This window comes from Plecotus auritus (assembly GCF_963455305.1).
Source record: "Plecotus auritus genome assembly, chromosome: 3".
NCBI classification, from domain to species: Eukaryota; Metazoa; Chordata; class Mammalia; order Chiroptera; family Vespertilionidae; genus Plecotus; species Plecotus auritus.
The window spans coordinates 139,809,388-139,953,566 of NC_137772.1; the positions used below are offsets into that span (position 1 = coordinate 139,809,388).

A 144,179-nucleotide genomic window follows, 5' to 3' on the forward strand; every position below is an offset into this window, starting at 1 on the left:
TATGACTGAATAACAGTCCATTGTATGTATGTATCACATTTATTTATCAATTCGTCTATTCAACATGTGAGTTGTTTCCACTTTTTGGCTATTGTGAGTAAGGCTGCTATAAATACTGGTGTGCAAGCATTTGTTCCAAGCCCCTACTTTCAGCACTGTGGGTACATACCTAGGAGTTAACATTTTTAGGAACAGCCAAACTGTTTTTCCACAGTGCTATGCCATTGTATATTCCCACCAGAATCCAGCATTATTTTAAGTATATAAGGCTTAAAAAAAACACGTCACACCTAGATTGGGAATAAATAGCAAGGCTGAGTCTTGCCACTTTGCTGACAAGTTGCCGGTATCAGCACTCTTGATGCATCACCTCCTAGAATAGAGCAATGTTTCTCCTTGTACACAGCTGAGACTCCCATAGCAATCATTTAAGGGGCTTATTACATATGAAGGACTCTGGTTCCACCCCCTATATGTTGAATCAGCACCTTTGGGAATGGGGTCCCCTAAATCATCATAATGTGTGCTAAAATATGAGGCTCAGAAACCTAGATTGTTAAGTGGGCAGGGAAGATATCTCAGTCACCTTTTTATTCCTCAGATACTCAACAAATTTATATTAGAATTAAACTAACACTGCAATCTAAAGCTATTTCCTATCTGCCTAATTGCTCAGTACAGTATTAATTAAAACTAAATTCTATCACATTCAGCAGTTAAACTGTAATTAAGTTATGTAGTATACCTTTCTATTGCATAGAGTATGTATTTTACCAGCTGTGATCTATTATGCCATCTTATACTGCCAAGAATTCTTATTCTGTATGTAATTTTCAGATGAGTCCTTCATGCTTTGAGGCTGGGTACAAAAGATATGGACTTGGAATTGGAAGAGCTGTCTCTCTGATTTTTGACAATTATATATAAAATATCTAAGAATCAAGTTTATAATTTGTCAACGTTGGTAACATTTTGTAACTCTGTCACCTTCATAATGTTGCTGAAGCTCAAGTGATATGTATAACGAAGCCTGCTGCAGAAATGGCTGTAGCTACTATGTGGCCTTGATAATTTAAACAAAACAAAAAGTTTATTCCTAAGTCTTCCTAAATACTAGATATGCTGCTGTATAAGTTGGTTGCTCTAAAACATACAAAAATGAGATTAGAATAGAAAAATAGAAAAACATTAAGTGGATGCACAACATTTATTTATTCATTCATTCATTCATCACATTTACCCACAATCTATATTTACATCACACAGGGCATTGTGTGAAAAATAGTAATTAAATAAATTTAAATCTGTTCTCCAGAGGTTTAGTTCCGTTGCGCACATTAAAGACTAGCAAGCTGCTCCCACTTTGTTCAAATCTCCCTCCGCTGTCGTAACAAGCAATAGGGGACCCGCTTGAATTCGCGGGCATTGTCTCTTTAAGGAGTAATAGAACTCCGATTGCATCGATCTCAGACTCTTTAGTTACCCTCTCGCTCCAAGCGGTTTCATTCCCATTACGGTGACTACTCTCTTTCTGGGTGTCAAGCCTGGAGGTGCGTGAGTGTAAATAAATGTTGGCCTTGGCGTGTGGTCGCCCCTGACCGTGGGGCGTCCGGCCTGCCAGCTGGAGGACGCCCGGCGGTGCCCGGCGCCGCGGAACCTCGGGGCTCGGCTGGCCATGCCTGGAGCGCGGGTGTGATTGGGGCCGCAGTTGTTGTAGTGACCGGGAGGCGCCGCCGCTCCAGGCAGACGGTTCCGGGCGCCGCATGGTCCCCCATCACACCTCATCCCCTTCTTTTCCCTGGGTTCCCCACCCGCAGGAACCGGTGGCCCACCGCTCCCCCCATGGCTTCCGTCCCGGTAAGGACGGGCTGGAAGCGACTCTCCGGAGCCGGTTTTGCGGACTGCGGGGCCAGGTCGGAGCCGCGCCCGCACCTGGCGGGAGGTGGAGGCAGGTGTCCGCCGCCGGGTCCGCAATCTCTAGCCCCTCGCCCCGGGCATCCGCATCTCCCCCGGTGCTGCCCAGGCGGTGGGAGCGTCCAGCCCTGGCCGGGCTCGGGACGGAGCCCCTGCAGGCGCACTGCCTCCGGAATTCTCGGAGGTTCCCGTGGAGCGCCTGCGTCAGAATCACCAGGAGGTTTTTAAAAAGCGCCGAAGCCGGGGCCCCGCGCGCACCGGTGACTGCGCGCCGCCGGGGGGCCCGGGAGCTTGCATTTCAAAAGCGCTGCCCGGGCGGTTTCTCAGGTCCTTGCGGTTCTGAGCAGCGCGAACCGAGGATGTTGCCGGCTCTGCGGGGGACGGGGACGCCCCCCGTCTCCCTGTGGGGCCGCCCGCGCGCGCTCCTGCGGGGCCTCCTGCCCGCGGACCCACCGCCCGTGGCCGCTCCGGGAGGGGACCGCGTGCATCCCCGACCCCCCGAATTCGAGGCCTGCACCTGCTTTCACACCTTGACCACTTTCCTTCCCAGGAGGACCCTGTCCTGGAGCGTTATTTTAAGGGCCACAAAGCTGCTATCACATCCTTGGACTTTAGTCCCAACGGCAAACAATTGGGTAAGTTGTATTCTCTCTCTCTCTCTTTTTTTTTTCCCTTTTTGTGACGGGGCAACGCTCAGCTGTTCGGAAACCTTGCCTCCTGTCCACGCCGGGCCCCTGGAGGACCACCGAGGTCCTAGGTGGGGGTTGAGGGCGGCCTGGAGCGCGGGGAGCCCGGCCGCGCTCGGGCCCGCCTAGGCCTGGTCTGGCCGAGACTTTCGCGAACTAACCGCCAGGAGGAGCGAGCGGGAGGGGGAGGGCTTTGTCCGCGCCCGGGAGGGTGGGTGTTGGCTGGGAGTTTGTGAAAAGTTGTGAGCAGCGCGGGAGGAAGTGCGGAGAGGAGTTGGGGCTGCGCCGCGGGCGGTGACTGAGGGCTCGGTGACCCCGGGAGGCCCCGCGGCCGCCGAGGAGCCGAGGACCTGCGGGAGAGCAGGGCCCTGCTCGGAAGTTCGCTCCTACCTGAGTCCGGAACGCCTGCGGCGGGTCCGCTGACCTTGCCCTGCGCGGAGACTGGTGGCCGCGCCCGCGCACCGGCCATGCGGATCCGGGTGGCCGCGCGGTGGACCTGGGCAGGCAAAAGCTGCCTGCTGCTGGCGCTCCTGACCGTGGCCTACGTCCTGGTGGAACTCTCGGTCTCCACTCTCCATGCCTCCCCGGGAGCGGGCCTTGCCTGGGAGCGGGGGCCGAGGCAGCTCCCTGACCCCGAGAAAAAGGCAGAAGATCTGTCCCGACCGCTGTACGATAAGCCGCCTGCAGACCCCCATGCCCTTGGGGAGTGGGGAAAAGCCAGCAAACTCCAGCTCAGCGAGGCTGAACGGAAGCAGCAAGAGGAACTCATTGAGAGATATGCCATTAATATCTACCTCAGTGACAGGATCTCCCTGCACCGCCACATAGAGGATAAGAGAATGTACGAGTGCAAGTCCAAGACGTTTAACTACAGACGACTTCCCACCACCTCCGTTATCATCGCTTTCTACAACGAAGCCTGGTCCACTTTGCTCCGCACCATTCACAGTGTTTTAGAAACCTCCCCCGCTGTCCTTCTGAAGGAGATCATCTTAGTGGATGACTTGAGTGACCGGGTTTATTTGAAGACACAACTTGAAACGTATATCAGCAATCTCGATAGAGTCCGCTTGATTAGGACAAACAAGCGGGAGGGGTTGGTTAGGGCCCGCCTGATTGGGGCCACTTTTGCTACGGGGGATGTTCTCACTTTCCTGGATTGTCACTGTGAGTGTAATTCTGGTTGGTTGGAACCCCTTTTGGAAAGGATTGGTGAGGATGAAACGGCAGTTGTTTGTCCTGTTATAGATACCATTGATTGGAATACTTTTGAATTCTATATGCAGACTGGGGAACCCATGATTGGTGGGTTTGACTGGCGTTTAACGTTCCAGTGGCATTCTGTCCCCAAACATGAAAGGGACAGGTGGAAGTCGAGAATTGAGCCAATCAGATCGCCCACCATGGCCGGAGGACTGTTTGCTGTCAGCAAGAAATATTTTGAGTACCTTGGAACATATGACACTGGAATGGAAGTGTGGGGAGGTGAAAACCTGGAGCTGTCTTTTAGGGTGTGGCAGTGTGGAGGGAAACTGGAGATCCACCCGTGTTCCCATGTGGGCCACGTATTCCCTAAGCGGGCTCCATATGCTCGGCCCAATTTTCTACAGAACACTGCTCGGGCAGCGGAAGTGTGGATGGATGAGTACAAAGAACATTTCTACAATCGAAACCCTCCAGCAAGGAAAGAAGCTTACGGGGATATTTCTGAAAGAAAATTACTACGAGAACGTCTGAAGTGCCAGAGCTTTGATTGGTATTTGAAAAATGTGTTTTCGAACTTACACGTTCCAGAGGATAGGCCAGGCTGGCACGGAGCTATTCGAAGTATGGGGATCTCTTCTGAATGTTTAGATTATAATGCTCCTGACAACAACCCCACAGGTGCTAACCTTTCACTGTTTGGATGCCATGGTCAAGGGGGCAATCAATTCTTTGAATATACTTCAAACAAAGAAATCAGGTTTAATTCTGTGACAGAGTTATGTGCAGAGGTTCCTGAGCAAAAAAATCACGTAGGAATGCAAAATTGTCCAAAAGATGGGTTCCCTGTGCCAGCAAACATTATTTGGCATTTTAAAGAAGACGGAACCATTTTTCATCCACACTCAGGACTCTGTCTTAGTGCTTATCGGACACCTGAGGGCCGACCTGATGTGCAGATGAGAACTTGTGATGCTCTGGATAAAAATCAAATCTGGAAGTTTGAGAACTAAAAGAGCACAGCAGCACTTTAGTCCTGAGCTGGCGGTATATTCCGGAAAGTCCAAGAGCCTCAATGGAGATTATATTTTATCAGAAATCACCCAGTGGTCATCTATGAGAGTGCCGTATAAATCTGTGTTTCTTCTTGGCATAGAACACAAACTGATACGCAGAGAGCTGCTGTTTCACGTTTGAAAGTGCCTTACTTAGAGGTTGTTTTATTTCAGAGCTCTGTCAATATGGCTTCTTCTTAAAGAAGTTGACTGTGAATTGAGATACACAAAACATTTAGGTGCCAGATGATATTACAGAATGTAAAAGTCCCAAGTAAAATAGGTGATTTTTGTTCATGGGTAAGTTCACTGCACATCCCATTTTTTTAACAAACTCTTAAATGTGCGGTTTGAGCTAAAGCTGTTTTGATTATACATAGAATTTGGATTTCTTTAACCAACACATTAACATTTAGGGTTTGTTTATTTTTTCTAATTTTTTAAAATGAAGTGGAAATCAAAGAAAGTTGATTTTAAGGAGAAAGGCCTGGTTTGGATATGTGTGTCATTAGAAGAGGGCATTAATTTGAATGTGAGTTTGGAGGTCTTTTTTTACATACAGACATCTCAGAAAAATATACCCACATCTGAATGAAATGGGGAGATCTTTACATTCCACACTTTGTAAACTTGAGCTATTGGATTTAACTGATCTATAGTGATACCTCAAATAGCTTTGATTTCATAACCTGTCCTGTCTGTGAACTTGTTTGTGTGTTAGGGCATTTTCTAATTGCACTTCCTTAAGTTATGAATGTACAAGAGAGGGACTCATTCAGAATACTGTACTTCCTTCACTTTGTTAATGCTTAATCACTTAAAGTAAATACAATTGAGGCCTCTCTGAAGTTAAACCCAACTGTGTTTATTGAAATGTGTGAAACCGAAAGTGGGCCCTGTTTTGCAGAGGCTGTGGAACTCTTCTGTGAGTTCTTGCTGCTTAGGGCATTTCAGGATTAATTTTAAGAAGATAAGGAAAGAAGCCTGTCTTAACAATGGTGAATGCTGCCTTCCAGCTTATTTCCACTGAGCCTCACACTTAGGCAGCTTTCCAAAAGTGGGAAAATGACTGAGTGAATGAATGAATGGCTCAGCCCAGGAATGTGACTGGTCAAGTCATTTGACCAAATGACTCAGTTTGGCCCTCGATTTCCTGATCTGTAAAATGTGGATGCTGGATTAGATCGATCCTGAAGATCTCTTCCAGCTCTGAAATGTTATGATTATGCATTATATCCGTCTCAGTTTCAGTCATTGTGCAATCTTTACAACACTTTTTATCTCTTCACTTTTAACATAGGTAATGTTTTTGAGCAACGTTCAGTCCAGTTATGAAGCTGGGAAAAAGAATTGGTTTTAAAACTTACATGAGCTGAGCTCACCTGCAGTGGTTTATTTTTGGATTGAGTGGAAAGTTGTATTCATTTCATTTTGACAATTGTTGAACCAATTTTTGTTTTTATCTTTAATCTTTCAAACTGTAAGTAATCTTTTGGGGCAAGGTTGTAAATATTTCCCAAACTAAATAATTGGAGAAGTAAACATACTTAAACAAATGGTTTAATTGCAATGTTATATTTAGAAATCTAAATTTAGAATTAAATCTCAATTAGTTCACTTTGGCCTAGATTTTTGAAAAATACATGCTTGATAAAGAATTAATCCACAGTCCTTATATGAAAAGTTGTGTTCAGTGTCTACTTAATGACCTAGCAACTTTGCAAAATCTGAATTTAAGAAAAATTTTTAGGATAGTTATTTCAAAAAGTAAAATTGCTCAGTGGCTTGAATATTTTTATTTTTTTATTTTGCTTCTTAAAATGAAAATGTGTTATTAGCTTTCTGTAAGTTACCTGGCAACCTTAAAGTTTATCAAAGAATTGCCCAGATTCCATGTACAATGTGCATGGCACTGGATATAATTTAAAGAGGACTTATCATAGTGCTCTGAATTTTACAAAAGGGTTGACTGACAACAGATATTCTCCTAAATCCACCCTCTCCCTATGCTCAGTCTGCCTTTTTTTAATTATTAAATTACCTTTTCTTTTTTAATTTATTTTTATTATTATTCTTAGCCCCCTATCAAATGGGAGAATTAAAATTGATATATTATGGAAGTACATACTGGTATTATTTTTATTCTAGTATCTTGCTGCTCATGTCAAGAGGGAAAGGGAACATTAGAAAGTAGAGTAGTACTTAATTATTTACTCTTGATCTAAATTTCAGGGCTTTTTGGAAGAAATTTTAGACTAATGCTTTATTTATAGCAATAATTTGGAAGAGCCGAAACCGATTTGACTCAGTGGATAGAGCGTCGGCCTGCGGACTGAAAGGTCCCGGGTTCGATTCCGGTCAAGGGCATGTACCTTGGTTGCAGGCACATCCCCAGTGGGAGGTGTGCAGAAGGCAGCTGATCGATGTTTCTCTCTCATCGATGTTTCTCTCTCATCGATGTTTCTGGCTCTCTATCCCTCTCCCTTCCTCTCTGTAAAATATCAATAAAATATATTTTTTAAAAAAAATAATTTGGAAGAGTTAGGCTGTTCATTCCTTACAATCCTGTACATAACTGAAGAATGAGACTTTCACTTTTCATGCATAGGCATTTCCAATTTAATTTGAAAAACACACTCTAAAACTGTAAACAAAATATATTTGGATGTCCTACTTCTAATTTATTGGTACCAAAGCTCTTTTTTGTTGGGGGCAATTAAGAGTTTACCTTTTAAGTTAATTTACATGCTTAATCATAACTTTAGTAAAATATTTGCTAAACAAGAAGTTTCAACTTTAAATGGCCAGTCACTATGTCATTTAGTATCCGAGTCTCTGAATAGTTTGACCATCTAACTAGGCATTTTTATAAGTCGTTTAAAAAAAAAAAAGATAAGCTAGTCATATGCAGGATCTCTATAACTCAAAATAACTTGTTAGTAAAAAAATGTGTATTCATTATCTATTGGCAAATCAAGCATTTCTAGATTGAAGTCAAGGTTATTTTTAAGTTGTGTAGTCATAGTTGATTTAGTATCTCAATTTGAATTGATAAAACAGTTCTCACTTGTTTGTCTTTTTGAGTTCGTGTTTTAAGAATATTTTTAAATGAGCACAAAGAATGTTGAGATTCAGCCAGGCATGTGTGGCTCAGTGGTTGAGTGTTGACCTATGAACCAGAAGGTCCCGGTTCACTTTCCAGTAAGGGCACATGCCCAGATTTCAGGCTCAATCCCCAGTGGGGTGCATGCAGGAGGCAGCTGATCAATGATTCTCTCTCATCATTTATGTTTCTGTCTCTCTCTCCCTCTCCCTTCCTCTCTGAAGTCAATAAAATATATTTTTTAAAAAAAGAATATTGAAGTTCAGATTAATCTGTTTTGAATGATGCATTTTTTTCTGTGTGATGAGCAGTTTCTATCTTTTTTTCCCTTTGTTAATGTATTTGCAATATTGATTAAGACAGAATAAAATGTGTGCCTGATTATTTTTGCAAATGGATTTTGATTACTTTAGTCTATGGGATCACTGTTCCTGTGTATACATTTGTTGATAGTGCAGAAGTAAGTTAAACTTGTAATTCTTTAACTTAATTGGGAATGCAGACAGTATGCTATAAAAAAGTCAAGTTTTCTGTATTATTTTGCAAAGTGTCATAAACCAGCAAGTATTCTGAAATGGTGGTAGCACTATTTATGCATTAACTACTCAAACTGGGAATAATTAGGGATCTCTGGGACCCACTGAGGGCACTATAAAAGAGAGCAAGTGGGCACCTGGGCACATTAGCACTAATTTCACAGCCTGGGCTAAAAAAAAAAAGTCCTATAAAACCCGTTGTCTCACACTTTCTCAACCTTCTTCTCTCATCATCCTGTCCCTATGGGCAATTCCTGTCCAACAGTAGCATCTCTCTTCTTTAGTGATCCCTGCCTACCACCCTGCCCCCCTGCCTCCACCCAGCCTGACACACTGCCTGAGAACTACTAGCCTAAGAATTGAACTTGATTCATCATGTGTCTTATAGCCACATTGAAGATATGTATAGTTGAGCTTAACACATTTTCTCTGATCTCTTGTATTTTATAATGTTTAAAAAGTCGCTATAAATACGTGTGTTATAATCTTGCTTTCTTATGAGGTGACTACAACCCTGTGCAAATCATTTCATGTCTCTATATTTGTTTCATAAATATGAAAAACAAATGGGAAAAACTGTAGAGATGATACATTAGTGGTTGCCAGAGACTGGGGAAGGGAGGAATAGCAAATGATTGCTAATGAGCATGGTTGGTTTTTTTTTTTGGGGGGGGGGCATTGATGGTGATGAGAATGTTCTGGAATTATTAGATAGTGACAACGGTGGTACAACTTTGGGCAAAACACTGAATTGTACACTTTAAAAGGGGGAAGTTACAGTATGTGAATTATATCTCAATTTAAAAAATAAATTTCAGGGTAATAAAGAGGCTGGAGAATTTCATGTGTCCTAGAAAATATTTCTCTTTTCTGTGTTCCTCTGTGCATACTAGATTTTAAAACAGGCCAGCAGTATTTATTAGTAATATTTGAATCGTTTTGTGATTTAGTAGAATTAAGAACCTTATATATAATGTGAATCTCCCAGTTAAGTATTAGGCTGCAGTAGGAAATCAGTTGTTATTGGAGTTTTTCCTAAAATTCAGAAAAACCTCAATCCTTTAGAATAGTAGGTAGAGATTATTATAAAAGGTGAATGAGTTCCCAAGGTATACAGTTTGTTCATGGCAGAACTGAAGAGTAGAGAAACAACTTGCTAGTAATCGGGTACTACTTTTCCTTTTTTACCCAGCTTGGCCATTATATCATGCTGGCCTGGGAGAGAGATCTGCTGCAGGCCTCATGTCCTGAGCTGTCTGGTGACCCTTCTAACCCATTTATTTGTACTTATCTAATCCTGTTCAAAGGGGAATGGGAGGTGCTGTTTTTACTCAGTACTTCTTTATTTAGTTATTGCCACTGTGCCAGGTGCTGGCCCACGCTTGGGTATACCAAAGGAAGTTAACAAAGCAGGTGTGCCAGAGTGGTATGAAGAATTTACAGTCCAGTGATAAGAGACAAAGAGTAACAAGCAAACACACAAATTATATGCAGGTTCAACTTGGAAACAGGAAAATAATCGAATGCTGCGAGGGATGATAATTGTGACAACATACTTAAGTGTACGGGTCAAACAACATTTCTCTGTGGAAGTTAGATTTAAGTCAAGACCTAAAGGAGGAGTTAGCTAGGCAAAGACTAGAGAGCATGGTATAGAATAGCATTTAGCAGAAGGATGGGAAAGAGCTTGTCCTCAATCAAGGAAATAAAAGGCAGTCAGCATGGGTAAAGCCATGCACCAAGAAAGAGAGCTTTGGGAGATGAAGTTGCAGGGGGAGGCAGAGGCAGCTTGGGTAAGGCCTTGGAGGCTAGGAGGCTATAGTGGGTTAAATAGTGGCCCTCCAAAAGATATGCCCATGTCCTAATCCCCAGAACCTGTAAATGTGACAGTATTTGTAAATAAAGGTCTTTGCAAATGCACTTAAGTTAAGGATCTTGAGAAGAAATAATCTAGAATGACCTGGGTGGGCCCTAAGTCCAATGACTAGTGTTCTTATAAGACAAACGAAGGAGATAAGAGAAAGCCATATGAAGCCAGAGATAGAGAATTGGAGTGATTGAGCCACAAGCCAGGGAGATCCGAAAGACACCAGAAGCTGGAAGAGGCAAGGAATCGCTAGCCTTTAGAGCAGGGTGGGAACCTTTTTTCTGCCAAGGGCCATTTGGATATTTATAACATCATTTGTGGGCCATACAAAATTATCAACTTAAAAAATTAGCCTGCTGTATTTGGCCAAACATTAACTCACCCCTAATGCGTTGGCAGGGCCAGACCAAATATTTCACATGTCTTATGAGGCCCGTGGGCTGGACATTCCCTACCCCTGCTTTAGAGGGAGTGTGGTATTGCCAGCACCTAGATTTTAGACTTCCAGTTTCTAGAACTGTGAGAGAATAAATTTCTGTTGTTTTAAGCCTCCAAATTTTTGGTAATGTGTTATGGCAGCTTCAAGAAACTAAGAGGCCATTTTTTAGGACTTTTTCTGAGAGTTGTGGGAAGCCATTGAGAGTTTTAAGTAAGGAAATAATATCTGAATTATACATCAGAAAGATCACTGTGGCTACCATGGGGAGACTGAACTATTAGCAGAGAAATTAAGAGATATTATAGTAATACTAGAGGCCTAGTGCATGAAAATTCATGTACTGGAGTGGGGGGTCCCTCAGCCTGGCCTGCCACCTCTCACAGTCTGGGAGAGCCCTTGGGGGTGGGAGGCGACCCGGCGATCAGGGGAAGGCGATGCCCCATCACACCTCTGCTGCTGCCACTGCCAGCAGCGCAAGCCTCGGCCGGCCCTGGTTACCTGAGCCTTGGGCGGCCCTGGGTGGCTGGGCAGCTGCCATCCAAGGCTTGCCTGCTCCTCGGGCCGGCCCTGGGAGGCTGGGGGGCTGAAGGGACTGGGGGACTCTGGAGGCAGGCGTGTGGCAAGGCTGGGCCCACCCCAGCAGGGCTGAGGGGACTGGGCGCCACCATCTTGTGGCTGTGGGCACCGCCATCTTTGAGGGCGGGGCAGCCAATTAACATATTCCCTCCTTATTGGCTGTGGGAACTGCCATCTTTGAGGGTGGGGCAGTCAGTTAGCATATTCCCTCCTTATTGGCTGTGGGCGGTGTGAGGGTCAATTAGCATATTCCCTCTTTATTAGATAGGATCAACAGGAGATGATGGTGGTTTTAGTCAAAAATGGTGATCTTGAAAGTAAAGAGGTGGTCTGGGAAAGAAAGAGATTTGGGAGTTATTAGCATACAGATGGTATTTAAAGTCATGGGAATAGATAAAGTCACCTGGGAAGAACATAGAACAATGAGGGCAAATGGCCCATATCTGAGTCCAGAAGATCTCCAAGCTTTAGATCAGAAGAGGAAATAACAACAACAAAATCTAAGAAGGAATAATCAGAAAGATAGGAGGGAAAGCCATGTAGTAGGGCCTCATGAAAGCTAGGGTCTAGAGTAGGATAAAAATGTTGAAGAGAATGTAGAAGATACCAAATAGTCATTATTTTTTTAAATATATTTCTTTATTGATTTCAGAGAGGAAGGGAGAAGGAGAGAGAGATAGAAACATCAATGATGACAGAGAATCATTGATTGGCTGCCTCCTGCACACCCCCTACTGGGGATCTAGCCCACAGCCCGGACATGTGCCCTTGGCTGGAATCGAACCAGGGACCCTTCAGTCCGCAGGTCAATGCTCTATCCACTGAGCCAAACTGGCTAGGACCCAAATAGTCATTATTGAGCACTACTGGGCAGTGTAGAAGTTCATATGAAATTAGTGATCATGAATTTACAGTGTTCCCAATCTGTCTGGGGTTGTGTCTAGCATTTTCACTGGCACAGATAGAGTCTCAGAAAAGGCAGAATGATTGGGATTTTGCCAGGCTAGCCTGAAGGAAGGCAGGAGAGTCAAGGGATTGAATGTGTGTGTAAGAGGGGAATTGTAAATTGGATAGTTAAATGAAGATGGTAAAAAGAGCCTTCCTGAGGAACACAGGTCAATGGATTAGACTTCTGGATGAAGTGACCTCTATGAAAAGGCAAGTTGTCAGAGGGTATGGCAAGTTTCAATTGGTGATATGGGAAGTGTTCAGATTCTGCTGGTGACGAGATCCAGGGTGTAAGCACAGAATAAATTATGGAGGAGGCAAAGAAAGCCTTACTATGCCCTTGGTTTGAAATGTTCTTCACCATCTCCCTCTTTGCTTGACTGGCTCCTTCTTACCCTTCATACCCCCATTTAAAAATGCCACTAATCACTCCATTTGAAGTGAGTATTCTGCCCCACACAAAATTCTCATTCTGACTTCCTACTTTATCTTCCTACTTGCTTGTTTGTTTTCCTTTTCTCCATGTGAATATAAGCTCCCCATTTAGAGATTTTGGCTACTTTGTTACTTAGCACTTCCCCTGACCCACCCACAAATGCCTTACATGTCATAGGGGTGAGATATCTGTTGAATCTACTATAATAATAAAAACGTAATATGCTAATTGGACTGGCCGTCCTTCTTGACGACCTTGGGAGCCGGGGCTGCTGCCTCGGCCCTCAGAGCCCCTTGCATGAATTTGTGCATTGGGCCTCTAGTGAACTAATAATACCAAGTGTTGGAATGGAGAGGAAGACTGTCCTGCAGTAGGTGAGGTGTGAAAGAGAAAATAATTGTTGCTTGAAAGGGTTTTGGCAATCTTGGTGTCATCAAGCAAGGTTAAGGTTTAAGTAGTTAAGGACAAGGAGGGTCTAGTGGTAACTTTTGGGAAGGAGAGAAGGCATGGTGTCAAGTTCAGCTAAGGAGATACCTAGAGCGTATGGCAGTGAGAGTACATGATCATTGATGACCAAAGCTTAAGGCTTAAACTTCTGGTCATGATTGGAGAAAACAGAACACTAAGCATGATGGATTTCTTTAAAAAAAAAAAAACACTTTTGTCATTAAATTAGAGTTGACACACAATGTTATATTAGTTTCAGGTGTACATCATACTGATTAGATATTTATATACCTTACATAATATTACAATGTTACTTACATGATTATTTTACATGATTAATTTCTTCTTGATAGCCTTTTCTGTGTTTCACAGGATAGGTTGAGAGGTGATCAGAGGAGAGAGAGGAGAGGGGATGGGAGAAAGCAATATCTGTGAAGTGTTGTCACCCCTTTTTATGAATGCAGAAGCTGAGATTTCAGTAACTTTCCTGAAGCTATGGAGCAAATGAACAGCAGGGCTTGGCTGAGCTTGGTCTGGAGCTGGACTCTGGGGGCACGCTCAAGTATACAAACATTAGAAGAGATTAGAAGTATTTTCACATAGTTTTCAGAATCTGAGCTGCACTTCAGAAGTTTCCATTTAAAATGATAAAATTTTAACATTGAAGTTCTCAGTTTTTTCCCCTTTTTTCTTTTTTCCCCATTTATTTATTTATTTATTTATTTATTTATTTATTTATTTATTTATTTAATTTCTTTATTGATTAAGGTATTACATATGTGTCCTCATCCCTCCATTAAACCCCCAACCCCTGCCCCCACTCATGCCCTCACCTCCCTGGTGTTCGTGTCCATTGGGTAGGCTTATACTCATATGTACAAGTCCTTTGGTTGATCTCTCCTCCTTTCCCCCACCCTCCCCTATCTTCCCTCTGAGGTTTGGCAGTCTGATCGATGCTTCTCTGTCTCTGGATCTGTCCCTGTTCATCAGTTTATGTTGTTCATTATATTCCACAAATGAGTGAGATCATGTTGTATTTATCTTTCTCTGACTGGCTTATTTCACTTAGCATAATGCTCTCCAGTTCCATCCATGCTGTTGCAAATGGTAAGAACTCCTTTTTTACTGCAGCGTAATATTCCATTGTGTAGATGTATGACAGTTTTTTAATCCACTCATCTGCTGATGGGCACTTAGGCTGTTTCCAAATCTTAGCTATTGTAAATTGTGCTGCTATGAACATAGGGGTGCATATATCCTTTCTGATTGGTGTTTCCAGTTTCTTGGGATATATTCCTAGAAGTGGGATCACTGGGTCAAATGGGAGTTCCATTTTTAGTTTTTTGAGGAAACTCCATACTGTTCTCCACAGTGGCTGCACCAGTCTGCATTCCCACCAGCAGTGCAAAAGAGTTTCTTTTTCTCCGCATCCTCACCAACACTTGTCATTTGTTGATTTGTTGATGATAGCCATTCTGACAGGTGTGAGATGGTACCGCATTGTTGTTTTGATTTGCATCTCTCTGATGATTAGTGACTTTGAGCAGGTTTTCATATGTCTCTTGGCCTTCCTTTGGTCCTTCAAAAAGTGTCTGTTTAGGTCCTTTGCCCATTTTTTGATTGGATTGTTTATCTTCCTTTTGTTAAGTTGTATGAGTTCCCTGAAAATGTTGGAGATTAAACCCTTATTGGTGATGACATTGGCAAATATGTTCTCCCATGCAGGGGGCTTTCTTGTTGTTTTGTTGATGGTTTCTTTTGCTGTGCAAAAGCTTTTTATTTTGATGTAGTCCCATTTGTTTATTTTCTCTTTAGTTTCCATTGCCCTAGGAGCAGTATCGGTGAAGAAGTTCCTTTGGCATATGTCTGAGATTTTGCTGCCTGTGGATTCCTCTAGTATTTTTATGGTTTCCCGTCTTATGTTTAAGTCCTGTATCCATTTTGAGTTTATTTTTGTGTATGGTGTAAGTTGGTGGTCTAGTTTCATTTTTTTGCATGTATCTGTCCAATTTTCCCAACACCATTTGTTGAAGAGACTGTCTTAACTCCATTTTATGTTCATGCCTCTTTTGTCAAATATTAATTGGGCATAGTGTTTTGGGTCGATTTCTGGGTTCTCTATTCTATTTCATTGATATGTCTGTTCTTGTGCCAGAACCAGGCTGTTTTAAGAACAGTGGCTTTGTAATACAGCTTGGTATCTGGTATTGAGATCCCACCTACTTTGTTCTTCTTTCTCAGGATTGCTGCAGCTATTCGGGGTCCTTTTTTATTCCAGATGAATTTTTGGAAAGTTTGTTGTAGGTCTGTGAAATATGCCGTTGGTATTTTAATGGGGATTGCATTGAATCTGTAGATTGCTTTGGGTAGTATGGACATTTTGATGATGTTGATTCTACCAATCTATGAACACGGTATGTTCTTCCATCTGTTTATGTCTTCCTCGATCTCTTTTTTCAGTGTCCTGTAGTTTTTCACATATAGGTCTTTTACCTCCTTAGTTAAGTTTATTCCTAGGTATCTTAATTTTTTTGGTGCAGTGGTAAATGGGATTGCTTTTTTAGTCTCTCTTTCTATAAGTTCACTATTGGTGTAAAGAAATGCCATAGGTTTCTTGGCATTAATTTTGTATCCTGCTACATTGCCAAATTCGTTTATTAAGTCTAATAATTTTTTGATGGAGTCTTTAGGGTTTTCTATGTACAATATCATGTCAACTGCGAATAAGGACAGTTTTACTTCTTCTTTTCCAATTTGGATGCCTTTTATTTGTTCTTCTTATCAGATCTCAATGGCTAGTACTTCCAGTACTGTGTTGAACAGGAGTGGTGAGAGTGGGCATCCCTGTCTTGTTCCTGTTCTTAGGGGAAATGGTTTTAGTTTTTGTCCATTAAGTATGATGTTGGCTGTGGGTTTTTCATATAAGGCTTTTATTATGTTGAGGTATGATCCTTCTATTTCCACCTTGCTGAGAGTTTTTATCAAGAAGGGGTGTTGGATTTTGTCAAATGCTTTTTCTGCATCAATTGAAATGATTATGTGATTTTTATCTCTCAATTTGTTTATGTGATATGTCACGTGTATTGATTTGCGGATATTGTATCATCCTTGCATCCCCGGGATAAATCCTACTTGGTCATGGTGTATGATCTTTCTGATGTATTGCTGGATCCGATTTACTAGAATTTTGTTGAGGATTTTGACATCTATGTTCACGAGGGCCATTGGCCTGTAATTCTCTTTCATTCTGTTGTCTTTATCTGGTTTTGGTATTAGGGTGATGCTGGCTTCATAGAATGAGCTTGGAAGTGTTCCTTCCTCTTGAATTTTTTGGAATAGTCTGAGGAGGATAGGTTTTAGTTCTTCCTTGAATGTTTGGTAAAACTCCCCTGTGAAGCCGTCTGGCCCCGGGCTTTTGTTTGCTGGAAGCTTTTTGATGACTGCTTCAATTTCTTCCATAGTTATTGGCCTATTGAGATGTTTAGAATCTTCCTGATTGAGTTTTGGAAGTTTGTATTTTTCTAGGAATGAGTCTATTTCCTCCAAGTTGTCTAGTTTGTTGGAGTAGAGTTGTTCATAGTATTTTTTAACAATCCTTTGTATTTCTGTGGGGTCTGTTGTTATTTTGCCTCTCTCATTTCTGATTTTGTTTATTTGAGTCCTTTCTCTTTGCTTCTTGGTGAGCCTGGCTAGAGGTTCATCAACCAGCTCTTGGTTTCATTGATCTTTTGTATTATTTTTTTTTGGTCTCTATGTCATTTATTTCTGCTCTGATCATTATTATCTCCTTCCTTCTGCTCACTCTGGGCTTTTCTCGTTGCTCTCTTTCTAATTCTTTGAGTTGTAGAGTTAGATGATTTACTACCATTTTTTCTTACTTTTTGAGGTAGGCCTGTAGAGCTATGAACTTCCCTCTCACGATTGCTTTCATTGTGTCCCAGGGATTTTGGATTGTTGTGTTGTTGTTGTCATTAGTTTCCAGGATGCTTTTAATTTCTCCTTTGATCTCATTGGTAACCCAGTCATCGATAATAATAAAAGCGTAATATGTTAATTAGACCAGACAGCCGAACAACCTTCCAGAAGTCCTTCCAGATGATCTTCCGGATGAAGCCGGGGCTGTGAAGGCCAAGGCAAGCCACCACGGCTGTGTGGGTCAAGCCCCTTTCACGTATTTCGTGCATTAGGCCTCTAGTTATTTAATAGCATGCTATTCAGCTTCCAAGTGTTTGAGACTTTTGGATTGTTTTTATTGTAGTTTATTTCTAATTTTATGTCATTGTGGTCTCAGAAGATGCTTGGTATGATTTCAGTCTTCTTGAATTTGGGGAGCCTTTGCTTGTGACTCAATATGTGGTCTATTTTTGAAAATGTCCCATGTGCCCTTGAGAGGAACGTATATTCTGTGGCTTTGGGATGCAATGTTCTGAAGATGTCAGTTAAATCTATCTGATCTAGTGAGTCATTTAGGATTGCTGTGTCTTTGCTGATTTTTTGTCTAGAGGATTTATCCAGCGACGTCAATGGTGTATTAAAGTCCCCTACTATGATTGTATTGTTGTCGATCTCTCCCTTGATATCTTCCAGGACTTTTGTTATGTATTTTGGTGCTCCTGCGTTGGATGCATATATGTTTATCAGGGTTATCTCCCGTTGTTGTATCGATCCCTTTAGTATTATGAAGTGGCCTTCCTTTGAGGTCTATTTTGTCAGATATAAGTATTGCTACCTCAACTTTTTTTTCATTTCCATTTGCCTGAAAGATATTTTTCATCTCCTCACTTTCAATCTGTGTGAGTCCCTTGTTCTGAGGTGGGTGTCTTCTAGACAGCATATATATGGGTCATGTTTTTTTATCCATTCAGCCACTCGATGTCTTTTGATTGGAGCTTTTAGTCCATTTACATTTAAAGTTATTACTGAAAGGTACTTGTTTGTAGTCATATCTATTTTTGTGTCTGTGTTCCTTCTTACCTTTTTTTTTCTTCTTTTTACAGTATTCCTTTTAGCATTTCTTGCATTGCTGGTTTGGTAGTGATAAACTCCCTTAGCCTTTTTTTGTCTGCGAAGCTCCTGATTTCCCCTTCAATTTTGATTGATAGTCTTGCTGGATAGAGTATTCTTGGATTCAGTCCTTTGCTTTGCAACACTTTGTATACCTCCTTCCATTCCCTTCTAGCTTGATGTGTTTCTGTTGAGAAATCATCTGATAATCTGATGGGGGATCCTTTGTAGGTAACCCTCTGTCTCTCTCTTGCCGCCTTTAAGCTTCTCTCTTTGTCATTAATATTTGCCTTTGAAATTATGACGTGTCTTGGTGTGGGTCTTTTGGGATTGATCCTGCTTGGAACTCTCTGTACTTGTGTAACTTTTTTCTTCCCCATATCCGGGAAGTTTTCTGTCATTATTTCTTCAAATAGATTTTCTAATCCTTGCTGCTCTTCTTGTCCTTCTGGTAGCCCTATTATAGGTATGTTACTTGGTTTCATGTTGTCCCAAAGCTCCCTTAGGCTTTCCTCCTGCTTTTTAATTTTTTTCTCCAATTGCTGTTCAGATTGGGCTTGTTTCTGTACCTGATCTTCTAACTCACTAATTCGGTCCTCTGCTTCTTCTAGTCTACTGTTGAAACTTTCCATGGTGTTTTTGATTGTAGCTATATCACTTTTCATTTCTTCCTGGTTCTTGCATAGGTTGATGATTTTCGCATCCATCCAGTGTATGAATTCCACAACCATTACTCTGAATTCTTTTTCGGTCATGTTGCATGCTTCAATTTCACTAATTTCCTTTCTTGGTGACTCCTCATTTTCTTTCCTCTGGGGATTGTGTCATTTCCCCATTATGACTATCACCAGAAGGTTCAAACTTCAAGTTGCGTGGACCTGGGCCGTGTGCCGTGGGTGCTTCGCACCACCCGAGTGTCACTGAAGTGCCCCGACACTAGGACATGTGGCTGCCGTGGGTTGGTGGGAACCAGGCTCACCCAGGGTATTACCAGCGTTCAGTGTTGTCTTGTGTGCGCACCTAGAATCATGGACCCCGCCTGCACTGCGCTGTTGGCATGTCCTGAAAATGAGTCCCCTAGCGCGCAGGAGTCAGAATTTCCCTGTGTCTGCATCAAGAATCGAGTATCAGAGTCTCTGTTGCCTCATGCAGCTTCTCGCTGAGAATCAGGGTCCCCGTGTGCGCATGCACCAAGAATTGGAGTCACTGGCTCTTAGTGTGAATGCGCTGCGAGTCAGGGATCCCAGGCGCACATGGTAAGAAACAGAGTCAAGTCAGTGGTGCTCAATGCTGCCTCTTGCTGGGAGAATCTGGGTCCCGGTCACCATGGGGGACTGGGTTGCACAGTAGCACTGTGGCGTGCCTGTGCTGCGGAAAACAGATTTCCGTGTGCGCTGCGGAAAACAGACTTCTGTGTGCACTTACCAGAATTGAAGTCAGGTGGCACTGCCGCCCTGCATGCGCTTCGGGTTTGGTCGCCCGATTGTGTTGCGGGGAGCAGATTCCAGTCTCTGTGCATGCGCAGGCTCAAATTCTTGTAGCAGTGCTGTGGTCCGTGCTCGCGCTCCCAAACTCAAATTCCCGTAGGGGCGCTGCATTCCCTGCACATGCTCCCAAGCTCAAATTCCCATAGGGGCGCTGCGCCCGAGCGAGGGGCGGGTCTATCAGTTACTGTGGCGCTATCCACGACCCTGCGGGGAGGGGGATAGGCTCTTTGACTCACAGAAATCTGTGGCTGGGAAGTCTGGATTCTTGTTGTCTGTTGGTCTGAAGCTGTGGTCACAGTTCTCTGTCCCCAGTGGCTGCAGTGTCCTGGTTTGTGTCTGAGACGCGACTGGGTGGTGCTGAGGCCAGGATCCTAGTCTCAAGCAGCTCTGTTTCTCAAGATGGTGTGGTCTCTGTGCCCGCACTGGCTGCCCAGAGTGTCCACTTTGTGTGCGGGGCTCCGCCATCTAAGATTGCCCTGTTTGGCAGCCCCTTGGAGGACCTGCAGAATCTAACTGTCCCTAGTTCAGTGGTCAGCAAACTGTGGCTCTGTTGACTAATGAGATTGACGACCACTGACCTAGACTCTCGATTCCAATAATTACAGGCTGTTGTTGTTCCTTGTGATAAAGCCCCTATCCCAGTGGTCGGCAAACTCATTAGTCAACAGAGTGGCAAACTGCGGCTCGCGAGCTACCTGTGTCTCGCGAGCTACATGTGTCTCGCGAACCGAAGTTTGCCGACCACTGCCCTAGCTCATACACACACACACCACACACATCTACACTCTCCTCTATGGTTCCCTCCCTCGCTCACACTCTCTCCCTGCCTACCCTGCCTACCTTCCTGCAGGTTTCCATCTCTGTTTCTTTTCCCCTTTTTTCCTTCAGAGTTACCCTGCATTGACTCAGTCACTGTTTAACGTGCGTGGGTTGTTTGTAGAATAAATGATTGTAACAAACAAGTTAATTTCTCCTGTTTCTGACTGAAAAGAAGCAGAATTAAATTTGGAATTTTTAAGTTACTTCCTTATCGTGAAATCGTAATAAAAGTTTGCCAGAAATTCTTTTTCTAATATAGTTGATGGCAACCATGTAGTGCTTGGGTGAAGCTTCTCTTACTGTTATAATTTTAAAAATTACTCCAAGTGCTAAAGTAATCTTATGTTCTCACTGAGAGGTCATTGCAGAGTGCAGTATTTCTCAAATTTCGATAATATACACCCAAAGAATGTAAACAACTTGAAGTATGCATTTTCAGGTCCCCAGTAATTCTAATGGAGATAATCCGTAAGTCCCCAGCACTTTGAGAAACACTGGGCTATTGGTAAATGCCCAGGCTTTGGAGTCAGGCTCCAAAATGGAGCTCTACTACTTTCCTTCTGTGTGACCTTGGACAAGTTACTTAACCTCACTAAGACTCATTTCCTCGTCTGTTAAAGAGGGATAATTATATCCACCAGCCCTGTTGTGAGGATTAAGTAAAAGTATGCTTATGAAGACTTTAAAGGTACTTGGCCATAATAACAACTCAGTAAAGGCGCTTATGTTGATACGATTTATCAGTTCTCATGGAGATGCGGAGTTTGAGTAAGTTAGATTAAATTTCTCCGGATTGATTATTATTAAAGATTATTTTTAAAGTGCCTGCAGCTTCTTTTAGACCATGCTTAAGCTAGCAAGCTAATTACTTAGTGTGAGCTAGTAGAAAAACATGCTAATTATTCCCTCATTCAGGGCAGGGAATTTTAAAATTTATGCCCTCATCTAATTATACTAGTATACAGTGCTAGGATAGTAATAAGTACTTCTGAAAGTATTAGGGTAGTAAAGTTTATTTAGTTATGATTAGAATATGGTCTTTTTATTGTGAAACCCTCTTCTGTCTAGGTTTATAGATGTGTAAGCCTAGGGATTACATTTTATTTTTCTTTTCTTAAAAATATTTATAGAGAACTCCTTCTCATAGTTTTCCTTAGAAGGTTTCCTTGTTTATTTTTCTCTGAAGAAGGCAGTCCGGGGCTCTTTTGTGACCCAAAGACTAGCATGAGCCTGGAAATGGAACAGAAAGTACAGAATCATGGTGCTTCAAACTAGAAAGCTGACATTAATTCTGGTAGGTGGCTTTTAAAGTAGGGCATAATGAGGTTAGAAAACAGAGAGAGGGACTGCTGAAAAACTGAAAACTCAGGAGTTCTACATGAAGGTGATTGAATTATTAGGACTTCCTTGAATAGGGGATGAAGACTTGAGGGGATATAATCCTGATTTATAAAGTTGTGAAAGATACTATATTGTGAACACAAACCTTTTTAGTAAATTCTAAAATGTTTGTTCTTTGACCCATCAATAATTCTTTTGGGAATTTGTCACAAAAATATATTTGCACATGTCAGAAATGACACATGTACATCACAGCATTGTTTGTAAAAGCACTGTAAACAACCTAAGTTGCCTAGGCTGGTTAAATTAAGGTGCACAGTAAAATACTCTGCAGCTGTTAAAAAGAATAAGGAAGACCTGCCTCGAGCTATGACAGAGTAATTGATTACCAAACTTGCCCTTCAGCTGAAAACAACTGAAATAAGACAAAGTATATGAGACAGCTGTTTTCAGAGCAACAGAGAGTACAAAACTGTGGTCATTTCAAGAAGGAAAGCATAAGGTGAGCCCCCCATCACTGGGCCTCCTTCCTAGGGACACTCCCCCTGCTATACAGCAGAGAGGTAGAGCCTACGCAGTGAGAGCCTGGCCGCACTGAGGCAGCAGAGGTATAGTTCTGGCTGATGGGGTGCCCTTGTGTGGCAGGATACCTGGGATGTTCTTGCTGAGTCAGGTAAGCAGCCACAGAAGTCTGTGGGGGATTGTTATAGTTTAGGCTGAGGGCCCGGCACACTTGTGCAGGTTGAGAATCTGTGAAGTTTAGCAAAGATTGCTTAATGCTGGGCTGGGAGCGGATTGATGGTCCCAGTTACCATGCAGGGCTGGGTGTCCCTGTATCTCTGGCTGAGACAAAGTGGGGAAATCTCGTCAAGCACACCTCAGACAAGTGGTGGAGACACCAAGGAGGCCAAGCCTTAGGAATCAGGACCACACCTGATATAAAAGGCATGCCCTGAACCTATATTCAAATCTGAAGTAGATCCATTCTCAAAGAATAAAACCAAGTCTGATAAGACCAAAAAGGAGCAAAACTGAATCCTGAACTACCGATAGTGAGATTGCTATTTGCAGAGGTGTGGGTTAGTGATGATCACCCTACTATTTGTGTATTCTAGATTTGAAAAATATATTGAGCATAATGAGAGCCAAGTTTTTTGTGGGGGAAAAGTTATGAAAAAAGTGGGGCTAGAATGTATTCTGTAGTTTTAGGTTGGAATTGGAGTTATGATTATGAACTCATGGTTTTTAATATTTTTATATCTACACTAGGGGCCCAGTGCACGAATTGGTGCACTTTGAAAGGAACTGTGGGCTGTGAGGCTGCGGTGGGCACAGGGGCAGGTCTTGGCCCATTCTTTGTGCCTCCACCTGGCCCCTCCTGCCACGGCCCCTGGTCCCCTGTCTGCTGGCAGCCCCGCTGCTGCTACCAGATGCTGATGGCACAGAGTGATTGGGGCTGGCGCCAGCAGCGGGCACAAGCAGGGCTGGCGCCATCAGTGGGTACAAGCAGCAGTTGCTGCCCTGATCACCCCTCGGGAGCAGCGGGAGGTAGAGAAGCCCTCAGGGGTGATAGGGACCAGTGCCGGGTGCCGGCAACAGGTGCGAGCGGGGCTGTCACCAGCAATGGGTGTGAGCGGCAGCTGCCGGCCCCAATTGCCCCTCAGGAGCAGGGGGAGGTGGAGAAGCCCTGAGGGGTGATCGGGGCCGGCAGCCGCCACTTGCACCTGCTGACGGCGCTGAGTGATCGGGGCCAGCGCTGGGTGCCGGCAGTGGGTGTGAGCGCCTGGCGGGATCACGGCGCGGGAGCAAAGAATTTTCAGTAACCACCAGAGGCTTGCCCCAATGACAGTGACTGGCACCCCACCTTGGTCTGGCGCCTCCGCTCACCTGCTCCACCATCCCGCCATGGCCGATGCCTGCCATGTTCTGCGCTCTGCCGCCTGCTGCCGACACCTGCCATGTTCTGTGCGCACCCTCTGGTGGTCAGCGCACATCATAGCGGCTGGTTGGTTGGTTGGTTGTTTGATCTGATCCACCATCTGGTCTATTTGCATATTAGGCTTTTATATATACAGATAGTACAGCCTTCTATTTCATCTAATTTCTTAGTTCTGCCCACTGAAACTTAAATATATTTATATCTTATTTCTTAGCTCTGTTCTCTGACACACTGGTAGCAATGAGCAAACATAATCCCCAGATCTTGGTTTCTAATGTCATTCTCCACTAATAGGCATTAGAGCATCTTGGGGGAAAAGGCCAATTCCAGGGCTGGGGCAGGGAAAATGCATCTTGGAACATTTTGTAATTCTAGAAATAAGGAAATACTCAAAGAATGATGAATTTATATCAGAAGGTAAGCTTTAAGGGCGCTTACTAGCCAAATATGGAACTATGTAAGAGTAAAAATAAATGATGATAAGGATGGATTACAACCCCAGTAAAATAATCTTGAGTCCACACTGATATAAATAAATAAATGAATAAGTAGATAAATGGATAAGGAAAGATTTTACCTTACAATGATAAATTAAGAAATCAAATATTAGTTAATTAAATAATTAACTTAATTACTAATTAGTAAATTATAGAAATAATGATAGGTTGGAAAATTATTAAAGGATGCTAAAATTAGTGTGTGATAGTTTGTTGAGGAAGAGGATGTTTATATAGTCTTAAAGTATGTCCCCACAAACTACTTATTAATTACTAACTTTACAAAGAAAAGCTCGCCTAATCCAAGTGATTAAAGTGAATCTCATCAATATTGGGACAGAGAGATATCACATGCATCCTAATATGATGCATTGATAAGAGAACAACATAAACTTCGTGGATTTCTTCTTAAAGAATATATTCTGAATCTGACCCACAAGGTAACATCAGGGGAAAAAATTGTTAAACATACCACAAAAATAACAGGTCTAATCTTCAAGAGTATCAAGGTCAATAAAGACAAAGAATGACCTAGGAAATCTTCCTAATTCACAGGAGACTAAACATTAATGGAAGTTAATGCAATGCATATCCTGGCTTACATTATGGGTGGGAAAATCGCTATAATTGGCAAATCCATATATAGACTATGGATAATAAAAACATTAAATAGTACTTAATTTCCTGACAATTTGTTAATTGTACTATGGTTTATGTCAGTTAATGTCTTTGTTCTTAGGAAATACATACTGATGTATGTGGTAGTAAAAAAAACGTTTCTAACGTTTCAATTAGCTAAGGAAAAATATGCATATATAAATGTGTTTATAGAGAGAATGATAAAACAAATGGACAAAATGTCAACAAGAGCAAAATCTAAAGTAGAGAATATAAGAATGTTTTTATTATTAAATGTATTGAGGTACATTGGTTAATAATGTTATATAAATTTCTTGTGCTACATTGTAATTGTACTGTAAGCTTGAAATTGTCAAAATAAAAATTTATCAAAACTGGAATGGGGAGAATAAGGCAGCTCTTTGTACTAATAAAGCATAATCTCCAATGTATTATATATTAAGCAGGCTGGCCATTGGAGGATGGAGAGGCAAAATGCAGAACGGCCAGAGTAGCATGCTGCTCTTTGTATAAACAATACATGTGAATTGACGCCATTTGTTTAAGCATGTAGGAAGATACTCAAGAAAATGGTTAACACTGGTTGTCTCTAGGAAAGGAATCGGGGGCCAAGGGCTGGAAGGAGATTTTGATAAATACTTTTTAGTAATATTAGAATTCTGTACCATGTAAATGTATTTGCAATTGAAAAGATAATTTAACAACAAAAGCAAAAATGGGAGACTGTACCATTTCTTTCCAGAAAATACTGGTAGTATTCTTGACAGAGCAGATCTCTAAGTAGTTTATTTTTGTTAAATTAACAAGTGAGAGAGCTTGTGTTGACTAAAGAAAGTTATTGCTACTTAGGGTAACACAATAACTGTTGGCTTTTTGACATTATGTAGAGCAAGCATGTTCTCCATTAGTATGTTCCTTGTGTTATCTCCAGAGCCTAGTTGAGCATTGTTTTGTTCTTTCTTTTGTCCTAATGTTAGATGTCTTGAAACAATGAATTACTTCATTCAGACAATAAATGTTTTTTTTTAAATGGGTAGTTAACCTTTTCTCTTAACTTCCCCCTTTGACATTTTATCTTGAAATAGGCCAGCCAGATGATGAATTGTATGGCTTTGACATTTTAAATTATGTGGTAATGTTTATAAAGGGTGTTGCTCAGTGGAAATGTATGAAAGCAAATTCCAAGTTGGCACTATACAGCATTGACATTGGTAATCAAACACCTTTCATTATCATGGTATTAGGGTTCGGTGGGAGGAGATTAAGGAAGTAAGAAGGAAAATTCAGTGTTAGTTTTCACAGTTTTTAATAAAAATGCATGCATGGGGTTTTAAGAGATTGTTGGTCTGTTTTTCTGTTTTGCTAAAATAAAAAAAAAAAAAAAGTAGAGTGTACCCTGGGCCACGCAGTTGTAATTGGAACATCTCTGCTTCTGGTGTTTTATAATGAGTAGGCCTCTGGAATGCCATCTTACCCTAAGGTTAGGTTGTCTCCATCCTTCAAACTATTTGTTCATCATGTTCTCTGTCACTTCTCTTTAGCAGGCCTCATTGCTAATAGCAAGTATTGCTTTAATGTGGGAATGTGCCATCAACTCTAAAGTTATGTTTTGAGTGTCCACTCCAGGTCAGTTGCCCTTTTCCTCTTTTGACAAAGCATGACAAAGCCCCTCCCCCATTTACATTTTATAGTAGTCCCCACATTATGTAGATGGTCCTTTCCAGGCCTGATCTTACTAAATCTCTTGGCAGCATTTGACACAGCTCATCACCCTCTTGGAATACTTCCTGAACCTCTGGACACCACAATCTCCTCTCCTCCCTCCTACTTCATTTATGGCTTCATCCTTTGCTTTTTCTTCTCTCAGAGTACCTTCACCTTCTTCTTATCTATACTCACTTCCTGGGTGATCCCTCTCAGGCCCCAGTCTTTAATATATTATCTAGACCGCTGCTGCTGCTAACAGCAACAAAAACTCTAGTAATCATAGCCACATTAGACTGTTTTCTATGTGCCAGGTATGAATTACAAGTGTTATTTCACTTAATACTTTAAATACTTCAGTGTGCAGATTAAGTGTCCCAGTCATAGAAAGTTTGGGTAGCTTATTCAAGGGCACACAGCTGGTAAGCCTGGATTTCAGTCACAAGTTGAATTCTACCATTTTCTTTTTAAACCACCACACTGTACAGTTAAAACCTCTTCCAGAGCTCCAGGTGTATGTCCAACACTTGGCATTTCAACTTTTAGGTCAAATTGGCATCTTAAACTTTATATTCTAAAAAGAACTTTTGATTCTCCACCCCATTCTGCCACACTCTCAACTTCCTCCTCTTCTGGTCTTCCATTCTCATTAAATGGCACTGAAATTTACCTGGGTAGCCAGGCCAGAAGCCTGGCATCTTCGCTTCTTCTCTTTGCTTCTCCTTCACATCTAATCCATCAGCAAGCCTCATAGGCTCCATCTTGACCATGTACCTTCCCCTTCCATGGTCTCTAATGCAGACCACCACCTTCCCCTGACTCAATTATTGCAATAGCAATACCCAGAGAAGAGACACAAGATTACAGTATCCTCAGAGGCCCCCATTTGTGTTCCCTTCCAGCTACTGTCCTCCCTCCCTACCACTCAAATAATCTCTATGTGGACTTCTGACTCCATAGATCAGTTTACTACTTCTTGAACTTGATATAAATGAACTTTAATTACACAGTAGGTACATAGTGTCAATGTACCACAATTTATATATCCATTTTACTTTGATGGATATTTGAGTTTCTAGTTTTGGTCTATTTTTAATAGTACTGCCGCAAACATTACTGTATGTCTTTTGCTAAACATATCTTCTATATATATAAAAGGCTAAGCAACCGCCCGATCATCTGACTGGCCAGTAGGTATGATGTGCACTGACCACCAGGTGGCAGACGCTTAACACAGGAACTGCCGAGCTGCAGTGACGTGGCAGCAGCTGTTCTTGGGTAACGCACCCCGGAACCAGAGAGGAGGGAGCCCGATTCTTCGTGGGGCTGCATGATTCCACCTTTGGCCGTGAGTTATGTTGTTGGGGCACTGTTGGCCCCAAATCTGGTTTACGGTCGAGCTGTGGTGACCGCAGATGCCCTTGAGCCGTGGCACTGCCCCAGGTACTGCCGGCCGGGGAGGGACCCCTGGAGATTGGCTCCAGGGCATGTCTGGCCCATCTTGCCCAGTCCTGCCCTGCCAGCTATCTTCTAATTAATTTCCTTTCAGTGTGCACAAATCCATGTACCAGGCCTCTAGTATTATATAAGAATTTCTGTCAGGTATGTACCTAGGAGTGGAATTGCTGAATCAGATGATAAGTGTATATTCCGCTTTAGTGGATATTTCAAAAACAATTTTTCTAAGTGGTTATAACCATCAGCATTATATGAGAGTTCCAATTGTCACGTCCTCACCAAGATTTGGTATTGCTTTTTTTTATTATTATTATAGCCATTCTGATGAATGTGTAGTAATATCTCATTGGGCTTTTAATTTGCATGTTTCTGGTGACTAATGGAATTGAGTATCTTTTTATGTTTATTGGCCATTTGGATATCTTCTTTAATGAATTGCCTATTTAAGCTGTTTGCCTGTTTTCCTGCCTTTTCTAATTGATTTGTATGAATCTTTATAGATTCTTTGTTATATGTTGGCTGTATGTATTCTAAATATCTTCTTCCACTCTGTGGCCTGCCTTTTCAGTTACTTAGTGGTATTCTTCCATGAGCAAAATTTCTTAATTTAGTGTAGTACCAATTATTATTCTTTTCCTTTAGTAATTTGGTAATTTTCATGTCCTGTTTAAGTAATATTTGCCTATCACAATGGCCATGGAAATACTCTCCTATGTTCTTATCTAAAAGCTTACTGTTTTACCTATCCCATTTAAATCACATTTAAATGGAATTATTACTATTATTATTATTATTGCCATATGGATAGCATAAAGTGTAGGAGTCAAGTTATTTAAAATATATATATAATTCCAGTTGATCCAACACTATTTTTTGAAAAGACCATTTTTTTCTCATTGTCAGAGAGACAATTTTCTTAGATCAGTTCATGAGATCTCTCTACTTAAAATCCTTCAATGGTTTCCCCTTGCACTTAGAACAAATATACACCTGTTACCACGGCTCCTTGGCTGGCATCTTGCTTGCTTTTCCACTTCCATCTCAGTGTTCTCTTTTCCTTCCCTCCATCGTGGAACCCTGGCCTCCTTACTGCTCCTTGGTCTTCAAGTGCATTATTGTATCAGGCCCTTGTACATGGGGTGTCTTCTGCCCAGAGTGCTCTTTCTCCATTTCTTAGCCCAGATCACTCCTCATTTCACTCAAATGTCTGCTCACATGTCCTTTCTTTGGAAAGGACCACTACCCACCCCTTGTATATTAAGACTGAATAATATATAAAAGTCCTCTGAACATGTATGCTATTACTAATGAATGTTCTCCCCTACAATATTGTGATTCCTTGAGGATTGTGTCCTATTTTCCTTTTGTAAATCTTATTTGCAACATAATACACTAGAACTCAAATAGGGCCCTAAGTATAAAGCAAATGATAAGTCATTGTTTTTCCTATTTTGTCTACATTTGCCTCAGATAATTCAGACCCTGATATAAATATTTAATAATTTGATGAGCTGTGGTGGAACATCAACTTTGTACTTTTTAAAACGGGAGTAGTAGACAGCATTACAGTTTGAAACTTATAAAGTCACTTTAACTGTTTCATGTTTTACATGAAAGCAATGCATAGGCTAAGTAAGCCCAAATGTATTTTATCTGTGCCTAAAGAATTTAGAAGGTTTTTAGTGACTTTATATATTCCATCTTTATATATTTAATTGCATCTAAATTTTATAAAGTTTCATTTTTTTCTAAGCATTTCACAGTCTAGATTTAGTGATTCTCATTGAGCTGAGATCTCTCTGCTTAAAAATCCTTCAATGGTTTCCCCTTGCACTTAGAACAAATATACACCTGTTACCACGGCTCCTTGGCTGGCATCTTGCTTGCTTCTCCACTTCCATCTCAGTGTTCTCTTTTCCTCCCCTCCATTGTGAACTCCCTGGCCTCCTTACTGCTCCTTGGTCTTCATGTGCATTATTGTATCAGGCCCTTGTATGTGGGGTGTCTTCTAAATTTTGTAAAGTTTCATTTTTTTCTAAGCATTCTACAGTCTAGACTTAGTGATTCTCATTGAGCTGAGAATGGCATAAATAATAAAAGTGGTTGAGTGGCCTTAGCATATCATATGAGATCTCTCTGCTTAATATTTTGGGGATTACATGTATATGTAAAATTTAGTTTTGGGCCAAGAGTTAGACTAAACTTTATTTATTTGTTCATTCTTTTTTTTTTTTTTTTTTTTTTAATCCTCGCCCAAGGATATGTTTTTATTAATTTTTAGAGAGAGAGAAACATTGATGTGAGAGGAATATCGATGGGTTGCCTCCCTTACTCATCCACACTAGGGATCAAACCCACAATCTAAGTATGTGCCCTGACCGGGAATTGAACCCCAACTGTTTCTTGGTGCACAAGACAATGCTCCAGCCAACTGAGCCACCCGGCCAAGGCTATTTGTTCATTCTTTGTCCAAGGCATCTAGTTCCACCATTGATTGCATTTTTTTTTCCTTTTCCTAAAGCTGTAAGCTAATGTCTGACACATAATTCTTTTATTAATAGTAGAATGTCATAAACTAACAGAGCAGAAGGAGACTTTAAAATTAATCTTGTCTAGCTTTAAAAGACATTAAGGGCCCTGGTTGGGTGGCTCAGTTGTTTGGAGAATCGCCCCATGTACCAAAAGGTAGCGGGTTCAATTCCTGGTCAGGGCACATACATAGGTTGCAGGTTCTATCCCCAGTTAAGGTGCTCATGGGAGGTGACTGATCAATGTTTCTCTTTCACATCAATGTCTCTCTCTCTCTGTCCCTTCCTCCCTCCCTCCCTCTCTCTATACATATCCTCACCTGGTGATTGCAGGAATGGGTTTGGGGAGGGAAGGGGAGGTGGAGGTGGAAGAGGCCATAGAGCAGGCGTCCTCAAACTATGGCCCGTGGGCCACATGCAGCCCACCGAGGACATTTATCCGGCCCGCCGGGTGCCGCTGACTGTCCTGCTTAGCAGCCGACTCATCCTGGGCCCGCAGTGCGCATAGGAATTTGTTCTTAGTTTTTTTTTTAAACTATAGTCTGGCCCTCCAACGGTCTGAGGGACAGTGAACTGGCCCCCTGTTTAAAAAGTTTGAGGACCCCTGCCATAGAGGGTATAAGTGGTGATGGAAGGAAAAAAAAGACATTAGTGGGCCAACTGACAAAATTGGAATACAGTTGGTAGATTAAGTTAATGATAAATTTCCTGAAGTTGATAACTGTGCTATGTAGGAGAATACCCTTATTCATAGAAAAACACACTGAAGTATTTAGGAATCAAAGTGCCATGATGATGTATATACTTACTCCCAAATGGTTCAGGGGGAAAAAACCTGTGTTTGTGTGCATACTCGAGTAGAGAGAGAGAGAGAGAACACAAGGAAATTATAAACTAAACTAGAGGCCCAGTGCACGAATTCATGCACCAGTGGGGTCCCTCGGCCTGGCCTGTGGGATTGGGCTGAAACCAGCTCTCCCAACATCCCCGAGGGGTCCCGGATTGTGAGAGGGCACAGGCCAGGCCGAGGGACCCCACTGGAGCACAATTGGGGCTGGGGTGGGATGCAGGAGGTTGGCCAGCCGGGGAGGGACTGTGGGAGGACTCCAGGGTGTGTCCGACCCGTCTCACTCAGTCCTGATTTGCCAGACCCCAGCAGCATGCTAACCTACCAGTCAGAGTATCTGCCCCCTGGTGGTCAGTGCACACCATAGCGAGCGGTTGAGTGGCCTTAGCATATCATTAGCATATTACGCTTTGATTGGTTGAACTGCAGACTAGACGACCAGACACTTAGCATATTAGGCTTTTATTATATAGGATGTGTCAAAATATTAACAAGAGGTTAATATCTGGTAGTTTGTATTTAATGTTCTTTATATTATTCTGGTAATTTTTTATAATTGTGAAATTATTTCCACACACACAAAACAGTTTTAAAAGAAATCGTCTCATCCAGCCCTCCCAGAAAACCATTCAGTCCTCATGACAGAGAGGTTAAGTAACTTTCATCAGTAACCCTGGGAGATAGAGACAGCACTGACTCCTAGTCCTGTGTTCTATGTTATGCTGTTGCTGTGTTCTCTGCTATGCTGTGCTGCGTTCTTTTAGTAAATAGTCATTGAGCTCTAACCCAACATGGGCAGGGACACAGCCATGCTTGCATATTCATGGCATATTTTTGCTGTTACCTGGTCAGTCTTTCAACCTTCAGCCCCTCTATTACCTGGACATCTTGTTATTAGATATGCTGCCCATTGTAACGAGACATGCCTACATGTTATGTTTTAACTAACAGTGTTTTTATTCTTCTGTTTCTTGATAGCTACTGCTTCTTGGGACACATTTATCATGCTATGGAATTTCAAGCCACAAGCTAGAGCTTTCAGATACGTGGGTCACAAGGACGTTGTAACCAGCGTGCAGTTTTCTCCACTTGGAAACTTACTGGCGTCTGCTTCACGAGACAGAACTGTTAGACTCTGGATTCCCGATAAGTAAGGAAACAAACACCTGGTATGGTCTGGATTTAGAAATGTGAAGGAAAGCTGACACCGGCTGTTCCTGGTGTACCTCTAGGGACAGCCAGACTCCCGATTACCTGTACTCAGTCCGAGTCACACCCGAGGTGTCAAGTCAGACTGCTTCAAAGCATTTTTTCCTCATCTTTAACTCGTAATTAGGTCTTCTATTTGAAAATTATTTCTAACCATGGAATTACGCTTAATATGTATTAAGTTATTGGGGTGGGGGTGGTAGTTATCAATCCCTTAGTAAATTTGATGTAAGCTTTGGACTATCTCCCCAGAGAGATACACATTGGCGTGTATAACCAAAAATTGTACAGTTTATTAATCTCCTAAAGCCCCTTCATGGATCTTTAAGGACCTTTGGATTCCCATTAAAAACCCCTGGGCCAGAACTATTCTTTGATTCATATCATTCATTATTAGGCTCCAGAATGTTCTTGTTAAAATTTCCTACAAAAGTGTAAATCATTGCTTTTGTTTTAAGGTCCTATCTCATTATAACAAACCTCTCTGTAAGAGACTTTTCAAACCTTAGTTGATATTTTAAGCAATTATTATTTAAGCCATGAATTTTTTTAAAGTTTTAAAGTCTTAATTATGCAATTTTCAAACATACTTGAAAAGAGAAACAATAGCACAAAGACTCCCAAACTCATAATCATGGATCAGATTCAACAATTACCAGTATTCAGTCAACCTTATTTCATCTATCCCCACCCTCCACCCCTTTTTTTTTTCTGTAGTATTTTTAGAACAAATCCCACACATCACATCATTTCCCCCTGTTAAATACTTCAGAGAATAAGAATTGAGCATTTTCTGACTGCTGTGGCAGGATTTGATTGTTGGTTTGTGCCTGAACAAGCACTCCCAAATGAAAGAAAGTTCACAGGGCATTTCCCGTCCACCACCCAATGGAAACTCCATGTTCAGAAATCTGAATATTATCCTGATGGCAGCAAAAACTCTTGAAGAGAAATGACATGTTATAATGACACAGTGGATACAATATAGAGGGAAATTGTAAGGGAGAGAGACTGGTTTGTGGTTTAAAAGGGAAGCATTTTCTAAAATCCTTAATTTTGGAAATTGAGAGCCAGCACAACACAGCTTCAGTTACCCATTACTAACTCAAGGAAACGTCAGTGAACAAACTATAGAGGGGTACCTGAGTTAAAAGCACACTGCGTCATTAATCTGCACTGGCTGATCTAAGGACAACGATTATGCTTGTGTAGATATCTCTTGTTCCTCTTTTTAAATCATAGTGGGGCCAGGGCAATAGCAGATCATGGCAATGGGAAGGGAACTCATGCATCAAGTTCTCTGTTGCTGCATAACAGTCTTCAAAACATAGTTGCTAAATATAGTAACTGTCATTTCTCACAATTTTGTGGGTTGTCCGGATGATTCTTCTGCCCCATTTGGTGTTGGCTATTACTTTTGCAGCTTCATTAAGCTGACAGTAGGGCTGGCAGGTCCAACACCTTGTTCATATGCCAAGTGCTTTGGTGCTGGTGATTGGCTGGGGCATTTTGGTTCTCCATTTACCCTCTCCCTGGCAGGATAGAGACTTCTGTATAGCATGGTAGCGGGTTCTAGGATAGTAAAGCAGAAGCTGTTAGACCTTTTAAGGGCCAGGCCTGAAACTTATACAATGTCACATCTGCCCCATTCTGTTGGTCAAAGTAATTCACATCAGCCCAGATTCAAAGGGTGGACAAATCGGCAGATTCCACCTCCTATGGGGAGGAGTGCTGTGTGTGTTCAGAGATGAGAAAAATTGTGGGCAGCCGTATTTTCAGGCAGACACCTACCGGTGACTGGGAGGCTAAAAAAGAATAATGGAAGCAGGTCTGACCTAGAGTTTGTCACAGTAGGCAGTTAAGGGAATGTGGGCAGAAAGGACAGGTAAGTATGTAGGAGGCAGAGTGTCTACGTTAAGGCAACGTAAGGAAATAGAAACCACTTGAGCACTGGCACAACAAAAAAGGCTCTCCTATCTCGTGGGTTTTTTTTCAGACATGCTTCCTGTTGAGACCAGATACAGGCAAGGCCAGCCTACACTGAGAGGAGGCCTTTAGAAAGAGGGCAAGCAGGCTAGCCTGCTGGAGTGCACAGTGTAGAACTAAAGAACAGGGCCGATTTTGATGATACTGTCTCTTGGCTGCCGGGTCATAGCAGATGTCAAGGCTTTTCTTTGTTTTTCTCTGGGTCTTAGACCTGAATTCAGGCCCAACTGTACTCGGACCTCAACTCAAAAAACTTCCTCTGAAACCTCACTGACCTAGTCCCTGAACCCCTGGGACTATCTTTTTAAATACTGATTTTAGTTATTCCTGCTGTAGAATCATGGACAGTCACCTAGGCCACTAGAAGTATAAGCCAGGATGGATCTAAGGACCTTTAAGTATTGCCTCTTTCCAGTGGAATTCAACAAAACACATTGAGCTCTTTTTATGTGTCTGACATTGCGCTACATTCTGGTCTTTAGAGATAAATAAACCATCATTTCTATCCTCAAAAAAACTTACTGCTTAATAGGAGAGAAACAGGTCTATTTTCTTTTTTAAAAAAGTGCTACATAATGTAATAAGCAAAATAGATGTAGCAGATGGGACAATTCAGCCTGTCCGGCTGGTCAAGGAGGTCTGGGATGGGGAAAGTAGTTCAGGCTGAGAAAGCAGTGATTTCAGGTGTGTGTGCAGCTCTGTGGCTGTTCTCAGAGTAAAAAGTTCAGAGCAGTGGCAGGATGTCTGCCAAAGAGCTTGGGTGCTGTGCCTTTTTCTGGAGGGTAGCCAGTGACACATTGACACTGGGATCTACTAGTACATGCTTGGGGTTAGCAAGGTAGTAAGTACAGTGTGTAGGTGACTGGAGGGGGATAAAAGATTAGAGCAGGGAGACCAGCTAAGAGGCTTTTGCAATAATCAAGGTGAAGGATATTGAGGGCATATCAACCTTAAAGCAAGCATAGCTGGGGCCAAAAGAGGAGGAGGGATTCAAAAGATACTTGGGCAGTGACAGTGATATCACTATCACTCAGTAGGTGTGTTGACCTACTGGGTGTGGGAGGAGAGGCAGGGGAGGCACTGAATGTGACTTCCAGGCTTCTGCAAATTCTGTTCCTGATCTTTTTTAAACAGTTATGGCGATTGTCCTTCTAAGGCAGTGGTCGGCAAACTGCGGCTCGCGAGCCACATGTGACCACTGACCTAGACTCTCGATTCCAATAATTACAGGGTGTTGTTGTTCCTGTGATTAAGCCCCTAGTGGTCGGCAAACGCATTAGTCAACAGAGCGGCAAACCGCGGCTCGCGAGCCACAGTTTGCCGACCACTGTTCTAAGGCATCACCTGTACAGATATGACGTTCTAAATGGAAAATGGTTAAGTCTGGATGTAGTGTAAAGTGAAAGTGCCTTGGAAACTTCGGAACACTGGCACAAAGTAGTAATTCCCAAATGTCACCTTGTAACTCCAGTGCTATCTACTTACCTGCTCCGAGCCGTTTTAACATTTTTTCCTGCTTCTCCTTAAATGCCACGTGTTATTTTCTTCATCCGTTTTTCCTATTCTCTTTTTCCTACCCTAGCTAAGAAAAAAAATGCACCTGAAATTTCAAGGTGTTGAGGACGGAAGTGCTATGTTGTTACCATTTATCCTTTGTTTGTAAGACTGGGCCTGAGGCCAGCCAGGCCTTACATCCACCCAGATCTTAGTTCTCATTGCTGGTGGTGGAAACAGGAAAGTTGGAGGTAAATCTCCTCCTTCCCAACCCCGACTTGTGACCCCAGTTTTAAAACATTGCCTTGGAGATATCATTTCATCAATCATTAGCTTTTCTAGGGTGGAGGTTCTTTAAACTTTGTATTGCTATTTCTAGTGGAACAGTGGAATGGCAGGAACTTAAAAGGCACGGTAGAGATTTGTTCAAAATATTATTTGCCTAGCTTCCAATGAAAACATAAAGAGCAAATGCATTTCCAGGGTCTCTCTTATTAAGTATCAGTTGTGACCTTAGTTGACAAAAGTAGCTTGAAACAGTATTGATGAAGAGTGCATGCAGTACAACACAACCTTTTCATACTGGTGTTAGTTTTATAAGAGTTAAGCTGTTTTATGTTTCAGAGTCTATATACTGGTTAGCTATTGATTATATTTAAATCAAAGGTTCTAAATATTGAACTGTTTCTTTCCAGGAGAGGGAAGTCCTCTGAATTTAAAGCTCATACAGCTCCAGTTCGAAGTGTGGACTTTTCTGCTGATGGCCAGTATCTAGCTACAGCTTCTGAAGACAAATCCATCAAAGTATGGAACATGTATCGCCAACGCTTCTTATATTCCTTGTGCCGACATACACACTGGGTGCGCTGTGCCAAGTAAGTGCAAAAAGTTTCATAAGATTTCCACATTTTCCCTGCCATAGTCTATGTTTGCCCTCCACCTCCAAGAAAAGGAGTTAGTTTTCCACCCTCCCTCCCTCCCTCCCTCCCTTCCTTCCTTTCATTCAGCAAGCATTTATTGTGTGCCTGGGAACACAACAGGGTTGAGGACAATGGTAAACAAAACTGTCACAAACTCCTGCTCTCATGAAGCTTACATTCTAGAGAGGGGAGACAGGCAGCAAACAAATAGGAAAATGGATGTGGTAGGTGAGATGGTGGTAAGTTTTAGAGAACAAAACAGAACTGGATTAGAAGGGGAGCTGCAATTTTAAACAGGGTGTTAGGCCATCCTCACAAAGGGCGGGAGGGAGGACTTTGAGCAGAAACCTAAAGGAAAGGAGGGAAGGAGGCTTGAAGATACTTGGGAAGGGAGGGTCTTGGATAGAGGGAGCAAGTGCTACAGCCCTGAGGCTGGAGCCTGGGGGCTGGTTAAGGACAAGTAGGAGACTGGTCGGGGGCAGAGCTAGGGAGATTGGGCCAGGTCAGGAGTGGCTCTGATGTTCACCCTGAGAGAGAGGAGATGCCACTGGACCAGGTTCATTTTCTGAGTTGCACTTTAATGGAATCACTAGGAGTGCTGTATCAAGAAGAGATTCAAAAGTCAGGGCAGAAGCAAGGAGGTGTTGGGAGGCTGTTGCAATAGTTCCCATTCCAGCCTGGACCATCCCAGCTGGTGGCACTGGGGATTTTGAGAAGTAGCTGGATTCTAGATATAGTAGTTTGAAGGTACAGCCAACAATATGTGCTGTCACATTGTATGTGACAGAGAAAGAGAGGAACCAAGAATGACTCCATAATCTTGGCAACGTTCTATTGGGAGAAATGCTGCTATAGGTGTTACTGTCAGCTGACAGCCATGGACAAGGGGGACTTATATCCCTACCACAAACAATCATACTGCTGGGCAAAATAAACCAAATAACTGTTTTCAGACATTACAGAAACAACACAGGGTTTTAAATCCTGACACATGGAAACAAATGAGATGAGCACCAAATCCAAAACATTTCCACCTGGGAGCATTTTTCAGACCATGGCACAAGGGCATAGAGCCCAAGGAGACAGCAGCAGTCTTGCTGGGCAAAGGAAACAGAAATTAGAATTCAGAACTGCTATGGGGCTGGAGTTTTGAGGGCAGGAAGTGAGAAAGAAGCTATGAAGAGCAGAAACCCCCCAAAAGCTATACCTATGAATCCCACTGAGTGTTTGGTCAAATACAAAGCTGTTTATGCACAGGGGACTGAGGCTTGGCAGAGAACAATGACTGGGAGTTGAACAGATTACATATAGGGGAGTAAGAATAAAAATGATCTCCACCTTCATATTAAAAAATGCAAACCAGAAGACACTGGAATGACGTATTTAAAGTCCTAAAAGAAAAAGTACCCACTGAACTAGAATTCAACATCTCAGCAAAAATATCCTTTAAAGAGGATAAACAAAAAGTTGAGAGAATTTATTACCAATAGACCTGCACTATAAGAATAGTAAATGAAGTTTTTTAGGCTGAAGGGAAATGATACCAAATGGAAACTTGAATCTACTAGTACACAAAGGAATAAAGAGTGCTAGAAAAGGTAAATATAAGGGTACATACTATTAATAGACTTTTTGTTTCTTATTTCTTTGAGAAATGTTTGCTTAATGTATTATGGGCTGATATCATATGTAGATATAAGAGGTAGGTAAATGAAGATATATTTTGGTAAGTTCTAACAGAACTTTTACAAGTTCTGACATATATAAAATGGCATAAAATTAATTTAAGAGTACAGAGTGATACATTAAGGATGCATATTATAACTTGTAGAGATTACCAATAAAAAACACACAATATGGGCAAAGAATAAAGCTAAAAAGCCTGCAGAGGAAATAAAATGGGATACTAAGAATTACTCAATCCAAAAGAAAAGCAGGGAAAAGAAATACACAAATGAGATAAATAGAAAACAAAGAGCAGAAGAATTTATGAAAGGTTGAAAGGTCACCAATGAAGTGAAATTTTGGTCTTCAAAATATTCCTTTAGTAAGCATAATGCCCAGTCTGTATCACATATCTGTGCTAGGTCTAGAGTTGAAAGAAACAGTATTAGCCTCAAGGAGCTTTTACAGTTCAAGGGTAGGAATAAGATACCAAATAATTATAAAATGGTGTGTCCTATGAGAAGATGATACATAAGATGATAAGGGAATCTCTGAGTGGACGTTGAACTAGACTTGTGTGAGGAAAAGTCAAGGAAGGTATTCCTGGCCCAAAACTGAGGAAAGGAAAGGGGAAGGGGAGACAGCTGGATATTTTCAGATGGGAAGAGGGTGGTAAACCGGTCCATGGAAGGAATCAGCAGGAGTAAGCACTGTAGCCTGGGAGTTTAGAGTGTGTTCTGGGAACATGTATTATTCATTCAGCTATGGCTAGACACAGGAAGCAAAGTGGGACAAGGTCGGAGAGGAGGTGGGGAAGGCTCAGGGTCACTGGATGATATGAAAAGATTTTACTTCATCCTACAGGAAATACAAAGACACGAGGGCTTGGAATTGGGAAGAAACATGATCATTTCTGAGCTCTTCTTTTCTGATTGGTCTTTTAACCGGCACGACTACAGTAAGAGGGTCCATGCCAAGATTCACATGCCTACCTGAACCGCCTTGTTACACTGGGCAAGTTAGGTTATGGCTCTCTCAACCTCTGCAGACTGTTGTGAGGATGAGAAATACAAGTTGACTGTGTTGGGGACTGAGTGGAGCCCTAGGGCTGCCATTCCTCCAGCTGGGCCCCTTTAGATAGGGAGCAGTTTGGGAATGGGGAGGAACCACTGCAAATATTATTCCTTATCCATTCACAAAAAGAAAGCGATGGTGGGACTCTTCATGGCTGTCTGCCTGGCATCCATTCCCCATAGGGTGGTAATGGTGCCCGAGTTTTCCCTGAGGAACCAGCCCTCCCCCACGGCCCATTCCCGTGTTACGCATGTGCTGGAGAGGCCCTATCTCCAGCTCCAGCCGTAGGCATTCTTCTCAGGCCTGCCATGCAGATCAGAGCATCTCCCTCCTCTAGGAGTTAGTGAGTCGTGTTGGGACCGCAGGACTTTCCTCTGGGATTGCTTCCTCTAGGCTCAGTTAAGCCTGTAGCTGCTGAGGGATGTCATGGGAATGATGCTGATTCCAAGGGGAGCAGAACTGTGAGATAAAGCAGAATGAATGGCTGTCTAGTTACATGGTGTAGTTTCTGGATACAGCTATACCTGGAATTATTAGCACGTGTGTGGGGGAGGGGAGATATGAGCCTGGAAAAAATTTCCTTTTGCTTTTTTTTTAAAGGCACTTTCCAGTCCTAGCCAGTTTGGCTCAGTGGATAGAGTGTTGACCCGTGGACTGAAGGGCCTCGGATTCAGTTCCAGTCAAGGGCACCAGGCTCCATCCCCAGCCCCAGTCTGGACATGTGCGGGAGGCAACCAATCGATGTCTTTCACATCCATGTTTCTCTCTCTCTGTCTCTCCCCCTCCCACTCTCTCTAAAAATCAATGGGAAAAGTATCCTTGGGTGAGAATTAACAAAAAATAAAATAAAGACACTTTCCATAGGAAGTGGTAGTGGAGCAGAGTTTTGTAAAAGTGGGAGTTATCCTCACATTGATCATGTGCACTCAAGACACCTGCTTTATCTCCAGGCCAACACCACTGTCTCAATTTTTAGCATCACTGGCTCTTGTAGAGACTTCTGCAATAACCTGCTAAATGTCCTCCTTGACTACAGATTTGCCTTCATTCAGCCTTTTTCCCCACCCCCTACTGCCTCCAAAGAGACCTTCTGAAATGTAAATCCCATCATGCTGCTCCTCAGCTTAAAAGCATTCTGACTCCTTGCCCTGGCACATCTGCTTGCCTTCTGTTCCAGCCTCATCCTTTGTCCCTTTCACCATTCACCTTGTTACAGCTACCCACGTGTGTGAGGTTCCGTTATAATCTGTGCCTTTGCACATGCTGCCTGAAACACCTGGAATAATCCAGATCCCACCCTCCCTTCACAATCCTGCTCTGCATCTCTTCTTCCAAGAAGTGTTTGGAATCTCCCAGGCTGAGTTTGTTGATTCCTTGTGCTGCCACATTGCTCGGTTTATGAAGTCTGTCAGTTTAGGCCTCCCTTTCCTATTAGACTTTGAATTACAGATATTTTATTCATGTTGCATTCTCTTTTCAGGCACTGTTCTAAATTGTATAGATACTACAGGGAGCAAAATACAAAATTCCTGTGCTAATAGAGAACCTTCTACCAAAGAGAGATGAGACAGTAAACAATATATTAGTGATATGTGCTCTGCAGGAAAATACTGTAGGGTAGGTAACATGAGTGATGGGGTGGGGGTGGTATTTCACAGATAGTGGTCGGGGAAGTGTCTTTTCTAAGGAACATTGACTGAAGTGAAGTAGCTAGTGAGGCAGAGTCGGGAAGAGTGTTCCGGGGTAGAATCAGATACAGTGGGAGGAGCACTGTAGAGTATTAGTCATAGAGTGGGGAAGGCTCAGAGTTGTACAAAAACGTGTTTGAATGAATCGATGAATCTGACCAGGTAGCTTTGGTGGGCGTTCTCTTGAGGCAGGAGTTATTTTTGTGGATTCTTTGTATCAAATTCAGGAGTACTGCAGTGCATCTTGCATGGGGAATGTTCACATGGCTTCACTACTTTCTTTTTCCATTTTGGTCTACCTCTGTTCAGGTTGATAATTTTTATACTCAGCACAACTGGTGTTAATGGGATGCTTTTATCTTGCTGGTACATTGTGGTTCTGAGGTTTGTTTTTAAAAATCATTTGCTTTCTTACTGTTTGGAGGGAGTGATTCATATGAAATACTCCAGAGAACTCTCTGGAAGAATGTTCTTAGATAAATAATTGGGTTAAATTGAATGAATAAAGATTTCATCTTCTTGGCAACTTTCCTTATAGGTGGTCTACAGGAAGCTTAGAGATTCTTCTCACATATTTATTACAGTGTTTTTTCTTGGCTCAACTTACTGCTGTTAAAGACAAAGAGAATTGAGAAGGTCCAGTTGACTGCTCAGGCTCAGCCTCTCAGAGTGTTTGTGCAACTTCCTGTGAAAATACAGCCTTAATAGGGTCATCCTAGTCCAGGACTTTCTTCCAAAGTCTGAAGGACTAGAAGTCCTGTTTCCGCTCTTTACCCAGAGGTGAGAAAGCTCAAAGGGAATCTAAGCGCACTTAAAAAAATTTAGGAAACATAAGCCAGATACCAGTTTAGTTATCTACAGTGACAACACTAACTTTCAAGTGGACTAGAAGATTTGTGTGCCTCAGTCAGGGTCTTCTTCCCTTGCCAAGAAAGTCACAGTAAGACTTCAGTGAGCCCTGGAACCAAAGCAAGAGAGTTTGTTGAAAAAAATCTTGATAGTTTCCTCGGGTTGGGATAGTGAGGTGGACCTATCTTTGCCACATATACACACCTGCCAAGGAACCAGCAGGATCACTTCTGCTGGCCAGGTACCCTCTCCCTGGGCCTGGCAGGAGACATGCTGTCACTGGGCACCTCCCACTTTCAGGTAGTGCAGTTTTGTTGCTTAGTTTCAGCAGAGAGATAGCAGGAAGTAGCTAAGAGCATGGGCTTACCAGCATGTGATCCTGGGAACATGACATAACCTCTCAGGGCCTTTGTCTGCTCTTTTGCAATTTGGTACAAAGGGGTACCTTCTTCATAGTCATCATGAATAAACAGGTTAATGAATGTAACTAATGTCAGCTATTAATTACCCTCACATTCCAGTTTTTTCCTCCTCAGGATTATACTGGAGTCATGTTTAGGTTGTGTCCAAAAGTCATTTCACATATTTGCACATAGTTTTTTATATAGTAACTACTATCCTCCTTTTATATATGCATTTTATATATTTAACTATCAGAGGATAACTTTATTTTCAAGTACTTGAGTCTGAAAATCTCCATCTTTTCATTGGCATGTGTATTCTGTTTAACTTTATGTAACTAGTCCTATGATTAGGTTTAAGTCTACCATTTTGCTCTTTGTTTTCTGTTTATCTCATTTGTTTATTTCTTTTCCCTGCTTTTCTTTTGGGTTAATTGAGTATTTCTTAGTATCCCATTTTATTTCCTCTGCAGGCATTTTAGCTTTATTCTTTGTCCATGTTGTGTGTTTTTTTATTGGTAATCTCTAAAAGTTACTATATGCATCCTTAATGTATCACTCTGTACTCTTGAATTAATTTTATATATGTCAGAACTTCTTGAGTAATGAAGAAAAAACATTTATCATTTGAAATATATATATGGGGGAGAATTATTACCTGTGATAGGGGCAAAATAATTCTTTTAAAAGTTAGGATTCACGGACAGTAGCGGGGGTGAAGGCCTGTGCAGGGGGGTGGGAGTGGGTGGAAAGAGGTCAATGGGGGAAAAAAGAGACATATGTAATACTTTCAACAATAAAGAATTTTTAAAAATAAATAAATAAATAAATAGACTATTAAAATAAATAAATAAATAAATAGATAAATAAATAAATGTTAGGATTATTGTAGCCCTGAGTTTTAAAAGATAATGTATAATGTGAGATAATTTAGGTATCTTTATGGTATTCTTAGTCAAAAATAAGTAGAACCTAATGAGACTTTTCCAACATTATTGCTTTTACGGCATTAATTTTTAGGGGGAAAATCTGCCTTTAATTTTCATTTGTTGGTAGTGTTACATGAGCGCACTTAAAAAAATTTAGGAAACATAAGCCATCTAAATTGAAGATATTTTTGTTATTATGCTAAAATATATGTAAGATAAAATTTACCATTTTCAATATATAGTTCAGTGGCATTAAGTATGCTCATATTGTGTGACAAATTACAAGGATTTTAAGTATAAGCTCTCATTGACTATAATTCTAAGTTAGTGTGAATTCCCTTAGAAAGTTTTTTTCTTATGCCCTAAATGTTTGCTGAGGATGTAGTCAATACCGTGCACTGTGCCTAGGGACACAACTGTGAATAAGACGGATGTGGTCTTGGGGCTTACATTTTGTTAGGGAAGTAAACACAACACGTGGCTGTAAGGGAGGCGTGTGCATTTGAGTCATGTTAAGAACACCTCCTGAGGAGTTAACCGCGGGAGGGGGGACGGGTGGGGAATTTAGGAAGGCTTTTCATGAAGAAGTGAGGGGAGCGGAGACTTGAAGGAATAAGATCCTTTTAGGTAATTCAAACTAGATAAAGAGTAGTGGGGAGGTATTTGAGGCATAGGGAACAAACAGGAAACAGCTGAGGCAGGAGCAAGGTCCTGAGAAAAAAGAGGGGTGTGGTGTCAGAAAGAGGGCAGTGATAAAGATGAAGAGACAGGAGGGCAGATTCAGAGGACCTGATAAGCAGTGGTAAGGATGTCAGACTTTTTCCCAAGGGAAATGTGAAGCCACCAAAGGATTTTAATTTGGAAAATTTGATTTCTAATTTAAAGTTCACTTTTCTTGCATGTAGAGAATGGAAGTAGCAGGACCCATTGTGGTTTGAAGAGATGGGGCTAATCATGGATTAGAATGTAGGGGAGTGGAGGGGAAAGAGGAATCCAGCATGATTGCTAGGTTTCTGACTTCAGAAACCATTTATTCAGGAAAGTAACACTGGAGAAGAAGCTGTCTGAGGAGGAAGGTGAGTTTAGGTTTGGACAAGTTCAGAGTCAGGGGTGCCTAGGGCTATCCAAGAGGAGACACCCAGTAGGCAATTGTACTTAAGGGTGGAGATCCAGGAGAGAAGTCTGGGCACATAAATGATGGATGACCCAACAAATAATTAGCATACTTAAATGTTTTTATAACTCTTTCATCTGTTTTTTGTCTCTCAACAGTTGCAGGAATGAATCCTGTTACTGCAACAGATGGTTTCTCTTCTAATGCTGACCAGCACTTAAAAAAACATAAATGTTTTGTTTATTGTCTTGAACTTCAACTTCAGTATGTAAACACAACCCCATTAAAGCAAACTGAAACTACTTTTCATTTGAGTCTATGAAAGTTTGAGGTCTTAATGCAATCCAAAGTCTCACATTATCCAAATAGAAAGTGGTGGCCAGGGGGGTTATGAGTTTCACAAGGTTACAGAGCTGGGCAGTTGCAAAATTGACCCTACAATTCAGGAATCTGTATTAACTGGGCAGTCTTATTTCCACTGCTTTTTGCTTCTTCCCTCTCCTGTTGAATACTGCTGACTTCAGAATACCACTTACTAATTATTTGTTTCTTAAAGGACATGGACAATGCCCACTCTGGTCTCACAATGCTGAGGGCTAGAAATTTGTTTTTATAGAATACTTATTCTAATGATAAGAAATATTTAAATGAAAATTTTGATTTCTTATGAAACTACTGTAAAACATCTCATGGTTCATGGGCCCATTTGGCTGTCTAATGAATGAATAACTATTTATGTACATATAGACATGCAGTTTTACTAGTACATATAGTTTTGGGAACTCCATAGATTCCAAGTTAAAGGTCTCCTATCATATAACTCTTAGGCTGCTTTCAAGGAAAGGTGAACCAGTTTTTCTGGAAAGTATTCAAGAATTTCCTTATTTTCTCAAATGGGTACCAATACATTTTGAAGGATTGAATAGTAAGTAGTTCAGTTAACTTCTCAAATACCTTATAGACAGTCCACATCTCCTGATCCATTAGTCAGCATTGACTAATATAATATCCATTTTGGTGACACAGTCTCTGGAAGTTTTAAAGGGCTGTTGGTGGTACTGAATTAGAGAATTAGAAATCTATTGATGTCTCAGAGCCCTGATCAAAGTCAGGGCAAAGAAAAGCCCATTTTATTGGTGCTTGCTTATTTTTTTTTATGAATCTAATTAAAGGTGAAGGGTGAGGAGAAGATACAAGCCACCATCTTTACTTTCAACCCTTCCAAAGGCAAAAAAATATGCAGAAAGCAGGGATTATAATATAGTGTCCAGAGGAGGGGCGCGGCCTTGACCCTGAATCCCTCTCTGGTCATGTGGAGTTGGAGGTAGAAACCTCTCCCTCTGCTGCCAGCTTCTTCCCACTACCTCCTCTGTTTCTCTATTTATTGATGTTTGCCCTCCCTTCCTTTCTTTAGCATGGGGAAGCTTCTCTCAGACTATAACCCATCCTGCTCAAGATGAATTTCTAGTTTGAAAAATGTCTCTTATTTATAGCCCCTCCTTCTTAGGATGAATTCTATCTGGCTAGTATACCTCCTTTCTCATTTTCACAAGTTGCTTTAAAAACATGTTTCTTCGATGGAGTTTCTAATGATAAATTGGCACATTTTTGTTTTATCACTGTCTACAACTATATTATTTGTGTGCCCTCCCTCCTGTTAACTCCCTACACTAAAAGCTTCCTGAACACAGGGATCTCCATTTCATTTGCCACTATATTCCTTTTACCCAGGACATTGTCCAGTGCCGGTTCTGGCAGGTGCTCAGTGAATATTTGAATGAATGAATGAATGTCCTTCTCATAAACTTGTCTGGAACGCACAGTGTATGGTAATGAAGCAGATTTTTATTAAAGGGTAATCCAGTGGTTAGCCTGTCAGAGCTGATCACGTAGCATCTGAGGAGCACTGTCTCATGCTTCTCCACTTTAGGGCCTTCTTTGGTCACACAAAAGCCACACAGAACTTTGTGTGTCCCAAATCCTTTGGCCAGTAGAAGACACTTCCCTTTCAGTAGGGACCCAGCAGAGTGACTGAGAGTTTAGCTATGGAGCCAGATTGTCTGGTTCTCATCTTCCTGGTTGTGTGACTCTGGCCGTTACTGATCCTTTATGTACTCTATTTATACATCTGTAAATTGAGGCTAGCAATAGCACCTGTTTTGTAGGGTTGATTGAGGATTAAAAGAGTTGCTATAGGGTTAGCAGGATAGTGATGATGGTGGTGGTGGTAGGATTTAGTCAATAATGTAGGGTGAGGATTTCCGTACTTTGTTTTTAATTTGATCATTCCATTTTATTACTTTTTTTCATCATTGCTCTCTTAAAATGTAAGAATCAAGTCATCTCAGAAATATTCTTACCATTTGAAGAAATATTCACATTAGGTATTTTTTTTTTTTTAGAGATGGCTTCTTAAGAGATGCAATTTAATTCCTTGAATTAGTTGTTTACATTATTATGTAAAGTTTATTTTCATGGGGATACTGAGTAGGCTTCTTATCCCCAGGGTCTGTGTAAAATAAATTTCATCTGTTTGGAGCATTTCTAGAATATTGTCCTTCATATTTGAATCTTCATCACATATTTTCTGCTGGAAAAGATTAATAATATATTACATTATTATAAAATTACCCTGAACTACCATCATGGAAGATATTTTCTTACAAGATTATTTTTGTAACTATTTTCTCTCGTTTTCGCATCCAGCGCTGCTAGAGAGTGGGTCCAATTCCTGAGTAGAGGTGGCTGGGGATTGAGAAATAAAAGAAAGAGACAAGACACAGAGATAGAAAGAAAAGCTGGGGCCCAGTGGACTGCTGCCCTCTTCTGATGGAGAGACAGTGACCCAGAGCCAATGCAGTGTGTTTATTTTATACCCCAAATACCAGGAATTTTCACCAAAGGTCAAGACAAAGGAGATTATTTGCATTCTTGAGTAGGCCCTGAGCATTCCTGGTGCTAGGCTAGATTTAGATATCAAAACCCACTTCCCCACACCATGGGCTGAAATGAAGGTCAAGCTACATCACCCTTGCCCTTTTGGCAAGGCATGTTCCCAAGGCGTGGCTTTACCGACGCCACTGGGTTCAGCTGACAATAATCAAAGAATGCCCATGTGCCTTCCCAGGGGGCCCTCTACATATTTTCTTGAATTTTAAAGATTATTTTACATAGAAATTAATTGTGCTTCTGTGTCTTTTCTTTTTTTAATGGTGAGAATCCATAGGTGCCATATCCCAAGTTTCTGTCAGGGAGAATTATTCTTAGTTCAGCCTTAAGAACAGGAAGGGAGGAGAGGATCAAATGAGAGAATAAAAAGAAAAGCCTTTAATTATAATCCACACCCACAATTGATGACTTACAGTAATCTGGGCATAGAGGGAAATACAAATAAGATTGAAACATAATCTTAGAATTTAGTCTGTGACCTAAATTCGTCTTTTTTTGGGTTTTGTTATCACTAAAATATTAATGACGATAATACTATTCATAATTTATAGTAGTCAAAGAAAATTTTTTTGTCTTTTGCTCTTCTATCCTAAAAAGGCACTTAAGGCACTTAGGGCAGGGGGAAACTTTGAAAGGATCTTAAAATGAAAGGAGAGCATAAAAACAGTAGACAAGCCATGTGAGAATTTTGTCATTTGTTTTAATGGGGCATGTGGATGATAGGTGTGTCCATGAAGGAGTTTCCATTCCATGTTAATGAGTTGTCCTACTTTCAGTCCAGTGGAGCTCTCTGGCCTCCTCATGTCCAAGAACTTACGGATTTGGGGAGCTGGTTCTTTTGTTGATGATATAATTTAATTATAATTCTAAACACACAAGTCCTTTTCTTTCAAAAAGCTTAACTACAGGGTTGGAGGGATGAACAATAAAGGCTCTCTTGGGTCATATGGATAACACCAAAAAATGACAAGTATAGGAGAAAGAAGTAAAGATTTTTTAAAAAGCAAGGTACATGGCAAAAAAAAAAAAAAAAAAGAAAGAAAGAAAAAGGCAAGGTACTTGGCTTGAAAGGAGTGCAGAGATGAACCAAAAAACTAGAACAGGTGCCATAAAACTAAATTACTTAAATAAAAGAATGAAAGGAGAAGAACCTTGGTTAATCTATATAGTGTGATTTGACCTTTTAATGGCCTATCAGTGTCCTTTGTCGTGCTTATTTTTAGTTGAAAAGATGGTGGTTGCAGAATAAGACTTTGCTACATGTTGTGGTAACAGTGGTCTCCAATATTTAATATGTACAGCCTGACTTGTGTATGGTGGGAGTGTGATGGCTGTGATTGTGATTATCAGGAGCATTTCACAGAAACAATCTTCTTTCTTGTGCTTTCCAGATTTTCACCCGATGGAAGACTAATTGTATCATGTAGTGAGGATAAAACTATTAAAATTTGGGATACCACAAGTAAGCAGTGTGTCAGTAATTTCTCAGATTCTGTAGGGTAAGTCCATTCTATTTTTGCATTTATGTGATGTGGTTTAATAAGGAGACATTTAATTTATTACAGTTCAAATAAAGAAATGAAAGTAAAGAAATCAAAATATGAAGCCATCTTATCCTTTCCTCCTAGGTTTGCAAATTTTGTGGATTTTAGCCCTAATGGTACATGCATAGCTTCAGCAGGTTCTGATCATACTGTGAAAATCTGGGATATACGATTAAACAAATTACTCCAGCATTATCAAGGTACAGTTTCTATAACAAAAGAATTCAGTTGTTGAGTGGATTCCTGGGAAACTCTTCAACTGACAGACTATCCTTCTCAGTGTGGTCTGGCCCTCTTAATAAGAGTCACGGGCTGCCTTTGAACGGACTAAAGTTAGCCCCCATCAGCAGCATGGTCTGAGAAGCTGGGGTAGATGTCAGAGTGGAGAGGGAGGTGGAGGCACCTTAAAAATGATGCCAGGACTATAAAGAAAAAAGAAAGAGATTACTGTGAGACTTGCAAACTCTGGTTATTTGCTGGAGTAACTCTGATTATATAATTATGAGAAGTCGGGGATAGAAATTGGCACAAATACTTGTTATAACTGGTAGAAAACAACATCTGACTGTGCCTATGTATTCAAGTTAAAAGAGAAATAAATCAATTTTTTGGTTTATATTGAGTTTACATTAAGTCCACATTTCTCAGACTTAATAAGTGTAATATTTACCATGTAGCTACACTGATAAATCTTCACAACAGCCCCAAGAGGCGGTATTATTATTACTCCCATTTAAAGATAAGGAAATTGAGGCTTAAAGAGGCTAAGTGACCTAGAAGAATTGAAAATTGACCTGGGTCTTTCTGTTTGCACTTTCCATCATTGTGTTATACTGCCTCCTATTGGAAGGATGGTGAAATGAGAAATGATTGCTCAAACTGGCAAGATTGTGCCCTTCTCCAAATATACTACTATCTCCACACTTTACCCATTATTACCAAGCTACTAATTGATTACTAAATTTAGCTTAAGGCAAGGTTGTATACCTTATGTGAGCCGGTAATAATTAACTGTTGGTTATATTGGTAATATATCTGAAGACTTTTAGTTATGTGGTTTACAAGATCATCTTTCCATGACATATTCTCATATTGAAAGCTATTCTTTCTCATTAGCTGGATACTCAAGCTATATGATGCCAAATTACTTATTTGTTTTAGTAAGCTACTTAGAAATTTGGTGTTGTGGAGACATTGCCTTTAGTTGATTTTTGTTTTCAACCTAATATTGGTAATAGATCCAAGGGGCATCTTTACCGGTAGAATTAAGAATTGTTCTCTAAAATTTTTGCTTTATTTTCTACAAATCAGTTCACAGTGGCGGAGTTAATTGTGTATCATTCCATCCTTCGGGTAACTATCTCATCACTGCTTCTTCAGATGGTACACTTAAGATTCTGGATCTACTAGAAGGAAGGCTCATATATACACTTCAAGGACATTCGGTACTAATACTGAGATTTTTGTTTTTTAAATGATATATATTTTAAAGTTTTGATCCATTTTATTATATGCCTTTATTATTTTTCCAAGTATAGCATACATTGCTGCTGTCATAAATATTTTTGCCTCGAAGATGATGCTTTTATCCTCTAGAAGCAACTCTTAGAAATAATATTTATTGTAATTCTTGTCAAAATCAATATGTATCTTTTATAGCCATTAAATTAATCTTTCACTATTATCTTCATCAGGATGTAGTTTAGGTTTAACTGGTTAAGTGGTGATAGATACATTTTTCCCAACCTCTGATCTTTCTTCTCATGTGGAGGCTGTCCCACTAGCTCTGACACTCAGCCTCCTACACCCCACAGTCATTTCTTTCACTAGTCTGGTGAGATTAAAAGGGGAAATTTAACAAGTAGAGCCCAATGACTTCTGCTCTTGGAAGTAAGCCTGCCCTCACTTTTCCTCTGATACTTATTGTGGGGAGGCCTGCCCTTGTCCAGTCTTGCCTGTGACTGGGCACTCAGATCTGACTCATTCTGGTATTCAGATCTAGAAAGCCCAATTGCACACATAAAGCCACATTCTTTCTTTGCAAAACCTTAAGCAGTAAGAAAGGTGATATTTGACTCTCATATACCTTATTTTTTTTTACTTATTTCTCAATTGGTTTAGAACCCAGTGGGGAAGTGAGGTCCTATTTATTGAGCTTGTTCAATTACACACAAACACACACACACACACACCCTGGCATATAACACACTAAAGAAAAACTTTTTTAAGTTTCAGCGGTCCTCAAACTTTTTAAACAGGGGGCCAGTTCACTGTCCCTCAGACCGTTGGAGGGCTGGACTATAGTTTAAAAAAAAAACTATGGACAAATTCCTATGCGCACTGCGGGCCTGGGACGAGTCGGCTGCTAAGCAGGACAGGCAGCGGCACCCGGCGGGCTGGATAAATGTCCTCGGTGGGCCGCATGTGGCCTGCGGGCTGTAGTTTGAGGACCCCTGATATTGTAAACTAATCCTCCTTTCTGGGTAAATATTCAAACGCCTCTAAATTTTTTAGAATGCACCCTTCTTAAAAAGTACTAGATACTTCCTTTTAACCAAGTATAAGCAGTTTATATCCAGAAATAAAATGGGCTCAGTGGTCTAGGGGAGAAGGGCTTTTTTCGGCCTTCATATATCTTGCTTGGCTTCCTGCTTGCTTTGTCATTTGCTCTGCAGCTGTGTTAGTGTGAAGCAGAAATAGACACGAACCAGCTCATGTGTGTATTTAAGCTGAATAAATAACTAATAAAAGTAGCCAAGGATTAAAATATCCATGGAAATAGATTAATAGAAAAAAAGATAAACAGTATTTTAGAAGAAAAATTTATACACAGCAGTGGAATTTTTCACAATGTGGAGGAAAAAGATGTTTATGGGGCTTTAGTAACCTAAATCTGTGGGGTTGTCAACTTAAAAAATATAAGGTTTTTTTTTAGAAGTTTTCTTGTATAGATTAAGGACACATTAACAGAACAGAATATACTGATATTTTGAAATGAGAAATAATTACTCTTATCTGGATTGAAAAGTTGACCTAGAGGCTATGCATGTTGTGACTGTGCCAAGTGTAGTCTTGTCCAACTTCATAGTCATTGCTCAATTTCACGTTCTCATTACCTCTCACCCAAATAATTTCAGTAACTTCCTAACTGGCCTCCAACCATTCATTCTTACTTCAATCCATCATCTCACAATTGCAACACCAATTTTCTTTTTTTTTAAATTTAATAAATTTTTATTGTTCAGATTATTACAATTGTTCCTCTTTTTTCCCCCCCATAGCTCCCCTCCACCCGGTTCCCACCCCACCCTCTGCCCTTACCCCCACCCCCACTGTCCTCATCCATAGGTGTACGATTTTTGTCCAGTCTCTTCCTGCACCCCCCACACCCCTTTTCCCCCGAGAATTGTCAGTCCACTCCCTTTCTATGCCCCTGATTCTATTATATTCACCAATTTATTCTGTTCATCAGACTTTTTATTCATTTGATTTTTAGATTCACTTGATAGATATGTATTTGTTGTCACTTTGTTGTTCATAGTTTTTGTCTTTACCTTTTTCTTCTTCTTCCTCTTCTTAAAGAATACCTTTCAGCATTTCATATAATACTGGTTTGGTGTTGATGAACTCCTTTAGCTTTTTCTTATCTGTGAAGCTCTTTATCTGCCCTTCAATTCTGAATGATAGCTTTGCTGGGTAGAGTAATCTTGGTTGTAGGTTCTTGCTATTCATCACTTTGAATATTTCTTGCCACTTCCTTCTGGCCTGCATAGTTTCTGTTGAGAAATCAGCTGACAGTCGTATGGGTGCTCCCTTGTAGGTAATTAACTGTTTTTCTCTTGCTGCTTTTAATATTCTCTTTGTCTTTTGCTCTTGGCATTTTAATTATGATGTGTCTTGGTGTGGTCCTTTTTGGATTCCTTTTGTTTGGGGTTCTGTGCACTTCCTGGACTTGTAAGTCTATTTCTTTCACCAGGTGGGGGAAGTTTTCTGTCATTATTTCTTCAAATAGGTTTTCAGTATCTTGCTCTCTCTCTTCTTCTGGCACCCCCATAATTCGGATGTTGGTATGCTTGAGGTTGTCCCAGAGGCTCCTTACACTATCTTCAAATTTTTGGATTCTTTTTTCTTTTTGCTTTTCCGGTTGAGTGTTTTTTGCTTCTTTGTATTTCAAATCTTTGATTTGATTCTTGCGGTCCTCTAGTCTGTTAGGTCTCTGTATAATATTTTTTATTTCAGTCAGTGTATGTTTAATTTCTAGTTGGTCTTTTTTCATATCCTCGAGGGTCTCGCTAAATTTATCAGCCTTTTCTAGGAAATTCTTGAAAAACCTTATAACCATGGTTTTGAACTCTATATCCAGTCGTTTGCTTTCCTCCATTTCTTTCATTTGTGATCTGTTTCTTTGTCTCTGCATTTTCACTGCTTCCCTGAGTTGGTAGGATAGCTTTGTGTGCTAGGTGTCCTATAGGGCCCAGTGGCTCAGCCTCCCCAGTTACCTGAGGTGGACACTCTTGGTGCACCCCTTTGTGTACTGTGTGCACAGCCTTGTTGTAGTTAAGCCTTGATTGTTGTTGGTATCACTGGGAGGAATTGACCTCCAGGCCAATTGGCAGTGAGGATCAGCTGTGTCTACGCTGGGAGAACTTCTGTGCTGAAGACACCCTTATGAGACAAAGCTTGCAAAGTTACAAAAACCTCTGTGCTCAGCTTGGATGGGGTGGAGTCTCAGGGTGGAGCAGACAGCCTTGGCTTCCCGTCAGCCCTGCCCTAATAGGCCCCTGTGTCTCAGTGTCCTGTGGTAATCGCTGCAAGCACCTCTAAGAGAAAGCTGCCCTCGAGTTTCGCCCACTGCCAGACAGTCCAGTTTCTCCCCGAATGAGTCTGGGTTCCCAGAGTCTCAACCTGAACTGGAGTTCAGCGCACTTGGGAGCTTTCGTCTCCCTCCTGCTTGAGAAAGCCAGCCGCGCACTCAGCAGTCAGTCCTCTCTGCGCTTGCGCCTCCGGACCTCTGCCTTTCGCAGCTCCCCTGAGTCTCAGTGTGCTTTTCTCTTTTCCTGGCAGTCCAGATTCCCCCAGTATGAGTCTGGGTCCCCAGGGTCTCGCCCTGAACTGGAGTTCAGAGCAGTCGGGGGTTTCCGTCTCCCTCCCACTTGAGAAAGCCAGCCATGCACTCAGCCACCAGTACTCTGCGCGCGCGCATCTCCATACCTCAGCCTTTTGCAGTTCCTCTGAATCTCCGTGTGCTTTTCTCTTTCCTTTTAGTTGTAGAATTTCCACTCAGCCAGCTTTCCTGTGGTTCTGGATGATGTCTGTTTTGTCTTTTAGTTGTTTTGAAATTGTTGTGCGAGGCAGCAGTTTAGGTGTTTACCTATGCCACCATCTTGTTTTCTCTCACAACATCAATTTTCATTCAATATTATTTTGTTTTAGTTTCAGGTACACGGTATAGTGGTTAGACAGTCATATGCTTTACAAAGTGTTTGTGACATCAGTTTTCATCACAGCTCTCCTCCTATCTATATCCTGCTTTTAAAAATATTAGTGGCTCACTGTTGCCCACATGAAGGGCGACTGAATGAAGCCTATTGAAGTCAGAAAACGGGAATATGGCCTTTTTTTTTCATGTAGCTTCATTCTTATCACTCTCAGAGTTATCATTTAGTTTCTGCTAGTGATCTGTTGAATGAAGAGTCCAAAGCCAGACAGTCTTAACAGAAATTCTTGTTAACTTACACATGTACAAGCTTTTCTTTAAAAAGGAAAAAAAAAGTGTATTTTAAAATTTTTATTATAATTTCTTTTTCATTTAATATCATTTATATGTGTTTTGATATAATTGGGTTGGTTCTTTGATAACCTTCACTCTACCTGCATTAGTTGCTAGCAGTTAGGTATGTTCTCTCAGGCTTATTGCATCAATAGTCTATATAAATTAGAAAAAAATTAATATTCACAGTACACTTGGCCATGAGAACACATCACCAAGTAACTTTTCTTTTATCTCCATTTATATCTTAGGGACCTGTTTTTACTGTTTCATTTTCAAAAGGTGGAGAGCTATTTTCATCAGGAGGCGCAGATATGCAGGTTTGTATGTCTTTCAGCTCCCTCTTTGATTAGGTTAGGCCGGGCAAAGGAATCCAAGACCTCAGCACAGATTTTCACAACCAGCTTGTTTGTATATGTTCCAATGAATATTAATGAATTTATATTTTATCTTAATGCCAGGACATCTACTATTTCATAGCTGAAATCATGACAGTTTTGATAATTCTTGGAACTCAAATAGCAGTTATTTTCTTTGCTTGTCTTTACACTTATACATATAACTGATACTTATTGTATGCCAAATATTAATGTAGCACTTTCACTTGAATTGTTGCCTAATATTTTATCTGTATCTTGTGTTTGAAATGTTAAAGGTTCTTGAGGATTGTAAATTTAAATTGTTTATGCAGCAAGTTTGCATTTACTTAAAATAGCCAAAAGTCATTCATAGTCAGATTTATTGAATGACGTGGACAACGTGGTTTTGGGCTTTAGGAAAAAAAGAGGATTTTAAAGTAATGATATTTTCTTAATATGAATTTTAAACAACATGAAGGCAATTCTCAAACAGGTAAATCTCTCACCCTTAAAAAAGTATTGAGAAGTAGTAATGTTGAAATATTTATCTAGTCTTCCTATTTTGAAAGGCAGTTTTGTATATCCTATTTTGAAAGGCAATTTTGTATATTCATTTTTTAAAAAAATCAGTTCTATTGATTGTATATGCAAGTCAATAAATTGCCAACTTGTTTAATTTTTTTTAACAGATTTTATTATGGAGGACTAACTTTGATGAACTGAATTCTAAAGATGTTCTTAAAAGAAATCTCAAAAGATTACATTTTGATTCACCACCACATCTTTTTGACATCTATCCAAGAACACCACATTCCCATGAGGGGAAAATCGAGACTGTTGAAGTGAGTACTTTGTACATATTTGTCCTGCTATTTGTAAGTGCAAATTTTGGGGCTACTGGTCAACTAGATGCTTAAAATCATACTTAAGTATAGAAAACCTAGTTCTGCCTTACAACAGCAGAACTTTGAGAAACAATTATTTTTACTAGTAAAACTTTAAATATGATAGTATGTAATAGATCAAAAGCCTCTCATATTTGCTTCTTGAAGACTTAGAAATAAAACTTAAAAACTGTGTTAATAGTAATAGGAAATGACAAATCTAAGGCTTTGGTGACTGAAGTCTGAACAAGTTTCTTATTCTAGACATGTGTAGGGAGCTCATGATAGCTGCCATGAGAATAGTGCTGAAGGGCAATACTTATGACAGTTATTGAAATAAGAATCTTGAAGTCCTTTTATAACAAAGAAGAAAATCTTATGGACAATAAAAAGAAGAGATTTGGGCATTAAACGTAGTAATTGATACTATTTTACTATTTGCTTACATATATTTTTAAATATATAATTATTTAGATGTGTTTTTTATTGACAAGTTTCTTTAAGTGCTATAGATTTAAATGTTCTCTCTTCAAAAAAAAATCATCATTGCTCGATACTTTCTATTTTGCATGATTCTACATAAGCCCCTTTCTTTTCCAAGAGTTAATACTAAATCATTATTTCCCATTTATCTGAATTTTTTATCATTAACGCAGCCTCTCTTTGCTTTTAGAGTAAGTATGTTGAGTTCCTAAGTGCAAGTTTTTAAAACTTATAAGTTTTTTGGACTATTTGTCTATATTTTGTTTAATCTAGCCACATTTGGGGATTTCTATCCTGGTTTTTCCTTGGTAATATTTATTTTCAGTTCTTTGATATAATTTTGGTCCTTTCCAACTTTGACCTTCTTTCCAGTTCTTCTAAATAAAGTATTTACATTATGCTTTACTATTCCTCTTATTTTTTTGAAAGTATATAATGTAATTTGTGGCTCATCACATTTGTGTTTTAGTTTCTATAATGATAGATGTATTTTGATCCCCCAGTGATTACAAGTATTCACATAAAATATATGTGAAATACATTTTAATTTGTGTTCCCTTTCCTTGTTTAACCCCAGCTGGTTTTGCTAACACTCTCTGTGTTTTCTGTTCTAGCATTACTGTGGTGTGACTGAGCCTAACCATCCATGTAGTTGCTGCCCTGTCATCCACCCGGCCACCTGTTCACAGGGATGGCTGGCTGGGCTGCAGGCTGAGCTCTGCTCTGCTTACTCTTAATTCATTGCTATTTCCATGACTCCACACTACCTCAGTGCTGGCACTTCAAGCCATTTTCTCTGTGATTTACTGCCAGTCCCAGGCCATTTAAGAGTGCGGACCCTTCTTCAAAACATCAACAAGTTGTCTGAGTAGCTCTGTTCTGACTGCAGCCAGAAAGCAGTGAACTGGCCGGTTGCTCTGTATGGTGAGGTCAGGATGACCCAGACCATGCAAGGCACACTCAACCGTATTTTTCACATATACACTTAAAACCCATTAAAAGCTGACTTTTCATCTTGGAATCAGAGTTCAGTTACAGAATGTTAAGCACTGTGACTGAATTATATTTGTGGCCTTAAAGTCAGCCTGAGTATACCTACTTTAAATTACCTGTAAGCACTCATGGTTGCTTAAATTAAGTACATAATGAACATTTGTAAAACACCTTCATATTCTGTAATATAAAATACCAGAGAAGTGATAGGATTCTGCATATGAACAATTGTTAAATTTTTTTTTTTTTTAATTCTCTTACATTGGCCCTCAGACTAGAGGGTCCTGGGTTCTGGTCAAGGGCACGTACCTCTGCTGCAGGCTCGATCCCTGGTGCGGGAAACAACCAATTGATGTCTCTCTCTCTGTCTCTCCCCCTTCCTTCCACTCTCTACAAATCAATGGAAAAATATCCTTGAGTGAGGATTAACAAAAAATTTTAAAACAACTTAAAAAAATCTCTTATAATAAAACAAGTTTTCTAGACAGTGGACATATTTAATATTATTGATAAATAATTATCAAATGTCTAATTATTTTTAAACACTTTAAATATCACCTAGAATAGAATAGTGTGAATCAGACTAGATATTACCCAGTGTGTTCATTTAGATTAAGTTTTACTTTGAAAGACTAATTTTGTGGATGGAATTATTTTTCAAATATTTAGGCAAACTCAACTTACATGTTACTTTGGAAATGTTTGAAAATTAGCAAAAAATGTTTTTGAGGTTGGAATTCATGATTAAAAGAACAAAAATGTATTATGAGAGGATATGGAATAAATGGCATCTATAATCTGATTAATTTCACTAACTTTTTCTTTTTGCAGTAACCATGAAAGTTTCCTTCCCAAGTTTGAAGCAGCATAGTATTTCTGTGATTTAATTTTATTCTGTTTTCCATGAAGCTCATTTGAATTGCATAATTTCAATCTTCTGGGTGAGATTATTTGGCCTTTTTTGCAAAAGCCACTCATTTTCCAGCCTAAAGTGCTCCATTCCTTTGAAGGTGGGGGATCCTGTGGAGTCTTAGACGTTGGGTACCAGCTGACTAAATATATAAATTACTAATTTCTACATGGTAGACAGGGAGATAGCAGTTTGCTTTTAGAATACATGAGAGAAGAAGGTCACATGAAAGAAGGTATGAGTCATAAAATCCTTACCCCGCTGTGTTGAAGCAGACCCCTCCTGTGTCCTCTGTGTTGATCTAACTGCAGATCCTTTGTAGCACTCCTGTCCTAGGCACTCCATCTTAATTAAAAACATGAGAACAACTTCTTCCTTTTTTTAGTGGGAAAGAAACCTAATTTCTAAATAATGTGTCTTAGCCCTGCCCACACTGTGCTATGGCACATTACTAGGTCATGCTGACTTTCTTCTTTCAAGCTGTTAGGAGCTACTATAAATTGCCCAGCCCTGCTCCCAAACAAAAGCAGACTTCACATCTTAGAGAAGGAACTTAATGTGAGTGCATGACCCTTTATCCTGGGCAATCCCCAACTCTTGTGCATATTTTCATTGGAAGACAATAGAGTCATTCTAAAGGATGGTGTTAGATCCTGGTGACAGTAAGGCATCAAAATAGTTATTCTGGGAGAATTGTAGAATATTATAGGAAGGGATGGTGGTTAATCAGTTTAAGAGTATTAATAAAATAATTGCTCCATTGGCTTTTAATTTTATAATGGCTATTTAAGACTATCTTAATCTATAAATTGCATTGGAAATTTTGTATGATATTTAGTAGGAAGGAAAACTTCTTTTAACATAACCAAACATTTGTATAAAAATCTGGACATGATTCATTGTTGAAAACTACAAGTGATCAATTTAAGCCTTCAGGTCTGAGATTGAGCTTTATTTCAATCTTGTATAAAGGTAGGAAACGTTATAACTTATGGTAAAAAAAAAATAACATTTCTCTACCAATCTGTATTTTAGTTATAGCTGGAGTATATGTGGCTATATTATTTCTGTATTATTGAATTATTCTTCAGAGATTACATGATAATAATAATACTAATAATATCTAACACATATATTATTTTAATTCCTTCACATAAATTAAGTCATTTAATCTTCCTAAAAACTCTATAATGTAGTACCATTTTAATCCCATGAGAAATTGAGGCACGTGCAGTTAAACCATAAAGCTAGTAGGTGGGAACACTAGAATTCAACCCAGGCACTCTGGTTCCATTCTGTACTTTTAACCATTTTGATGTAATGCCTCAGTATAATCAAAGTTAACATATTAAGTATCTATGTGTTGGACATTGTAGTAGCTTTAGGGTGTGCAACAGGGGACAAAGTGGGCAGATTCCTTGCCCTTCAGAATTTGTTAGTAGCAGTGTTTGTGTTCATAGATTCCTAAGTATGATGGATACAGAGAACCTCAGAGTGGGGTTCTCACCCGCTGAGGTCATATAGACTAACCTCTCCCTCTTGCATGAATCTCTCAGTTATATGCCCTGTGTTCAGTGATAGAGCATTCAGCCTCTCATAAGGGCCCACTTCATTTCAAGGCAACTAATTATTAAAGGTTTCTCCTTTTAATAAAAATGGAAAGCTAGAAGGTAGTGTTGGTATTCCTGAAGGTTAGCTAGCAAAGAACTTAACTGTGACTGTCACCCTTCCCTCTTCATCCCCAGCATATTTTCATTATGGAGAGGAATGTAAACTTTTACTTAATAAGAATTTCCTGCTCTGTTTAATGTATGTGACAGCAACTTGTGCCACAATACAATAAAATGCTGTTACATCAACAGTTTCCCAACTTGTGTCAGCTCAAGGATTTATCCATGAGAGATGCTGACCATTTATTTCCACATGATTTAGATTTTTAGAGCAGTTCCAGGTTCAGGTGGTAAAGCCAGATTGTATTTTTCATAGGTAACCAATTTCATATCTACACTAGGTGGCAGTAGATAAAAGAGAATAGAATGTTTGCAAGCAGTTTCTTAGGACAGCTTGTCTTAAGATGGAAAGGAACGCTGTCATCCTCAGATTTCTTGACTTGCGCTTTAACTCTGGCTCAGAGCTCATAGGATGGGGCTGTGTGTTCTGCTCTATGGACAGCCAGGAAGGAACATGGGTATTGAGAAGCTAGTCCCCCTTCTCACCCTGAAGTTGTAATCTTTTCTTTACTGTAGCATGGCGATTACTAGGTGTGTGTACCTCTGCCTCTAACACAATTGGCTGAATAACTATAAAAGTTTCTTCATGTTTCCAAAACTACAGCTATACCCTTCAAATAGGATAATTGCTTTTAAAATCATTCCACTCCTCTAACCTCTGGCTCAGCCCTCACCTCCACTGCCCAGGACTGTTACAATGGTGTCCTCACTCTTATCCCTGCTTTATTCTTGATACTCTGCATGTCTCTGTCCCATTAATCTTTCTAAAGCACATTTTAGCTTCCAGTTTGTTTGTGCCTTCCCAAATTCCTCCACCCTTCACAATTTGACCTTTGCCAACCTCTCTTATTGCTACCCTGTGCAAAAGTCAGCATTCACCTCTTGCTGTGTTTTCTCTGTGTGTGTGTTTTCTGTGTGAGTGTTTTCAAAACCTTCTGTAAAGGAGCCATCTTCAGCTCTGAGTCCTCCATAGGAGCCCTTTCTCACTAGGTGCTCAGATACCAAGTTCTTCCTTGCAATTCTTCAGAGTCCTTACTCCTGTCATTCATTTCATAACAAGTTCTGCTTCTATTCATAATGTATAATAAATAGTTGGTCGTGATGTGGTTTAATTTTATTTTCTCAAATTCGGAAATAACCTCCCTCAAAAGTAGTCGCCACTCTAGTTAATTATTCCTTTGCTTTTTTTAAACAAAGTATTATGTTTCACACAAAAGTATGGTTTGATGGTTTTAAACTTTATACAAATGAAATCATACTGAGTATATTTTTCTGTAATCTGCTTTTTAATATAATATTAAAATCCTGAGAATCATGTATGCACTCAGAATTCGTACATTTACATATTGTTGCATGTAGTTGTAGTTCATTTCTTTCACTGCTGTGTGTGATTCCGATGAATTTATCACAGTAGTAATCTCCATGATTTATGTATCTACCCTACTGTTGATAAACATTTGGGGTTTTCGGCCATGCTTATTTTTTCTTTTTTGCATTACAAACAATGCTGATATTGATGTTGGCATCATTGACCTTTCAAGTATTTGCGGTTTAATAGGTGTCAAGTAATATTTTGCTTTAATCTTTCTAATTACTAACGTTTCTGAAAATCTCTTTATGTGATGGTTTAACTGTCAGGTTTTCTTTTCTATAATTTTTTTTCTTGGGATTTATGTCTTTTTCACGTTGATTTGTAGGTTTTTTCTTAAGGATTTTAGATATTTGCTCTTTTTAGTTTTAGACATCACACTACCTCCTTCTGTTCCATCATCTGAGTGTTAACTTTGTGATGTTCATTGTTAAACAGAAATCCTTACTTTTGATATAATCAGATGCATTAATATTTTTTTTTGTGGTTTTGCTTTTGCAGCTTTTGTGTAAGTACTAATAGTCCTTCTCGACCCTGGGTCGCAAACATATCTACACTAATAAAAGAGAAACATGCAAATTGACCATACCTCCGCTACACCCACCAGCCACACCCACCAGCCAGTCAGGAGCGAGTATGCAAATTAACCCAACTAAGATGGCTGCAGCCACGGAGCAAGCAGGAGGCTTGGGTTTCCCCAGCAATGGAGGAAGCCAAGCTTCCCGCCCACCCTGGCTGGCCCTGGCCTCTGCTCAAGGCTACAAAGTTTCAATTATAGAAGATAAATAAATCCCAACAAAAATGGCGGCAGCCACGAAGCTGTAGAGAGCAGGAGGCTTGGGTTGCCCCTGGCCATGGAGGAAGCCAAGCTTCCCGCCTGCCCTGGCTGGCCCTGGCCTCTGCTCAAGGCTACAAAGTTTTAATTATAGAAGATAAATAAATTCCAGATCCCAGGGCCTCCACTTGGGTTGCCAGGGGGTGTGGCTGGCCTGCAAACCACCACAGGCCCCTCGCCCAGGCCACCCCATGCCCCAAGGGAACCCCAACCCTGATCCGGGACACCCTTCAGGGCAAACCAGCCGGCCCCCACCTGTGCACCAGGCCTCTATCCTATCTAATAAAACAGTAATATGCAAATTCACCATCACTCCAACACAAGATGGCTGCCCCCATGTGGACACAAGCTGGCCGCCACAAGATGGCCAGCAGGGGAGGGCAGTTGGGAGGGACCAGGCCTGCAAGGGAGGGCAGTTGGGGGCAATCAAGCCTCCAGGGGAGGGTAGTTAGGGGTGACCAGGCCAGCAGAGGAGGGAAGTTGGGGGCAACTGGGCCTACAGGGAAGGGCAGTTGGGGAGGACCAGGCCTGCAGGGGAGGGCAGTTAGGGGTGACCAGGCCTGCAGGGGAGGGCAATTAGGGGTGACCAGGCCTGCAGTGGAGGGCAGTTAGGGGCAATCAGGCTGGCAGGGGAGTGGTTAGGGGGTGATTAGGCTGGCAAGGCAGAAGCGGTTAGGGGCAATCAGGAAGGCAGGCAGGCGAGCAGTTGGGAGCCAGCAGTCCTGGATTGTGAGAGGGATGTCCAACTGCCCGTTTAGGCCCGATCCCATTTAGGCCCTACCAGAATCGGGCCTAAACGGGCAGTTGGACATCCCTCGAGGGGTCCCAGATTGGAGAGGGTGCAGGCTGGGCTGAGGGACACCCCCCATGCACGAATTTCGTGCACCAGGCCTCTAGTTCTTATTTATCTTTATTAACTTTGTAACAACATAACACTTAGATTTCTAGTTGATATGTTATCTACCTTTGTATGTAGTATATTAGTCAGGGGCCCATATAATGAGCCAGTTTTCTCAACTATAAATCATCTTTCCTCTGTTGATTTGAGGTACTATTTTCCTTTTATATTTATTTTCCGTACATACAGGACTCTCCATCTGAGCTCCTACTGTTAGAACTTTTTATTTTGTGTCTTTACATGAGTTTGATTATTTTTTCCTGTATAGGTCATACCCATTTTTATATGTTTACTAGTGGCCTGGTGCATGGATTCGTGCACATTGAAAGGGAATCTGGTGTGGGTGAATCAGAGTCGGGGCCAACAGGGCCCCAGCAGCAAGCTAACCCACAGCCGATTCCACAGGGAATTGGGCTCCCTCCTCCCTCCTCTCTGGGTCTGGGGTGCAGGTGAATTAGTTTCAGGGCTGATAGGGCCCCGGCAGCAACCTAACCTACTAGTTGGAGCGTCTGTCCCCTGGTGGTCATTGCGCATCATAGCTACCAGTCGAACGGTCGCGTATGCTTTTATATATATAGATTCTGATGTATTTATTTTATGGTATTGTAAATATCTTTTTGAAATTTATATTTCTAACTATCTTGAAGTGCAGACATACAACTTAGTTTTATTTTCAATTTAGTAAACTTTCTTTTAGGTTTAATGATGTAGCAGTAGATTCTTTGGGGATTTCTCCATAGACAATTATATAATATATGATGACAATTTTATTTCTTCTATTACAATTCTTACATCTTAACAACTTTTATTTCCTTTTCTTGTGTTAATAAACTGGCTAGGATTTTTTCTGCATTTTGAGGTGGGTCATTTTATTTTGTTTTTAAATCCCCTTATTAGGTGAATTATATTGATTTTCTAATGTAAAATTAACTTTTTATTTCTGGAATAAATTCAACTTGGTCATGATCTTTTCTTATACATTGATAGATTCAAAAGGCTAACATTTTGTTTTAAACTTTTACATCCATGTTAATGAATATACCAATGTACTTTAATTTTAGAATATATTAGGAAATGTCCTCTAAGTTTTACAAATGTCCTCCAGTTTCTTATGGTATAAATTTCTAATATTAACTTTTCTTATGTATATACACAGATTAATCCAAAGCTTGAGGTAACTGACTTGCGGACCTCTACTCCCCCTGTTGTGGACATCCTTTCTTTTGATTCTACCACCGTAAGTTTTCTTTGACATTTAAGTGGCATTTCGGTATTTGGCACAATCCATTTTTCTTTAAAGGAGAGGTGATAAAAAGTGGGCTAAATAGCCTAACATTTTAGCATAGAAAAACTTTATACAAAGTCATATTTACAATGTATCTACATAGCCACAAGGGGGAGCAGCCCAGTTTCCTAAAAAGCCTTCATTTTGAGGACCTCAAACTCAGTCTAAGCCATACACACTGTTTCATCTCCTGTCAAGGTGCTACCCAGATGACATTTCACTTGCTGTCACAGAACAGACTTTCTTCTTTGTTAATTGCCTTTCAGAGGTGTTACACTTACTTGTAGTCTCCTTAAAAGCAGTTGTTTACCTTTGTTAATTCCTCCTGGTGGACTAAGCAGACATTCAAAAATATTCCTAATACTTGCAATTTTGTTTGTAAAATTCCATACAGATAATTTATTTGCTCAGTATATCCAAAGTCTTCAAAAATTGAGTGTCTCAGCATATCAATTTGAGTCTGTTCGTCATTGCAAGGCTGATCATTGTTGCCATCGATTCTGCCAGTCAGTGCAACTAATCATAAGAACAAATGATAGGAGTGGCATGGTCTTGGTGACACTCCTGTGATGGTGTCACTACTGAAAGGTGTGCTGAAATTCACAAATCCTGGTGAGCGGGGTTTGGTCCCTGTAGTGAGAGAAGCAAAAACTAGGTGGTTTGGAGATGTTCTGCCTTCTTAGACTACATTTGGGCATTCCTGACTTAGCAGACAGTCCACACTTTGAGACTCACTCTTGCTGCCATTACCCTTCAAGCTTTGCAGAGCTTCATGGCCCGAGGAGTCCAGGTGTTCTCGGTGGACTGTGCCGTGGAGGTGGCATAACTGCCACCTAGCAGTTGATAGCAGGGAATCATCCATCCTTGGATGGTAATCCACAGGTGCCAAAGTCAGCTAGTCTATGGTATAGGCCCCTCACTCGGGAATGCAGTCTATGTGGGACTTCTAGAGGACAATTCTGTGTAATAAACACATGACACATCTGCTGTTGTGATACAAAACAGAATAATAAGTCCAAGAGTATAATTATTATCCATGGGAGGATAATATTAGGTTAAATTATGTGAAATTGCCATTTTGTAAGTAAAATGGGCTAATATCAGTGATTTCCCATGGTTCAACCCAATATGTAAGCATTAAAAGGAAGAAGACTCCACAGTTACTTTGAGTTGTGTGCCTGATGCTACATAAAAATAAAACAGACAAGAAAACAGGATAAAAACTTGTTGCTATAAATTGGTTTGGGATTCGGTTTATGAAGTCCCATCTAGGCATATTCTTTTATAATCTGGAAGATCACTGCTTGCCCCCAGGCAAGGTATAGCGCGACTCCTGGTTTTATATATTTATATATATATATATATATATATATATATATATATATATATATATATATATATATTGGGGCATTTTTCTGAAGGAATAGATGCTCATAAAGCATTTAGATTTTTATAAAGAACATCTCTAACGTGCTTTTCTTTAAATTTTTTTTCCTTTTATTTTTTTAAAGTTTCTTTTTAATTGCCATCCCTCCCACATCCTCCCCTTTGGCAACCATCAGCTCATTCTCTATATCTGTGGTCTGTTTCTGTTTTCTTTATTCATTTATTTTGTTTCATTTGGAATCCACATGTAAATGATACCATGTAGAGTATTTGTCTTTCTCTGACTTACTTCACTTTGCATAATACTCTCTAGGTCCATCCAGGTTGTCACACATGGCACAATATCATTCTTTCTCATTGCTGAATAATTTTCCATTGTGTGTGTGTGTGTGTGTGTGTGTGTGTGTGTGCGCGCGCGCGCCGAATCTTATTTATCCATTCACCTATTGATGGACATCTAGATTGCTTCCGTATCTTGGCTGTTACTAGTAATGCTGCAGTGAATATAGGGGTGCATATATCTTTTCAAATTAGTGTTTTTATTTCTTTTCGAGAAATACCCAGAAGTGGAATTTCAGGATCATATATATGGCAGCTCTATTTTTAATATTTTCAGGAATCTCCATACTGTTTTCTATAGTGGCTGCACTAATTAAAATCCCACCAGCAGTGCCCTCAAGGGTTCCCTTTTCTCCACATCCTCTCCAGCACTTGTTATTTGTTGATTTAGTGATGATAGCCACTCTGACAGGTGTGAGGTGATAGCTCATTGTGGTTTTAATTTGCATTTCCCTAATGATTAATGATATTGAGCATCTTCTCATATGTCAGTTGGCCATCTGTATGCCCTCTGGGTAGAAATGTCTATTCAGGTTGGATTGTTGGTTTGTTTTTGGTGTCAGGTTGTATGAGTTCCTTATGTATTTTGGATATAACCCCTTATTGGATAATCATTTGCAAATATCTTCTCCCATCCAGGTTGGCTCTTCATTGTGTATATGTAATATTTTTTAGCTCAGTGATAGATAATTGGTTAGAAAACTAAAGTGAAATCACTTTGAACTGTTGGCATAAAGCATATTTGCATTAAATATTTATGGTGTGGACTTTGCCTGTGATTATAATTTAAAAACTCAGAGAACTATTGGAATTCAATAAGAGCAGTGCTTAAAGCTGGGTTTGGCTTTTGTTATTGTGGTTATTGTTTATTTGGGGATTTGTTTGGTTTTTGTAAACTGGAAGAAAGTTTCCTTAGAAATTCATTTAATCAAGATGGGACATAAAAAGATTACTCTTTAAACCTTAATTCGTCAAATTTCTTAGGATAAAAGCAGGTTTGTTGTGGTATAAGAAATAGTTGGTTTCCATTTCTACTTTGGCTTGAGTTAATATTATGTGCAGGATGAGTTGAAGATCTAAGTGTACTGATATCTTACCTATGCTCTGATGCCTTTTTGCTACACAGAAGGAATTATGGCATGCAGTGTGCCAATTGGTATTTTTGTGGCTTGCACATATGCCTCTAATGCCAGGCAGTAAATTTGATACAATATTTTGGGATCAAAATAAGCTGTTACCAGTCTGCATTTTTAAAGCTTTGTGTGTAAAATAGTGTTTCTGTAAAGGCATATACTGGCTGTCATATAGACATAGTTTAATAATATGGATCTCAAATTTTTGAATCTTTATTGTGATTATGTTGTCACTTATATACTGATTTTTTAAAGATTATTTAATTAAAGAATCCAGTGAATTTTTTTTAATATTTTCAAATATTCAGTTACAATGAGACCAAGGTTTTGTCATCAAAATTGTACAAGGGCATTTATTGACATGATATAGATACGTAAGATGTTCCAGTATTCGCCCCACCCCACCCAAAAAGGCAAGCAGCAAAATGAGAATTCCTCTTCTGTATCCTAATATAAAGTGTTTTAAAAAATGCTGACTGGAAATAAAATTTATTTATAATACTCTGGGATTATTTAAATGTTTCTATATTTAGATAAACCATATTCCTAAGTTTTGAAGTATTAATTTTGTTATTTGTCCTATAAATGAACAAAATGAAATTGACAATCTTGCCAGTGTTGCTCTGATTGTCAAAACACTGCAGTCTTCTCAGAGAACTGAAACAGTGATCTCATCTTCATTCTGGCCACTGTGTAGAGAATATGAATATAATGTGTATACCTTTCTTTAGAGTAAGGGACAGTATTTTTCAGGTCAAATGAATTCTCTACAATAAATGGAGAATTTGCAATTACATCATAGAAGAATATCAGTGTCTACAGTTTTTTGCTGTTCATCAATCAAAATTCTTAAAGCCATACTGCATGAAGGAATTGCATGAGATGTGGAGGGGACTCAAGCTGACCACCTGACCTCAAGAAATGTCCAACCTCACCAGGCAGAAATAACAGTGTAGGAAACAAGTGGCAGTTTCAGTATACTAGATTGCCAAGTGTACGTGATTGTCAATTGAAAGGTTGCTAATGGGAGTATTCAGAAAAGACCATTAATGGACTGGAGGAAACAAGGACTTCCCTAGAAGAAAACCTTTGGCCAATTCTTGCCCTGACCATAGATGGGTAGACTTTTGATAGGGGCATTCCCAGAGGGGACAGCAAGGTATAATTAGATGCCTCCAAAGCAATTGGGCCCTGGCCGGTAGCTCAGTGGTTAGAGTGTTGGCCCTTGCACTGCCGACTGAAGATTCCCAGTCAAGGACATGTACCTGGGTTGCAGGTTAGATGCCCACCCCAGTGGGGTGTGTGGGGGAGGCAGCCAATTGATGTGTCTCTCCTACATCTCTTTCTCTCTGTCTCTCTCTCTCTCTCTCACTCTCTCTCTCTCTCTCTCTTTCTCTCTCTCTCCCCCCCCCACCCCTTTCTCCCTCCCTTCCACTCTCTCTAAAAACCAATGGGAAAAATATATATCCTCAAGTGAGGATTAACAGAACAAAACAAAAAAAGTAATTGAAACTACAACGTGGTAGTAAAAGTGCATCAGCCTAGCTTGGGGTCTTTAGGTTACTTAACTCAATGGGTAATGGATGTGGCAGACTGCAGGGAGCATGGCCACTCACATTTTTGGCTCTCAGTATTTCTTGAGTAACTATTCTGTGTCACTTACTGTTCTCGTGAACAAAAGAAAAACACCTACCCTTGAGAAGACTACATTCAAATTCTGGTGGGGGAGGCAAGCAATTCACAAATTTAAAAATAGACTGTATAGTAAAGTAGACCAAAAAATGCAAAGATGGAAAAAGCGCTGTGGGCAGGCAGGAAGCGGGTGTGTTTTAGAGGGCCAAGACAGAAATCATGTTGTGGTGACATTTGAGTAAAGGACTGAAGGAATGAAGGGAACAAGTCACATGAATGTCCGGAAAGATCAGGCAAGCAGGAGCAATGCTAGATGGCCAGATGGAGAGTGAGATAGGAATCACCAAGGGTCACCTTCAGAGGAGGGACTGATTTGACATGTTTTAAAGCTTCATTTTGGCTACTGTGTGGAGAATTGGCGGGGCGGGGGGGGGGGGCGGGGGGCGCAGTAGTGGACAGAGAACGAGGGGACCAATTAGAAAGCTAGTGAAATACTCAGACAGGAGGCAATGACCTGGGGTGCTCGCAGAGGAGGTGATGCTAAGTGATGGAATTCTGGATGTATTTTGAAGGCAGAGCCAAGAGGATTTCCTGACAGATTGGATGTCAGCAGTGGGATTCCCTATGCCCTTTCCCCAGGGACAATATGGTGTAACCCTGAGTAATCTCAGGATGGCCCAGATAATCTCCTGGTTTGGCCTTGTTTGCCAGTGGGGTTGCTGAGAGAAAAAGAACTGCGGTGTTTCTATCTTCTTTTCTGGGATCAGTGAAGTGATGAGCTGAATCAGTGCAAGAGGTACTCTGCTGTTTCTGTGCCTTTGAGAAGTAAAGTGGTAAAACACACCCCTTCCTAGATGTCATTTAGATTCGTATTTTTCAGCAAAGTGTATTGGTTTCCCTTTGGAAAGATTTTTGCATAAGTCTACTTTTAGGAAGAAAAGTGTTTTACATTTCATGGAGGTTGTCATATGGAATATGCTATCTGAAAAATATTAATGTGTTGACAAAACACGGGGACGTTTAAAGAGTAAACTTGCAGATACAGAGAGAATGTCTCCACGGATGTTGTGGCAACCGTTTGTCCTGGTTACTAAACAACATTGCATAACTAGTTCAGTTATTCCAGTTCCCAACTGCTTATGTAAGCAAAGATTTGGAAAGATTTACTTGAAAGAACACAGTGTATGCAAAACTAAATGCCCTAAAACTAAAATTTATGACTTTGAAAGGATAAGATGGCAATATGAAATTTATTGTCCCCAAATCCCTTTTTCCTTTCCCAGGAAAATCAGTAAAAATCATGTTGCACAAACCTTTTGCTTTCACTATTTTTCTGTAAGCTAACATTCCTGGATTTACATATAAACAGCCTCTAAGTGTGGAGGTAGGTGAGGTTCTTCCTTAAATTTCTAAACTTTGCTACAGTTTATCAGGTGGCATTTAACTTGTAAATGATTTCTGAAACTAGGTACATTTGCTTATAATTTTGTTGCTGCTTACTAAGCTTTTGGAAACGTTTTTTGTGGCATCTTCAGGCATCGGTTCAGTGGCCCTGCAGTAGCTGCCTCCTGAAAGGAAATGAACATAGGCATTTGTAGAGTCCATCTCTTTGCCTTCCACAATACTTTTAGTCTGAATTTCAAACTATAGTGAATATGTCAAGCTATCAGACACAGAATTTTTTTTTAATCCAGTGACTAAAAAAGTTAAGTGTATTTCTAAAATGCTTAGTAGAAGTAAAAGAGGAATTCTTATCAGAGTTGAGAAATAATTTAAAAACTGACCAGGAAAAAGAATTCTGAGATGTTTAAATTAAATTATGGAGGCGGGAGCGTGAGAGAAAGAGACAGAGCATTTAGGCGGTTTGCCTATTAATAGCTGGGAACCAGCCAATAAGACTGCTCACATTCCTTAGTTTATGTTGGAATTTTGAGTTAATTTCCAGGTGGCTATTTCCACAGTTACCTGAAAGAGAATAGCCAGGTGCCACCGAACCTCAGGAGCCGCAGATTCTTCCTTATACCTGAACTTGACGGGATATTGCCTGCAACCAGCCCAAAGTGTAGCAAGCACTTCTTCTTTATGGACTTCGCACCTGTCTGAACATGCCCCCCTTACCTTATCCCATCCTCTTTATCTGTAGCCAATGTAAATTCTTATAGAACCACTTATATCTTCCTTCCCCAAAACGTAACGTATAAAAGTGCTCCCCAGCTCCGGGCTGGTGGGCATGTTGCCTTTTCCACCGGTGCTGCAGCCACCGCCGCTGGTGGTCTAGACCAGCGGTCGCCAACCTTTTGGACCTCATAGACCACCAGTGGACCACTGGTTGGCGACCTGGTCCTTCCTGGTTCAATGAGCCCTTCTGAAAAGGCTTGCAGCGAGTTTGGAAGTTATGTTTTTGTGTTTAACATATCATTGCCCTTTGAGTTTTTAAGAAATGAGGTAATGAAATTGTCAAATGCATTTTTAAAATAAGACATACATGATAACAAAAATAAAAGTTGAAAAATACAACATTTTAACAAATTTCTTACCATTTTCAAATGAGTTCTATCCTTGCTTTTGAAGTACATCATGCCCCATATGTTTTAAAAAGTACTAGCAGTTGTGAATGTGATAGCTGACCTTTAAAAAAAAATGTTTTAGGATATTAAAATAAAAAAACACTAAAACTTTTTAGTTTCTTAAAGGGACATGTTCTTTTGTTTCTTAGAAGATAGAGATCTGGAAATCTATAAAATGTAATGTGGGTCAGAGGCTTTCTTATATTCTCCAAATAAAAGATACTTTTTAATAAAAATCATAATAATTACTAAGTTCCATGTTTGATGTAGCCATACTGAAAATTTTACTAATTTGAGCTTCATTCCCTTTAAGTCTCAAGGTCACAGGGGGAAAAAAGCTTACATTAATGTTTTCTTTCACTAAAAATTATATGCTAATTCAAATTTTAAAAATAACCTTAGTTAAATAATACTTTATGCAGTAAAACTGTTACTGAAGTTAGCTAGATATTAATAGGAAGAGAGCAAGGGGAGTCAGACATTGTAGAGCACCGTCAGCTGGGGAGCGGAGTCCTGTGTGCTTCACTAGGAAGCTACAGCTTCACACCTCCTGTTCCCCACAGATTAATTTGGCGGGGGCGGGGGGGGGGGCTGTGCAATAGAAGTCAAAATGAGTACTGTCAGTCTAGCCTAGTAAAAAGATCATTGACCCAATGCAAACCCAAAAAAGCTTGGGAAGATGATTGGTTACTTGGATAAAGCTCCTGGTTATAATCCCAGAACACAAAGAGCACACACTCTCTGTCTCCCTCTCTCTGTTTCCCTCTATCTCTCTCTCTTCCTCTCCCCCCTCTCTCTTTCTTTCCCTCTCTTTTTCTCCTCCCTCCCTCTCTCTCTTCCTCTTCCCCTCTTTCTCTCTCCCCCATCTCTCTTTCTCCCTCTCTTTCCCTCTCCCCAAACGCCTTTCGCTTCATGACCCACACTTGCCTCATTCATTGGCAAATCCCTCCTGCCAGGAACATGTGACCATGCGGGTCTAGCAGCTGGGGGAAACGGGGGGGGGGGGGGGGCAGCAGACCACATGGTCTCCAAAAGGACTAGCTTTAATATGAAGCGGAAACTGGACACTCACCTTTGTCATGGCCTTGCTTAAGACAGTTGGACTTTTTTCATGGCCAGATGGATGGAGATTAGACATTGAAAATCCAAGAGAGGAACTCCTTTGATTTTGCATCACAAATCTTGCCACACCACAATCTCCCATGCGTGGATCAGTGAAATGCTCTTCTCACTATCTCGTGGAAGAGCCTGTTTTCCACCAACAACAAAATTGGTCCCTATACTTATTGAGGAAAGTGATTTAAGACTTGTGGAGTCACAAAAATAATTTTCCTCCCACCTTCTAAGATCTTCTAACTGGACTAATAATAAAATTAACTTGAGACAGATTAACAGGAGAAAATGTCCAAAATTTATTACAGATGTCCATACAGTGGTGCCATAAGAATATGAGACTCAAGGGTGAGTTGGGCAGTTCTGGAAAAAGGAGAGGGAGGCAGGGATCTGGAATTTTAAAGAGAAAGCAGGTTATTTGCAGGTAGAAGAGAAAGCAAACGTGTAAACAAATTCTTGGTGGGCCACCCAGAGACAGTGGAAGTTCCACACACAGGCTTTGCTAGATTTCTCCCTGTCTGCCTCATTTTATACAATAAAAGGCTAATATGCAAATAGACCGAATGGCGGAACAACCGAACAACCGGTCACTATGACATGTGCTGACCACCAGGGGGCGCGCACAGAACTTGGTGGGCATTGGCAGCAGAGAACGGAACATGGTGGGCATCGGCCGCGGCAGGATGGTGGAGCAGGTGAGTGGGGGTGCCAGACCAAGGCGGGGCGCCAGTTGCTGTCATCTGGACGAGCCTCTGGTGGTTACTGAAAATTCTTTGCTCCCATGCACTGCGGTCCCGCCCGGTGCTCGCACCTGCTGCCAGTGCTGGCCCCGCTCACACCTGCTGCCAGCGGCTGCTGGCCCTGATTGCCCCTCAGGGCTTTTTCACCTCCCCCTGCTCCTGAGGGGCGATCAGGACTAGCAGCCACCTCTCACACCCACTGCCAGTGACAGCCCCACTTGTACCACTGCTAGCCCTGGAGCTGCCACTCACATCCGCTGCCAGCGCCCAGCGCCGGTCCCGATCACTTGGCACTGTCAGTGGGTATGAGCAGCTGCTGCAAGCCCTGATTGCCTCTGAGGGCTTCTCCACCTCCCCCTGCTCCTGAGGAGCGATCAAGGCAGCAGCCGCTGCTTGCATCCACTGCTGGCGCCAGCCCCAATTGCTCTGCGCCCTCAGCAGGTGCGAGCAGGGCCAGCACCATCGGTGTGTGGGAGTGGCGGTAGTGGCGGTAGCGGGGCTGATGGCAGATGGGGACTGGGGGCCGCAGTGGGAGGGGCTGGGTGGGGGCACGGAGGATGGGCTGAGACCCACCCCTGTGCCCACCTCAGCCTCACTGCTCACAGTTTTTCCCAAGGTGCACGAATTTGTGCACTGGGCCACTAGTTTAGTTTATATTATGATGCTAGGGGTGATGTTCCCTTCCTTTGAGCAGGTTTTTCTATCTGAATTCCTTTAGGCAGGTTAGGGAGAAAGTTCAGAGGTTCTTTCTAACTCTTTTGTTTCTTAATAATCAGCTTAAAATCAGTATCACAAAAGAGTTTGGTCACCCTCCACTTAAACTTTTCTCTGTGAAATGTGTGTGTGTGTGTGTGTGTGTGTGTGTGTGTGTGTGTGTGTGTGTGTGTAGATAGATAGAGACTCTACAAAAGGATGTTATAAAACACTAGAGGCCCAGTGCATGAAATTCGTGCTCAGGTAGGGTTCCTAGCAGCTGCCGGCTGCTGGCCGGGGCCTCCCTTCCCCCAGCTGCCTGCCACCACCAACTGGGAAGGGGCCTGGGGAAGGGGCCGTGGGCAGTTGGCCAGCCGGCCCCGCCCCCTGGTCTAACTTCCAGTCGAGGGAACAATTTGCATATTATGCTTTTATTATATAGGATGCTATTTGGGAGCCCAACAGAGTAGATACTTTTTAGAATTTCCTTTAGAAAATTAGCACATTTATGTAAACTGGAAGTGTTGAAGTTCTAAGTATTATTTCTGCCTTCCAACTTCCTGAGATACTGTATTTCTAAACCGTGACTCCCAACTGCTGTAATCTCTATCCACTGTCCCAGGGCTGGGAACCTAAGCCGCATCCCCAGTTCCCACAGCTGAGGCATGCCGAAAATGCCTGACAGCTCTCAGCCCACACATCCAGTAACAACTGGTTCCTTCCTCTTCCTGGGGAAGAGCAACATCCTCTGAGATGATAAGAAATGCACCCTGAGGAATGCAGAACAGCAGTGAGCTTTTCACACAGGAAATTACTACAGTAGCACTCTGAAAAGTGCGTCTGTCTCCTGGACTGTCAGCCCGTAATGGGCTTCCTGCTGACCTATAGGACGTTCACTGTGAAGCTAAATGACATTTGCAGTTCTTTCTGTGGGAGTTTCTTGGAAAATAGTGAACTTAGCTTTGGGCTGTTCTATACATCTGTTCCCATCTGGTTTAGACTTATTTGGTACTGCTTATACAGTGCAGCTAAGTTACCTGTGCTTGCTTTATTTAGCCACTTGGCAGCTAATGATTTGGTGGAAGTATTCAGCACGTCTGCTAAAGTGAATTTTTCAGTCAGTTCTTTGTGCTTTATGAAGTCAGGTTATATCAAATATATTAAAGCTTCAGACAGATTAAAAACCTCATAACCCGAGTGAACTGGCATCCCAGTGGTGGTCCTTGCCTAGTTCTTTCTGTAGTTTTCAATGTCTTTGTTTTTACTTTCTCAGATTGTCAGATATCAGTAGAAGATATCATATTGTGTGCACGATCATACATGCTCAAGAATACATAAAGCTCTGTTGCTTTAAATCCACCAACCCGTCATTTAAAAGTTCAAACTGACTTTAATTGACTTACAGTTGAAAAATGGTCTGGTATAATTTGCCTCCTTCCCCCCTCCCCGCCTCCCCCCCCCCCCCTAATTCCTACAGTATTTTCTTTTACTTTTGCTGGAGATAATGATGGCCACTACAAAGCCCAGTTTTTATATCGTATGTACTTTTTAAATTGCTTTTCAAATCTCTGCAGAATTTTGGTAGGTTTCAATGTTTATGGTGGCAAAATTCTTTTTGTTTGGACTACTTTACCAAAGCACATAAGAGTTGCTTGTTGTTTGTTTTCTGTTGAAGGGGGGAAGGAGAAGGAATGCCAGGCATTTCCTCTTCTTTTTCAGAATGTCTTATTAATGAACATTCCTCTTCCCTCCTAGGAACAAACCATCTCAACTCAGTGAGGAGCCTCTAAGTGTCTAACTTCTAATAGTCCAACCGCTTTCCCACCCAGACCTAGAGAGGCAGTTGCTTCATGTGTTTACTGTTCTCACCTCAGGGCTCCCTTTTAGCCTTGACAAACTTCCAAACCTGTATAACTGGTTCCCTACATTAAATTCTCTCTGTGAAAATAACTGTTGTGGTTTCCATTTTTCTGCTGGATCCTCAACGATCATCCTAAAGATCCTAAACTATTCCAAAGAAATAATAAGATGTACAGACAAAGACTTCTACTCAAGGATGTTTATTCTAGCATTATTTAAATTTAAGAAATGGACACAAATCAAATGTCCTTTAGGACAGTATTGTTATTGGTGAGGTGTCCTCTTTGTCCCCACCCACCTGTTGCTGGTAGAAGTGGAACTCTTGGGAAGCCACGGGAATAAGAAATTCCTGAGGCCTCTGTAGGAGGATGGGTATTGTGGAAAGCTTTATTGAATGATGAGGTAACATGAAGGGAGTTCCTCTTCAAGGTCCCATCTTCCTCCGTTCCCCCGCGGAGCAAGTCCCATTGTGTCTTCAGCAGGGCTAAGATCAAAGCCACTGCCCAGTGTTTGACTCCACATGTGCACAGTCCAGTCCAGCATCTATCTGGCTAGGTTAGCTTGTGTTCCAGCTGCAGTCCATTGTGTATGGAGTCTGCATGGCCCACGTGTGGCTTCTAGGGCCACATGGCTATGGAGACGCATACGTGTGCGCATCATGGAGCAAGTGAGAAACAGGAACACAAGCGGCAAGAGAGAGAATTCCTTTATCTCTGGGGATTTTAACTAGGAGCTTATCCAATGAATCTGGTGGGATTTTTTGAGCTTGCCACCCTCTTTAGCCAATTATCTTTTTCCCAGTTTAGACTGCTTTAAAAAAAAAAAAAAGGTGGGGCAGGGGGAGAAGACAAGTAATGACCTTCCCTACATCACCTCGACTTCACTGTGAATGCATCCATCTTCCTCTTTGTTGGACCCCTTCCCTGGTGATTTGCAGGGAATGGACCAGTGAGCCCCTGGGGAGCATGAAGGTATAGCTTTCTGGTGAAGCTGCCCAGATGACCATGCTTATAGTGTCTGGCCTCCCCTTTGCTCCTTTCCTATTATTAATACCTAGTGAGTTACAATGGTAACAGTACTAGTTAAATAAAAGTGTAGTATATGAATAGATGAAATATTATTTAGCCATACCATCTTGACCAACAATTAAATGCAATGTGTGAGATTCTGGATTTGACCCTGGGTCAGTGGAAAAATTGATAAGGAGAAAACCATAGTACCCCAGGTTGAGGTTGTGGATCAGAGAGCCTATACTCTAAGAGAAGAGGCCCTGCCCTCCATCTGCTGCAGCACGGAGGACAGACCTCATGGAGCTGGACCTAACCACTGAGGAGCCTGGGCCAGCTGGTTCTGGTATATTTGAGGAGAGTGGAAGCTGTTGCTGGGAGCAGCTGACAGGAGCAGCAGCAAACTTGCAGCAATTCTGTTCTGGGCTTCCGGTCGCCCTCTCTGTGTCTTCTAATAACAGAGCCTAATAGAACCAACCAGCAAGAGAAAACTATAGATTGCAGAGTCCAGGTCTCCGTATCACAAAACAGACTTTTGAAGGGTGGATATGGAATCAAGAGGAATTATTGAATTAAAGGATAGAAACTTTTTTTAAAAGGCTTTATAAGGCAAATTCACTCTAGAATATGTATACAAGTTTGGATTTGTACTGGTAATACATAAGCATATCTATTTTTTACATTGTAATATATATACTGTTATATTTAGTTATTGATTATTTAATTTTTAAAAAGACTTTAAAATGTAATAAGCAAGAAATATTAATTTATATTTTTAGTGACTTGTGAGGTTTAAACATGTTTGACAAAATAAAAATTGCATCTATTTAAGGTGTATAAAGTAACTTGTGTAGATATACCACAGTACAACTAATTAACATTCGTTACCTGTTATTGCACTGACTTGTGAACTTTGACTTTTTCTCATAATTGCTATATTTCTGAGCCTATTTGTATACTCTGCTCATTTTTCTAATTTATTTTAAAATTGAGAGCAGAGTATACAAATAGGCTCAGAAATATAGCAATTATGAGAAAAAGTCAAAGTTCACAAGTCAGTGCAATAACAGAAACTGTCATTATAATTTAGAAGGTTAACACCCTTTACCATATACTACAAATATATTTTCCTTGATTGTCATTTCCCTTGATTTTTGTTTCTGATTGTTGATCAATTTAGTTGCATTCATTTCTTAAAAGATATAATTAATTTTATGACTTCCTTAGAGTCTATACAAAGAAAATTCCTTCCTACTCCCCAAAGATATCTTCAGCTACTTTTCCTAACGTTCTATTTTTTACAATTAAATCTTAAATTCTAGATGAATTACTTTTAGATATAAGGCACAGATTTATGGTTAACAACGTACCCTCAATTTGTGTTGTTTTTTCTTTACTTGTTTGATTTACCTTCAAAAAACATTAAATTCTTACGTTCTTGTATATGTTCAGAGACTTTTACTTCAGCCTTATCGATCTGCTTGTTCTTAATCCATTATCATACCTTGTTAATTATTGTAGCTTTAAAATAATTTTTTTAAATATAGTAAGTACATTGCCCTGGCTGGTGTTGCTCAGTGGTTAAAATGTCAGCCGGCCCGGGCACCAAAGGGTCGTGGGTTCATTTCCCAGTCAAGGACACGTACCTGGGACCTCAGTTGCAGGTACATTCCCCAGTGCATGAGGGAGGCACCCCATTAGTGTTGTGTCTCTCTCACATCGATGTTTCTCTCTTTCTCTTTCTCCCTCCTTTCTTCCATCTCTCGCTCCCTTCCACTCTCTAAAACAAATCAATGGAAAAGAATATCCTCTGGTGAGGATTAAATATATTTTTTGTTTGTTTGTTGTTGTTTTTAATCCTCAGCAAAGATATATTCAATTGATTTTCAAGAGGGAGAGGGGGAAAGAGAGAAAGAGAGCAAGGAACATTGATGTGAGAAACAGCAATCGCCCCACAGCTTCCTGTATGCACCCCAACTGGGGATCAAACCCACAACCTAAGTATGTGCTCTGACTGGGAATCGAACCCACAACCTTTTGGTGTACAGGACAACACTCCACCCAGTTAAGCCAGGGCTGTTAGTTGTTTTTAAGAAATGATATTCTTTATAGCAAGAATTATGTGGGCTTACGTTTTCTTTGGTGGTGTTATTGCTATTAGTTCTGGTTTGTGAAGGCATTATTTCCTTTGTGGTATAGATGATAACATAAATTTTTATCAGATTTGGTTACAGTGTGATTTTTTACAAAGTGAGTTCTATTTTCCATTGGCTTTTATTTTAAACAGAGCTATGTTTGGGTTTGTGTGTGTATGTGTTGGGGGGTGTTGGTAAATATTCTCAATATAATGGGCCAGAAATCTTGTGGGCAAGATTCAAAAACATAGCCAAACCCTTAATATTTAGGGTGTTTTTTTTTCTGGTGATTTGAGACAGTTTTATGGCTATATGCCTATTTGCAAAATCCAGGCCATCTCCTCCAACCTTTCTTTCTCTCTTGATATTACTCAAATCACGAGTACCCACAGTTCCAGGGGATCCAGTCCTCCCATGTTCATGGTCCCGCAGACTCAGTCCCATGTCTTCTTTGGGAGTGATTATGTAGTAGAGTTGTGTTACAGGTTAACACCTTGTCCCTGTAAATGGAACGTTCAAAGACTTTTCGTAGTTCGCTTGGACAGTTCTTCTGTATGAAGCTTCATGTTCAGTAAAATGAATCTGTGCACTTATTCTCTAAGGTTGACATTATGTAAAATAAATTTATTTTAAATGACATCTGTTATTAGACAAAGTACCATGCTGACTGAGTAAATTTTATTCTAGATTCAGAAATATACATGTTGGGGATGATAATAATTTAATGAAATTTCAGGATATAAGTAATTATTCATTTTAAAGAGAACTAAAAATATATTATTAAGATAAAGTGAAGGCAATTGTGTGCTTTGGAAAATCAGTTGAAAAGTTGAATTTAACTAAGAAATGTACTCCCCCAGATTTGTACTTTTAGAAGATTCTGTGTACTTTTTGTACAGTTCAGTACATAGTAAAGTTACTGAAAAAAAAATTCATGACATTAACACTATTTTAAAAGTTATGTTGTCCTTTTTTTAAGAAATCATTTATAAAACGTAAGTGTTCTATGAATTATAAATGCCATAAAACTCTGGCTGCTTTACATTTTGGGGACTAAAGTATCAGAGGGTCAATATCCTCTTTCTCCCACCTCTGGAAAAAACCATCTCTTTCTGATATATCATTAAATGACATGAAAAATTTCAAGCAAATAAGATTATGTGTAAAAAAAAGTAAATATGACCGTTTTTTAATTGAGTATACTGATAGATTTGCCAAACACAATTGAGAAAAAAAATTTAACTTCAGAATAAATGACCTGTCCCTTTAAGTATATTCAAAACTTTTTGTTTAGAGAGCAGTTTTCTCCAAGATATTACTAATATTTTAATCAAGTGTTAAGATCTTTTTTTTTATTTCTGCTAATATGTGCTGTGACTATTTTTATGTATTTATTAGTCAAGGAAAATGACATTTATGGAGTTTATATCTCAAACTGTGTTTTATCTGTTTATTTTTAGTTTTTGCTTTGGCACTCTTTCCAGACAGTTTTCTTGGCAACAGTGGTATTGCTTCTGCCTGTCATGTAGTTTTGCAATTAATATCTTTCATTATATTCCCTATCACAACTTTTTTCTTACAGATGTTCTAGTTCTTGTATCTAGCCCTTAACTTATATATTTTTCCTACAGTATTTTAGTCAAAATTCTTTTCCTAAACATAAAAGTATGTATTTTATGAGAATTTTGGCAATGAATTTTGAATAGAAAAATATCAGAATGTACTAGAAGTCTTTGTCTTTTCAGCCCACCTCTACCCTGTCTGGTGTCATTTCTCATACCAGGGTGGGAGATTTGGATCCCACCCCAATAACCAGGATTTGCTTTTTTTACTCTGCTCCTTGTATACCTGGCATAAGAGGACCTGGAGTACCAGGGGCTGTCCAAGGAGACTGTGGCCAACCAGCTTGCTAGAGTTGGAAAGCCAGTACATATGGAATCAGTTTCTCTCTGACCATAGTTCTACAGCCCCCAGATGAGTGAATGTTGGCAGGAATAGGAAACCTCTTGGAGTACTAGCCACAGATGAGCTCAGGTTCTGCAGGAGCTTGTGCTGTCATCATGAAAGGAAGTGACTACCTAATTTGGGGGCTGGCTCAGCAGACATTGTTCATTCATTTCTCAAAAATTAACATGCCAGGCGCTAGGTAGAAGCACGGGTCAGGGAAGGAGGCATATGGGCTGTAATGGTAAGCAGAAGCCATCATGGAGAGTTACATGGTACAATAAAAGTGAATTTGGAGCATTTGGCTAAATCAGGAGTGTGGGTGAGGTAGAATCAGAGAAAATTTCCTTGAAAAAAGCATTTGAGCTAAGATCTAAAACCTTGCTATTCAAAATGTGGTCCACACATGGATGGTTTGGGCATCACTTGAGAGGTTGTTAGAGATGCAGATTCTCAGGTATCACCCCGAACCGCCTGAATCAGACCCTGCGTTTAGTATAAGACCACCAGGCAAGTCGTGTGTACACTGAAGTATGGGACGCGCGGATCTAAAGTCCCAGTAGGAGGTGCGGTGAGGGAATGGAGGAGTACTGGAGTGTCCTGTGGCAGAGGGAACTGTGTGTGCAAAGACTGTATCTTATGGGAGACCTGGCTATGTTCTAGGGACTCAGAAGAGTTCTGGAGACCAGGGATGGGAGAAGAAGGTGGTATCATGGCAGCCAGGAGAGAAGTGTTTCAAGGCTATAAGAGTAGTCACCATTGCAAGAGCCAAGAGAAATGTCAAAATGGTTGGTGAATTTAGCAGATTTGTAGTTATTTGCTGAAGAGCTTTTTTGGTTTAGTAATACAGGGGCAAGCCAGTATGTACGGTAGTAGGTTGAAGGGGAGAGGTGAGCAAAAGAGACAGCTAAAATTCTTTCTTTTATTCAGTGCATTTGCTGAGTATCTTTATATTCCAAGCAATGAAAATGTACAAATGAAAGAATAAGCCCTGTAATAGTGATATATGTGTAAGTAGTAATGGGAGTACATCAGTGAAATGGTTAAATAAGGAGTGTGTGTGAGTGTGAGTGTGTGTGTGTGTGTGTGTGTGTGTGTGTGTGTACGTGTAGATAAATTATCATGATTCTTAACCACTCTTTTTATAAAGCTGTGAATCTAGTTCTCATTCTCTTTGACTCATGGCATCTGTGATAAATATTTTTTTTATTTTATGGTAGTGTTTGAATGTTATTTCTCCTGGACCATTATTCCCCATGGTAATTGGTTTAAAAAAATAATATTTATAAACACACTGATTGTTTTTATTATCTTTGGTTTCTGAGTTTCTTTCACCAGCAAAATGAAGAGGGGAAAAAACCTACACTTATCTGCACACAAAAATGTAAGAAAGAAAAACATAATATCACTATCAAACAGTATACTGTTATCATAGCATCTTATTTTCAATTATTTATAATTATCTGTTACTGATTTTCTACTCATAAGCTATTCTTCCTGGAGAATTTGTGCCATAATTTTCTAACTATGTCCAGTTACATAATCTTTATCAAGGGGTTAAGTATTTTAGATGAGATTCATAGGTTTAAATGCTTGATGTTAGATTGGCCTCCTGTATGATTATTAGAAAATTATTTTTCATCCATTAAAATAAGACTAGAATTTTTAAATAGATGTTGGGTCTTTGTCTACTAAGTACTTTTAAAAAGTATTACAGCCAAAACCGATTTGGCTCAGTGGATAGAGCGTCAGCCTGCGGACTGAAAGGTCCCAGGTTCGATTCCGGTCAAGGGCACGTAACTTGGTTGCAGGCACATCCCCAGTAGGAGGTGTGCAAGAGGCAGCTGATCGATGTTTCTCTCTCATCGATGTTTCTAACTCTCTATCCCTCTTCCTTCCTCTCTGTAAAAAAAATCAATAAAATATATATATAAGAAAAAAGTATTACATATATTTTTCAGGTAGTTGCCTGAAAACAGACACTTTGTTTTCCTTTTAAAAACTACATCTGAAAATGTCTTTTAACATTTTGTTTTGGATTGGTTCAACAGCAATTTTCATTTTAAATGTACAGTTAGCATGTACGTATTTATTTACTAGTTAACATTTAGTACGGCCGATTCATTTATTCATTGAATTGCCACCTACCATTAAATAGCTTATTATTTAATGTGAGAAATCAGATACAGAATGGGGAGAGTTTTTAAAAACTTAGGATATAAAGGATAGAGAAATATTTTTAATGCCAAAAAATTTATTAATTATTTTGAATGCCTTACACATAGGCATGTCATCAGCATGTTGTCAACTCTCTGCAAGAAGGTAAGCGTTGGCTTCTGCCTTCTAGAAAGATACAACTTAGATTTCAGTGGCATGGAAGTAGGACACAATATGATGATGATGATAGGTAATTGAATATAAACTGTAGATTAAACTCGTACATTCTCAGAACAAACTTATAATGTAGCTCAGAATTATTTTCTTCATTTTATAGATGAGGAAATTAAACTTAGAGATGAGGAAATTAACCTTAGGGGTCAAGTAATTTGTCCAAGGTCACATAGTTAACACAGGAAAAGATAGGATTAAACCCAAGTCATTGTGACTTGATTTGTCATTCATATAACCACCATATTATATGATAACATAAATAATTGTATGATATCACAAATAGCAGAAATGCAACAAAAAATTGATAATTGCCTTAAGAAGCAAAATTGAATTTTTTTAATATATTTTATTGATTTTTTACAGAGAGGGAGAGGAATAGAGAGTTAGAAACATCGATGAGAGAGAAATGTCCATCGGCTGCCTCCTGCAAACCCCCTACTGGGGATGTGCCCACAACCAAGGTACATGCCCTTGACCGGAATCGAACCTGGGACCCTTCAGTCCGCAGGCTGACGCTCTATCCACTGAGCTAAACCAGTTAGGGCCAAAATTGAATTTTTATAGAGATTTAAATGAGTGGCAAATTGCATCTACTTAGGGAAGAAAAGACTTCATTATTTTGCAAATGCAAATTAAAGTCAACTAATATAATGTACACTGTGTATACTGCATTCACATAGAAAGCTTTCACTCTCTGTTTCATGAATGATTTAATGAATCATAAATAGACAGAAGGGTGGTTCTCAGCATCCAGCTATGAATATGCATTACTGTTTTAACCACAGTTATCATTAATCAGACTAGAATATTCACATTATTCTAGATGGTGACTAAAACAATGAATATAATATTTGCCCTCTAAAAGATGTTTCCTAAAGCATGCCAGTTTTCTGAATGTAGCTTTGTTAAATGACTGGTTGAATCTTTGCCTTAAAATTGCTTCTTCATAGCATTAAAACAAATAAAATAAGGATGCTAAGTCATATTCAAATGAGGAAAGCATGATTTACTTTGTGTGTATAATTTAAAATAATTATCTCATGACTTTAAATACACTGCTTATTTCATTTGAACTTGGAATATGGAGTTTCAAGCAACAGAAAATAGAGTCTATAAAGAAGGCCAAAGAAAGGCATTATTTATCTCAGAGAATAAGCAAGACCAGGAAATAATTTTTTAGAAATGTTAAATATCATGCTTCTGATTCTGTGATAATTTTATGTTTCACAAAAATAACAAGGATAATTGTTTGAGGATGTAATTTGACTCGATTTGGTTGGCTTTCTGTATATATACATTGTTATCTTACTAAAATAGTGGTGGTGTGTTTGCTTTGGAGGCACATATATTAAAATTGTAATGATGCAGAGGATACTAGAGGGGCCTCAATGTGAGGAAAACATCCTATCTAATAAAAGAGTAATATGCATATTAACCATCGCTCCACTACACTCACAAGCCACTCCCACCAGCCAATCAGGAGCGAGTATGCAAATTAACCCATCCAAGATGGCTGCTGCCACAGAGTGAGCAGGAAGCTTGGGTTTCCCCGGCAATGGAGGAAGCCAGCTTTCCGCACACCCTGCCGGCCCAGGCCTCCATTCAAGGCTACAAAGTTTCAGTTACAGAAGATAAATAAATCCCAACAAAAATGGCGGCAGCCACGGACCTGAAGAGAGCAGAAGGCTTGAGTTGCCCCCAGCAATGGAGGAAGCCAAGCTTCCGCAGCCCAGGCCTGCCTTGGCCTCTGCTCAAGGTTGCAAAGTTTCAATTATAGAAGATAAATAAATCCCAACAAAAATGGCTGTGGCCACGGAGCAAGCAGGAGTCTTGGCTCCGTTCAAGGCTACAAAGTTTCAATTATAGAAGATAAATAAATCCCAGATCCCAGGGCCTCCATTTGGGTCGCTAGGGGGCGTGGCCGGCCTGCAAACCACCACAGGCCCCTCGCCCAGGCTGCCCCACGCCCCAAGGGAACCCCCACCCTGATCCAGGACACCCTTCAGGGCAAACCAGCTGGCCCCCACTTGTGCACCAGGCCTCTATCCTATCTAATAAAAGAGTAATATGCAAATTGACCATCACTCCAACACACAAGATGGCTGCCCCCCTGTGGTCAAAGATGGCTGCCGCCATGTGGACACAAGCTGGCCGCCACAAGATGGCCAGCAGGGGAGGGCAGTTGGGAGGGACCAGGCCTGCAAGGGAGGGCACTTGGGGGGGACCAGGCCTGCAGGGGAGGGCAGTTGGGGGGACCCAGGCCTGCAGGGGAAGGCATTTGGGGGGGACCAGGCCTGCAGGGGAGGGCAGTTAGGGGTGACCAGGCCTGCAGGGGAGGGCAGTTAGGGGCAATCAGGATGGCAGGGGAGCAGTTAGGCATCAATCAGGCTGGCCAGGGGAGTGATTAGGGGGTGATCAGGCTGGCAGGCAGAAACGATTAGGGGCAATCAGGAAGGCAGGCAGGAGAGCATTTGGGAGCCAGCAGTCCTGGATTGTGAGAGGGATGTCCAACTGCCCGTTTAGGCCCGATCCCAATAGGATATTAAAATTGAAATGGGATCAGGCCTAAATGGGCAGTCGGACATCCCTCGAGGGGTCCCAGATTGGAGAGGGTGCAGGCTGGGCTGAGGGACACACCCCTGTGCACAAAATTTGTGCACCGGGCCTCTAGTGAAATTTATAAAATAGTTCACATTTTTTGGAATTCTATATTTGTAGAGAAGGAAGCTCAGTGTCATAAAGATGATAGTTCTCCTCAAATAAATCAACAAATCTAAGGCAATGCCAATAAATCCCAGTAAGAATTTGAATCACACGAAAAGAGTTAATTTTAAAGCTTATATGAAAGACAAAGTTCCAAAAATAGCCATGACAATTTTTTAAGAAATTTGAAGGTTGTGGACTCGTTAAACACTAAGTGTGATGGTGTTACATTTTCTGTCCATAATTTTGTTAAAATTTAAAATGTCTAACAATTGGATATTGTTGACTTTGTAGAAAAGGGGACATTTTCTTCTGCTCATAGAACAAGTTGATTCTACCATTTTGGACAATATCTGGTAAAACTATGACTTAACTATTCCATGCTAGGGAAACTCATACCTGTATGCAGGAGACATTAGAATGCTTACTGTAACGTTCAATACTAGTTAACAGTAGAAAGGACACACAAATTGTAGAATAGTCAATGGAATACTGTCTGGCAGTGAAAGTAAATGAATTAGACTTACCTGCATCACCATGGACAAGTCTAAAAATGTTAATTAACAGAAAATACCAAAGGGACCTAATATAATACTAATTACATGTTCTTAACATGTAAAAGCAATACTACTGTTTAGGGGTGTCTACATGTGTGATAAAAGTAAAGGGACATAGATTGTAATGATAGATAACGTATTCGAGATGGTGGTATGCTTTATGAGGGAAAGAATGGGAGATCAATCAGAAAAAGGTACACTTTATAACTTGAGATGGGGGAGAGGATTGCTTTATTTATACCTTTTCATTGAACTTTTTAAAGTATAATTGAAACTTTAAAAATCAGTTGTTATTAGATTTTTTAAAAGTATTGTTGATTCCTTCAAAATTGTTTGTGTTGCAGTGAGATTGCTTTTCTTAATTCACTCATAAATTTCACTTGATTGCTGTTGTACATGCAAAGAAGGGGCAGCTTACTGAGAGGTACGCAGATGGCTTTTTCGAGATTCAACGTGGGTGAAACTAAACCAAATATGGCTTTCAAAGTCTAACTTCCATTTTTTTCATGAGGTAGTACTTACTTGAATATAAAGTACTATTTAAAAATACGTCAGTATGTGATATCAGCTATTACCTGCCTCAGAATTGAGATTCTCACACACATACACCTTTTTTGGGCAAAGAGTGAAGTATAACTGTTTGTTTCCACTTTAGTCATGTCAGCATGCTGCATAAATTATTCTTGTTGAATTCTATATGAAAGAGATCATAAGAATGAATCCCTTACTCTGTACCCCTTTAAGGTGTAACAGTAGGATTCACACAACAATTAATAGCTACTTGTTTTCCTTTTTTAATTTACAGAAAGTTTTGTTGTTATTATATTTGACTAGACCAGAGGTGGGGAACCTTTTTTCTGCCAAGAGCCATTTGGATATTTATAACATCATTTGCGGGCCATACAAAATTATCAACTTAAAAATTAGCCTGCTATATTTGGTCAAACATTTAATAAACTCACCCCTAATGTCTTGGCATGGCCAAACCAAATGATTTTGTGGGCGTTAAATGGCCCGTGGGCCAGACATTTTCCACCCCTGGTCTAAACTATCAGAAATAATACATACTTGTAGCATTTTTAGTTTAATATTAATGCAAAAGAGAAAGCACTAATTTTATTTCACTGATTACCTACTCTACCACTCATTCCCCAACAATTCTGGTCAGAACTTTATCATTAATCAAGATTTGTCTGATGGTGTACACTATTATAGACTAGCATGGGGCATTAGGTGACAGAGCTTCTTTTAAGGAATTTATTGTTTATGTTTGCCTAATTATGTCAGATGTGAAACATAGAAAGCCATTTTTGTACAGATCTTATTTGTCCTTGTTGTGTCCTACCCACTCGTGGCTTCAAAATTAATAAGCTTCTGTACAGATAAGAATAAAGATTAAAGACAAAGACAGACAGATTTGTGACCTCAGCTGTCTTTTCCAAGGGGAGTGAATTAATCATTCAGATATTCCAGTTAATAGCTGCATAGGGATGTGTTTATCAAGTCTCTGACAAAAATGAAATTTCCAATGTGGTTTGAAGAAAAATCAAAGCTCTATGTAAAACCTTAATCCCCAAAGCCTGAAGGTTTTCTCTTTGAGAAAAAGATGCATTATTTCTCCCAGGGACAAACAGAGGCTTTCTTAGTTCTGCAAATTTAGTTTGGGAGACACAGATTTCACATGACATTCTCTCATTTTATCCTAGAAAACTTTTGAATTAATCAGACTTGATCAGGTGGATATGTCCTTTAGAAGGATACTCCATGCACTGTGGCAATATACAAAATGGAAGATGGGATTCTCTTCTTCAGGATCATCAGCCTTTTGTTCCGAAAAATTTTAGAAATTGAAAATGAATTCTATATGGTGGGCATGTGATAACCCCGTACAGATGACTCTGTAGCTCTTTTTTCTATTTCCCCTATCTGCCTATCCACTTCTTGGTTAGCACTGGCTTTTGATCTCAAGGAAGGAACCAAAGACAGAGTTAACACTCTGAGTCACTTCTGAAAGATAGACTTCCTCTCCCTGTCAGGATTCTCAGATGAACTCAGTGACTGTCTGAGTCCTTTGTGCTGATGGCAAACTCAGTGTAAAGCCTCCCACTCTTTGGCCACCACTTCCTCTAGTTCTCCAGTTTTGATAATTCCTGAAAGGCTTCTAATTCATTGAGTTTCCTGCCTTTTCACTGCCCACCACCTGTCTGTGTCTCTCCTTTATTTGGCTTACATTCTATATTTCATCAGTACAGCCATGCTCTTGCCTCTTTCTTCTGTTATTGTACTCACCAAAAACACCTTCAACCTGTGTCTCTGCCTCATCTATGCCTACACCTAAACAACTGATTTTGACTAGGCAGTCTTGCTGACTGATCTCACCTTAAATTTATTTACACAAAGCTCCAGGGCACTCAGTATTGCCTACCCAACCCGTTTACCTAGCAGTTTTTGCCTCACTATCTTTTGACATCAAGGCTCTCTATATTTTTCCCATCAGTACACATTTGTAATGTATTTCCCCTCATTAAAAAGGAAAATGACATTTGACCCCTCTTCCCTTTCTAGCTCTTCTGTTGCTCTGCTGCTCCCTTTTATAGCCAACCTAGAGGCCCCGTGCATGAATTTGTGCACATTGAAAGGAAATTAATTAGAAGAAATATTTTAATATCACTGTTCACCCTTTCTCTATAATAGAAGTGTCAACCAAATTCACGATCAACAATGACAGATGGAAACACATGCGTGTGATTGGCGCCAGCGAGAGCTTTATATATGTAGATAAACTTGCTTAGTTAGACCTGCTTTCTGATTTAGCTAAACTTTTTCCAGTCCAGTGAAGTACTCCAACTTCTCTTTCAGGGAATTGTGAGCAACACAGCAGTAAATATCAACATGAAGCAGATTATTATTGTAGATCACACAGGGAGAACAAAGGGTAAAATATTTAACTGCAGCAGTATTTGACTGTATTCTGCACAGTGAGAAAACCTGAAGTCATTTTCAAGGTCCACCATGTCTTCTTTTCAGTCGGGTCAAGATTCTAAGCTTTCTAAATCTCCGTTTTACGGCTAATGAAAAGAAAATAGGATTCCACCGAGTCTCCTATCTACCTACTCCAGGAGTTCTGTGAGGATCAATTGAGATGACGCTAGGGAAAATGCTTCACAGACATTTGGTTAAAGTGTAAAATGTTTGCGCCTGGCTGTAAAGCAAATTGTGTTCCTGAGGTGAAGAAACTGCAAGGAGGCTAGTCGCTAGGGAGAGGAAGCCGGGCATTGCTACGTGGTGTCAGTACCCAGCACTCACAGCAACCATTTCCCGGCTAGGCTGGGCTGTGGGCTGCATTTTATGCCATGGGGTCTCGTCCTCATCAGCTGCAATTTGGTGGGCTGTTGCTCCGGGGTGGTGGTGGGGCCTGTGTCCCACTTGGGGGAAGCCAAATGTTGCTTTGTTGGTGCCAGGTCCATGGTGCTGTTTCTTTGTAAATGGCCAGTGCACGTCACAGTATCTCCTGCATTGAGCATCTGCCCCCTGGTCAGTGTGCATCATAACCAGTCAGATGGTTGGAGGGACACTTAGCATATTAGCCTTTTATATATATATATATATATATATATATATAGATTCCCCCAAAGAGTTGCTGATATTCAGTCTTCATTTCTTCAGTTTCCACTTTTCTGAACTTGAATTAAGCTTTTGTCCCCATCAACCTACTCATGTCAAGGTCCCAGTGACTCATCTGAATCAGCCTCTCTGTACTACTTGGTCCTGGTGATTACTCCCTTCTCCTTGTAACTCTTTTCTCACTTGGCTTTTGAGCCACTACCCCTTCTATCTTACATACCAGTAGTCACTATTCCTGCTCCTTCTCTCCCTGTTTCTAAAGTCCTTGCAACTCTTCTCTTGTTTGCCTCCTCCATGGTTGACCATAGACCCATGGTTGTAAATGTTTATATGCCAACCACCCCAACACCAACAGACAAAAACTCCTGTACTCGGGTTCTTTCCAGACCTTGTCCTGTGTACTTCTTCATCTGGTTAGTCATTTCTATCTTTTATATAAACTAGTGTATATATCCTAATAACTCTCCACAACCTCACCACAGAAATCTAGAATCCTATATTTCCAAATGCATTTATGACTTTGTCCCTTGGAAGTTTAATAGGCATTTCAAATTTAAAATGCCCAAAACTTATTCTCCATCTTCCCATTAAAAAATGCATCATCAATGGAGCTACAACTTAATATAATGACTTACCCAGCTTTATTTTTCTTTATAACCTTTGTCACTACCTGATATTACATCACATATTTACATATTTATTTTTCTACTTCATCGACTAGAATGTAACCTTATGTCAACAGGATCTCTTTTGTTTATTCATTACTTACAGTAGGCAGAATAATGGTCCTGTAAAGATGGCCATGTCCCCATCCCCCAGAATCTCAGAATATGTTTCCTTTTATGGTGAAAGAGACTTTGCAAATGTGATAAATTAAGGATCTTGAGCTGAGAAGACAATCTGGATTACTCAGGTGGACCCAAGGATCCTTATGAGGGAAATATGGAGGCTTGGGAATTAGAGGAGATATGACAATGGAAGCAGGGATTGGAATATGTCTATGAGCCAAGGAATGTGGAAAAGGCAAGGAACACATTTCCTCCTAGAGCCTCTAGAAGGAACACAGTTCTGCCAGCAACTTCATTTTAGCCCCATAAAACCTACTTTGGACCACTGACCTTCAGAATTTGAAGATAGTAAATTTGTGTTGTTTGAAGCCAGTAGACTTGTAATTTGTTATAGTAGCAGTAAGAAATTAATACACTTCTCTATCTCTGGCACCTAGAATTTTCCTGGCATGTAGGTGATGATTCTGTCTTAAATGCCTCTGCAGAGGCACAACGGGGAAGCATTGCAAGTGGTTATCACTTAACTACAATGATTCTGTTTGAATGAATGGTAAATCTTCATTATTTTGGTATAGAGATTATTGAAGTTTCTAATCCCTATTTTAAAAAATAAATGATCCATTCTTTCTTTGAAAAATAATATTTGCTTTTATTTTTGTCCAGGCAAAAGATATTTTTTTGTTATCCTAATCTATTTCAGGCAGGCATTTTATAAGTCTCTGTGTGTGTAGTGATTTAGAAATCTCAGAATGTCAGGAATGGAAAGGACTTTAAAGGGCATTCAGTTGAATTTCCTGATCTAATGTTTGTGTATTTCTCACAATATCCCTGACAAGTAACCATCCCAAGTCTATTTTAGAACCTTCAATGCTGGGAAACTTGCTTTAGCTGGAAGCGTTAAGACCACTTCTGGATAGACTTTTCTGACTTGTCTTGTTCCCTACTTAAAAAATTAAACCAAGAATAGAAATGTTAGGTTTTAGCCAACACTGACTTATTTAAACCCATTTATTAAAGATATATCTGAGATTTAAGTCACTAATTATCTTTACATGTGAAATGCCTACTTTTGCCTTCACATTTGTCAGAAAATCCTGATGCTTTTCCATCATTAATCATCAAATATGATTTTATGGGATAAAAACTAAGAACTGATTTATAGTTCAGTGATAACCGCTTGCATTGCTCCCCCTTTGTGCCTCTGTGGAGGCATTTAAGACAGTAATTTTTAGTAAAGAATGATATTGATTTCACCTTGGGTTTATATTTCTCTCCAAATACTGTCAGTTATTTCTATTTTGTGAATGGTTCAGCTGATGTAGGACAGTCCATTGAACATTTCAATAAATGTTGAGCCCTGTCTGTGTCTCATGCACTATATTAGGAGAAAAAAAAGATGATAAAGGTTTGGCTCATGCCCTGTAAGATAAGAGAGTATGCCTTACTAGGTGTACCAGATAATAATATGGACTTTTTTCAGTAGATGGAGTTATACATATGTTGATATATATGTGATTTGATATGTATGCTATTTTGTTGTATTGACAGCAAGCTTCAAAACTTCATATGTCAAATTTGCTGAAGGTGTTAACATCATAGATATTTTTACGCTTAGAAATGTCGAATTTCGTGACAAAAAAAGAGCATTTGTGGGAAGTTATAATTCATTACTTTATTTCGAAGAAAAGTGCTGCTGAATACTTCAGGAAGCTTATGGTGAACATGCTCCATCTCAAGATACTTGTGAATGCTGTTTTAAACGCTTTAAAAGTGATGATTTCGATGTGAAAGACAAAGAATATCTAGGTAAACCGAAAAAGTTTGAAGACCAACAATTACAAGCATTATTGGATGAAGATGTCAAAATCAAAAACAACTTGCAGAAAGATTAAACGTTGCTCAGCAAACAATTTCCGATCGTTTACAAGCAATGGGAAAGATTTTAAAGGAAGGAAAATGGGTGCCACATCAACTGAACGAAAGACAAATGGAAAACCGAAAAGTCATCAGTAAAATGTTGCTTCAGCAGCACGAAAGAAAGTCTTTTTTTGCATCGAATTGTGACTGGCGATGAAAAGTGGATTTTGAGAATCCCAAATGCACAAAATCATGGGTTGATCCAGGTCAACCATCAACATTAACTGCAAGGCTAAATCCCTTTGGAAAGAAGACAATGCTCTGCGTTTGGTGGGATCAGGAAGGTGAGGTGTATTATGAGCTTCTAAACCAGGTGAAACCATTAATACTGATCGCTACCGACAACAAATAATCAATTTGAACCACACTTTGATCGTGAAACGACCAGAATGTGCCAGAAGACACGGCAAAGTAATTTTGCTTCATAATGACGCACCATCACACACTTCAAAATCAGTTAAAGACACGTTAAAAGATCTTGCCTGGGAAGTATTAACCCACCTGCTGTATTCACCAGACCTTGCTCCTTCAGATTACCACTTGTTCGGATCGATGGCACACGCACTTAGCAGCTCTTCAAAATGTACGAAGACGTGGAAAATTGGGTCTCTGAATGGTTTGCCTCAAAACAAGAAAAGTTCTATTGGGATGGTATCCACAAATTATCTGAAAGATGGGGGAAATGTGTAGCTAGCGATGGACATTACTTTGAATAAAGTACTTTAGATGTTTCTCTTGAAATTATCGTCTTTTCTTTGATTACAAAATCCACCATTATTAACCAGTACACCTGGTATAGTTTAGTAGGGAATATAGACATGTAGACACAAATATAACAAGGAGTTATAAATGCTCTACTGATGGCATGAACAAAGACTTCTGGGAGGGCAACAGTGATTTGTCCTGCCATGCCATCTCTGACAGTGGGAGGGTAGAAGAAGGAGCAGAGAAGGGAGGAAGAAAGGACATAAATATAATGTGTGAATGCGCATGTAATTGAGCACCACAGTGTCTTGAATGGCCCATTGTTAATAATATAAATAATAATAGTTTACATGTGGAGACCTTGATTACATTGTTGAAAGGTTAATTTCCTAATAAAAATTTGCTTTCAAATGCCACAATTTTCACTTTCTACTGATGCATTAAAGGAATTCATTCTCTAATGTAAGTGACATATGAAAATTATGCATTAAAATTAACGGTGACATTTAAACAACCTGTTGAGAGTCATTTGTCCACAGAAGGTCACAGGTTTTATATGTAGCTCTCAGGATTATTGGAGCTTTTTGCATCAGTCAGCTCTGTATATTTTTATATTATTTCGTATGTTCAGATGGAAAGGGAAGCTTTTTAGCCTGCAGAGATAAGGATTTCTCGGCCACTTATACTCATTCCTGCACTTGATGAGGGTGCGTTTCCCAACTTTGAGGTGGCAGCCACGGCTTACCCAAGAAGAGCTGCAGTGGTGCTTGCCCTGCATCCTCAGGGATGACAGGGTCCCTGGGGAACTGTTAGTTTCATGAAGGAAGATACCACATCTGACTTGTTCTCTGCTGTAGGTTGAACGCCTGCCATCAGAGGTCTTTGTTGCATAAATTAACGAATGAATTCTTGGTACTCCACTGTACTTCAAGTATTAACAGTAAACGTAAGAGATGAGGGAACACAGTGTGATTTGGCTGCTTGTGTTTCTTGTTCTTGCAGCAGTTCATTCGGTGTGCCAGGCACTGCAGGGGATCTCAGTCTTGCTCTGTCTTTCCTCCCTTCTTTCACCACAGCAGAGAATACTCCAGTGCAGGCTTCACATCCTATTCAATCTAACACTGGCAAATGCTTCATATGATGGCATACTCAGTAAGCATTCACCCAAACAATGGGTATTAGCAACTTTGAAATTGGGAGCAATAGGTACTGAAGCCTCATTTGCCGGACCCCTAATAATAGCCCAGAATCTTAAACATATTTTTTTTCCCAGTTTTTTCCCATATTTTTTTTTCTCAGTTGTTTTGTGTTGTTGTTTTTTATGAATGAGTGCATTGAAACTTCCCAAAGTTCTACTTCTCACTCCTTCCCTGTATAGACAAGATGTAAAGGCCCGGTTGGTTGGTGAGAAAGAATCTCCTAATAACTAGATTCCAAAACCTTTGAGAGACAGAAAGACAGATATGTCAATTGGCTAATGTTGTGGGGTGGAGATGTAGTCCCTTTTCTTCTCTTTGCCTATACCCTTTCCTCTTTTGTCAACTCCATATGTTATAAGATATTAATGTATTTGTTGTTGGGCACAGCAAGAAAACCACTATTAAGGTGTATTGAAGTTTAGACTGTGATCTTAAATCTTCTCTTTGCCCTTCCTTCACTAACTGCCCTGACTGCAAACCCCAGAGTTTAAAGGCTGATTGTTAATTAGATTGAGGATTTTCCCAGGAACAGCTGCAGCTGCTACTACAACACAACTATATTTTCAGCCATGTGTGCACATACTTAGGTATGTTGTGATCGTGTAAAGAAAGACTCTTGGTTATAGTTTGGTTTTCATATGTGAGAGTGGTAGTAAAATCTGCATGTAAGTGGCTAACACATTAAAAAAATATTCAAGTTCCTGCTAAGTCCAGAGGATGCAGTGGTGAGAAGAGTGGGCGTAGCTCAGTCTAGTGAAAGACAGTAAAACAAGGAACAAATACATAAACACAAACTCTGATCAGTTCTGGTGGAAGCATCAGGATGCTGTGGTAGAGAAGGGAAAGGCTTCAGGAGGGGGTCAGGGACTGCTGTTCTGGAGTTGTGACAGTCATGCTGAAATTGAGAGAACAAAAAGATCCAGTTGCACTAGGAAGGCAGAGAAGACCAGTGCAGGCAGAGAAGAATTGTTTGTTTTGGGCGATGGTTGTGCATGGCCATCCCAGCATTGTTCACAAGCAGTGAAGGGGCTACTGGGATCAAGAATGCAGACTGTGATAGTGAGGCAGGGCTTCTTGGCGAATCCTTTGTATATTCTGTGCTCTGTTTAAACCTGCTGTTGTTTCAATCTTTGCCACCAGCTAGTAGCTGGGCAGGTAAGTAAGTGCTGTATGTTATTATTTCCTGGTTCCTTTAGCTCAGAGAATGAATAGGTAGAGGTCGTGGGTGCTTCTGGGTATGTCTGATGAGAAGCATCTAAAATCCTTTAGGGCAGTGGTCGGCAAACTGCGGCTTGTGAGCCACGGTTTGCCGCTCTGTTGACTAATGAGTTTGCCGACCACTGACCTAGACTCTCGATTCCAATAATTACAGGCTGTTGTTGTTCCTTGTGATTAAGCCCCTATCCCAGTGGTCAGCAAGCTCATTAGTCAACAGAGCAGCAAACCACAATTCACGAGCCGCATGTGGCTCGCGAGCCGCAGTTTGCCAACCACTGCTTTAGGGTAACTTGTGTTTTCATGATGTATGCTTGATGAAATTTTGCTTCTGGACATTTTAAGGACAATGTTAGCTTTTCTTTCTCATGTGGAGCTGAGTAATTGCAAGTGATAGTAATGGGATTGTTTTGGGGTGTGGGTTTTAATGAGTGCTTCATCCCCTAAAAAGGCATTCTCACAGATATTTGAGGTTCACTCTCTAACATTTCAGGCATATTACAGATGTGGAAAATTTGGGAATACAAAGAATAACTTCTCAGAGACTAGGATGAATTTTAGAGGTAAATATAGCCTGCTAGACAATAAAACAAAAATATTCTATATAATAAAAGCATAATATGCAAATTGACCTAACAGAGAAATGACCAGTTGCTATGATGAGCACTGACCACCAGGGGGCAGACGCTCATCACAGGAACTTCCCCCCTGGTGGTCAGTGTGCTCCCACAGGGGGAGTGCCACTCAGCCAGAAGCCGGCTTCTGTGGCAGTGCTAAGGAGGAGCGAGCCGAGTGGTGAGGAGCAGCGAGCAGGTGGGCGGTAAGGAGCGAGGGGTCTCAGACTGTGAGAGGAATGTCCGACTGCCGGCTTAGGCCCGTTTCCTATGGGGAACGGGCCTAAGCCGGCAGTCGGACATTCCCTGAGGGCTCCCGGACTGCAAGAGGGTGCAGGCAGCGATGAGGGACCCCTGCCCCCTCTCCCCCAGTGCACGAATTTCATGCATCGGGCCTCTAGTAAGTTAATAAATCTCTGAGGAAGAAAATACATCAAAAGACTGAAGGCACCAGGACCTAAACTTCGGAGAAGCAGGGTCTAGGGTTGTGCTGCCCACTGTTATGTCCTCGCCACTCAGAACAGTGCCTGGCATGGAGCTGGCTCCAGAAACATCCATTGAGTGAACAGATGAGAAGACCCTGAGTAGATGCACATGGCTAAATAGAAGTACTAAAATGCATTTTATACATATTTTTAAAATAAGCTTGAATTCTGAATGTGGATTTTGACTTTGTTGTTATTGTTTTCAACAAATGGTGAATTAATAAGATTATGAGAGAGAGAAACTTGAAAGTTTTTCTTTTCTTTTTTTAAAAAAATATATTTTATTGATTTTTTTACAGAGAGGAAGGGAGAGGGAAAGAGAGTTAGAAACATCAATGAGAGAGAAACACCAGATCAGCTGCCTCCTGCACACCCCCTACTGGGGATGTGCCCACAACCAAGGTACATGCCCTTGACCGGAATTGTACCTAGGACCCCTCAGTCCGCAGGCCGATGCTCTATCCACTGAGCAAAACCGGTTAGGGCGAAAGTTTTTACTTTCTTAAAAAATGATTAGAAGGATCATGGGGAACAGTGGTCTGATCCCAAAGTTACAGTACCTGGAGTCCTAACATCTCTTAGATTAGTTGTTTCCAATGTCTTCCCTGCCTGTGTGCCCTTGAATAAGTGATTTAATCTGTACCTCTGTTTTCTCATTTATGAAGTGGGAATAATAGTAGAACCTACCTGATAGGATTATTGTGAGGATTAAACCAGTTAAGATGTGTAAAGCAATTGAAATAGTCCACGTGCATATACAGTAAGCTCTATAGTGATAATTTTCATTGTCATTTTCCTTTTCTCCCCCCTCCTTCTCCTCTCCTTCCTCCCCCTTCTCCTCATGGTTATCATTATCGTTAGAAGTACACTTTCCATGTTTGAGGTAATTTCTGTCAGTAATTTCTCATGTCCCAAGTAATAACCAGAAATGAAAAACTGATGAAAAATTTAAAAAACACAAACTTCTATGACACATATATTTGGATTTTTTGCTTGTCTCCTTAATAGCTTTAATGAGATATAATTCACATAGTATAGAATTCGCCCTTTTAAAGTGTACAGTTCATTGGTTTTTAGTATATTCACAAAGTTGTATAGCCATCACCACTATCTAATTTTAGAATATTTCATCATTCCAAAAAGAACTTGAGAATGTTTTTATCAATGACATACCCATTACCAATTTTCCCTCTTCCCAGTCCCTATAATCACTAATCTCAGCTATCTTCCTGTATTTGTCTATTCTGACGATTTCATGTGCATAGAATCAAACAATATGTGGCCTTTGTGTATAGCTTCTGTAACTTAGCCTAATGTTTTCAAGATCCATCCATGTTGTAGCATGTATCAGTACTTCATTCCTTTTTGTAAGTACTAGTAATAACCATTGTAAGGATGTACTGCATTTTGTTTATCCATTCATTATTACAGCATTTGGTTGCATATGGATTGTTTCCATTTTCTTGATGATTATGAATAATGCTGCTATGACTTGAATGTATGTTTTCATTTCTCTTGGGCATTTACCAAGGAGTGGAATTGCTGGATCATCTAGTACAAGCATGTCAAACTCAAAGGCTAACAACAGGGCAAATAAACAAGATTTAAGTTTATGTGGGCTGCAAAAAAACAAAAGCTTCAATTTTCATAGAAATGTAGGTTTATTGCAGTAGAGACATGCTGAATACAAAGGGCTGAAATAAATAAGTAATCATTAACATAAAATAATAGAACATTTTAATAAAAATGAATATGTTTTCTTGAACATTAACTTACCAGACACTGAATAACTGCACAAATTAATAAGCATAACGCAAATAAACCCATTTTTCTTGTTCTCTGAAAGCAAAATATTTTCTGTTGTGCACACCAAACAAGTCAGTATAAGACTAATGACGTGGCAGTCGGCTGCTAAAATATTCCCTGCTAGTATTTGTGAAGAGAAATGGTGCTCCTGTGGGTAAGGCACATAAGGGAAATGAATGCAACACGATTATAGTAATCAGTCATTAGTGAATGTTGTAGTTCATTATTAATAACTAGAGGCCTGGTGTACGAAATTCGTGCACTCGGGGTGGGGGTGGGGGGAGTTCTTCAGCCCGGATTGGGAGAAGGCACAGGCCAGGCTGAGAGACCCCACCAGTGCATAATCGAGGCTGGGGAGGGACATGGAAGGTTGGCCAGCCAAGGAGGGACTGTGGGAGAGCTCCAGGGTACATCCGGCCCATCTCGCTCAGTCCCCATTGGCTGGACCCCAGCAGCAAGCTAACCTATTGGTCGGAGTGTCTGCTCCCTGGTGGTCAGTGCACGTCATAGTGAGTGGTTGAGTGGCCTTAGCATATTACGCTTTGGTTGAACCACCAACCAGACGACCAGACATTAGGCTTTTATTATATAGGATTATGTATAACAGAATATTGTAAAAATTAAGTTATGAAATTTTTATTAAAACGTTTTTTACATACTGTTATATCGGCTGGGCCACAAAAATATTTGTTGTGGGCCCTGAGTTTGTCGTGCTTGATCTAGTTTAACATTTTGAGGAACTACCCAACTGCACCATTCTATAGTCCCACCAGCAATGTATTAGGGTTCCAAATTCTCTATATCTTTATTAACACTTATATTCTGTCCTTTTTATTTTAATCATCCTAGTGAAGTGGTATCTCATTGTGATTTTGATTTGCATTTCCCTAATGATGATGAGCATTTTTTTATTTGCTTATTAGCCATTTGTGTAACTTCTTTGGAAAAGTGTCTATTCAGATCTTTTGACCATTTTTTAATTTGGTCATTTGCTTTCTATCTTTGAGATATAAGAGTTTTTTAAGTGTTATTCATGCAAGTTTCATATAAATATATGATTTATAAATATGTTCTCCCATTCTGTGGGTTTTCCCCATTTTCTTGTTGATGTTTTTTGATACACGAAAGTTTTTAATTTTGATAAGGTCCTATTTATTTATTTATTTATGTGTATTTTTGGTGTTATGTATAAGAAGCCTCTATGTACTCTAAGGTTAGGAAATTTTACTTCTATGTTTACTTTTAATATTTTTATAGTTTTTTTCCTTATATATAAGTCTATGATCCATTGTGTTATATGGATGAATGAGTTAATTTTGTATATGATGTGAGGTAAGGGCCCAAATCCATTCTTTTCCCAGCACAATTTGTTGAAAAGACGCCGTTTATCCCATTAAATTGTCTAGCAACTTTGTCAAAAATCAAATGGCCGTAAATGGAAGGGTTTCTTTTTAGACTCTGAATTCTAATCCATTGATCTGTAAGTCTATCTTTATGCCAGTGCCACACTGTCTTGAGTACTATTGTTTTGTAGTAAGTTCTGAAATTAGGAAGTATGAGTTCTCTAACTTTGTTCTTTGGTTCTATGGTGGCTATTCTGGGAACGTTGCATTCCCATATGAATTTTAAGATCAGTTTGCCAATTTCTTTTAAAAAGGAAGCTGGGATTCTGATAAGGATTGGATTGAATCTGTATATATTAATTTGGGGAGTATTGCCATTTTAACAATACTAAATCTTGTGGTCCATGAGCATGGGATATGGGATGTCTTTCCATTTCTTTAGATCTTCAATTTCTTTCAGTGATGGTTTATAGTTTTCAGTGTACAAGTCTTGTACTTCTTTTATTAAATTTATTTCTAAATACATTTTTTATGTTATTGTAAGTGGAATTGTTTTCTTAATTGTATTTGCAGATTGCTCACTGACATATTTTGAGGGTTTTTTTTCTGTGCCTTTATTTTATTGTGGTAAAATATACATAACATAAAACTTAACATTTTAACCGTTTCTAAGTGTAATTCACTGGCATTAAGTAAGTATTCACAATGCTATTGTAACCATTCCCAGTATCTATTTTAAGAACTTTTTCATCATTCCAAACAGAAACTCTGTACCCATTAAACAATAGGTACATAACTCTACATTTCCCTCGTCCCACCTCATGGTAACCTCTACTCTACTTTCTGTCTCTCAATTTCCTTATTCTAGGTACCACATGTATGTAGAATTATACAGTATTTTCTTTTGTTCTGGCTTATTTCACTTAGCATAATGTTCTTAAGGTTCATCCATGTTGTAGCATATATCAGAATTCCATTTATGTTTATGGCTAAGTAGTAATCTATTGTTTATACATTTATCTGATAATGGATATTGGGTTGTTTCCATCTTTGGCTATTTTGAATAATGATACTATTCACATTGGTGTACAAGTATCTGTTCAAGTTCCTGCTTTCAATTATTTTAGATACTAGAGGCCTGGTGCATGAAATTCGTGCATGGGGGGGTGTCCCTCAGCCCAGCCTGCACCCTCTCCAATCTGGGACCCCTCGAGGGATGTCTGACTGCCCGTTTAGAATGGGATTGGGCCTAACGGGCAGTCAGACATCCCTCTCACAATCCAGGACTGCTGGCTCCCAACTGCCTGCCTGCCTGCCTTCCTGATTGCCCCTAACAGCTTCTGCCTTGCCAGTCTTATCACCCCCTAACCAGTCCCCTGCCAGCCTGATTGATGCCTAACTGCTCTCCTGCGAGCCTGTTTGCCCCTAACTGCCTTCCCCTGAAGGCCTGGTCCCCTCCAACTGCTCTCCCCTGCAGGCCTGGGTCCCCCCCCAACTGCCCTTTCCTGCAGGCCCAATCACCCCCAACTTCCCTCCTCTGCCGGCCTGGTCACCCCTAACTGCCCTCCCCTGCAGGCTTGATCGCCCCCAACTGCCCTCCCTTGCAGGCCTGGTCCCTCCCAACTTCCCTCCCCTGCTGGTCTGATCACCCAGAACTGCCCTCCCTTGCAGGCCTGGTCCCTCCCAACTGCCCTCCCCTGCTGGCCATCTTGTGGTGGCCAGCTTGTGTCCACATGGCGGCAGCCATCTTTGACCACATGGGGGCAGCCATCTTGTGTGTTGGAGTGATGGTCAATTTGCATATTACTCTTTTATTAGATAGGATAGAGGCCTGGTGCACCGGTGGGGGCCAGTTGGTTTGCCCTGAAGGGTGTCCCGGATCAGGGTGGGGGTTCCCTTGGGGCGTAGGTTGGCCTTGGCAAGGGGCCTGTGGTGGTTTGCAGGCCGGCCATGCCCCCTGGCGACCCAAGTGGAGGCCCTGGGATCTGGGATTTATTTATCTTCTATAATTGAAACTTTGTAGCCTGGAGCAGAGCCAAGCCTTCTGCTTGCTCTGTGGCAGCAGCCATTTCTGTTGGGATTTATGTATCTTCTATAATTGAAACTTTGTAGCCTTAAGCGGAGGCCTGGGCCCACCAGGGTGCACGGAAAGCTTGGCTTTCTCCATTGCCGGGGCAACTCAAGCCTTCTGCTCTCTCCAGCTCCGTGGCTACTGCCATTTTTGTTGGGATTTACTTATCTTCTATAATTGAAACTTGGTAGCCTTGAGCGGAGGCCTGGGCCTGCCAGGGTTGTGCGGAAAGCTTGGCTTCCTCCATTGCCGGGGAAACCCAAGCCTCCTGCTCTCTCCATGGCCGCAGACATCTTGGTTGGGTTAATTTGCATACTCACTCTTGATTGGCTGGTGGGTGTGGCTTGTGGGTGTAGCAGAGTGATGGTTAATTTGCATATTACTCTTTTATTAGATAGGATATACCTAGGAGTGGAATTGATCATATGGTAATTCTATGCTTAACTTTGTGAGGAGCAGTGAAACTGTTTTTACAGGAACTGCAGTATTTTATATTCACACCAGCAATACATGAGGGTTCCAGTTTCTCCACATCCTCACCAATACTTGTTATTTTCCACTTTTTTAAAATAATAATCACCTTAGTGAATGTGATATTTGATTAAGAATTAGAGTGCATCTAACAATCTTTTAATGATAAGAATAGCTAACCCCTCAGACAAATACATGCAAAATGCAGTCCATTGAAAAAAATCAAGGAAAATTGTGAATTTTCTGTGTTAATTTTTAGCTTTATTTCCTTGTTATAATTTTAATTTTCATACTTTGTCATAGTTGAGGATAAACAAAGGAAAGCTGGGCTTTTAGAAGGAGAATATTGAAAACTTTTACGTATAATTTTAAAGTTTGGGCAATGTAACGAACTCTTTCTCTTCTTTCCATGATGTCAAAGACAACGGACACTGTTGTTAGAACTCTACCAGACAAGGATGAAGAGCTGTGCAAATATTTCTTGAATCCTTCTTTAATGCCATCAGAATATCCACGAACGACCTTGAAAAAGAAATCAGAAGACATGAGCGATCTCCCTTCTGAGAGTCAAAGAAGCATACCGCTCGCTGTGACTGAAGCTTTAGAGCATATTATGGAACAGCTCAATGTTTTGACACAGGTGAATTGCTATGCTTTGCACTGGGGGGCAAGATATGCAGAACAATCCTGGTTACAGCAGGTTGTAGAATTAGCAGAGTAGGGGTAAATTCTTTTTTCTTAGAAAGGCAAGCTCAAGGTGGCAGTCAATATAGCAAGGAATGCTCCGCTGAGCTGCTCTAGCAAGATCTTGTGGAGATAAGGTCAGAGCCCCCCCCCCCCCCCCCCCGCCCTCTCTCTCTCTCTCCTGTATCTTGCATCCAGGGGCCAGAAGGGAGCAGTAGAGACTATAAAGAATAGAGGTGGCAGCATTTTGATCTGGGTAGTAATGTTTTAGCCTAAGAAGTTTTGATATGTTCAGATTAGGACATTTTCAGTGGCATATTTAGGGCCATAAGACAAATCTATTGGGATTAATTATTTCTGGTTAGAATGAACTACTGGCAGTGTTTACAGTTCTTCACTCTGAAGATATTCTTGCTATCCCCTCATTCCAGAGCTTCTTGCATTGATGCTGAGTTCTTCTGCAGGTGATGGAGTTTGCATTCCCATTTTAGAATCTTACCAGTTTACCTTTGCAAAGAAGGAACACCATGGATGTTAATATATCAAAGGTCTTCCAACTCTTGGTCAGGAGATATAGACGTCATTTAAGGGGAGTGTTGTGTTGAAACCACCAAAGGTTTCTCTTCCAGCTTCGCTGATTCAGTGTTTCCTTTGAAGAAGTTTTCTGTTGTTCCTCTTTGATACATAGACTAAGAATACCAGTATTCGTCAGAACGGACTTGTCACAGTTATGAGAAGAGGCTGTAATGTGATCTAGATATGTCAATTACTTTTCCAGAATAAATATTTCAAGTTGAAATAGGTCTTACATAGAAATAATCTAATTCTGTTCTCAGCCCTGTCTACATTATAATCACCTGGGTAGTTCATAAGCATTCAGATGTCCTATTCTCATCTCCAGAGAATTCATTTACATTGGTCTGGGATAAGCTCTTTCAATCACCCCATATGATTTTGTGTGATAGCCAGGGTTTAGAGCCACTAAATACAGAGTAAAAACATTCAGCTCCATGCAGATTCAGTCCTGGCTGGCTTGTTCCCCACACTGCCACAACTGCATCAGCTGCACTCTTGCATGCAGTGTTGAGTCCTCCTACATCTCTCCCACATGAATCTTTTCATTCTCCACTCTTTCAGCTTCACAATCCATTTCTTCTTCCTTTGGCCTGATTCACAGATAAATGAATCACTTTAAGCTTTATTGAATGTCTGTATGATTTTTTTTATCTTCAATTTTGAATAGCTCGCTGGCTTTTACGTATGAAAGTGGTTAAAAACAGGCACAGCACACTTGCAAAACATGAACAGTGAATCTGTGGGCCAGTACCAAGTAACACAAACATGTTCTGATTCACTTTATTTACAGATGACTGGACTTCTAACTCAGCTGCAGTGTACTGTCTTTACTGAACTATAATTAGAAATAAATTAAAATGAAATTATGTTTAGATGGTAGATAAATGGAGTCTATTGTTAAAGGTGTTGATAATATTTTTAACAGCTTTAGCATGTGGAATTGTGATAATATATGTAAAGTACCTGGTAAAATGCTTGACTCATAGTAGGCACTCAAGAAATAGCAGAATATATTACCAGCATCACTGTTATTTTTAACTTGTCATGATCTGTGGTATCAAATATGAAAGCAAAAGCTATAAATAATGACAGTTTTAAAAATTGGTTACCTTCAAAGGATGATAGGGCACTAATTCATTATCTTGAAACTTGCTGCTGAAATAACCAAGCATTTCCCCGGCCTTTCCCCTATGAACTCTACCACTGCATAACCAAATAGTAGATGAGGGAAATGTCTCTTATTTATAAATTATCCTAACTAATATATTTTTAAAGATGGAATTGAATCTCATCACTTACAACTCCCAAGAATTAAGAGCTCTCAGCATTGAGTAGTTACTAACATTGTGAAAAGAAACAACCAAACCTTAGTAATGTGCCTTCTAATGAAAGAACAGACCACCACTTATAGTCTTACCAAGGGATCTAGCCTAAGTCTTATCAGCCTTTGAGTCCAACTGCCAAATGACAGAAGACAAGGAGGGTAGAAGAGCAGACTGTGCTGGACCTGGCTGTTCCATTCCTAAAGTCCAAACTGGTGGGAACTCTGCCTTCACATGGCCTGAGCCTGACAGCAAACCACTTGTAAAGAAAAGGAGGGAAAGGATAGCAGCCTATCCTATATAATAAAAGGCTAATATGCAAATTGTCCCCTCAACCAGGAATTAGATCGGGAGTTCGGGAGTTCAACCAGGGGGTGAGGCCTGCTGGCCAACCACCCTCAGTCCCTCCCCCCACCCAGCCCCACCCCCAACACCCCCTCCTGAGGTCAGGGGTGGGGCCAGCCAGCCAACTGCCCATGGCCCCTCCCCCCCAGCCGGCCCCACCCCCGATCGGGCACGGGCTGGCCAGACCTCACCAGTGCATGAATTAGTGCACCAGGCCTCTTGTTGATTAATAAAAGATGAAATGCATATCAACTATTTAAAATGGGTATGACAAAATTAAAGTGTCTAGGGATGTACACACGAAAGATAAAATGATAAAGAAATAAAAGAAAGTGATCCTGTAATCGTCAGGATAGTAACTGTTAAGAGGGTGGGCAGGAATGGTGATTCTGACAGACATCTGGAAAGGCACCTGGGTGGCTGGCAGAGTTCTAGTGCTGGACCTGGGTACTGATTAGAAGAGTGTTTTTCTCATGAGAAGTCATTGTAACATGTCCTGTATGTGGCTTCCTGAATCTGTTTTATTCTATATAATAAAAGGCTAATATGCAAATCGACCAAACAGCTGAACGATGGGTTGCTGTGCGGTGCACTGACTACCAGGGCTCACAGCTGGCACAGTGGCAGTGGCAGGAGCCTCTCCCACCTCTGCGCAGTGCTAAGGATGTCCGACTGACGGCTTAGGCCCGCTCCCCACTCCCCATGGGGAGCGGGCCTAAGCCATTAGTTGGACATCCCCTGAGGGCTCCCACACTGTGAGAGGGCACAGGCCAGTCTGAGAGACCCCCCACTCCCCTCCCCCAAGTGCACAAATTTCATGCACTGGGCCTCTAGTTTTATAATAAAGGTTGTTTTAAAAGATGTAAAAGACTGAAGATGAAGTCAGTATCACAAAAAATTAGATTTCCCAAATTTAAGAGTAGTCATGTGTGTGTGTGTGTGTGTGTGTGTGTGTAGTCATATACTTATTTATTAGCTGAAGGGGTTAGACTAGCTAAGATTCATCATGTCCTGTGTGCCAGGCACTAGCTGAGGCATTTTTGATGCATCATTTCATTCAGTCTTCCTAACAACTCTTTGAAGTGCTATTATCATCTTTGGGACATGAGAACTAGAGGCAATCATTATGGTTTTTTCAAAGTAAACTAGGTAGCCAGCTGTCTGAGGTAGTGTAGATATGATCTGTCATTGACTGTGATAGAATGACCAATGATGGGCTAGGCATGTGACATTGTACCCCCACCCTGCTCCCCATACCACTTAGATCTCCACATGTGGCCTCTTTCCTGGCATCGATGCTTTGTAAGATCTTTTCTGTTTTTCCTCAAATGCATCCATTTTTATTTTGTTTGTTTTTTCTTTTCTTCAAACTGCTTGACAGTGCTTTGCCCTGGAGTAGAGCCCAGAGGCAGAGCAAGTTCTGGGGTCCATTTTTGAGCCAACTTCCTGGCAAAAAGGTAGGCATTCCAGTTCTAAGAGGACCTCCTCTGCAGAGATTATCATCATTGTCATCATCATCATTGATTATTTTGTTCTCCTTTTTGCAGACTGTTTCAATCTTGGAGCAGCGATTGACTTTGACAGAGGATAAGCTGAAAGACTGCCTTGAAAATCAGCAAAGGCTTTGCAATGCCATGCAACAGAAAATTTAAATAGAAAAGTGTGAGCAGAGGCACGATGAATGAGCACATGTACATACACAGGAAGGCAGTGCAGGAGTCTCCATGGGACACAACCATGTGCTAATCATCATGGCATTTCTTACAAGGGTGAGCAACAAGAAAAGGCATAATTAAGGATGAATTTAAATTTACAAATCAATGTCAAGGACTATTTCAAATCATTACCGTTTATGATTGCAGTAATAAAGTGATACACATTCAAGTGGCTCTCTATTTTCCCCATATTATTTTAAATGTTAGTTTTCATTTATAGTCTAAACCCCACCAGAAAAGTAACCAAATCTTTGGATTGCATTGTTAAATCATTTCAGATTAACCACATTCATGTAATTCCTTAAAGCAATTAATGTATTTTTTTAGTGAACACTCTTAGGGTGAAATAACTCACCTCTAAAATAGCATCCTATATGTTCAAAGAAAACATTTATCCTTTCTTACCAATGCCTTGAAAAGATGACCGTATAAATATTTCCAAAACACAGAATTTCCACAGCAAGAGTACACTTATTTTAATTAGCAACAGTACATGTATGACATAGGTCAGTGGGCTTTTATTTAATGTATGTTTTATATTGTTTATCTTCGACCAACCTGAAAGAAAATGAAGTTAAAAATATGTGAAGCACACATCTTTCTTTCATAGGTGAATGCAGTGAATGTTTTGAGTTGTATTTTAACTTGTAATCCCAATTTACAAAGATTACATTACTATGATTTCATTCAGCTCAAAAGCAGAATGATGCAGCAGTAATACTTACAGATATACACCATGTATGTTCACATGCTTCAGAAATGTTGCTTGGTATGATTTTGGCAGCTGAATAATAGGTACTTTAAAAAATACATTCACTTCATCACAATTAAATGAATTGTGATTTGAAACTAAATGAAAATGAACCAGGTGTGCTAAAAGATCTTACAAGTTAAGAATTTTGTTTTAGCTTAAGCAAAATAAGAGATTAGATTGGGGGAAAAAAGGCAACATGAATTTTAGCTTGCTTTTCTGTTAAGCTATATCAAGGACAAAGAGGGTGTGAGAAGATGGTCTGTGGGTAACATGGGGAAAATGCTATGCATGTGTTGGAAAACAAGAAAAAGTGAGGTCCTATTTATGTAGGAGTCTATATGTAGAAATTTTTTTCAAAGCAACTTTAGTTGTATCAGTGAGGTGGTTTTTTATCTCATGTTTTAAGTGCCTTTATATACCATATATAAACTTCTAGACATTTTCAAGGGTCTATACAGACTAAGTGGCAAATATTTTTATAAACTCATTGAGAAGACTAAGTAAGAAATGAAATGTCATCCTGGCTTTGTTTACTCTTTTTTATGCTTCAAACAATAAAGATGTTTTACCCATAAAAAAATGTTGTTCCTTTCTTTTTTTAATGATTGAAATCTGGAAATACTAAACTTGTTATTATCTGGCTAATTCCATTTTAATGTGCATAACAACCGCCTAGAAAACCTGTCAAAACCATTTCCTGGGCCCCATTCCCAGAGTTTATGATTCAGTAGGTCGCTGGGGCCCAATAACGTGCATCTCTAAGAAGCTCCAGGGTGAGGCAGATGTTTGTTGGCCTGAAGCCCACACTTTAGAAACCATTGATCTAGCTATAGCCACTGCTTACAGCATGATGGTGCCACATATTTTTACAGTCATCACAGACCTTTATGAGTGGTATAGAAACAGTGATGGTATAAATTAAAATGCCTTGAAACTTTTTCAAGAGTCATTTAATTGCCCCCCCAACCCCCATATTTTAAGCTTTTGCAGATTCTCCTTGGTGTTTACTGGATTCCAGCCTCTCATCTTTCCTGACTTGTATATTCAGCTGCCTGATGAACATCTGCACTTAGAGATTAGTAGGCATCTCTAAATACGTCCAAAACTAAACTCTGCTGCCCTCTCCCCCACCAGCCAGTTCCTCTCCTAGTCATCCCTTTGCAATAAATGGCAACCCCCCTTCCTGGTGCTCAGGCTGAAGACCTGGAAGTGTGTCATCCTCGACTCTTCTCTCACACCGCACGTTCCACTCCCTCAGCCCATCTTCTCAGAACAGATAAAAACCCGACCACATCTCACCACCTACATCACCCACCATCATCTCTTACCTGGGCGACTACAGTTAATTCCAGCTGGTCTCCCTCCTGTCACCTTGTACAGCAGACCAGAGTGGCTCTTGAAAACCTGGGTTAAAACCTTGGCTCTGCCCCCAAACCCTTCAGGTCTTCCCATCATAAAAGCCCAGACATCGTACATGATGTGCTCCCTTTCCAGCTCCTCTTGGACCTGCACCCCTCCACCTTGAGTCACCCTCACTCCCTCACTGACCTCTGGCCATAGTGGCCTCTTTGCTTCCATTTGAAGAAGCAAATAAGCTCCCACCTGAGGGCATTTGTGCTTGCCATTTCCTCTGCCCCGAACGCTCTGTTCTCGGGTATCATAACACTCCAGCCTGCTCACCCCAGCCCTGCTCACAGACTGCCTTTCCAGCAGGCTCTCCCTTAATGGCCCTGTATGAAACAATAACCCTCCATCCACTCGCTGCGTATCGGGTACAACAGAATACAGTTCTGCCTCTTCCACTGTGATGTGACCTTCTCAAAGAGCTGTCCTCTAACTGTCATCGTTAGATTGCCCACCTCGTACCTTGTATCACCCATAGGAAAAGCTAAATAAATAGTTGTTGCATAAGTGAGGATTTTCATTTATTCAAGGGGCTTTAAAACATTGCTCTTCACTTGGAGCCAAAAGCAGTAAAAACTAGACTGAGTGGACTAGAGGAAATGACATTTCTATGTTAGATGCTTTAGATCTAAATTTAGATGTAAATTTTAGATGCTTGATGTTGGGGGCTGAATGGCCATTTTCTGGCCTGCTATTTGTTTTATAGATCAGTCCTTAAATGCATAGTGTTTTTGTTGTTGTTGTTTTATATTTTTTATTGATTTTTTTTTTACAGAGTGGAAGGGAGAGGGATAGAGAGTTTGAAACATTGATGAGAGAGAAACATCAATCAGCTGCCTCCTGCACACCCCCTATGGGGGTGTGCCCGAAACCAAGGTACATGCCCTTGACCAGAATCCCAGAATCGAACCTGGGACCCTTGAGTCCGCAGGCTGATGCTCTATCCACTGAGCCAAACCAGTTCGGCTTAAATGCATAGTGTTTAATGCCAGAAAAACTTGAGTGCAAATTCCATCTTTGCTTTTCTGTAGTAGTGTGACTTTCAGCAATGATACAAAGCATAAATTTCCCTAACTATAAAAGGTGAAAACAATAATGTGAATTGTGTTTGTGAAATGATTAGCACAAGTTCAGTAAGAGTTAAGTACTCGATAAATGTAGCTATTATTGCTATTAATCATTTTGTTTTACTGGATTGCATTTCTAAATAATAGGATTTCAACTGTAACTATGGAAAAGATACAAAAACTAATATTAAAAGGTGTGGACAGAACGGGATTCTGTGCAAAGTATACCTCATAGGATGATCTGTTGATAAATTACTAGCTGCACAGGTTTTGGTGGATAGTCACAGGCATATAATTTCTTTATTAAAAAGCTTGTCTTTGCCCAGCCAGTGCTGCTCAGTGGTTGAGCATCAACCCAGGAACCAAAGTGGTCACCAGTTCAATTCCTGGTCAGGGCACATGCCCAGGTTGTGGCCTCAATCCCCAGTAGAGGGCATGCAGGAGGCAGCCAATCAATGATTCTCTCTCATCATCGCTCTCTCCCTCTCCCTTCCTCTCTCTCTAAAAATCAATAAAAATATATTAAAGTACACTTTCCTTTAACCTTATTTAAAAAAAACCCACAAAAAACAACAACAGAAAAACACACACAACCTTGTCTTTGCCTTAATCAAGCCCTGTCCATTGTTTCTGTGCATCTAGGTTAAAACACCTTTGAAATGGCCCCTTTTAGACCTTCCTTCTTATAATCCAATCCTGGTTTTGCTTTCTCCCACCTTCATGCAATCTTCCTTACATTCCCTCTTTAATTTCAAATTTCGCATAAAGGAAACTGCAAAACTTATTCTCCAGAGCATTTGAGATCTTGCTCTCTTGCATGTCATCAGCTTTGACTCAAACTCATAAAAATGCTCTACAAGTTTGGAAGTTCTTACATTGACAGTGGTAACAAAAAGCATGGTACTTAATCCAAAATTAGTATTTTATTTAATTTAAAAGTTCAACAACAATAATAAATCTATTAGGATATTTGACTTTCATATACAGAAAACTGCAAGGTTCAGGCCAAATGTTGGCCATTGAACGACTCCAGAGGAATTCAACCTGAGAATAAATTTGCTATAATTATCTATATACACTGAGTGGCCAGATTATTATGATCTCTGAACACACAATAATCTTGCCACTCAGTGTGTGTGTGTATATATATATATATATATATACACACACACACACATACACACACACTGCTGGAGGGACCCCGTTCACTGCAGATGCCGGGGAGGGACCGTGGGTGGTTGGCTCCAGGGTGTGTCTGGCCCATCTGGCCCAGTCCCGCCCCGCCGGCCACCTTCTAATTAATTTCCTTTCAATGTGCACGAATCCATGCACCAGGTCACTAGTCCTAAATAAAGATGAGACAAAAACAGAAAGTAGAAGAAGGGCCTGGAATGTGAACCAGCCTACAACCCATAACATCCTGGCCCTTGGACCATTTGGAGAACAGGTATTATTACTGCCTTTTCTCTAAAGACAAGGCAGTCCAGATTCTCACTTTTCATTCATATTTAGAACAAACTTGGGAGTTTATTATTCCCAAGATAAATTCTATACATCTAAAAGAATTGGGAAATAAACCATCTGTCCCTGGGTAGCTGAGAGAAAAAAAAATTAATATTAGGAATTATTGACAAATAATCATGCTCAATTCAATAGCAAATTTAATTATAAAAACAGATGGGTCTATCTTAGTATTCACATGGAATTATACCATCAATACACTATATGCTTCATTTCCCCTATGGCTTATTCAATGTTTTGCCTTAGCAAGTCATGAGGTTTCAGCGTTATGCACCAGAGGATTTATGAATGTACATTGAGTCTAGGAACACAGTGTGATTGCCAGGTTGTCCTCTATAAGCCCTAACTGTGACTCAGCCAGGTACACAATGGCAGCCTGGGCTTAGGAAAATAGGTCAATGTTTTGCCAAGAGGCAGAGGTTAATGGGGGTGAGGAAGGGTATACACAGCACCTTTTTTCTTTGCGGAAGACTACATCCATTGCATTTTCTTTTGGGTTAAATCTGAAACTTGTTCCTATTAAAAAATAAAGACTGATTTAAGATTTTGTTCATAATAAGTAGATTTCACAACAAAAGCAGTAACTTGACCAGCTAAAACTTCTAAATGTATAAAGCAAAAAATACATGAATAGAAAAAATTGACAGAAATACAACACATAATTGGGAATATCAACAGTTTATGAGTAGAATTTAGTTAATCCATGTGATATAAAATTACACAAAATTAATAAGACAGATTTAACATGTATAAAGAACAACATGGTGCCCTGGCCAGGGGGCTCAGTCGGTTAGAGCAGTGGTCGGCAAATTCATTAGTCAACAGAGCGGCAAACCGCGGCTCGCGAGTCGCAGTTTGCCAACCTGGGTTAGAGCATCACCCCATACACCAAAAGTTTGCAGGTTTGATTCCCAGTCAGGAAATACCCAGGTTATAGGTTCGATCCTGATCGGGACACATATGGGAAGCAACTGATCAATGTTTCTTTTCTCTCTCTCTCTCTCTCTCTCTCTCTCTCTCTCTCTCTCTTTCTCCCCCTCTCTCTCATTAATTAAAAAGACATATCCTTGTGTGAGGATTGAAAAAAACACCTATGTGGTAATATGAGAAAATACGCTTTTTTTTTTTTTTTTTTGCCCAAGTACATTACAACAAAAATTTACCATGTTCTGGACCACACAATATAAGTAAGTCATAAGTCTACCCTCCATATATCCAGAGAATAAATCATAAAATTAGAAATAACAAAATAAAATGCTCAATAACATAGAAAATATGGGAAAGAAAACTTAATATCCACTAAATAATATTTGGGCCAGAGATAAACCCCCAAAAGGTTGTGATTTTTAAATAGAAAGGCAATGTGTCAAACGGAATATGGCTAAAACTGTGAAAATATGGCCAAGCATCTTCCTAAAAGTGTAAAGTGTGGTCATAATAAGTGAAAGCAAAATATAACAAAATTAAAATAATATGAAAAACAGTGTCTCTGAAACTTTTAAAGTTAAAATTTAACCAAAAAACTTGTTTTACTTCAAAAGTAATTAATTAAAACATCGTTAACTTAGAATTCAGTCATTTGGGTTAGCATTGAACATTTTAAAAGTAAATCTCAACCGCAAATCAGAATGTAAACATTTCAGAAACAAATCTAGTAGAAATGTGACTTATGTTCTTATTTATTTCAAGGTTTTTTTAGTGGTCCTTGAGTAGTACCTACTAAGTAGTACTTTCACCTCGCCCTGTGTGGACAGGAGATGGATGGCAGGTGAGCACTGGTGTAGCTGCTTTGATACAAACCCTGCCCCTTTGCTGCCAGGCCCTAGGCCTTCTGCAGACTCCCGGTGTGGAACAAAAAGTCTGACGAGGACAGATTTGTAAAGTAGCACATGGGCCTTCCGCGAACAGGGAACTCTTCACTTTCATCTCATTCTTTGTACAGCTCTGTCATTAAGAAAATGTATCCTCTGCATTGTTCTTGGCCCCTGTTCATTTCAGTGACTCGAAACCATGGCTTGGCAGGATGAGGATGGCTCTTGTCAAAATTTAAAATAGTTATTTCAAAATGATTTACTGTTGACAAAATAATACTTGTAAATTTTTTTGAAAAATACGAAGAAAAGGGGGGGAAAGCATGTATCACTTTCTCATCACTTTTGGATCACTGCTCTGCCTACTCAAGAAACCACCCGTTTGCCCAGGTGCCCCTGGGGCTAGGAGGAAGGGAAGTGAGGCTGGAGCTCCCAGTGTGACTGGCCCTGGGCACATCCTAGACAGAAGGGAGCTTCTTGCTGGGCCGACTTCAGGACACTTGTGCATCCCATAATTCTAATGAAACACTATCGCTACCTTAGGTTGTTTCCCCTGCTTAATCCCCAAAGGAAATCCCTTTGCTTTTCGGAGATAAAAGTTAGTAGAACAAAGAGAAAGTCAGGGGAAGCGCAGGGCCTTTTGCTATAGAATTTCACTGAAGCCGGTCCAAGCCCGCAGGACGGAACCGAGGGCTATACTGTTTATTCCTACACCTGGATTGAATATCAAGGTCTGTGAGGAGATGAATCATTTAGAAACCTGATGTTCTTGTAGGGACTGTTGCTTTTTCAGAACTCTTAATAACAGCTGTGTCAAAGGCAAAAGTCACATAAAGAGTTCAGAGTTTTTACATCCTCTTTCTGCACCACTTTCAGTGAGCGAGAGTCAGAATTGCCAAGAGCAAAGGCCATGGTGCCCGGTGATTTGATCACTCTCTGAGAGGAGAGGGCAAGGACGTAACATTCAGGGCAGAAGGGAATAAACTGCTCAAGGTGGCAGTTCTTACTCAAGGGAACACCTGTCTAAGACTCTCATCATTTTCATCTTCATTTTCACCTTAAACTGAGTGATGAAGGCAAAAGACGCAGGACTTGATTTTGAAGCAGATGGGATCATGAAAAATACATATAAAAGGAGCTGTGTCTTCAGAGGGTCCAGACTTAGTTGTTTCCAACACAGTACATGCTTATTTAAGAGAGGGCACCAAAGCTCAGCTCAGACCCTGCCGGGACATTTGGAACTATAGACAGGAAGTAATTATACTGTCAATGTAAAAACCCAGAGATGATAAAATTCTGGACTGTATTCATCATTAATATAAGCATTTGATGTTTCAACTGTAATAACCCAATTGCTGTACAGCCAAAATGTCTTATAAGCAGCTCTTCTTTAAAATGTTATTAATTTTTAAAATCTTTATTGCTGAGAGTAGTACAGATGTCTCCCTTTTTTCCCCCATTGCTCCCCTCCACCCAGTTCCCACCCCACCCCAGGCCTTTATTACCCTACTAGAGGCCTAGTGCACAGATTCATGCACCAGTGGGGTCCATCAGCCTGGCCTGCAACCTCTCGCAATCTGGGACCCCTCAGGGGATGTTGAAGAGCCGGTTTTGGCCCAATTCCCACAGGCCAGGCTGAGGGACCCCACCGGTGCATGAATTCATGCACTGGGCCTCTAGTATGCATATTAAGAACTTTGGTTAATCTCTTTCCGCCTTCCTTCCTCCCCCTTCCCTCTGAGATTCATCAGTCTATTCCATGTTTCCATGCCTGTGGTTTCTGTTCCTGCATTGAGTGTCTGCCCCCTGGTCAGTGCACATCATAGCTACCGGCCGGTTGGCTGGTTGCTTAGGCTTTTATATATATACTAGAGGCCCGGTGCAGGAATTCATGCATGGGTGGGGTTCCTTGGCCTGGCTGGGGATCTGGGCCCATCGGGGGAAGGGACTGTGAGAGGTTGGCCGGCCAACCCTGATCAGGGCTGTGGGAGTGCACTGACCACCAGGGGGCAGCTTCTGCATTGAGCGTCTGCCCCCTGGTGGTCAGTGCACATCATAGCGACTGGTTGACCGGTTATAACGGTCGCTTAGGCTTTTATATATATAGATAGATTGTCTGTGTCCATAGGTAATGCATATATGCATATAAGATCTTTGGTTAATCTCTTCCCGTCTCCCCCTCCCTCCTTCCCTCTGAGATTCCTCACTCTGTTCCATGTGTCCATGCCTCTGGTTCTATTATATTCATTAGATTCCTTGTTCATTTATTTTAATTTTTAGATTAAATTATTGATAGATATGTATTTATTGCCATTTTATTGTTCATATTTTTTATCTTTTTTTTTTCTTCTTCTTAAAGAAGAGTCTTTAACATTTCTTGTAATACTGGTTTGGTGGTGATGAATTCCTTTAGCTTTTTCTTGTCTGTGAAGGTGTTTATCAACCTTCAATTCTAAATGATAGCTTTTCTGGGTAGAGTAATGTTGATTATATGTCCTTGCGTTTCATCACTTTGAATATTTCTTGCCACTCCCTTCTGGCCTGCAAAGATTCTGTTGAGAAATCAGCTGACAGTCATATGGGTGTTCCCTTATAAGTAACTAACTGCTTTTCTCTTGCTGCTTTTAAGATTCTCTCTTTGTGTTTAACTCCTGGCATTTTAATTATGATGTGTCTTGGTGTGGCCTCTTTGGGTTCCTCTTGTTTGGGACTCTGCATTTCCTGGACTTGTAAATCTATTTCTTTCACCAGATAGGGGAAGTTTTCTGTCATTATTTCTTCAAATAGGTTTTCAATTTGCTCCCTCTCTTCTCCTTCTGTCATCCCCCCATAATGTGAATGTTGGTAGCCTTGAAGTTGTCCCAGAGGCTTCTTACACTGTCTTCATATTTTCTTCTTTTTGCTCTTCTATTTGGGTGTTTTTTGCTTCCTTATATTTCAAATCACAGATTTGATTCTCAGTGTCTTCTACTGTTGATTACCTGTAAATTATTCTTCATTTCAGTTTGTATATGCTTTATTTCTGACTGGTCCTTTTTCATGTCTTTGATGTTCTCACTAGGTTCCTGGAAATTCTCACTAAGTTCCTTGAAGCTCTCATTAAGTTCCTTGAGCATCCTTATAATCATGGTTTTGAACTCTGTATCTAATGGTTTGCATGCTTCCATTTCATTTAGTTCTTTTTTCTGGAGATTTCTTCAGTTCTTTCATTTGTGACATTTTTCTTTGTCTCCACATTTTGGCTGCTTCCCTGTGTTTGTTTCTATGTGTTAGATAAAGCTGCTATGTCTCCTGGAATTGGTAGAGTGGCCTAGGGAAGTAGGTGTCCTGTAGAGCCCAGTGGCTCAGCCTCCTTGCAGGGGCTGGCCAGCAGACCCTGAGCGATGGATGAACAGATTGCTCTGACACACGTTTCTGTGAAAGAGAGGGCTAAGGGACTGTTTTACTTTAGAAGTAAAAAGCAGTCCTGTTCGCCTGCCTTCTTAGGCTTTTATTGTTACAACAGCTTGAACTAAAATTAACCTCTAGATACAATCAGCAGGGGAAGCATCCTTGAGAAAGTATATGCTTCCATAAGGTCGGGTCTTTAAAGACTAAACATAGAGATTCTAGCAAAACACCCTGGGGGATCAGACTTATTTGGAAAAGTCAAGGTAGTGGCTGCCACCTTCGGCAAGTCCCCCTAGAGGCCCCCGACCTTTCAGAGAATCCTCCTTACAGACATTCCAACCAAGTCCGTGCTTCCCCACACCTCCCCAGTCACCTGAGCTGGGCTCTAGGTGCACCCCTGTGTGGGATGAGTACACAGTCTTGTAGCTGAGCTTTGATTGCCATTGGCGTCACTGGGAGGAATTGACCTCTAGGCCAGTTGGCTGTGAGGAACACCTGTGACTACAGTGGATGAGCTGCTGTGCAGGAGGTACCTCTGTGGAGCAGGACTTGCTTCAGTGAGGCTTTGGTGCTCACTGAGCCTTCCCCTTGAGTGTGTTGCTTGTGGATGTGTAGAGTTGTAATATGGCATGATCTGAAGCTGCCCAGGCAGGTGCACGGGCTCTGGGACCTCCCAGTAAGCAGCTCTTTTTAATCTTCTTCTGTATACCTTTTACCTGTTGTTGATCAAGTTGGCTGCTGATTTAGGTGGAGAGGCAAATGGGCATTCCGCACACATGTGTTTGGCCTCTACGGTATTTTGTTTTTCAAATTAGGTGCCTATATTTAAAAATCAAACAATTTTACACAAAAATCCAGATTTTTTGCTTCTGTTGAAAAATTGGAAGAGCCAGTATATATTGTTGCCATACATTACATATTACATATTGTATGTTACATTATTATATATTGGACATCAATTTCACACGGCAACAACTTCAAGCTCATGGATCTGCTTGTCTTGGTGGCTGTGACCTGCTATGTCGAATCATTATCTGAACAGTGTGGCTTTGTGTGTCTCAAAGGCACAGTTCTCATAATTTTGTAGTCTTGGAAATGATAGAACTAAGGAAAACACACCTCTTTATTGATTTTTATTGATTTTAGAGATAGGGAGGGGAGAGAGAGAGAGAGAGAGAGAGAGAGAGAGAGAGAGATCCATCGGCTGCCTCCTGCACGAGTCCTGACTGGAAAATTGAACCCCCACTTTCTGATTTATGGGCCTCTTCAACCAGCTGAGCTACCGGCTAGAGCACCTCTTGATTGTGAGGAAATGGAGATATAATGATAGATTAGTGTAAGGACCCGGGCCATAAGCACAGTCTCGTCACTCATGAGTCAGCCCTCTACTGTTTTGTGCTGCCTCCTTTCATTTACATTATATCTCAAAATGGTAAATCTATTTAAAAAACCATATAGCCTTAATCATATGTTAAATGGGGGGAAAAGGATCACACTACGTACAATATGATTGAAACTGTTAAAATAGTGCATTGAGAAAGGACTTTGGGTAGTGGCCCTAAGGAATTATTTTTCTATGTTCCAAACTTTCTTTAATGTGTTAACTTTTGTAGTAAAATAAAACCCTATTTTTAAACACATTGAAGCAGGCGCTTTGCTTGGTCATGACAATCCCACTTTTCTTTGCCAGAAACTCACTTCCTCGCTTCCTTTGTAGCTCAGGTTGGCCATGTGCCTGCATCCTGACTAATGAGACGGAAGGGGAAGTCTTCTGGTGGTTCAAGATATTAGACTTTCAGTCTTGAACATAGTTTTATGAAAATGCCAAGCAAAATTCTGGAGGCAGAAGTACAGATTCTAACCTTGAGTGGAAAAAACATACAAAAACATAGACCTTGCACCTGGTTTTAGATACCTCATTAAATAATATTTTATGGTCTTACACACTACTAGGTTTTCTCTTACTTGCCTCCAAAAAAAAAAAAAATGGCTGCATGTAAGAATATTTACATGTTCTTTCAGTTAATCAACTTAATTTATATGTTCTTTCAGATAATCAACATGTTCTTTCAGATAATCAACTTCAGAACATTTACATATTCTTTCAGATAATCAAGTTGAGTTTAGTTTTTTCCTTTCTTTCTTTTCCCAATAGTACCAAGTAAATTGAAATGAAAGCTAATACTTTTGATTATTTAATCCAATGAAGGGGGTTGTTAGGAGATCAATAGAAGACTTCACCCTTCTACCTTCAAGAAAGTCATCCACTTTAGTTCATTTTCACACATTTGTTCTAATAATTCTTGGGTTCCCTGGGGCTGATCAGGCAGGAAAATCTTTATTCTGATCATTCAAAAAGATGGAAAGAAATGTATGTTTAATTTCATAAAAGTGTCCTGTTTATGCTGAAGATGCAGAGCACATGCTTAGCATAGGTTGCCATTTCATCTACTTCACTTGTGATGCTGATTATTGGATGTGGGAAGGTGGGACTGGAAGATTTAGGGAGAGGAGTTGGGCACGAGAGGGATGCAGAGAATCGGAAGAGACTGGAAACCATTTCATAATAATGAGGTACATCTTTAGAGATCTTTAATCTGGAGAAAAGAGACTTGGAAATGTGAGAACTCAGTTTAATTTTTGTGGGTTCAATGATTAGAGAGATTCATTTGGTTTATTTCAAGCGATGCAGGAATTTTTGGAAGAATATATGTGAAAATAAAAAAGGCAAGAATCTCGCCCAGCTGGAGTGGCTCAGTTGATTGAGCATTGTCCTGTTCACCTAAAGGTTGCTGGTTCAATTCCCAGTCAGGGCACACATCTGGGTTGTGGGTTCAATCCCCGGCACATGTGAAGACAAATGATTGGTTTCTTTCTCACATTGATGTTTCTCTCTCTCTTCCCCCCCCTCCCTCTCCCTCCCTCCCTCTCTCTCTCCCTTCCTCTTTCTAAGCATGTCCTTGGGTAAAGATTTTTTTTTTAAAAAAAAGGTAAGAATCTCAATTACAATGCCAGGAAGAGCTCACAGTTAAATTTATTGGAAAGGAGAGGAATCATGGTCTAGCTGGGCCCATCTGAGTCTAGAACTTAGATTTAGAGCAGAATATCGTTAAAATTATTGAGAGAGTTCATCAGAAATAGACCGCCTGGTTGCCATCTCATAGCCCCAGCAGTGGGTCTCAATCCTGGTGCTTCATTTAACATTACTTGGCTATTTTGGTTTTGTCTCTACTTTGCAAATGTTACTAACAGACCTGGCCCCATTTTTCTAATCCAAATATTGATTGAAAGAACCTCATTGATGCATTTAATTATCATCATCCCTAGCAGGACAGACATTTGTGCTAGGCCCACTCACAGGCCACAGATCAGTCCACAGGTCCACCAGGATGGTGGAGTCCCAAGGCCACTTAGGTACAAGGAAATACATTGCTTCCCTCAGCTGGGAACGGTGGGCATGGCAGGTCCACCCCCTCAACCATAAGATTCCTCCATAGGGAATAGATGACTCTGGGTATTTAAAAGCCTGCCACATAGAAGTTCTGGACATTTTTTATATTATTCCAGGAGGTAGAAGAAGGTTTAAGAAGTAACAGAAAGGTAGACTTGAACCAGACCTAATAAAGCTTTCAAGCAATTAGTACTATCTGAAATCAAAAATGGTCCTCCTTTAGAAGTAGAGGGTAGCTCATCCCTACAAATGTTTTAGGGGAGGCTAAACTACCAGTTGGCCAGCATTTGTAGCTTAGAATAGAGGATAGAGTATTTAAGGTCATCCCCTACCCCAGTGGTCGGCAAACTGTGGCTTGCGAGCCACATGTGGCTCGCGAGCCGCGGTTTGCCGCTCTGTTAACTAATGAGTTTGCTGACCACTGCCCTACCCTAAGACTCCATAATCCTGTGGTTTATGTCTGCTTGAGTGGGTAAGTGTCAAAAGTTGTTCTGGGGCCCGAGGAGACTCACAGTCTAAGATGGCCTGGAGGGGAATTTGGGCCTCAAGAAACTCTCAGAATTGTCAGGCTCTGACTCTTTCATGAGGCAGATATTTGAAAGTAGGCTCTAAAGGTCATTTGTGCACCAAAGTGACCCCCAAAAAACGTCAAGCTCATTTCCCCTCTCAGGTTGATTTAAGAGAGTAGTACTTGATGGCGAGGAGAAAGATTCTCAGCTCTTGTCACTATTTTGAGGTGAGGCATCAAAGACTCACATGGAAAATGTGTGTGTGTGTGTGTGTGTGTGTGTGTGTGTGATACACTTTTTCACATAGTAATTTATCAAATGAATTAGGCAGTAACCTAATGGCTGCTGACTTGGGCAGAACAACAAGAGAGTAGCTATAGGGGGTAACTTCTCACATTAATTTTCAGTAATTTCTTGGATTTTTTTCTGGGGCAGTGTTTAGGGGAAGGAGGAAGGGAAGGAAGGAGAGAGGTAACTCCTAATTGGACACCTGCCCTGGGACAGGTGCCAGGCACTTCCCGAGGCATCCAACTGTGAGCAGGCCTGAGCCTTAGAATCTCTCTCTCATCACCTTTGGGTGAGAATTGGGTGTGCTTACGACATTTCCCAGGCTAAGAGGGAATCTCCTGTATTGATTTCTGTTCATTGTTTGAACTAAAGCTCCAGTGTTAAGCCAACATTGGAGTCATCTTAGTGGCGGCCTGGCTGACCCATGCAAAGTCGCTTACAAATACTTGCATTTGCCAATACGCTTCAAAAATCACTGCAAGTAGAATGATGGCACCTTGTTCAGTTCTTCGTACTTGGTGAAGACCTGTCTTTTTTTTTTTTAAAAAAATATATTTTATTGATTTATTACAGAGAGGAAGGGAGAGGGATAGAGAGCTAGAAACATCGATGAGAAAGAAACATCGATCAGCTGCCTCCTGCACACCCCCCACTGGGGATGTGCCCGCAACCAAGGTACATGCCCTTGACCGGAATCGAACCCGGGACCCTTCAGTCCGCAGGCCGACGCTCTATCCACTGAGCCAAACCGGTTTCGGCTGAAGACCTGTCTTGAGAAGGATTTTACTTCAACATTTTGAGGCAAAAGGTCGAGATTAAGGCTTCAAGAAAATAAACAACCTTTGGAATTCAACATCCAGTGGAAGAACTGGAAGCAATCTGTGTTCGCTATGTTTTTCAGAAGTGCCTTGAATGTAGGTTTGCTCCTGGAGACCAGGACTTGCAGGAAATTGGGGTGGGGCTAAAGGAAAAGAAAAATCCAGTCGTGGGAAGCACGAGAATAAAAATAAAAAAAGAAGAAGGTAACTCAGTATGCTGGTTTTCTTATCTGTCTCTCAGTTCTTGCCTCTGCCTCTGCCCCTGCCCTCTGCTCTCCACCTCAGAGGAGGGGACTGCACCGAGGAGGCCCCTTCCTACCCAAGGACAGACCAGCCCCAGGTGTAGAACTGCCTGAGGAAACAGTGATCACCTGGGGGCCTGGTGCGGAAAGACTTATCTGAGCCAGTGAAGTGCCTTTCGGTCTCTGCTTATTGGATTTCCACATTGTGGAAGACGTTCCCCTCAACACCCATCCCTTCTACCCCCTGCCCTTTGTGTAGCCACTGTGGATGAATGAGACCCCTTCCAGCTGGTCCAGGCTAACAGGGCAACCTGGATCTAGGGCCAGGCTCAGGGCAATCTGAGCAAGATGGGCACAGCTATTGTCTGCCTGGCTGTGAAGGGAGAAGCAGTAGACCCTGCACACTCAGATGGAAGACACCCTACAAGGAAAGCTGAGACATGCAAGAAGGCAGAGCTGTAAGGACAGCAAAGTACCTGAGGGCCACCTGCCTTTAGTCTCCCTTCAGTATCCCCAGTGATTCACACCACAGCCTCAGAGAGTAAGTGAACCCAGGGAAACATAGTGACCCTGGGTGATCCGGGATGGGAAAGCACCCCATGGCCAAAAATATTTGCAACATATGGAATTACACAAAATGCATCCATTTGTAAACAAATGCATGTTATCAATGTCCAGAACCGAGTTGCTATATGACACATTATAATGGACTCACTTAACCCAAGAACCAGATAAATTTTTTACTTTTGTTTTTATTTGTTTTCATAGACCACATTTGAGTTTATACACAGGGGTGGGGAACCTTTTTTTCTGCCAAGGGCCATTTGGATATTGATTGATTGATTTTTAATATTTTTATTGATTTCAGAGAGGAAGGTTGAGGGAGAGAGAGATAGAAACATCAATGATGAGAAAGAATCATTGATGTGGCTGCCCCCTGCATGCTCCTCACTGGGGATTGAGCTCACAACCTGGGCATGTGCCCTGACCAGGAATCGAACTGTTGACCTCCTGGTTCATAGGATGACACTCAACCACTGAGCCACGTCAGCCAGGCCCATTTGGATATTTATAATATCATTTGCAGGCCATACAAAATTATCACTCTAAAAGTTAGCCTGCTATATTTGGTCAAACATTTAATTAACTCACCCCTAATGCATTGGTGGTGCCAGACCAAATGATTTTGCAGGCCTTATATGGCCTTGGGCTGGATGTTTCTCAGCCCTGGAGAGGAACACAATTATTATCTAATACTAGTGGCCTGGTGCACGAAATTCGTGCATGGGGGGGGGGGTGGGCGGTGTTCCTCAGACTGGCCTGCACCCTCTCCAATCTGGGACCCCTCGAAGGATGTCCTACTGCTGGTTTACAGGGATTGGGCCTAAACCAGCAGTCGGACATCCCTCTCACAATCCGGGACTGCTGGCTTCAGCTGCTCACCTGCCTGCCTGCCTGCCTGCCTGATTGCCCCTAACCACTCTGCCTGCCAGCCTGCTCGCCCCCAACTGCCCCCACTGCCGACCTGCTTGCCCCCAAATGCCCCCCGCCAGCCTGATCACCCCCAACTGCGCTCCGTGCGAGCCTGCTCACCCCGAACTGCCCCCCCTGCTGGCCTGCTTGTCCCCACCTTCCCTCCCCACTGACCTGCTTGCCCCCAACTGCCGCCCTGCTGGCCTGCTCACTCCAAACTGCCCTCCCCGCTATCCTGATCAACTCCAACTGACCCCCACTGACAGCCTGATCACCCCCAACTGACACCCCCTGCTGGTCTGCTTACCCTCAACAGCCCCACCCCCCACCAGCCTGATCACCCACAACTGCCGTCTCATCCTGGCCTGATCACCTCCCGGCAATCCAAGCTCCCAGCCCCTCCTTTTTTTCTTTTCTTTTCTTTTTTCTTTTTTTTCAGGGCCTCCTTGAGTGGAGGCCAAGGCTGGCTGGAAGCAGGTATCTGGGATTTATTTATCTTCTAAAATCAAAACTTTGCAGCCTTGAGCAGAGGCCAGGGCCAACCAGAGTGGGTGGGAAGCTTGGCTTCCTCCATCACCAGGGCAACCCAAGCCTCCTGCTTGCTCCAGCTTTGTGGCCACCACCATCTTGGTTGGGTTAATTTGCATACTCGCTCCTGATTGGCTGGTGGGCGTGGCTTGTTGGCATAGCAGAGGTATGGTCAATTTGCATGTTTCTCTTTTATTAGTGTAGATTTTACACCTTAGTGTGTGAAATAGCAAGAGAGAGGAGACAGTGGGCACTGGACTTGGAATGGGAGAGAAACAAGGGCAAGAAGCAGACCTACCCAAGACCTCCTAGAACTGAGAGGACCTGTTAGAGGGGCTATGTGTGTACTATAATCCCCTCTGGAGCTTCTAGGAGACCCTCCCCCATATTATAATTCAGCAGGTCTGCAGGATCCCAGGCAAATTATATAGTTACATATACACTGAGTGGCCAGATTATTATGATCTCTGAACGCATAATAATCTGGCCACTCAGTGTATATCCTATATAATAAAAGGCTAATATGCAAATTGTCCCCTCGATCAGGAGTTTGACCAGCAGGCAGGCCTGCCAACCGCCCATGTCCCCTCCCCCTGGCCAGGCTGGCCAGACTGGACCCCACCCATGCACGAATTCAAGCACTGGGCCTCTAATATATATATATTGAGTGGCCAGATTATTATGCATTCAGAGATCGTAATAATCTGGCCACTCACTGTATAAGATAGAGACTACATATCATATATAAAAATACATACAGATATTTGTAATTTGTTTTAGGGTGATAGTGAACATTCTTATTTTAATGACTCTTGCTTTAATATGTTTTTTTAACTTTTATTTTAAAACTAGAGGCCAGGGGAGAAACCAAGATGGCGGCATAGGTAAGCACCTAAACTGCTGCCTCGCACTACAATTTCAAAACTACAACTAAAAGACAGAACGGACACCATCCAGAACCACAGGAAAACTGGCTGAGTGGAAATTCTACAACTAGAAGGAAAGAGAAAAGCTCACAGAGAATTGGAGGTATGGCAAAGGGTCTTTGTGCGTGCAGACAGGAAGGGCGGCTGAGAGCCTGGCTGACTTTCTCTGGTGGAAGTGGGAAGGAAGCCCCCGACCACACTGAACCCCAGTTCTGACTGCACTGAACCCCAGTCCCGGGCGAAACCCCATGGACCCAGGCTCATACAGGGTGAGTCTGGACTGTCAGGTAGAGAGAAAGGCACCCGGAGACTCGGAGACCCAGGGGAGACCCGGGGGAGCCCCGGCAGGCAGGGTTCTGGAGGCGTGTGCGCCAGTGTGCACAAAGGCTGCGGAGGTTGCCACAGGCTTTCCCTAGCAGAAGGGAGTCGGAAGCTCCTGACTGCACTGAGCCGCAGTTCTGACTGCACTGAACCCCAGTTCCAGGCGAGCCCCTGGGGACCCACACTCTTGTGGGGGGAATCTGGACTCTCGGGCGGAGACTCGGGAGCCGGGGAAGGCAGAGGTCTGAAGGTGTGCGCGCGCGCGCAAGGGCAAGGCTGACTGGAAGCCAAGACTGTCTGCTCTGCTCTGAGACTCCATCCCATCCAAGCTGAGCACAGAGGCTATTGCAATTTGGCAAGTCTAATCCTATAAGGCTGTCTCCAGCACCGAACTTCTCCCAGCGTAGACACAGCTGATCCTTACAGCCAACTGGCCTGGAGGTCAATTCCTCCCAGTGATACCAACAACAATCAAGACTTAACTACAACAAGGCTGTACACACAGTCCACAAAGGGGTGCACCAAGAGTATCCACCGCAGGTTAACTGGGGAGGCCGACCCACTGGGCCATATAGAAAACCTAGCACACAAATCTACCCTACTAACTCAGGGAAGCAGTGAAAATGCAGCATCAAAGAAACAGATCACAAACAAAAGAAATGGAGGAAAACAAATGACTGGATATAGAATTCAAAACCACGGTTATAAGGCTTTTCAAGAATATCCTAGAAAAGGCCAATAAATATAACGAGACCCTCAAAGATATGAAAAAGGACCAACTAGAAATTAAACATACACTGACTGAAATAAAAAATATTATACAGAGACCCAACAACAGACTAGAGGAACACAAGAATCAAGTCAAAGAATTGAAATACAAAGAAGTAAAAAACACTCAACCGAAAAAGCAAAAAGAAAAAAAAATCCAAAAAGTTGAAGATAGTGTAAGAAGCCTCTGGGACAACTTCAAGCGTACCAACATCAGAATTATGGGGGTGCCAGAAGAAGAGAGAGAGCAAGATACTGAAAACCTATTTGAAGAAATAATGACTGAAAACTTCCCCCACCTGGTGAAAGAAATAGACTTACAAGTCCAGGAAGCGCACAGAACCCCAAACAAAAGGCATCCAAAGAGGACCACACCAAGACACATCATAATTAAAATGCCAAGAGCAAAAGACAAAGAGAGAATATTAAAAGCAGCAAGAGAAAAACAGTTAATTACCTACAAGGGAGCACCCATACGACTGTCAGCTGATTTCTCAATAGAAACTATGCAGGCCAGACCGGAGTGGCAAGAAATTTTCAAAGTGATGAATAGCAAGAACCTACAACCAAGATTACTCTACCCAGCAAAGCTATCATTCAGAATTGAAGGGCAGATAAAGAGCTTCACAGGTAAGAAAAAGCTAAAGGAGTTCATCACCACCAAACCAGAATTATATGAGATGCTGAAAGGTATTCTTAAAGAAGAGGAAGAAGAAAAAAGTAAAGATAAAAATTATGGCCCTGACTGGTTTGGCTCAGTGGATAGAGCGTCGGCCTGCGGACTGAAGGGTCCCAGGTTCGATTCCGGTCAAGGGCATGTACCTTGGTTGCGGGCACATCCCCAGTGGGGGGTGTGCAGGAGGCAGCTGATCGATGTTTCTCTCTCATCGATGTTTCTGGCTCTCTATCCCTCTCTCTTCCTCTTTGTAAAAAATCAATAAAATATATATTAAAAAAAATTATGAACAACAAATACATATCTATCAACAAGTGAACCTAAAAATCAAGTGAATTAAAAACCTGAGGAACAGAATAATCTGGTGAATATAATAGAATCAGGGGAATAGAAAGGGAGTGGACTGATAATTATCAGGGGGAAAAGGGTATGGGGGGTTCAGGAAGAGACTGGACAAAAATCATACACCTATGGATGAGGACAGTGGGGGGAAGGTAAGGGCAGAAGGTGGGGTGGGAACCGGGTGGAGGGGAGCTATGGGGGGAAAAAGGAGAAACAATTGTAATAATCTGAATAAAGATTTATTAAAAAAATAAAGCCCTGACCGGTGTGGCTCAGTGGATAGAGCGTCGGCCTGCGGACTCAAGGGTCCCAGGTTCAATTCCAGCCAAGGGCATGTACCTTGGTTGCGGGCACATCCCCGGTGGGGAGTATGCAGGAGGCAGCTGATAGATGTTTCTCTCTCATCGATGTTTCTAACTCTCTATCCCTCTCCCTTCCTCTCTGTAAAAAATCAATAAAATATATTTTAAAAAAATAAAAATAAAAATAAAATAAAATAAAATAAAACTAGAGGCCAGTTGGGTCCAGCTGGCCTGCCCCAATCAGGGCGATCCCGTGGGCTGGCTGGGGTCGTGGGAGGTTGGCTGGTCTTCCCGTCTCTAAGCAGGGTTGAGGGGGGAAGGGGCAATCAGGGGCCGGCCCAGCCAGGGAAGGGGCCTGGAGAAGACCCACTGAGCTGGAGCTGAGCGTGGGCCCCAGGCTTCCCAGGGAGGACGGCCTCAGCAAGGAAACAGAAACCACCAGAAGGCTCTGCAAACAGGCCCTGAGCTCCCTTTAGCCAGGCGGACTCAGAGCTGGTGTCTCTGTGTACATTAGACACAGCCCGGCACTCGCCTTTGTCTGTTGGGCAAATCCATTGCATCGAAAAACTTGTTCCCCTTCTTCTCTTTTGGCTTTTACAGAAAATACAGGCAATTGGAAGACACGGGCCCCAGTGGCAGAGCCAGCCCCCACAATCACCTGCAATTTAGGCCTAAGACAACTGGGTAGCAATCTCCATGGAACAGAACACACTGTTTTTAGAGTCTTAATTCTCCCCTAAAATGTGCTCAGCTGCTCCTCTTTAGCCGGGATAGACTGAATTAAGGAACCAAAGACAGAATTTCCTTTGAGGTGGGATCCACCAGGAGCTGGCTGGTGGCAAGGCCCCTCATAGGTGGCTGCCTTCCCCCCAAGCTCGGTGTGCTCTGAGCCGGTCTGTTTCTGGCGGTGCGAGGTCCTGAGCTGCTAGTCGGCAGCAGGTCCACAGGGTTTCTCTCCACCGCCTTTGAGGCAGGTGGCTGGGCTGTCACTAAAGCCAGGACTTGGAGAACGAAGAAGCTGGCCGGCACTGAGAGGGACCCGCAGGTGGCCAGGCCGTGCCCCCCACCCTGCTTCTCAGCCAAAGCCTGGCTGCCGCCACGTGGGGAGGGTCGCAGCAGGGAGAGGGGTGCCCTGACCTGCCAGCCTTGGTGACAATCATCTCAGTGCCCAGCTGATTGAATTCATCCCACAGAGCCTTCATCTCAAGCTGCACGCTCACACTGGCCACCTTTGCGTTCTTCTTTACCGGTGCCTTGGAGGCTGCTGCACAACTGGCCCCGAGGCCTTTGGGCTCAGCAGGGGCCCTGGTGATGGCTCCTGCGGCCAGAGCATCATAGCAACCAGTCGTTGGGCTTTTATTATACAGATAATTTCCAACTCACAGAAAGTTTAAAGAATAATACAAAGAACTGCCATATAGCTCTGGCTGGTTGCTCAGTGGTTAGAGCATCAGCCTGTGGACCCAAGGGTCTCGGGTTCCATTCCCGATCAAGGGCACATACCTAGGTTGCAGGTTTGATCCCCAACTCTGGTTGGGGCACATGAGGGAAGCAACCAATTGATGTGTCTCTCTTACATTAATGTCTCTCTCTCTAGCTCCCCTCCTCCCTCCCTTCCACTCTCTCTAAAAATCAATGGAAAAATCTAGTGAGGATTAACAACAAAAAAACCTGCCATGTACTTTTTACCCAGGTTCCCTAATTGTTAATATTTTGCCACTTTTGATATACTAGTATATTTTTCTATTCCCATCTCTCATCTATTTTCCTGAAACTATTGAAAGTTACAGCCATAATGCCCCAGTCCCACTGGAAATATTAATGTGTATTTATTAAAAGACAAGGACATCCCTAGCCGGTTTGGCTCAGTGATAGAACGATGGCCTGAGGACTGAAGGGTCCTGGGTTCGATTCCAGTCAGGGGCATGTACCTTGGTTGCAGACTCGATCCCCAACATTGGTCAGGGTGAGTGCAAGAGGCAACCAATAGATGACACATCATTGTTTCTCTCTGTCTCTCCCCTCCCTTCCACTCTTTAAAAAAATCAATGGAAAAATATCCTTGGGTGAGGATTAACAACAACAAAAAAGGACATTCTCCTACAGAAACCACAGTTCAGGCATCAAAAGCAGGAAGCTGACATTTTATACAGTATCACCATGTAATTTTACCTATTGTAAAGAAAAAAAAATCTTTTTCCTTCTGTTTCTGGATCCAACCTAGGATAAAGTGTCTCACTTACTTTTGATGTCTCTTTAGTCTCTTTCAATCTGGAATGATTCTTCAATCTTCCCTGTCTTTCATGACCTCAATATTTTTGAGGCTTTCACACCAGTTATTTTGTAGAATCTCCCTCATTTTGGGTCTGTATGATATTTCCTTATGATTTGTTGATGTATTTTGCTGGGAATATCAGGGCAATGTTGCTGTGTTCCTCTCAGCCTATCATATCAAAGGTCACATACTGTCAGTCCATCCCATTATTGTGATGTTCATTTAGATTTCTGGACAGAGCCAGGCAGATGTATTAAAAATCATGACCTTGAGGTTAAATGCCACTACTCCAGGTATAAAGGCTGCCTTTGCTTCAGCCCTGCATGGGAACGTAGAAAAAGAACAAAGACACAAAGAAAAGCTAAAGAAAGTTTACTACCAAGGGCAACTGGATTTTCTCCGTTTAATAATATCTTTGATTATGAATGAGAGAAAAGCATGGTTTTTCTTTTTCTCCCTTCTAACAGAAAAGTGTGTGTAATGGTTGATGCATTCAGGAAGTATCAAGTTTGCTGTTACACAGATTTCAAGACGTGTTCATGCAATATCAAACCAGGAGATTATGCTAGGTCATGTCTCTATTGCTTACTCATTCATTCATGTGCATGAATCGATTTTAACCTCCGGAATTATCCAATGTAATCCAAACATTAATAGTGCATAAGTTGCAAATGGATCAACTTGGGGCTGGAAATTCAAATTCTGGAGCAGCTGACTGAAAGTTAACAGCACATTGTGGAAATAAGGCGGATGGCCTTTTAAAGAATATTCAGAATCCCCTGGGCCAAGAGGTGTGGAGGGAAGGGGAGATGCCAGAATCCCTATAGAGCAGAGCTTGGGGTAATAATCTGGTAAAAAGAGGGATGGCAGAGGTTGTCTTAAAGCTATGTCATAGGTAGCACAGGTTTTTAAACTTAAAGTATAGCCATCAGATCAATAAAGTAGTAAAATTCTCTAAATATGCTTTTACACTTACCTAATATACCACTGAGATAACGTCCATTATACCTACCAAAGAATATGATTATTTTTATTTGTAGCAAATGGCCTAATCTGGCCAACAGATGATTGTGAGGTTCTTCCTAGTAAATTTTGGTAGTTTCTTCTAATGGGTCATGGACATTATTTGTTCCAACCCAGTTGCTGTATCACAATTCAAGCAAGTGTGAGTACAAATTGGCCAAACATATACAGACAGTCCTCAGGTTATGTCGGACTCGACGTATGTCGTTTCGTGGTTACGTTGCCATCTCCCATTTATTTATTAAAAAAAAAAAAGTTCCGTCATTTCGACGTATGTACATAGGTGCTTTATGTTTTTTATTATTTATTTACCACAAGTAAAGGTCAGGAATTGTTATCTTTCTTTTAAATTTCTTTTACTGTTTCACTTCATCACTGCTGTGTATGTGCTCCATGTGAGCGACGTAGGCGCTTACGTAGGTGGGTTCCGACTTACGGCGAAAACCGCGTTACGTGGCGCCGTAGGAACGGATCTCTGACATAACCCGAGGACCTACTGTGCACACATTCCAGCAGACAGGCCGACAGGAGTGCTCGTGCTTTGCACAGCTCCCTCTCTGCTCCTATGTTGTCAAACGGCATCTTAAAGGAAAGACATAGTTCAAGGTGGACTTGCTGACATACTCCCAGCAGGACTGTGCAGGGGACATTTGAGTTGGGTCAGGCAAGAGCATCCTTGGAGTGGAGGGACCCAGGCTCAGAGATCCCAGACCTAAGTGGGTGTGGGCCACTGGACTTTGCCCATGCCAGGTCAACGGCTCCTGCCTCACCACTGCTAACTCACAATTTCACCATAAACATTGTTTCCAACATTTATGCTAATTAACTTCTCTCAAGTGTTGATTCATGTAAGTATACTCCATACACTAAGTAATCAACTGTAAGATGTAGATTTTGATTCAGACCCTTCACATGCTAATCAATCTGTTGAGTAGAGTTAATGCTCACGTGCACAAACTACCTATACTAAAGTATTTTAAAATCAATTATCACAGATATTTTTAGTTGGGGTAGTTTCAGTGGTAATGGTGTGGATGATGGAGATTTTAGGTAGGGATGTAGCCACGTTGTGGTGTTAGCAGGGTTTGCTTTATATTTAAGAACATTCAGAGGAGGCTGAGGCAGCATAGAAAGTAGGCTGCAGGGCACCTTGAAAATCACAGTAAAAACCCGAAGGTGCCACACAGTACAGAAACAGTGAGCAGGTTCTTTTTTAAAAAATCCTCACCTGAGGGTATGTTTACTGACTTTGAGAGAGAGAGAGAGACATCGATATGAGAGAGAAACATGGATTGGTTGCCTCATGTATGTGCCTCAACTGGGGATCAAACCTGAAACCTAGGTATGTGTGCTCACCAGGAATCAAACCCTCAACCTTTTGGGTATACAGGGATGACGCTCCAACCAGCTGAGCCATCTGGCCAGGGCAAACAGGTTCTTACGTTGTTTTGTCATTACAAATTTCTCATTCTGCATATTATGGAAAAATCAGAAAATATAATCAACAAAAAGAATTGGCAATCAATAATCCAGTTTGGCAAGGATTATCAATTTTAAACACCTAGATACATATAGATAGATACAACTATAGATATACAGATAAATATATTTTTCTACAAACATGGGAACTTTCTTTTTCCTCTAAATATATGGTCAATAGCTTTCAGGATCAATGTATACTGATTAATAAATTGATTAAATGTAATCCATTTGCTATTGTGCAGCTCTTAGATTGTTTTTAACTTCTTGCTCTTACAGTCTCGCCAGAGAACATCATGGCAAAATTCTTTAATACTTTCCTTAAGAAAAATTCCCGGAAGTGGTGTTGCCAAATGAAAGTTCATGCATATTTAAATTTTCTTTCTTTTCTTATTTCCTTGTCCTTCAGTAATATCTGTTCATCGCCTTACTACTTCGCAGTAATCATGTCACATTTTCTTTTCTTTTTTGGTTAATCCTCACCTGAGGATATTTTTTTACATTGATTTTTTAGAGACAGTGGAATGGAGCGGGGAGGGGAAGAGGAGAGGGAGAAATATCCATGTGAGAGAGACACATCAATTGGTTGCCTAACACATGTGCCCCAACCAGGAGCAGGGATTGAACCTGCAAACCAGGTATGTGCTCTTGACAGGGAATCAAACCTGAGACCCTCCAGTGCTCAGTCAGACACTCTAACACTGAGCCACGCTGGCTACGGCTCACATTTTCTTAGATGATTCATTCAACCAGTCTTTCTGATTCCCCACTCTCTGCTGATGGGATTGCTCCCTATTTGGTGAGAAAATAGATGCCACCAGAAGATCATTCCCATGATCCCCCCCCCACCACTCCTGCCCACCTTTCAATGACTGTGGTCATAAGCCTTTCCTTGCTGTAGAACTGGCCTCCCTCTGGGCATTAGATCCCAGCCCCTCTTGCCTATCCATGGGCGCTGCTCCAGCAAGTTCCTTCTCTTCTTGTGCCATCATTTTTCTCTCTCTCTCTCCTGTGAATACAAACAAACCTTACTTTTCCCACCTTAAAACCAAATAAGAAAAATACTTCTCTTGGCCCATTTCCACTTCTAATTGCAGAGCTCTTTCTCTACTCCCCTTTGCAGCAGAACTGAAAAAGTTGTCTTCATTCACGGTTTCTAATGATTTTCATTTTTTTTTTTTTTTTCTTAAACCCACTCCAATCAGGCTTTCATCTGCACACTCTGCCAAATCCATTCTATTCAAGGTCCCAATGACCTCCCACCTGCTATCGCCAGTGGACAGCTTTCAGTCCCATCTTACCTAACCAATCAGCAGCAGCTGGAACCGATCATCCGACCCTCTTCCTTGAAAGAATTCTTTACTAGGCTGCAGAACCTCATGAGCTCATGGTTTCCTTCTTCTGTCTCAGCACCTCGCGCTGCCTCCTCCTCATCTCTGTGGCCTTAACTTTAGAGTGTTTCAGGAGGCAGGGTTTGGGTACCTCTTCACTGTTTAAACTCAGTCTCCTGGTGATCTCAGCCAGTCTCTTGGCCTTAGTATCATAGATATGGTTATAAACTTCCAAATATAACCTTCCAGCTCCAGGCTCCTTCTCCTTCTGCCCCTGACCTCCAGATCCAATTGCTCCTTCACATTGCAAAAGTAACATGTCCCAAATTGAACCCCCAGTCTTCTGCCTCCCCAACCTGCTCCTCCTACAAATGTCCCTATTTCAGTCAGTGGTAGCTCTAACTGGGCCACAAACCTTGGAATCTTCCTTGATCTCTCTCGGTCTCTCACCTTGAGCCAGTCCTGTTGGCCACACTTTCAGAATATATGTAGGGCCTTATGACTGTCACCAGCACTCTGGTATGAGCCACCAGAACGTCTTGCCTGGATTATTGAAATACCTCATGACTGGTCTTGCTCCCCTGGAGACTTTTTCCAGTCAGCCAGAGTGATACCATTGACAAATGTGCCAGATGATGTAACTCTTCTGCTCAGAATTGGCCAGTGGCTTTCCATCTCACTCAGAGTAACAGCAAAGCTTCCATAAAGGCCTTCAGGTCTCACACGATCGGCCCCCTTGCTTTTCTAACTTCAGATCTTGTTACTCCACCCTTCACTTGCTCTGTCCTCCACCTCAGGGCCTTTGCTCATGTTATTGTTCTTTGTAGAACTCTTTCTCCACAAGCACATCAGAGGCTCTCTCACCTCCTTTTAGTCTGCTTAAATAACACCCTTCTATGAGGCCTTTTTTGACACATTTACAAATCACTCCCCCTTCCACCCCCAGCATTCCTTACCTCCTTCTCAACTTTATTTTTCTCCATATCCTTACACATTGTATTTCTTTCCTTTGTTGCCTAAATTCCTCCACTAGAATCTGAGTGCCTTGAGGTTTGCTGCTGTAGTCCCTGTAGCTGGAACAACCCCCAGCATGTGGCAGGTGCTCAACAAATGTTTATTGTGTCAGTAAATTTTTCGAAAAAATTAGACAAGTAAAAGGAGAGAATTAGAAAAAAATCATTCCTATATTAAAAAATGGGATATTATTCAGCCATGAGAACGAAGGAAATCCTGCCCTTTGTGAGGACATGGATGGACCTTGAGGGCATAATGCTAAGTGACATAAATCAGATAAAGACACATACTGCATGACATCATTTATATATGGTATCTAAAAACGCTGGTAAAAAAAGGAGTGCATTGGTGGTTACTAGGGGCTGTGGGGTGAAGGGTGGGAGAAATGGGGAGATGTTGGTCAAAGGGTACAAATTTCCAGTTATAAGTTCTGGAGATCTGATGTACAGCAGGGTGACTATAGGTCATAATAGTGTATAATGTATTTGAAAGTTGCTCAGAGAGTAAATCTTAAATTGTTTCACCACAAAAAAAAAAAAAAAAAGGTAATTATGTGATGTGATAGAGGTGGTAGCTCAAGCTATGGTGGTAATCATTTTTCAATATATATGTATATCAAAGCAAAATACTGTACTTCTTAATCCCTTCACCTTCTTTTATCCAGTGCCCCCACTCCCACCCCCCAACAGTTGTCAGTCTTCCTGTAGACACAGACAACAGCTTGGTGATGGCCAGAGGGAAGTGGGGGTGTGTCTGTGGGGGGTTGTGTGGAGATGGGCAAAGGGGGAGGGGGAATGGGGACATCTGTAATGGTGTCAACAATAAAAATAAAGTTAAAAGAAAAATAACTAAATAAAATGTATATCTTAAACTTACACAGTGTTAATTATCTATACTAATAAAAGGGTAATATGCTAATTAGACCAGGAGACCTTCCGGACATCCTTCTGGACAAAGCCATGGTTGCGGGGCTGAGGCAGAGGTGGTTAGGGGTGATCAGGCCAGCAGGGGAGGGCAGTTGTGGGCGAGCAGGCCAGCAGGGGGGGCAGTTGGGGTGAGCAGGCAAGCAGGGGGGAGGGGGCAGTTGGGGTGAGCAGGCCAGCAGAGGGGGGGAGGCAGTTGGGGGTGAGCAGGCTGGCAGGGGGGGGCAGTTGGGGGCAATCAGGCTGGGATGGGGGGTAGTTGGGGGCAATCAGGCTGGGATGGGGTGTAGTTGGGGGCGATCAGGCTGGCAGGGGGGACAGCTGGGGAAAATCAGGCTGGCAGGGGGGGCAGTTGGGGACAAGCAGGCCAGCGGGGGGGGGGGGGACAGTTGGGTGTGAGCAGGCTGGTGGGGGGGTTAGTTGGGGGTGAGCAGGCTGGCAGGCAGAGTGGTTAGGGGCAATCAGGCAGGCAGGCAGGTGAGTGGTTAGGAGCCAGCGGTCCTGGATTGCAAGGGGGATGTCCGACTGCCAGTTTAGGCCCGATCCCTGTGGGACATCCCCCGAGGGATCCCAGATTGGAGAGGGTGCAGGCCTGGCTGAGGGACACCCCCCTTCCCATGCATGAATTTCGTGCACCGGGCCACTAGTATCTCAATAAAGCTGGAAAAAATTACCCATAACCATACTATCCAGAGAACCAACATTTATATGTGTATAATCTCAAATTCTTTTTCCTATATTCATATATATTTTTGGTGGGGTCACGCTAGACATAGTTTTAAAACCTGCTCCAAAATTTTTAATATGCATATAAATTAGACTTTGATTATATACCCTGCCCCACCCCCACCAAGTCTCCATCAGAAATACCAACTTACATCTTACTAGGAGTGTATGAGAATCCAATTTGTATCTTTTGCCCCCAAACTTGATCTTACTAGATTTGTTTTGTATATAATCCAACCAATATAGTAAGGTTGGCTCCAATCTTGAAATTTTTCTTAGCATTACTTTCAGTGTCATCCCAGATTCTTATCACCTACTCATTTGTCACTATGTATACACACACACCTCCTTCTTCCCCAAGAATTTTAGAGATTCCAAAGAATTAAAATTGCTCCTCCTCAAAAACATATTGAATGCTCTTGCTAGAGAAAATTTTAGAATGTGAGGAGCCAGATCGTTAAAACTGAGAGAGCCTAATTGTTTGAATAAGGATTAGTGAATTAGCCAAATGTGAGGCAAGCCATTATTTCCTATCGGATATTTAGATGACTGTCATAGTCAACTGGTTGTGCATTGCTGACTCCCGGGGGTGCCACTTACCTAGATTACAATGAGAAGTTGCTCCCTGGAGTTGTGCAATATGGCCTCCCTCAGAGAGCTCGGACTGCATTACACTTAACTCAGTTTTAGGAATAATTTCTAAGATGTTTTCTTTCTCTGGCTCTGCCCTTCTCCCTCTATTGAGCATTTGTCTAAGGAAAGAAGACTCTTTGTCATGATAAGTCAAACTTTATTTTATTTTTTTTTTATTTTTATTTATTTTTAAATAAATCTTTATTCAGATTATTACAATTATTTCTCCTTTTTCCCCCCATAGCTCCCCTCCACCCCTTTCCCACCCCACCTTCTGCCCTTACCTCCCCCCCACTGTCCTCATCCATAGGTGTATGATTTTTGTCCATTCTCTTCATGAACCCCCCCATACCCCTTTCCCCCTGAGAATTATCAGCCCACTCCCTTTCTATGCCCCTGATTCTATTATATTCACCAGATTATTCTGCTCCTCAGGTTTTTAATTCACTTGATTTTTAGGTTGGCTTGTTGATAGATATGTATTTGTTGTTCATAATTTTTTCTCTTTACTTTTTTCTTCTTCCTCTTCTTTAAGAATACCTTTCAGCATTTCATATAGTACTGGTTTGGTGGTGATGAACTCCTTCAGCTTTTTCTTATCTGTGAAGCTCTTTATCTGCCCTTCAATTCTGAATGATAGCTTTGCTGGGTAGAGTAATCTTGGTTGTAGGTTCTTGCTATTCATCACATTGAAAATTTCTTGCCACTCCCGTCTGGCCTGCATAGTTTCTGTTGAGAAGTCAGCTGACAGTCGTATGGGTGCTCCCTTGTAGGTAATTAACTGTTTTTCTCTTGCTGCTTTTAATATTCTCTCTTTGTCTTTTGCTCTTGGCATTTTAATTATGATGTGTCTTGGTGTGGTCCTCTTTGGATTCCTTTTGTTTGGGGTTCTGTGGGCTTCCTGGACTTGTAAGTCTATTTCTTTCACCAGGTGGGGGAAGTTTTCGGTCATTATTTCTTCAAATAGGTTTTCAGTATCTTGCTCTCTCTCTTCTTCTGGCACCCCCATAATTCTGATGTTGGTACGCTTGAAGTTGTCCCAGAGTCTTCTTACATTATCTTCAACTTTTTGGATTTTTTTTTTTGCTTTTTGCTTTTTCGGTTGAGTGTTTTTTGCTTCTTTGTATTTCAATTCTTTGACTTGATTCTTGTGTTCCTCTATTCTGTTTCTGGGTCTCTGTATAATATTTTTTATTTCAGTCAGTGTATGTTTAATTTCTAGTTGGTTCTTTTTCATATCTTCGAGGGTCTCGTTATATTTATCGGCCTTTTCTAGGATATTCTTAAAAAGTCTTATAACGGTGGTTTTGAATTCTATATCCAGTCGTTTGTTTTCCTCCATTTCTTTCGTTTGTGATCTGATTCTTTGACCCCGCATTTTCACTGAATCCCTGAGTTGGTAAGGTAGATATTTGTGCTAGGTTTCCAATATGGCCCAGTGGGTCTGCTTCCCCAGTTAACCTGAGGTGGACACTCTTGGTGCACCCCTTTGTGGACTGTGTGTACAGCCTTGTTGTAATTAAGTCTTTATTGTTGTTGGTATCACTGGGAAGAATTGACCTCCGGGCCAGTTGGCTGTAAGGATCAGCTGTGTCTATGCTGGGAGAAGCCCGGTGCTGGAGACAGCCTTATAGGATTAGACTTGCCAAATTGCAATAGCCTCTGTGCTCAGCTTGGATGGGGTGGAGTCTCAGTCTTGGCTTCCTGTCAGCCCCGCCCCTGCGCGCATGTGCGCTTTCAGTCCTCCGCCTTCCCCAGCTCGAGTCTCCGCCTGAGAGTCCAGACTCCCCCCACAAGAGCGTGGGTCCCCAGGGGCTCGCCTGGAACTGGGGTTCACTGCAGTCAGAACTGGGGCTCGGTGCAGTCAGAATCCTCTGACTCCCCTCCACTAGGGAAAGCCTGTGGCAACCCCCGCAGCCTTTGTGCGCACCGGCGCGGCGCGTGTGCGCACTTTCAGTCCTCCGCCTTCCCCGGCTCCTGAGTCTCCGCCCGAGAGTCCAGACTCCCCCTACAAGAGCGTGGGTCCCCAGGGGCTCGCCTGGAACCGGGGTTCACTGCAGTCAGAACTGGGGCTCAGTCAGGATCCTCTGACTCCCTTTCACTAGGGAAAGCCTATGGCTACCTCCGCAGCCTTTGTGCGCACTGGCCCGTGTGCGCCTTCAGACTTCTGCCTTTCCCAGCTCGCGGTCCGAGGCTTCCTTCCCCCTTCCGCCAGAGGAAGTCAGCCAAGCTCTCAGCCGCCCTTCCTCTCTGCGCGCACAAAGCCCCTTTGCCGTACCTCCAATTCTCTGTGAGCTTTTCTCCTTCCTTCTAGTTGTAGAATTTTCACTCAGCCTGCTTTCCTGTGGTTCTGGATGGTGTCCATTCTGTCTTTTAGTTGTAGTTTTGAAATTGTTGTGCGAGGCAGCAGTTTAGGTGTTTACCTATGCCGCCATCTTGGTTTTTTTCGATAAGTCAAACTTTAAAACAATATTCTTTTAGACCCTCTCTCTATTGGACAAAGAAGGGGATGCAAACCATTTGGTCCAGTGAAATGAGCAGATAATGTCTATTGAATGAGTTTGCTAATAGAGCTCTAGAGGGGGAGTTTGGAAGGAAAGCAAACAGCTGAGTTCTGTCTTTGCTGGTCCAACCAGCATCTGGAATGCCCATATGCAGTCCCATCCTCTTCAGGCCCTGAGGCCTTGCCTGCTTCATCTGTTTTCTCTGCCCCTGAACCCCTTTTCCTGAGTTGCATGATGCCTGTGATGGGCCTTGTCTATTTGAAACTAATCTTGTCTCATTGCTGTAAGAGTTTTCCAAACAGTGTTTAGACCTGGGGATCCCTTTCTATCAAACTGGGAATACAACAAACCCTTACACAAAATGCTAGCAAGCAAAACCCATTGAGGCAGAACTGCTGTAGCTAAAAAGGTCCTACCCCGCCCTACGGGGCACTTGAAAACCTGTAAGCCTTCTACAGACAGATTCTGAAAACCTTGTGTCTCTATTAGAACTCACACAAAGAACCCTCCCTTTCCTCTCACCCCCATAGGACCTCTGTGAGATTCCCCTGGAGACTACTGTGAGGCCCCGGCCCAAGGCACAAAATTTTAGAGAGGAGCACCAAAAAAACTCAGTAATCAAGATTAAGAGTATTTTAATGCAATATTTTAAACAATAAAAAGTAATGCAAAAAAATCCACAATGAACAAAATGTTAACATGTTAAATAAAGATAGGATTGACAATCATGCCTGCTGAGCCATATCGGATCCTGAGCCAAAAGGAAAAAGCAGTCATACCAATACCTGCTTGATCTTCATTGCTGAGTTTTTGGTGTCTCTTTAAATTTTGATCCCAAAGTGAGTACCTCCCTCTCCTTGCCTGGCGTTCCTAGGCCCCTTTATACCCATTACTCTACATTGTCCTAGAACTGAAGATTTCTCTTGTCTCTCATCCTTTCTTATACTATGATCCCTGAGTATTGGGACCATGTCATGCTCACATTCGACATTTAAGAAACAATTTTTGAATAAATGAAGTGGACTATAAACCATTGCTCATAGGTTTTTCCATCTGGCTCTCCTCTAGCCGTGTGATCTCTGGTTTCAGCATACTCACCTGGGAAATGAAAGACTTGGTAATCTTGAATGACCTTCTGTAGTTTCTATAGATGTCATCTATGGTTGGAAGTCTGAGCCTCCCCAAACATTCCTTGCCTGATGGTTGATGATATCAATAAGGTAGCTGCAAGGGTGCTGGTGTTTTGCAACAGGTTAGAGAGCTGGGTTCAGTTATGAAGTTATCTGTAAAATGTCCTCTTGGCCGGATCATTGCTTTGATCTTACATTTTGCTGGGGCTGTACTTAAAAAGCTAGAAGGTCATTTTTCCAGTAATGCTGTCCTGGTTGGGGAAAACAGGCATTGTCCTTTAATTAGAGCAGCATTTGTTAATAAATGCTCTTCTCCTAATTTCATTCCTGTTGGCCTGTTATCTTTAAAGGTAGGGAAAGGCGATAGAAGTATTGAAAGGCATTTTACGGGTCCCCACCATCCTTTGTGTGTGATAGAGAGGGAGGAAAAGTCAGACAACAGTGAAGCACTTTCTGGCAGATCTAAAAACATGTACCCATGGAACACCTACTGTCTACCTACTATGTGTAGTCCTCTGCAGGAAGCACATCAGACAAGGTTTCAGATCCTTCCAGGAGAGAAAACCTGAATAAAGAAGCACCCCCAAGTTGGTCATGTAATCAACTTTCAAGATGGCAAGAACAATAGAAGTCAGAATAGTGGGAGAAAAGGAGGAAGCGAATCAGCTTTAGGTGCCTACTCTGCAGGACTTGAAAATTGTATCTTGTGAAATCGTTATGACTACCCTTTTGAATTAGACATTACTATCTCTAATATACTAATAAGGACACTGAGGTTTGGAACACAGCCAATTTGGAAGTATTATTTGCTTTCCCAAAGTGTTCAAGTACAAGTTCTTCTAATGTGTTTGAACTGGATTACTTGATCTGGGAACTGTGGAGTTTAACCAGATTAGGAAATATGGCTCACCTTTTTTCCCCCCTCAGTGACTAGGCCTTCGGTTTGGAAGTGGCTTTTATTTAACTATCTCATCCATGGAGTGTTTGACTCTTGGGATATCACCAGGGTTTGAAAACTCTAGTTGGGGGATGTAAAACAGGCCATTAGTTTCATTTCACACTAAATATGATTTCGGCCCTGCTGCTGGGCCATCAGAAACAAAGGCTTCCCCCGACCACTTTGCAGTTCTGAAAGCTCTCGGCTCAGTGACTGCAATTTCCCACCTGGCTCTGTGCTCCGGGATTTCTCTTTCTTCTTTCCAGAGGCAAGCTAGATCCTGCTGTTTCCATTAAGGAGGGCTTCAGGTGGACAGCTGCCTCTCGTTATTCTAAAGCCATAACCTTGAAATGACAGCTTTGAAGCAGCAGAGCCTGTAAAACTCGCTTAGTCCTTTTTTCTATCGTTTTTTTTTTTTTTTTTGGAGGGGGGAGGGAGAGATGAGTTTATTCTGCTGTTGATGTTCTACCTCTCCTCCCTCCACCCCTGACCCCAGGCAGTGTGAGAAGGGGTTGGGATTTAATCATCCATGAAAGATGGCGATTTGGCAGCCTCGGAATGCGGAGGTCTGTTTACCTAGGGGCCAAATGTGAGGCCAGAAACAGTGCACACATCCCTTGCCTCCTTCTTGGTCTGAGAGACTCAACAAAGCTCTCAGAGGTTTGTAAGACCCTGGCCTGTTTGCCCACTAAGTATAACTACCTTTAAATAAAATCAGATGAATCAAGGGTTCAGCATTTGCGACTTTTGAGATAGCAACATCAATAAAAAAGGGGTTTAATTTTTTTACATGATTATTTTCTGTTTCTGTAGGATGATTAGAACTTGCATTCCGCACGTGCTCAGTGTCATTTTTTATTATCTAATGAAATCTTCGTAGAAATATTGTGTAGAACTTTTTGAACATAAGATGTAAGTCATCATCACGAAGACTAAGAAGAGGAAACAGCAGAGAGATGGTATTTGATGGGGACCATGGAGTTCCCCAGTAAGTGGGTTGGATGGCCCCTCCATTGAGGCAGCGGGTACCTGCTTGGAGTCAAGCCATGCACACCCTCCTAGGTCTCCGCTTCCGCTGAGAGCGTGGCCCATCTTTCCGGGGCCACTCAGAGCCTTGTTAGCAGGGCTGGGCAGAGTGGCCAGGAGGTGGCCAGTGAGTTGGTGGTGTTTCCCAGGATGGTGGACCCACTCTTTGGGAAATAGTAGGAACTATAACAGACCCACAAGGAAGAAGGCGAAATAAGTAGAAAACATGATTCCCTGGAAGAGATTGTAATTCAATTGTAGGAAACAATTCGGAGACTTCTCATCAGCAAGGGGAAGATTACTAATGTATCCGGGCACAACATGGCACACGGGCCATCATATCTGTTCCCGGCCTCCACCACCTGTCGCTCACACCTTCCGCGCCTCCCCCGCCCTCCCTCTACCCGCACAGCCTCTCATCCCAGAAGACTCCATTCCGGAGTCAGTTTTTCCAGGAAGCTTCTGACTCCCTAGGATGAATGTCTTTGTGCTTCCGCATGCCTATCTCAATCATTGCCCTTATCATCACATTTTATGAGATTGTTTGTATGTGCGTGTGGACTGTGACCTCCATGAGGGCAGTGACTGGGATTTACTCATCCTGTAGCTCTGGGACCCAGCCCGATGCGCAGCTATAGTTAGAGAGCAAATACATACCCAGCGATAGAGAGCAAGCCTAGCGACAAAGAGCCGCTG

The 144,179-nt window shown here is 41.3% G+C and overlaps 2 protein-coding genes across 2 annotated transcripts; both read left to right on the forward strand.

The window, feature by feature from the left end:
- Positions 1 to 1,692: 1,692 nt before the first annotated feature.
- On the forward strand, positions 1,693 to 109,218 carry POC1B (POC1 centriolar protein B). The gene is made up of 12 exons (XM_080662452.1): positions 1,693 to 1,857; positions 2,465 to 2,549; positions 32,452 to 32,623; positions 36,858 to 37,037; positions 49,143 to 49,250; positions 49,380 to 49,495; positions 50,607 to 50,740; positions 55,317 to 55,385; positions 56,114 to 56,266; positions 64,683 to 64,763; positions 103,671 to 103,889; positions 107,724 to 109,218. Exons 1-12 carry the CDS (start codon positions 1,843 to 1,845, stop codon positions 107,826 to 107,828), a joined length of 1,437 nt encoding a protein of 478 aa, XP_080518578.1. The 5' UTR covers positions 1,693 to 1,842; the 3' UTR covers positions 107,829 to 109,218.
- On the forward strand, positions 2,948 to 7,731 carry LOC308245331 (polypeptide N-acetylgalactosaminyltransferase 4). The gene has a single exon (XM_080662451.1). The coding sequence runs from the start codon at positions 3,068 to 3,070 to the stop codon at positions 4,814 to 4,816; it is 1,749 nt and encodes a 582-aa protein (XP_080518577.1). The 5' UTR covers positions 2,948 to 3,067; the 3' UTR covers positions 4,817 to 7,731.
- Positions 109,219 to 144,179: the final 34,961 nt, after the last annotated feature.

Excerpts from the sequence above, each read along its gene's own strand:
- LOC308245331 (XM_080662451.1), top strand. The coding sequence starts at position 3,068 with ATGCGGATCCGGGTGGCCGCGCGGTGGACCTGGGCAGGCAAAAGCTGC.
- POC1B (XM_080662452.1), top strand. Across the intron at positions 55,386-56,113 it reads CAGGAGGCGCAGATATGCAG|ATTTTATTATGGAGGACTAA; the intron begins GTTTGTATGTCT and ends TTTTTTTAACAG. Across the intron at positions 103,890-107,723 it reads AGCTCAATGTTTTGACACAG|ACTGTTTCAATCTTGGAGCA; the intron begins GTGAATTGCTAT and ends TCCTTTTTGCAG.